Genomic DNA, 144179 nt, shown 5'->3' with positions numbered 1-144179 from the left:
GAGCATTTTAGGCTTATTTTATTCTAAAATATTGTTTTTTTAAATTATTAATCAATCTGATATTCAATTAAATTCTGATAAGGAAGGCTCTCGGGCTTGATTATAAATTCGATAAGAGACCAGTTTTAGTGACTGCCGTTATTGAGCATAAAGTTATTGTGTTCTACATTCAGTTTTTCACAAGAAATAAATATGAATCCATTTTAATGCTTTAAATTTTGCTTACACTATGGTAAAAGACATAATTGATATGTTCAAAATATCGACTTTTTCATGTGCATCATATACCGAAAAATACGAGCAGAGACCAGTTGCAGCTTACAGGAATATATTCGCACGTTAGGGATATATTCGTAAATCTTTATCTAAATAATTAAATATACATTCTTGATACCGGAGATTTGGCATTCACATTATACTTTTAAATTTTTTGTGTCATCCATACAATAATACAGTCTATTTACAAAACCTCTTCGTACATTTGCAAATACCTCCGGTGTCAATAATCGACATTCTGTCACAATTATTTGTCGAAACTCTGTAAGATCTGCAGGAGGAGTGGTGTATATTTTTGATTTTAAGTATCGCCACAAAAAAAATCCAAAGGCAAAAGATCTGGTGATCTGGCCGGTCACTCTATTGGACGCCTTCTACCAATCCAACGCTCTAAACAACGTTGATTCAAAAATTGTTTTACGCGTATATAATAATGTGAGGTACTCCGTCCTGTTGGAAAGTCAGTTCATCCTCTAAAAGATTATTATCAGATTAGAAATGTGTCAGTGATCAGCGGATCAATAACGTCTTCTAACAAATTTAAATAGGTTGTTCTGTTAAAATTTTCTTTAAGAAATAATAGTTCAATAACCAGTCTTCCTAAAATGCCACGGGGATAATAGTAAATCACATAAACTCATATCCCTGCGTTAGTCATTGGCGCCGAAAAAATGCTCGTTTCACTAGATCTTTGCCGTCAAGTTTAACAGTTGCTTTAATGTTTAATGACTTCAGATTAAAGCACCCAGGTATATGTAAAATATAAACTTACCGAAAAATGATGAAGACAATGAAAATATCTTTACACATGCCTCAAATGGATTTATGCTCTGACTGTTTAGACTACAAAAACTTTATAGAAGGAAGCAGCACATGCATAGATAATTTGGTTGTATTCTACCAAAAAAGCTCAATGGGAGACACACAAAAGAAAAGCAGATGATGCTAATAGATATTATAAAAATGATGCTGAAAAGTATTTTTCTTTTGACTTGCAAAAAGTATTGTTGTTACCAATTATGCCAGGAAACAAAGATGTCTTTTTTACACGTCGTTTAGTTGTTTCTAATGAAGTCTTCGCTTCTTTAGCATTTGGCGGTCGTAATGCTTCTAATATTATCGATGCAATATATGTTTTAATTAAAGAAAAGCGTGATACGAACAATTTTGTTTTTTGGGCAGATAATTGCAGTACCCAAAATTAAAACTGGTGTTTGTTTACTGCATTAGTAATTATGGTAAATAATGATATCCATATATCTCTTTCTAACAACATAACATTTAAATATTTCACCAAAAGTCATACATACATGACTGTTGATGATGTTCATTGTAACATTGAGCAACGAATTAAAAAAGCACGAGATGTATTTGACTTTCAAGACTTTCAAGAAAAAATTTAAATGTACTTTAAGTTCAAACTTCATTCGAATGGCCAAAAAAAGAAAGAAAAGTATCCTTTGAAAACATTTTTAATAAATCCCATAGTAGAAGCTAACTTTTCACGAGGCTCTTACTCCCTTAAACTCAAAACCAACTTCGAAGATGAAAACTATCAGCTGGAATTCCTACAAGTGAAGTTGGTGGTGTCAAATTTTCCGCAGAATACCAGCGTACGATGTATACGTAAAAGCAAAAAAGATGAGATAATACAGAAACTTATTCCTTTGATGCCTGAGAACAGAAGATCGTTTTGACTTAATTTGTCGGTCTTCGAGACAGTAGAGTACGATCTCCTCCGTAACCGTAGATTACAGCAATTAAAGAACAATGACCGCTAAAAAATGTTTTTAAACCAATTTTTTTATATATTTGTTAAGTTAACGTGAATAAAGTATAATTTGTATTACTTAATGTCTTTACAGATTGAGATATTTTATTTTGTATTTTTAGGTTTCCCAAATAAAAACACTGTTTGTGTTCAAAACCTAGTCAGGAAATAAAATCTTCTTCTTCTTCTTTTTATATAGACATGACTCTGTCTGTTTTTCAATGTGCCTCCAGTAAGTTGTCGTTACATCGTTTTCGTGGTCTTCCTACTGATTGTCTTCCTATTAGGGAACCGTCTCTTGCTGTCTTTACGATTCTATTTGTTGTCATTCGGCTTATATGATCGTTCCATTCTACTCTTCTATTTCTTACCCAGTCCTTGATGTTCTACACCTTGCATATTTTTGAAGTTATACTTCTATACGCGCGCACCACGTTGGAAATTTGTATGGGAATCTGTGAAATCATTACATATGTAAGATAATGGGTAAGAGAGAGACAGAAGATATATTTTCTCTCTCGTCCTCTCTCGAATATAAAAATGTTCCTTTTGTATATATAATTTAATATTATATATATATATATATATATATATATATATATATATATATATAATATATATATATATATATATATATATATATATATATATATAATATTATACATATAATAAAATATTTATTATTAATATTATTATTTATGTGATATGTTTTGTATTATTTATTAAATGTTCATAATTATATTAGTCTTTTGTATTTCAAAATAATAATCTCAATAAATCACTGTATGATCCAGAACTGTCAATTTTGAAATATCTTTGTGTCATGTCCTCGGTAGTATAGTAGTCAGTATCCCCGCCTGTCACGCGGGAGACCGGGGTTCGATTCCCAGTCGGGGAGGACTTTTTTATTAATATTATTACATTATTGTCATTTTTAAATACTTATGGATATTGCATTTTAATTTGTATTGTATTATTATATGGAATTATGTTGCACTGTATTGTAGTGTATTTTTTATGTATATTATTGTCATTTTTAAATACTTATGAATATTGCAGTTTAATTTGTATTGTATTATTATATTAATAACAAAATAAACAACGAATTTTACTGCAGAGTATGTGTAAAAAAAATTTTGCATTCAACTCCTTTCATACATATATGAAAATAAAAATATACATTTTCATCAAAATATTGATTCAATCCTTCATTGTTAGTAAGTTGTTATTAATTCTGTTTCTCTTTCTGCTATGTCTTACCTATAAAATTACATATGTAATGATTGTGCAGATTGACTCCCAAATAAATTTGTAACGGCGAATGCGTGTATAGAAGTGTAACTTCCACCGGCAGTCCCACTGGACTGCCACACCCGTTTTTTTTAATCTCTGCTGTTTCTAGCATTCTTTTTGTCATATCTGTGTTAGGTCTTGTTTCTGCCGCGTACGTCATTATTGGTTTGATGACTGTTTTGTAAATTCTGCCTTTCGTTTCTTTCCCGATATTTTTATTTCTCCATGTTGTTTCATTTGGGCAGCCTGCGGCTCTGTTTGCTCTATTCGCTAGGAAATAAAATACAGACATAAAAATATTTACTAAAAACAAGAGTATTTTATGCTATATTAATGTGTGTTCACTTTTATTTCAAACTAAATAGAAATTTTAAAAGTTGAGTCTTATATACTGTCGATTATTTATTTGTAAATGACCTAATACCGCTACTTCATCTGCTTCATTATATTTGGTCATTTGTTCTTCCTGGTCTAATACCTCCCTGGTATTCTGAAATCACTCTGTAATTGCAGAATACCAAGAAGGTTTTAGACCAGAACAAATCTTCATATTTTATTAATCTTTTCCTTATATTTTTTGCAAGTATTTTATAGACTACTTCTAATAGTGCTATACCTCTACAGTCTTCGCACTCCGTTTTGTCTTCTTCCTTATAGATAGGTCAAATGAGATCGGTATTTCATTGTTTCGGCATTTCTTCCTCTTGTCAAATTATTAGTGTCAAGTGAAATATCCTTTTCTTCACTCTTTCGCCACCTTCCTTAAAAATCTCAGCTGGGATACCACTTTCTCCTACATTTTTGTTATCTTTTAGGTCTCTTTGACTTCATTCAAAGTTGGTTCCTTGCACGTCCCTTCTTCATCTTCTTGCCAATTCTCATTTCCCCTTAAGTTCCTCTTATTGGCCTGTATTTAATAGATCTTTAAAATATTCCGCCCATCTGTTTAATTTTTCTATTGTTTCACCTATAAGGAAGCCTTCTTTGTTTCTGTAATACTGTGGATTATTCTTTGTAGTTTCTCTGAATTTCTTAACTTTTTGGTAGAAACTTTCTACCTCTTTGTTTATGTAGGCTTCTTCTATGTTTTTAAACTGCTTTTCTAGTTGTTCTTTTTCCTTTTTTTTTGCAAATTCTTTTTACTTCCCTTCTTCTTGCCACATAGTTTTCGATCGCATTTTGTGTATTTTCCTTATCTCTTTGTAGTTTTGCCCTATTTCTTCTTGCCAAAGCATTCCTATATTTATATATATAGGAATTGGCCTATATTTCGGCCCAATAGGCCTCATCAGAACGGCTTTCGCAAACGCTCTGCACGTGAAATAAATCTTTTTTGTCTTAGGAAGCAACTCTAATATGGCTTTATATAGACGTAATGTAGCGACATCTGATAATAAATCGTAGACGAGTTTTCGAAACCAAATTCAAGAATTCCGCTTTAATCTGTGCCTTCTAAGAATTGCAAGGCAAAACAGACGTTGATAAAGATGTTAAGAGAGACATGGGGAATCTAAAAATTGCATTCCACAACATATCTCCTCAACTAAGCAAAATTCTTAGCGAATTGGTTTCTAGTACTTGTACAGAGTATATCGAAATAAAAAGGAAAAGACAGTTAAGGTTTGATTTCACGTACAGGGCGCTTGCGCATCCGCTTATACGTATTTCGGCCCAATAGGCCTCATCAGAACAGCTTTCGCAAACGCTCTGAACGTGAAATAAATCTTTTCTGTCTTAGAAAGCAACTCTAACATGGCTTCGTATAGACGCAATGTAGCGACATCTGATAATAAATCGTAGACTAGTTTTCGAAACCAAATTCAAGAATTCCGCTTTAATCTGTGCCTTCTAAGAATTGCAAGGCAAAACAGACGTTGATAAAGATATTTAGAGAGACATGGGGAATCTAAAATTGCATTCCACAACATATCTCCTCAACTAAGCAAAATTGTTAGCGAATTGGTTTCTAGTACTCGTACAGAGTATATCAAAATAAAAAGGAAAAGACAGTTAAGATTTGATTTCACGTACAGGGCGCTTGCGCATCCGCTTATACGTATTTCGGCCCAATAGGCCTCATCAGAACGGCTTTCGCAAACGCTCTTACGTATAAGCGGATGCGCAAGCGCCCTGTACATGAAATCAAATCTTAACTGTCTTTTCCTTTTTATTTCGATATACTCTGTACGAGTACTAGAAACCAATTCGCTAAGAATTTTGCTTAGTTGAGAAGATATGTTGTGGAATGCAATTTTTAGATTCCCCATGTCTCTCTTAACATCTTTATCAACGTCTGTTTTGCCTTGCAATTCTTAGAAGGCACAGATTAAAGCGGAATTCTTGAATTTATTTTCGAAAACTAGTCTACGATTTCATTCCTGTATTCTTCATTGAAGTAGTCGTGCCGTCTTTTTATATACTCTCTCCCTATACACTTTTCATCTGCTTCCGATATGGCTGTCTGTATGGTCTGCCACTCTTCTTCTATATACTGTTTGACTGAATTCTCTAGTTTTTTTATTTATTTATTCCTCTAGTCTGTTTACAACCTGCTTCTCTTGTAGGCGCTCTAATAGGTTATTTAATCTATCTTTAACAGGTTTTAACAGGTGGTAAAATTATCAGTAGTTCTTGTTTTAGTTTTACTATTATTAGTGTATGGTCACTGGTGGTATCTGCCCCTCTCTAACTCCTGCAATCGATTATTGCCGTATCATGTTTGCTTTCAATTTTCTATCTGTTTTTTTTTTGAATATTTTTGTGATCAAACCTTGCGCTAGCTATCTTTATTTTGTTCCATATTATTAAACTACTTTTAATTTTCTGTGTAAAATTATAACTAATTTTTTTTTAGAAGTGAGAAGCCACTTTCAGAATAAACGTTGTTAAAAATAAAAAAAAACGGTTTTTAATGTTTATTTATGCATTACATCCATTTTTATTCTTTTACTTTCATCCACATAGTAGTTTCCTATAGCTTTACGATAATAAAACTTTATGCGGTGTAGAAATAAACCATGAGTCGGATGCCGCGCTTGTAAATTGACTATTTATTTTGTCTGCTCACCTTAATCTTTGTTGACTGAGAATAAATTCGCATGTATAATAAAGTGCATAATACGAGTTTAATTTTCCCACTGGCTTCCTCCTTGCTCTTGACAACAGTCATTTACATAACATAACAGAACATTGTAACTAAAATGGAAATCCACGCGAGCTCCTTGTTTGGATAATGGGGTTACTTATTTTAGCGTCGCACTTAAAAATAACTTCTTCATTACTAGCTTTTTCTACACTAAGCCACGTGTTTCAGTATAACTTTTGGAATAATATTTAGACTCGTCTGCAAGTTAATAAATGTAGGAGATGCCTTTGAGGTTATACTACAAATAACACAAAGTTTATAATAATACTATGATTGTAAAATAGAAACAAGTTTAAAATCTGTAAGTTTTTTTTACTTAACAAATGCAAAGTACATCTCTATTTTTATTAAGACCTGGACCGCATTATTTCACCAATCACTGCATACTATACTCAAAGAACAATTTTGACATCTTATCAAACGTTTTTTTTTGGAGAAATCTCTAAGTCTACATACTTTTAGCCTGTTTCTTATTCCCTTTAATTAATTCTGCTTGTCAAAAACCATATACGGTCAATTGATAGTTATCATACTGTTTGGTGTTGTATCTCTTGCTGTTTTGACAAATCTGGTCTACGCCATTGTATTTATGTGATTGCTCTTTTATTTTTTCTCTTTAGTATGTACTAGTTTATGGCGAGTACTACGTCTCCTTAATAAGAACAAAAGATGGTGAATCTGATGCAATTTCATCATCATCATCAACCTGTATGTGTCCACTGCTGGACCTAGGTCTCCCTCAGCTCTTTCCATCTGTCTCTGTTTTGTGCGAAATGCATCCAGTTATTGCTAACACGCTTCAGGTCATCAGTCCATCTAGTTAGTGGGCGTCCTCTGCTCCGTATTTCTTCTTGTCTTGGCCTCCACTCGACAATATGTTTTGTCCATTGGTTGTCTAATAATCTGGCGACGTGTCCTGCCCAATGCCATTTTCTATTGCCTATTTTATCGTTTGGGATTCGGTCTCTCAGAGAGACACCCACCATATCACGCTCCATAGCCCTCTGAGTCACTGGAATCTTATTCACTACCTTTTTTGTGGGTGTTAATGCTTCCGCTCAATAAGTGAATACAGATAACACACATTGGTCAAAGATTTTCTTTTTGAGGCATATGGGTAGATCCAATTTAAATACATAGTTTAATTTATCAAACGCTGCTCACCTTAATCCTATGTGACGTGGGAGCCCACATCTTTGGTTATCTCTGCCCAAACGAATTTAATGTCCTAAGTACTTATACGATGTAGTTTGTATAATATGTGTCCTTGCTTGTTTAATAAAATAATGACTGCATTATTCCACTGAGAGGGAGTTTTTTCTTGGTAGATGCATTCAATGAAAAGCTTGGCCAAAGCCTGGATAATTTTATTTCTACCTAGTTTGATCGCTTCAAACGTATTATGGGAAACACTCCTAACTTAACACATAAAAAACAGGCAGTTTTTTTAATAACAGCTATTCTGAGTTTAATATTGTCGATAATGGGGCTCCCCAAGTTTCCATATTAGGACTTACTTTGTTTCTTATTTATCAGAACGATTTATTTCACTATACTTTTCCTAGAAAATGTGTATGCTTTGCAAACGATACAACTCTTAATAATACTCATATTAATGAACATAATTTAAAAATTAAAATAGATAGAAACTCAGAAAGCAAACAACTGGTTTTTACAAAACGGGCTGAAGTTAAATGAAGACAAAAATCAGAATTTGACTTTTAGTTCCGATTGGAAATATATCTTAAGAAATAAGTGTTAAACTATTAGGAATCTTTTTATATGATAATTTGAATTGGAGTGCTCATACAGATAACTTAAGTTCTAGACTTGCTACAACTATATTTTTAATACGCAACTTAGTTTTTATGAGTCCTAAAAGTGTCCTTAGAAAGTGCTACTTTGCACTATTCCATAGCCATGTACAGAACAAAACAACTGTTTGGAGTAAATCTTGTCACACAGATCTTCTTCTTTATGTGCCGTCTTCTACCGAAGGTGGCGACCATGAAACGATAGGTTTCTCTGTTTTGTGCCGCATGTATTATGTTCGCAGGTTCTGGTACTTGAAACCATTCTCTCAAGTTTTTCAGCCAGGAATTCTTCTTTCTGCCCAAACCTCTTCTACCTTCAATCTTGCCTTACACGATAGGCTGTATCAGACTGTACTTATCATTACGGTACACATGGCCCAGGTATGACGCTTTTCTCCTTTTAACAGTTGTTAACAATTCCACCTCTTTACCCATTCGTCTTAATTAATACCTCTGTGTTGGTCACTCTGTCTGATCACGCAGATAGAATTTTTAAACTACAAAAAAGAGTAGTGAGAATACTTGCAAAAGCAGAGTATAGGGGACACAGTAAACCTTTATTTCTGGATTTAGATATGATGTCACTACCTTCACTCTTTATGTATGAGACGCTGATTGTAATTCATGCCAACAAAGATAAGTTAACATAAACTCTAACTTCCATGATCACGATACAAGATGTAGAGATGCTATTAGAGCACAAAGTTTTTGGTTGACAAAAAGTAAAAAAATTCGACTGATGTTGGTAAGTATAACTTATTGCCAGATAAAGTAAAAAGTCTTTACTTATTATCGTTTAAGCTTAAAATCTAATCACACTTTTTAAAACATTGTTTCTATTCAAAAACAGAGTATATAAGTACAGGTTTTACAAAATAGTAGTAAAATAGTTAGTAAGTAAATAGTAGTTTTAAATATTGGATAAATCGGTATAAAAAATTTCAATACGTATCTACTGTACAGCTTGTAACTTTTTCGTGAATGTTTATTCACTTTTTCAGGGCTAAAAAATATATCAGTTAACCATAATACACTTCTCAACAATTGAAGTGGATATTATGAAAATGTGTATTTTATTTTTTGTTCTTAAGGTCAAACAGAAAAATGGAGTGATATAAATAAAGATTAATTTTTACTTCTCATTTTCATACAGATGAACCGAAAAAAAAAAAATTCTTTAAGAAAAAAAATAGAAAATAAACAAAAATTGTAAAATTAACAACATAAAATTTCTATTCCTGCTCAATTTCTAATATCCCGAAAAGAAAAATTAATAGTTTGTGGGTCCACCTCTGTTTCGCCTTAGTGCTCTAACTCTATTTGGAAGACCTCTTATTAAACTATTGATAAACTGCTGCGGTATACGTTCCCAAATCGTGCGTAATGTCTTGGCCAACTGATCTAAGGTTTGGGGCGGTTGAAGGAGCCTGTTTTGTTGCCTAGACATTTCGGCCCAAACATGTTCAATGCAATTCATATCAGGTGAACACGGCCATTCTTTTAATGCCATGAGCTTCTATATACTCGTTGACAATTCTCGCACGGCGAGGGCGAGAATTATCATCAATCAGAACAAATTGTTTGCCTATTGCACCAAAAAATGGTACAACTATTGGTACTATGACTCTGTCTCGATATCGTGTAGCAGTCATTGTCTCATTAATTAAGACGACTAAGTCCGTGCGACCGTAAACACATATGCCTCCCTACACGCAAACGGATCCACCTCCAAAAAGAGTGGTTGGGACCCTCAGATTTTTATTCTAACGCTGTTCTCTTTCCCTCCACAACAATATTCGTCCATCATTCGTAAACAAACGAAATCTGGACTCGTCAGTAAAGAGAAAATTCCTCAAATTTTCGAAATTCCACTGATAGTGTTCCATCGCCTAGCGATATCTGGATGCACGCTGCTCCCTAGTTAGTCGTGGATGGGTAGCGCGCCGTCTAGCCCTTAAATGGGATGCGTGTAACCGTCTTCTGACAGTTTGACTGGAAATCGCTCGTCCAGTAGCATGCCTGAAGATACTGTTAATTCCGGAAGCCGTAAATGTTGGGTTTCTTCTTGCCGTTAGAACTACAAAACGGTATTGCCGACGAATTGTAGATCGTTCTCTTCCTGCTCCATGCCTGTATGTTGCAGCCAGTTGCTACATACCGATTCCATGCACGACTTATCACACTTTGTGACACATTTAGCCTCATGGCAACCTCTTGTTGAATTATGCCTTCTTGGATCCAACGAACTAATTGCTCGAGCTGTACTAGTTCTAAACGTCTTTGCGGCATAATGTTTTTGTGATAAATAGATTTCTTGACTGATTGACAACTGGTACAAGTCAATACAAGCACTTATTACTACTGGTAAAGCAATATACGAATGATCTATTCATGTTTGGACGAACATGTTTTTTACGAGATAAGGGCCGATAAGAATAGGGAGAAAAAAACCGCATGCAAAAAATATTGACAATAAAAATAGCATATAGAGTATAGTACAGGCAAAATAGTTTTATATGTTAATTTTAGGAATTTTAAAATTATCCACTTCAATTGTTGAGTAGTGTATATCCCATGTTTATTAATATATGTGGTACCAATACGCTGAATTAAAGACTGAAAGGCTTCAGTAAAGAATTATATCAAAAAGGATGTGCAAAAAAGAAAATTTTTTTTTTTTTGGTAAGGAAAAAACCAACACAACACTGTACCTCAGAATATATTGCTTGCATTACACAGTAATGAACATACGTTACAAAATATTTAAAAAGTTTGTTATACTGTTATATCACTGAAACAATCTTATAAATGATTTTTGATTAAACTTACATCACGGCCAGATTTTACTAAGAACATTCCTATTATAATACTAACCCATTAAGTTTATTTAATCTAAGCCTAGATATATTTGATCAGATCTCACATCAACGATAATGTTTCATTGAATCCAGTTAATTTCAATGAATTAATCATAATTAAAATCTACAAAGGCTTTCTATTGCATTCAGTAGAAATATAATTGGATCATTTTCTGCGGAAGTAACGGTCTGCATACTTTGGTTTTTTGCAGTTAGTTCCTATTCAGAACAAAGACGTCATGCAAATGTATAACAGCTGTTAAAAAATTATTTCGTTTAATTATGATTAATATATTTCCGCAAGCGGTATGTTTTTATTAGTTCCATAAGTAAAACTGTGTCGTGCAACTTTGTGTTGCTTTATGTAATCTGCCCGCTAGTTCTTTGCACTTGTATAGTATTATCCATGAATTATTTTTTATAATACGTTTGTTTTTATTCAAAAAACCCAAAGCCATAATTTTCATCAAATTTTCTCTATATAATAGAATAATATTTTAAACAGTTAATGCAATATAACGTAGCATGGTAATTTATTTATCATGGGTTTGACTACTTTGTGACAACGTGCCTCTCTTACTAACTTATTTTCTTTATTTAAATTTTAATTAATTTTTTTTAAGTTATATATACAGTATGCTGCAATTCTATGGAATAAATTCATTAGCTCAGTAATAGAAATTTTAATATTTGAATGACAATCAATTGCTATAAATATATGTGTTGGCCATTATGTCATCAATGTCAATTATTTGAATATTTGTTTCTACAGGGTTAGGTTAACTAAAGTGTTAGTTTATTAATACAATTAACTTAAATACCAAGTAAAATACAATTAAATTATACGAAATGTTCAACCTTGGGCCTAGAAGGTGGGCAAAACCGCCTTTTCGACTTGATTATACAGGATTCTATCAGCGTGCCACGATGACATCCGAGACCGCACGTAGGGATTGTTCGGACATCATTGTCGCAAATGCCAGAGATCTAACCGCTAAAAAAACATCCTCCACAGCGTTGAATTACCAACCGGAGCGCTCTGATTGGGACGCATTGGCAGCACGGCATTCACATGGTCTCTCGTTTACGCACAATTCTCACACGACTAAATTCTTTTCTTCGTCTGTTGCTCCCGGTTCATATTCAATCTTGCCCCTTCTCATTCTGCCCTATCTTCTTGCTTGCTACTGGACACCCTGCCTCCCTTCAGGTTGCCTTTCTTCTTGTTTCTTTTTTTTCACATATCTCTGAACTGCTCTCTACCGATCTGATGACCTAAGCATCTCCTCTACTAGTTCCGTGACTGATTACACCCTACTCCCTTCTTTCTCGAACAGACTGCTCTCATCTATCGCATACCGATAAAGTGTGTGAGACAGTGTCTGATATTTCGCAGTATAGGTATTTTGTTATTTTCTGCCTTTCCAAATCTGTAAAAGTATGCCCTGAAGCAACCCTATCCTCTGATAATCTGCATCAGGAAGTAATCCAAATGCCGATAATCTTCTCAGATTAGAAATCAGCAACTTCGTCCACCGCGCCACACTTCTCATCTCGTCGCATTCCTCTTCCCACATTATTAGAAATCTCACTTTTTCTTCTTTTTTTAAATGTTATGTTGCATGAAGACATACATTTCTTCTTTCGAATATTTTTTCTCTTTCCTTAACTAGGACGTGCATCGGAATACACCCGGTGATAACTCCCAGCGCCTTGGTAAAGACTGTTCTGTATGCACATGCCACCCTCAATAGATTCTTTATATCTGCTCAAGTGAGCTGCTTTCTGTACGTTTTTGTTAAAAGTGCAGTACTCCAGACATGCGCAGCGTAGATGACGATCGATTATACAACAGAATGAAGGGCCGTCTTTCTCTCAGTTTTGAGCCTCCGATGTTGGGCATGATCCCCCCCAAAGTAACGGAACTCACCGCAACTCTTTGAGTCACCGCCTTTACGTTTTTGACCTACCCCACCTTTTGTTTTGACTTAGAGTCACCCCTAAATAGCTCACGCATTTTTTTGGAACCACTCTCTTTCCTACACATTCGAATGATCCCTCGAGTCCCCTTTTTCAGAACTATAGCCGAAGTGTTGAAATTGACCACCTTCAACAATGATTCAATGAGAAAGACTAACAGTAAATCTTTTCCTAACGTTTTCCGATGCCTTCGAGAGTTATTTGTGCAGCTTACGATGCGTTCCACCAACTCTTTTTTTGTCGACTATGATACACTATTCTTTAAATATTCCGATCAAAAAGTGTAACAGAATCAAATCTGAAGACCTTGGTGTCCATTTAATAGATCTCCTTCTACCTATTTAACTACCTGAAAAAAGATTATTTAAGTAATTAAGTACCTTAAAGCCATAGTGTGGGAGCCCTCTTGGAACCACAAATTATTTATATTTGGAAATAGCTGATTTTAGCTGCAGCACCAGATAATCCTGAAAAAGTTTATATAAGGAGAAGCAGTTATTTTTCAGAGAAAAAATATGGCCCTATAATATAATTGTTTACAATGGCTGCCCAAACATTCACCTTCTCAGAATATTGTGTCCTATCCTTTTCTAGGTAATGAGGATTTTTATTTGTCCAGCATCGATATGTCTGGCAGCTGCTTCATCTGAAAAAAGTACCTTTTCTATGAAACTTTGATCTTTGTTACATTGTTCCATAATGGTTTCGTATTTTCGTAGAATTTTATTCTTCTATTAAAGTCTTCTAACGGCTCCTGGACCAAATGTATGTCACTTCTTCTTTTTTAGCACTCTAATAACAGTTGATTGGTGGACATTACTACTTAGTGCAATCTGCCTCGAACTGCTAATGGGATTTTCTTGAAACGTCAATACAACGTACAGTTTCTTGCCTTCGGGTATTGATTTTCTACCATTTCTGGACGGATCTTTATCATGGCCTCTTTTTCGAATTTTCTTTTATTTTGCTGATTGTTGATTGAGAAATTGGTTTACGATTGGGGTATTTAACATTAAATAAATATCGAACTTTTGCCTGCGTCTACACTTTATCTCTACAACCGATCATGATTAAAATTCTCGATTGGTTTTATTTCTATAAATTTAATTCTTATTAGTGCTATTTTATTAATGTCGGCAAAAAACTTGAACCGTAAAAATTTGATGTCTAGTAGTCGACAGATTCATAGGTCGTTAAAAATAAAGACCAATCAATGAAAATACTGATTTAGATATTTTTGTGAAATTTATTTTCAAGCGCTTGGCTGACACTAAAATAATTAATTTCAGGTTATAATGTATCATTGTCATCAATCAATGTATTTCAATCAATGTATTTCAATCAATTTGAGTACACTGAAGGATACTTCAAAGGTGCAAAGAAACAGCGAATATGTTACATTAACATTTACTTATTGAAAAGTTATAAAGAATTAACTCAGTTATTAGAGTTACTCAGAAATTTTTTTTCTGTTTATTCTTGATTCCTCAATAAGTTCTTCTCTTGAAATACAACTTTTAGGTGCTGAAATTCTTATATTAATTGATCTGTACAAAACATTCAATATACTTACCATAGTAATGAAAATCTATTGATGTTGAAAACATATTTTCTGTAAATAAAAGAAAAGTATTAGAAACCGAAGTGTTTTTAAGAATCCAATTGGAAAATATTTTATTAGTAAGGTAGTAAGTATGTATGTATATAAAAGGATATGATGACACGTCACGTAGTTTATCCAGGATGATAACTCCTAGCGTCATCTAGGAAAGAAATCTCAACTATCAACTGGCATTTCAATCATATTTTAAGAGCGTAGGCGCAAAATTTCGGGCCAATGCTTTTTAAATGCATTCATTTTTTTCGAATCCTGAGAAAACTAATAGGTATTTTTGAAAAATTTAAACGCAGAATGAAAGATTACATTATTATCGAGGGCCGGAAGTCTCTGCGAACTTCTATAATGTTTATTTTAATAAGTTACAGGAGTGAAAAAAAAAGAGAAAATTTAGTGTGATTTTCAATTTCAAATATCTCACTCAAAATTGTTTTTTGTTTATTCTAAGGGACTTTCGGCCTTCAATAATAATGTAGTTATGCATTTTGCGTTTAAATTTTTCAAAAATACTTATTAGTTTTCTCAGGATTGATTATATTTCGTAAACCCCTTCCACAATTTTAACCCTTAACACGGAAAATATCAACTTATAATTTTTGCTGAAAAATTAAAAATCACGGAGATATTGAGCAAAAACAGTTTTCCTTTAAATTCAAGATGGCGGCTAACGCAACAGTTGGATTCAGTCATGATTGTAAATTTACACCACTGATGACCACTCCTGAAGATTAAAACAATAATACATATTTATTGTAGCTCGCCATGCAAGGTCAAATGACATGCCAAATGGACGCGACATGTTATAGACTCTATTCTAGCAATTGCCTTTTTTTATTAAATTAGTTTAAATCAATTGTTTTATAACTAATTTAGTGTTTTGTAATTAATGTAGGTATAACTCATGTTGTATTAAAAAACATAAATGTAAGGACAGACCTAAATCGCGGCCTAACATCTTAAAAGCTCTGACAAGTTAAAAGTAAATATAGTTCAAGTAAGACCTTGACAGATAATACGTCTACAATTCGTTGATGAATAGATTATTTTTTTATGTATCATTTTTTTTACAAAAATTAGTGATCTAAATCTAAATACGGATAACGGAACGTCTAACAGTTTTAGTTCTGCTTTTTATAAATAGATTTATTTCTTACCAAATTTATTTTTTAATCAAGCTTTATTATATCTGCACGTTTATATCATATTTTAAACTTCCAGCGCGATATTGAAAGAATGATTTTAAAGTTATTGGAAAAAGCAAAGAGTGTATATTACGAAAATACTATAAATGCGAGGCTATCTTGTCGACATTTCGCTACTTTTCCTGCATTTCACTCTTCTGATTACGTTTTGATATTTTCCTAGGATTATAAAAGTTTCCAATTGCACTCTTACGAAGCATGCTGGGGCCCATAAAGTCACATAACCCGTTATCTTATCGTAGCAGCGTAGACAACAGAACAAAGTTATGTGGTGGATAACAAGCTGCACTTTTACGGGCTTAGTTATAAATTAAAAGCATCAACTCAAGTCAGGACACCAACCATTTATTTAACATATATGCATGTTACATATATATAACAATATTTAAAAATACAGGCTAAGCAATAAAAAAATCTATACCGATTCATAAAAATTGCAGATCGTATTGGTGAATTTTATGCTCAACATCTTATAAATCCCTTATTTTAATAAAACTGCCTTACAGAAAGCTATTTAATTGTTCTTGACCGAGAATCACGAAGATTAAGCTACGATAGGAGACGATTCCAGAATGCTACAAATAAAATATAGTCTAGTTTACATGGAGGTCAATCCACACTATAATAATAGGCTACTTTAGAGCTAAATTTAAAACTGCTGCTCGGTAATATCGAGTATTATCATCCATAATAACAACATTAAGGTCAAACTATTGACGAAAAAAGATGAATAGGACACCGGTACAAAGTAGGCTACGTTGCTCAGTACTGATAAATTAGAGGGGGTCGTTCTTAGAGATGAGAAACTCAAGAAAGAATAGATACAAATAGACCAGACCAGATACAAAACAGGATAAAACAAAAATAGAAAAAGGGAAGAGAACAACTCTTTATAAAAGAAATAGGGTGCCATTGTTTTTAAATGTTTGAATCAAAAGAAAATAGAAATGGGATATTTACATCATAAAGAGAAAAACAAATATCATTAAGTAAAATATTAAAAACATTTCATCTTACTTCGAATTCTTCTGAAAAGCACTGTCAATGATTGCCCAAATATTTAATCCTCAAGGTCTTATTGATCCAGTTATTGTTGTCGCTAAACGACCAAGGGCAGTGGCGCAGAAGATATAATTTTGAATTGTATCAGCTCTTTGATGAGCCAGATGTCATAACGTTAATTAAAACACAGCGACTTAGATGGGCTGGACACATAATACGAATGCCAGAAAATACGATTGCTAAAAAGCTAACCACAGGAACACCTGTAGGAAGAAGAAGCAAGGGTCGACCGCGAATTAGGTGGTTAGATGGAGTTGAAACCGACTTACGGATATTAAAAATCAGAAGATGGCAACATGTTGCCAGAAACTGAACAGAATAGTGACGAATCTTAGAGCAGGCCAAGATCCACAGAGAATTGTCGAGCCAAAGATGATGATGATAGTTGTCGCTAAGCTATCATTGCAAAAAATCTGTATTTTTAAAATCAATTGGAATAATACCATTGAGGCAGATACATGAGTGGATAAGTTTTTTGAGCAGTCTCTCTCAGTTTAAGGAATTAATTATACCTAGATGTCTATTTTCAACTTAATAAATCACTGGTGTTGAGATTTACTCATTCTCGGATGCAAGTTTGGAGCTTGTATCTACTTATCAGTGACTTCTAGACATTATTCAAGAAAAAATATCTCGATTAGACTATTAATATGTAGTCGGATTCATAATTTATTCTCGCCTGGCTTCGTTTACATCCTTTTGTTAGACGCAATTTGTAGTAAATAATGTTGCACAAATTTTAGGTAATTTCCCTAACGCTCACGGGGGGTACGTACGATCTAAATTGAATCCTGCCGACATACTTCTCCGAGGAATACCACCCTCTGAAATATTAAACTCTTGAAATAAATATTGAAATTGAAATAAAATCCAAAAGGTTATACCTCCAAATTCCCTGAAAAAAACAGTCATTCTTAACGATTGGAATGATCAAATATATTTTTTAACCTCACTTTATAATAGGTTCTCAATTTTTTTTTAATTTGTAAGAACTTTAGTCTTTATCATTAGATTTGTTAATAATGCTAGGCCGCTTTCTCGCATGTTTTCTAATATCCTTGAAATCACCGCACTTAAAAACCCTTAACTTAAGATTATTAAGACGGTTCATTATTGCTGAGCTTAAGAAAGGTAAAACTGTATCTAATAAGTGTCTTTTACCTACAAATCCCTGTTTCGATCAAAATGAAATGCCCCGGGTGAAAAGCCGCCGTGCAAACAGGGCCTCAAAATATACTGTCCCAAATTCGTCTCAAATATTGACCTTTCAATGCCCTATGAGAAGTGAAAAAGGACATTTATCAATGTATAGTTTGTTTCAAGTTTCATGCCAAACTCGCTACCCAGATTATGGCAGATTTGCCAAAAGAACGTTTAAACTTCTCTCGAGTCTTCCCTCATGTCGGATAAGATTGATTTTGGAGGTTTTTTTTTAGATAAAGACTTCCAGCCTCCGCAAGGCCCCTTAGATAAGGCCCCATATTGCTTTTTTCGTTTGTTTGTCGACTTTAGCTGTTCATATTGAAGTCGTTTCCGGCCTCTCTACAGAGTCGTTAATTCTCGCTCTAAAACGCTTTATTAGCCATAGAGGTCTTTCTAAGATAATATTCAGTAACAACGCCACGAACTTTCTTGGTGCTCGTAACCAGTTGTTTGAATTCTATAAATTTTGAAAAGAAAAGGAAAGCTTCCGCTCTATTAAAAAATTTTTGGCCTCATCCCATATTCGCTGTAAAACTATAATTCTTCGAGTAGCTCATCATGGTGGCATCTGGAAAAGTACTATAAAGAGCGCAAAACATTATATTCGTAAGCTCTTGAGAAATCTTAAGCTTACGTTCGAATAATTCACCACAGTTCTCGTTCAAATTGAAGCTACGCTCAATTTCAGGATACTTTGCTCCCTTTTAAATGATCCCTCTGATTTACTTACCTTACTCCTGGACACTTCTTTTTTGGATAATCGCTTACCTCATTTTCTGAAAAAGACATGATCAAAATTCTTGAAAATAGACACAATTTATGACAACATCTGTCCAAAGTCCAACAATTGTTTTGGAGAAAATCGACTACTTGAACAGACTTCAAAATCATCCAAATGGTTTCTTTCGCATGAGAACCTATGTAGAACCCAACAATCTCGTCTTGTTTATTGAAAACAACACTCCTCTTCTCTATTGGGTCCTAACAATAGTGATTGAGGTTTTACCCGCAAAAGATGGCCGGGTAAGAATTGCCTCGATCAAAACTAAAGATGGAGTAAATTGTTTCTGTTGTACATTTTTTTTAATAAATGGTATAAAAAAAATATATTTTGTATTTAAATGGTAGTTTAGTTAAATCAAAATACAAAACTAAACGTTAGTGTGTATTTGCAACACATACATGTCGTTTTAGATAAAGAATGTTCGTCACACACAGGTAGAAAACATACTACACAACTTTTTCTCGTTTTACGTTGTTTTTTCTGTTCGTTTTGACAAATTTGGCAACTGTCGGTTACTAGAGTAGATCCACGAGTGCTGTGAGATAGGGAGCAACTACAGCTAACACAAATGTTACGACCTAGAACCATTTCTACAGCACTACGAAGAGAATGACTTCTCATCATCATCATCCGGTATTTACTTCGAGATTGAACTGAAGGCAAACAAAGATCTTTAGCAAGATCCTTCAAAAATTTCCTGAGATGGTCCTTTGTTTTTTGCAATGGACTGTGCTCTTGATATACAATGAAGGATGTCAATCATATTAAAAAAAAATGCCAGGGGCTAACGCAATGTTCGACGCTTGACCATATATGCACCCAGCATTTTATCCATGATATCAATCTCCACTTTGGTTTTATTGTAATACTTTATTATTTCTGGCTTCACCATTTCACTGTCTTTTACTTGTCTTGTCATATGCATGGACGAGAGTAACACTACTGCTTCGTATTTCTTTGGCACATAAGAGAAAACGGTATTGCAGATTGTATGCAAAATTCGAGGAAAAAACAACTTTCCTTGTTTGTTTGCATGTTGGCAGGTCGAAATCTCTTATTTTTTCTAACTATGCCCAATAAAGTCACGTGCCATGAATTTAAGACTATAGCGAGTTTAAAACTCGTAAAGTATTTATTTGTGGTAACATTCCGCCCAGAACCTCTGTAAGTCGTGACCAGATCCAAAACTATTCGTTCACTATCGTTAACTTGTTGGGAACCACCTGCTGTTTTTCCAATATAATTGTGACTTTTTACGGGATAAGCGTTTGATGCATCACAAGCCCAAAATAACTTGATCCTATATTTAGCAGATTTAGAAGGAACACATTGTGTAAAATTTGTACGGCCTCTAAACGTAACCAATTGTTCGTCGATGGTTATGCATTAAGATGTTTTGTAGCCTTGTTGCAAATTTGTATTCAGAATTGTCCAGATATCGCGTATAGGTGCAGCCTTATCGATGTTTTTGCGCTCTTCGCGGGTATTCTCGTTGTCAAATCTTATAAATCTAAGTATGGTCTTGAAGTTATCACAAGACACTGCTGCACGTATTATTTAGTCACAGAGAATCCATAATCCACACCTTGCACAAGTTTTCTTTGTTGTTTCTATGTATACTAGCAACAATTAGAATAAAAAGCGTTAAGCTTACATTCAGTAAATAGCTTAATGATTTTTTGTGGAGGCCGCCTTGAAGCATTTGGGAATCTTTGCGTCAATTCTTTGATAAAAGTTTTACATACTCGTTTGTCTTTTCTGTTTATTTCACACAAAATTATGTCACAAATTTCTGAGCTCATAATTGGCTTGAATATTTATTTAGGCGTAAATAAATTTCTATTATCTGCAGGCTCACCTTTTTGTTGTAAGATATTACGAGATTTTGTTTGAGCACTATACACTGGATTACTACTCCATTCAATTCCATCCTTGGATATCAAAATATAGCCTGAAGACTAAGGTTCATTCTCTAAGTGCTGTTCTAAGTAGTATTCGTTTGTCTGTTCTATAATACATTCTTCTCTTACGCACCTTCCTCCCCATCTACTTATGGGACATAGCTTTCATCATCAGATGCAATAAGCACTGATTAACTCTTCAACCTATCTTCGACTTCTTCAACCTATATTAGTAGTTTAGCGGTCGTTAAACTGAAAAAAAAAAAAACGTAAAATTATGTTAATAACATTTTTAGTTATTTAGTTATTTGAGTACGATGTATAATGTTTAATTTTTGTACAATAATATTATCAAGAAAGAATATGAATCTACTACTAACCTCTTTTGTCGCCATTTTGGTAAATTAGACGTAGAATCACTATTACTCACGATAACTTTTAGGTATATACAGTCCATCCAATTAACTTACGGTTGCACGTCATTATTATTGACAGAGATCGAAGTTGACATAGTTGCCAAAGTATAATAAAATCCTGAATCTATTTTAAATCAAATAGGTCACATAATTATTGCAAAGTGGATTATACAAACAACAAAAATTAATATAATGTAAATAAATAGAAACACAACAAGAGTTAAAAAATAATCTTGCTAAAATCAATTTAGGCCGCTTATATGCGTCTTATAAATATGTAAAATGGAATACTTAAACAAAAACAACACTTTCTGCATTACTTTAAACATTAGTCAACACCGCAACTGTCAAATAAGTGTTACCAATATATGCCAAAATATCACCTTCGTTCCATTACAGTTACAGTGTGTTCCGAACAAATGTTCTTCATAAACACGCTTTATAATGCATTTATACAAATTAAATGAAACATATTATTGTGTATTTCTTTAAGTTAACATTAATAGAAATCTTTAAATATTATTTCTACGCGTATATAATAAAATATGTCTAGTGGCTGTAATGCCAGTGTACTCGGCAAAGTGATTCTAAAAAAGAACACCCTACCGCCTAAATATTTCTTGTTGGTATCATGTGACCTCACGGACTATGACGCGGATGACGTGCAACGGTAAGTAAATTAGATGAAGTATACGTATTGACAAACTGCTACAATTAAATGTGGATAAAATCTATGTTTCCAACTGCAATACAATACAATGCTACCTTTCTAGAATTTGTTTACGGTCACTAGTTCCAAGTTTATTATTGCAGTAATTTCAATAATTTACGATAGATAAACCGAGTCACGTAAAAGCAGCTTCTAATTTTTGTTTGAACTGCGTATAAGATCAGATTACCGCATATTATTATCTTAAAACTAACAAATATTTCCGTTTAGATTAAGAAACTTTTCAGAAAATGTATAGCAGGTACAATTGTACCTATGCCGTCTCTTAACGTTGTAAAATTATGCCGCTTGACAAAGGTAAAATGCCGTTTTATACACAAAAAGTAGTTTAAAATATTTTCGTTAGTAGTTTACTTTTTTGTTGGTTGTGCATATTTTCAAATTTAACAAATTTAGATGTAAAATTATTTTTCAAAAACTACTTCATTGATTGAGCTCAAATTATATGTAGTTTCTTTATTTAACTTAACAGATTTTATGGATAAATTATGAAGGTTCTCTGTGACTTTTAAATACTGAAAAATATTATTGGAAAAAAATTTTTGACCCTTTTTTAATGGTTTTTGCTCATTTTTTAATATTAGTAATTATTTTTTTAATTTGCAATTAACCGTGTCTTGAAGATATTTTAATTACAAAACTTTTTTGTCTTCACAAAATTTTTCTAAAATGCATTGCTAGTCAGATATAGCAACAAAAAGGAGAAAAAATTAGTTTCTTAAATTTTTTTCACAAATTGTTTAATACAGAATTTATTCTAGTGTCTGCATCGTGAAATTATCATTTCTAATAATATTTCAAAGCAATTAAAGCAAAAAAATAGGATCATAATATATGATTAACCCAACCCAAAACAGAGACCGCCTCACTACTCACCTGCGGTGTAATAATAATGAGCAATATGTCATGTAAAATTATGGTAAAATGAATATAAAAAAATAACAATAGCTACTTCCAATAAAGTAAATTATTGTGGTGTAAGAAAAATGTATCTCGACATTAAAGTTCTATCTAATATTGAATTTAATAATATGGTTAAACAAGTTAGGAATGCAAATAATTAGCCAAAATAGTATATTACTTTATAAGGCATAGAAGCATAACTTTTCTTGACGCGCCCGATATTACGCGCCGAACGAAGTGAGGCGCGTAATAGAGGGCCAGTCAAGAAAAGTCGCTTCTTTGCCGAATAAAGTATACTATTTTTTCTTCAAACGTAGCAATTTTCAACCATAAATAGTACAATTCATACGCTATTTTTACTCGAAATTACTGTGACAACTATCAAAGTCGTCTAGATGTTAGAAATTAAAATAATTAAGTCGTCGGTGGGATTGGCGTCTCCCTGGTTACAGTTGTTTGACAGTTGTTTGCAATTATTAACGACAGCTTATTGTTGTTGCAACTGCAAGCGCAAATTTAGTGCGAAAATGGAAAACCTAAACGAAATTGAGTCCGCAGCTAATGATGCAGTAGCACGTTGGAATGATTGCTGAAAGTTGTTCTCGACCATCAGTATCATCAACAATTACCAATGCGTATCAAGAGTCGGGAACATTTTTGCACGGTTTCAATTTTGAAAATGCCTCATTAACCAATTGTACTTTTAATATTACTATAAATAAAAATGATGTTTAATTGTTGTTAATGACATTTGTAGTGTTGCTTTGTGACATGTTTCATATTGTTGCCATGACAACATTTTTCCCTCCGCCGTAAAGAAATGGGAAAAAAACTGCTGCCGGCGGAGACATCAAACTTTGACAGGATCAAGTTAGATAAGTAATGTCATCATTATTTGACGTTTGAAGAAAAAAATATTTATTTATGTAGTTGTTCGAGAATTTACACAAAAAAACATATCAATGTCTATAAATATTTGCATATTTTATTCAAACTTTAAATATAATCTATATAAAAAGGAACTGAATTTAAATTATGACGTTGCATTTTAATTGAGGATATTACTTTCTTTTTAATTATGTGAATACGGTAGATATAAAATCACCGTTAAATTATTCAGGTTAGAGTTTTTTATTATCTTAATTTTAAATCTGTAACGGGTTATCTCTTAAAATAGATATAACTACAATAAATAGGTTTATAGGTCCCGTCAATGATCGTTTGAATTAAAACACTAAAGTACCAATAAAAGTTATGTAATAAATCGATTTTTAATAAATAAAATATTTTATGTGTTTGTAACTAAAGGTACGTTTAGATCAGACACTTATTGTATGAAATTTGTGTGAGACATAAATCTTTACTAATTTAAACAGTCTTCTTCTTCACGTGCCATCTCCGCGACGGAGGTTGGCAATCATCATGGCTATTCTGATCTTAGATGCTGCTGCTCTGAATAGTTCAATTGATGTGCATCCGTACCATTCCCTCAAGTTACGCAACCATGAGATTCTTCTTCTTCCTACACTTCTCTTGCCCTGGATTTTCCCTTGTATAATCAATTGAAGTAGGTTGTATCTCTCATTACGCATAACATGCCCCAGGTATTGCAGCTTTCGTGTCTTGATGGTTTCCAATACATTTAAACAGTGAATAATTTATATTAGCGCTATACAGTGATGAGTGTCTTACCACCCGGCTTTTTAACGTAAGAGATAGAAAACACAGTTACCTTGTGAAATAAAAAGAGATAAAACTCGAAGAGGTCGGAAATAATCGGTAGAAACCTATAATGGTTACATTATACATTACATTACCACCATCGATAGTCTCACAACTTTAGGCGTTAGCTTCGATCTAAATCACCTCGGTCATAATTATTATGTGTATCGTCGTTTGTGTGACGTATTTCCATTTTTAATTTGGCATAAAGTAAAAACTGATTGACCACAATAAAGCAAAAATGTGAATAAAATAATTTAATAAATAGTGATTATTTAATCTAAAGTTTTAAATTATTAACCAAGAATAATTTCTACTATGATTTGAGGAGTTTTATACACTCTTGTCACAAAATAATTATGAATCCTTCGTGGCTTAGTGGTAAGAATTCGGAACTGCGACACACAGACGTCGCAGACGATTAGAGTACAAAACCCACATTGTGGTGTTTTCTTTTTTTTTTTTTTTTAATAATTTGAAATTATGCACAGATCGTTTTGCTTTGAATCACTAAACATTTATGTTACTCGTTACTAGTATTAGAAGTGTTTAAAGTTAAACATAAATATCTTGAAAAAACAGTATCGTTGTACTTCGAAAATAAAGTAAAAATTCTTCAAAATTAAAAAAACGTTTAAAGAATGTTTAAATAAGTAAAAATTCTACAAAAATAAACTGTACAGAGGACAGAGAACTGTAAATCTACCTGTACAGAGGAATTGATATTAACACTGAGATTCACCGGATTATTTTGCATTTACAACTGACGACTGTAAAACTAGAATTGAATTTGAATTATTTTGTATTTTTATTTTATAACATTGGAATAAGAATAAATTGTAAATAATGAGTTTTTCGAAAACTTGTTACCTAATATGTATCATATTTTCTATTATTTTTTGATTGAGTAAAACAAAAATTTTATCCTTGATGTCAATTGAACCCCAATCTTCTTGTCAATAGACCACGTCTCTTACTATTACACCAATTCTAAATAATTGTTTTCTGACAGAACATACTTACCTTTAGTTTAGTCAAATATTTCAGTTAAGTTATTTTTATTATTAAATAAACTTAAAGATTTATAATTTAAAATCGCTACTAATTAATGTTTTCTACTATAATATATCTTAATTTATTTAATCGTCTATTCTAACATCAAAAATTATTAAAATAAAATATTTTCGAGGTCATCCGTATAATTATGACTAAAGTAAAATAGCCACCTCTAAAAATTAGCTTTATCTCGTACTATCTCACAACTTAATCTGTCTTCTATCCTTTCCGCTATTTTGCCGGGTGGTAAGACACTCATCACTGTATATTCCAACTATCAGCAACTTGTGTCTACTTATCTATACCGATAGATGCAAACACTTGTATAGTTCGAAATTGAAACTCTCAGACACTTATTGCAAAAAGTTGGACGCTACTCTACTTGTAACATATGTGTCATGATACAACGTGGGTGATAAAACAGAGTAATTGAAATCCAATGTGGCACAACTTTTTAGAGTCCGCATAGCCATGATGATTTCCAACCTTCGATAGAAGATGGAACTTAAATAAGAAGAAGAAGTGGCATAATTAATTATTGTGTATCGAGTTATAAAATATGATTTATGGCATATTGCCATATGCAATGTGCAATTTATGAGGACAGATTAAAAAAACTTAACACTTTTAACTATATTCGTTCTAATTGCTTTTCTGAAATTGGTATCTTGCTTTGTTATAATAGCATCAATTATACTAGTAATTTTTGAAATAAGCACATTTTATTATATTCAAAGATTCCAAACTATGCTAAATCTTCAATAACGAGCTCAGGCATTAACTAATTGTAGACACCATATTTTTCACGTCTCAAAACCCTCTTTCGAATCCACACAGAATATTTTTTCTTTCTTTTCAGTTTTACAATAATTAAGCATACTGCGATTTTTCGTTTATTTATGGATGTGTTTATCATAGGGAGATAAACAAGATAAAATTTAGCCAGATAAACTTTGCAAAGAATGACAATACAGTATAGAAGTGTCAAGTAACCGCAAAATATAAATATCTCTTTATATGTAAACGGACCGTAAAATCTAAATTTTGGCACTAGAAGTGCCAAATACACTAATAGGAATGCCATATATTTGTAGTAATTTCTCTCAGTATGTAAAGACGAAAGCGAATTTATGTCTGACTGTCGACATTTATTTACGGAGATAAACGTCAGATGTCAACGTAGCTTAACTGATAGAAGTAAGTAATGTTGTACAATACAAAATATATGTATTTATATTACATACTATATACAGTGCTAGCCTAAAGTCGCCTTTCCCCTCGTACATTTTGAACGGTTATACTTAGCCAACACATCAACAATGCAGCCAAAGTGCCATACTAACCCACACCTGCTTAAATCTTTTTGTACAGGCCAGCATTCCCACTATAAGGACTGCAGTATAAGATAATATTATTCTGCCCGTATCGTGATGCTAGTAGTCAGTATTTTGTACAATGCTAATACTTATAATATAGAAATTTGGGAGGAAATGGGGAGAAAAAAGGGAGAAAATAAACGGATATAGGCTTCTAAAATAGTTATAAGAGGTGACGTAATAGTCATAGATGTCGTTACATAGCTACTGTGACCAATAATAATTTTAAAAGGTACCTTATGGAAAGTGATATCTCGTTTGAAAGTTATTGAAACTACCTATTCATTCATATTAATTTTTTTTGGATTTAAGCTGATTTTGATAAATAAATTAAATAATTACCAAAATTGTAGTTTCGCATTTATTTAATCAAGAACCAATTCAAAGTATTATAAATATTCAAAATGTGCTTCATCTACTCCCTGACAGTAATAACGAGTATTTTTTCTAGAGGTATAGAAATGTAAGTTGGCAACACTTTTTTCACTGTCAGCCATTTTGACAACTGTCGAGTGATTTATGTTAAGTCTGGTTTGGTGTTTTAGCATGAATAGACTTGACGCCTGAACATACTGAACAACCCTTCCAAATTGTATAAATTTATTTTGAGAATTTTGGTTTTGTTCGAAATACGTATCGCGTACTTAGTCTATTTTATGATCAACATAATAGTTCACCAGAGCTATTAATCCGATTAACCATAGAACTTTTTCGCACCACGTTTATTTTACATAAATGATAATAACCATCCTCAGAGACGTCGTACAATGCATGCAGAAGAAGTTGTAGCTGCTGTAAAGCGTAGCATAGAGGAAGAACGAAATCCATGTCCGTGTTCATTCACTTTATGCTTTTGCGAAATGAGCTTGGTTTGCGTGCTGACAAAATCAAACTCTTCCAGGAGTTGAAGCTACACGATCATCTAGCAAAGCGTAGAGTTTTATTTAGTGACTAAGCTCACTTTTGGTTGAAGCTAGTCAACAAACCCTATTAAAAATATACTTAGAGAAATCCTTGACTACAAGGAAAAGAAAATGCGAAGGCATGGGAGTACCGGTACGGAACGAATACCTATATACCTTAAGCTTTGCAGACGATCAAGTAGTGATTGCACAAGACCAAGACGACCTCAGCTACATGATGAAGAAACTACAAGATAAATATACTAAGGCTGGCCTAGACATTAACCTCGCGAAAACAGAGTACCTATCTACAAGTGAAGAATACGTAGAAGATCTACAGATTGATGACAACGTGACAATCAAAGAAAAGGATAAATTCAAATACTTTGGGTTTTAAATCACGAAAAAGGCAACAACAGAGGAAGAAATTACACAAAGATAAAGACAAACAAGAACAGCAATCCGACAACTTAACTCAGTATGGTGGGATAGACACCTAAATATGAAGACAAAAACACAGATTCATTTAACATTGTGCGAAGTATTATGGGGCTGAAAATTGGATCATAAACAAGAAAAACAGCAGTAACAGAGTAACAGAGATAGAATGCCTGCAAAGATGCTGCAGAGTAACAAGAATGAATAGGAGAAGTGATGACGAAATAAAGCAAAGAACCTCAATAGAAACACAAAACACTAACATATATAGAACAAAAAAGACTAAGGTGGTATGGACATGTAAAAAGAACTAGCGACAGCAGATGGATAACGAGAATAACCCAATGGAGCCCCGTAGGAAGGAAGAAAAGAGGACGACCCCTAAAATCCTGGAGGAACGAAGTAGAGGACGCCATGAGTAATAAGAGAGGCCTCAACGATGAAGAATGGGACAACAGAGAGAGATGGAAACGGTTGAGCGAGGGAAGGCAGTAAATACTGTAGAATTTCTGAATATATATAGAATCATTGGTCCGTACTTCTTCAAAAACGATGCTGGCCGGAACATTACAGTTAATGATAGTCACTATAGAGCCATGATTACTGAGTTTTTCATTCCTTAATTGAACAACCATGATATGCAGGAGCTGTGGTTTCAACAAGACCGCGCACCATTTTACACAACTCATTTCACAGTTGGTTTATCAAAGGAAACGTTTGGTAACAGCATAGTTTTGGGACCGTGAATTGGCCTCCAAGATCGTGCGATTTAACACCGCTAGACTATTTTCTGTGAGAATATGTGAAGTCGTTAGTCTACGCCGATAAGCATGAAACGATTGATTACTTAGAGGACAACATTCAGCACGTTATTGCTGATATACGGCTATAAATGTTAGAAAAAGTCATCGAAAATTATCCAGATTAGACTACTTCAGAGCAAGCCGTTGCAGTCATATGTTAGAAATCATTAAAATTATAATTCCAAGAGATTATCTTTCGAATAAAGGTAATTTCATGTCAATTAAAAAAAAACAATCTTTATGTTATTCCATTTCAAAGTTATATATCTCTGAAAAAAAAACACCCTTTACATCCTATTGCTAAACTGTTGTCGTACCCTTACAAATATTATGTCGGAAGAAACTGCCCTACATTCTTCAATAATTTGCTGTTTTAAAATGTTAATACTGTCGGGTACTGTAGTGTAAACCTTAGAATTCATGTATCCCAACAGAAAAAATCCTAATGGTGTGAGGTCCGGTAACCGAGCTATCCATTCTATCTAACTTCGTCGTCCAAAGACATCTACCACGATATTCCCCATCTTCGTAACGTCTTACTGAAATTTAACTTGTTGAAACGTTATTTTCAAGTTTTTGAATTCATCTTAATTATTTTAAATGATTTTCAAAAAATAAAGGCTCAATTAAGTTTTGCAAAATCTCCAGATACACTTTACCGTTTAATCTTCTTATTGCGCCGTCTCCTTTCGAAGGTTGGCAATACAATTGGCAATTTTATCTTTGAAAACTGCTGCAGGAAAGATTTCTGTGGATGAGCAGCCAAACCATCTCCTCAGGTATTTCAGTCACGAGTTCTGGCGTCTTCCAACTGATCTTTTGCTATGCACTTTACCTTTCAATATGATTTAAAGTAATTCATATCTTTCACCTCTCAACACATGGCCCAAGTATTGTCTTTTTCTCTCTTTGATTATGCTGAGTAACGCTTATTGTTTACTCATGCTCCGAAGTACATTAGTAACTATTTGTATCCATGGAATTCTCAGCATCCATATGTATATATACATTTCAAAGACAACTATTCCTTTTTCTGTTTCAGAGTCCATTGTCCAATTTTTACATCCATACAGCAAAAACTAGCATTGGGAAAACATGTGATTTCACAAAATACCTGTCCAAACATTTACTTTTCCTGGAAATTGAATTTATTTTTCACGAAAGACGTGAAGTTTTGTGTCACTCCAAAGCCTCACATTGTATGTAATAACATTTCCATTGAGTGAAAAGTACTTTCGTCACTAAAATAAATTTTTCAAATATCTTTCCAATATGTATCATAATTTAATAAATTAAATTGTTTTTTAAATGCAATATGGCAGATTTTTAAGATACGACCCTGAACCACTCATACTTTAAGATATCTGCCAGATGTCATCTGTCAAATGTCACATACCAATTTTTAATCCATGTTAAACTTTTTAAAAAACTGTAAACATGAAATTTAAATGTAAAATGTAATGTTTAAAGTTTAATAAAGTGCTTATTGAAAATGGCAAATTTGCCGAAACGTTTTAGCAAAATTTAAATAGTTTTATTTACATCAGACCGACAAACCCGACAAAAGCTAACACCGTCTACAGACGGCTAGTGTTGCCCAAATGTAAGAACAAGACGAGACTTAGACAGTCTTGGTCTTGGTCTTGCACCAATACACCTGGTCTTGGTCTTGGTCTTGGTATTGCACTCCCGGTCTTGGTCTTGGTCTTGGTCTTGCGGCAAGAGTCTTGCAAGTCTTGCAGTTACCCATTAATTAGCCTATTGCTATTTATTAAACGTTACTTTAGATCTTAGAACAACGTAACAGAGTAAGTACATTTTAAGCTTGAATTAACATAGCCATAATAAAGACTAACCAAAGTAATAAATGTCTAAACAACTGACACCGAGTGGGGATTGAAGCGACGATTTAAGCGATCCGTGCCTATGCTCTAACTAACTCAGCTATCTACCAGGCCCCACGGAAGTCAATCTGTTTCTTAATAAATGTTTGCATTTACTAAGCTTACATGTGCTAAGACATGGTTAAAACAAAAAAAAAACAAATTAATGACATAAGCATGCCTGTATGTTAAAGAATATTATCTGCCTAGAAAGAGATTGATGGACATGATGGGCAAAAAATCCATATACATGTATCAAGGGCAAAGATTTTTTAGGTGATAAGATAACAAACTATAATCCACTTATTAAAGCAAAATAAATGTTTTTACCAATCTTATCTCTACTTTTATATAAAAAAACTAACTTGAAAAAATAAAGAATAGTTAAAAAAGCAATGGTAATCAAAAGAAGTTATTTTAAATTAAGGAGATCCTACTTAATAAATAGGTACATTAATTTACCAAAATAAAGTAGTAGGTACATAATATATGTAATTGGTAATAAGGTAATAACTATATTTTTTTACATGTCCACCTTTTCTAGAGGTTATTAAAAATCTTGTGATATCTCCACCGAATTTTGGTTTTTCGGGAAGAAATATTTGTAATTCCTTTTGGTAAAAGATATTAGATGCTTCCTTAAATCTGACGTGCTTCTGTTGATCATTCTCATTTTAACCTTTTTATGTAGGCACAATTTACACAAAGTAATTTGGGATGCATGAATGATTTCGAAAAACTCATCAAATTTGCTTTTAGGTCTTTTAGATCTATGACTCTAACGCTCACTACTCGGACTAGAACTATTTGAATCTTTGTCCCTCATGTCAAATTGTAAACTTGTCACTCCGGGAACAACAAGGATTAGATGAAAAACAATTATTCATTAGACTCAATGGAAAGCTCAATTGGGAATAAAGTTAAGTGATGTCGAAAAAGTAACTATTACTAGTTACTTTGTGTTCGTTACTATCCAATACCCTAAGTATCTAATAACAAACCCAGAATTATATATCGTCACTTCGTTATTCTAAATACTTCATTACTAACATTATCTGTTATTAATTTGTCTTGGTACTTTTGAATATTATCCACGCTCTTTCAGCAAATTTTGTTTAACCGAATGATCTCATCGCACACTCAGCAGAAACAATGTTTAGTCTCCGATAAGATTTGTTTATTTATATTCCTCCTGACTAAATTATAATGGGAAAAAAATTGAATTATTAAGTGGGTGTCCGTAACAATTATATTTTTTATTAGCTAGGGTGACATATTTAAAAAAAAATCGATACGATATTACTGTCGGCGTCTCAATGCAAGAATATTATTTTTATGATTAGAGGGCGGCTATTCTCAAAATATGGACAATTAATTTCAGAGCGAAGAAGTCGTCTGCTGGAAAAGAATGTACAAAATATTTTATTTTTACATTGTAATTATGACCTCTGAGCACGTGTCAAATGTGTTTTTTTATTGAATATTTTGATTCGGTATGTATGGTTATGGTATTGTTTGTAATGCGCAAAGTCCAGTTTTTTAAATTTTTATTACATATTTTTTTGCGTTTCATAGAGTCTTTAAGCATATACCCGAACTACTATACTCGCTAAAACTACACTCAGTCCTAACTGCAAGACGCAAGAGTCTCGCAGGCTTAGTCTTGTTCTTGCTTAAATCTTGCACGGTCAGTCTTGGTCTTAGTCTTGCTAAAATTAGGCGGTCTTGGTCTTGGTCTTGGTCTTGCAAAAACGCAAGAACAAGACCAAGACTGCAAGACCAAGACCGATTTTGGGCAACACTACAGACGGCTATAACGTTTAGAGAATTAAAAATATTTTGTACAGAGGAAGAAACAATGCTCAAAATAAACAACCGTTTACCGTTAAAGTAAGAAAACTTCCATATTTGGAACATATATCCAGTGGTGAAAAATATAACACCCTACAGTTAATAATGCGGTACAAGATGCAAGGTTAACGCAGCGTAGGACGAAGAAGACTATCCTAGTTGATAAATCTCAGAGAATATTTGGGATGCCATGCAATAAAATTATTCCCTGTAGAGATCTCAACGATAAGAATAGCATTGGCGATTGCCAACCTTCGTGGCGGAAAAAGATATGGGTGTTATATTAAAATACACTATCATTTTTTTTTACCTAATAACATCTTAAATTCTTAAAACTGGTAATAAGACTAAGAATTATACCTATTTCTATAAATTAAACACAATAAAAAACACAACAAAAGTTCTTATCAATGTAATCCACTGCTACACTTTTTTATTAATTAATTATATATTCTAGATTTTTTAATTTGATATTTGATACTAAAAACTCTAAAAAAAATAGAAAGTCACGTTTTATGTCACACTGCAATTCTCAATCGATCAAACTATCAAATCTACAAGTCATAAAGCAAAATTTCTAAATGCAAAAAACCACATTGGACTATTTTTGATGATTATATCATTCTAATATCATAGGATGGTCATGGACAATCTGTTAGGGATGCAGTGAAAGTAGTGAAAGAATCGTATCAGTATATAAAGCGAACTTTCCTTAACCGAACTATCAGTTGATTCACTCATCTTAAGCTTTACACAACTTACCCAAGCGAGTTACAATGAATTACTTTGTAAGTTTATTTCATATATTTTGTGTTTAATTACGCAGTGAAGTGGTATTATAATTAAAAGTGTCTTTTGAGTGTTTCGTCGTGTTATTCATAGTGAATTTATTTTTAAATATTGGTTTTATTTTTGAAAATATTTTGCAAAAATAAAACATGATATAATTAAAAAATTAAATAACTATTTTTTAAATTCTTTTACAAATATGTCATTTCGTTTACTGAATTTACATTTTTTTAAAAGACACTTTTTTATTAATATTTTAGTTTAATGCATGTTTAGAGTTTTGAATTTTTTATTTCGTTCGCTGTCTTCATTTTTTAGTGGTCTTTCACCTATTTTTCAGTATTTTTTGTCTGTTCTTATCACCACTAATAAGTGTTAATTATATTATATATTTTGCAGTCAAAAAATAATTTATGTCATTGGAAAACGTATTTCTGACTCTTACTCTTATATTAAATAGTTCCGTTGATTTTTGATTAACTTTTAGGGTTACTAAAATTTAGTTTGTAGTTTATTTAAACAAAAATACAACCTACTTTTAACATTCAAAAAAAAATTTCTTTACGTCCAAAATGAACACACTAATAAACTGGCAACAAAACTTATTTCGAATTTTGCATTAAACCAATAGGATCTGCAAAGTGTTCTGTATAATTTCTCCCGAATACTGTGGCAACCTAGTTAAAATAGCCCAATAAAAATAAATTCCCGTTAATTGTCCAGACAGCTCAATTTCAAAAAGCCATTTCCATTTTGTAAAAACAACGGTATATAAATTCTTTCGACTTGGAGAATTTAATGAAAAAGTGTGCGACGTCGAGGCGGAATCGTCCAATTAATTACTTACCTTCGTCAAAATAATTTACAGACCGACAGAAACAAATCTCATGCGGTTTCTCAATTAAAACCGAATCAATTAAAACTTATCAGAGCAGTGCCAATTTTCGCGAACAATTCATTTACATGAACAAAGCATGAACAAAGAAACTTCAAAGGCATGCACCGGAATCGGTGCTAACGGAACGATGCGTTTAACACGTAGAGATGGGCAGGTACGTAACAATCCAACAGGTTAAAACGTACTCGTTGTTGCTTCATTATTTATTCCTCTTCTTCGTCTACAATATTTAAAATATTTCTTGATTATTTGTTGTATTTCATTTCGTATTACTGTGCAAACTCATCTCCTTATTTCCGTTTCATATCTTTATTTGGCGTTGGCCATCATTCGGGTCCATATAAGTACGTTTACAGTGGCCATAACAATAACTCTAAGGATTTTTTACCTTTAACAGTCTCAGATTTTTTAGCAAAGACATCCATTGTCTACTTAGTTCTCTGTTTCCTTTTAGTTTACGCTAAAGCATAACTTGTAGAATATTTAGTGTCCGCAGTCATATAAACCCAAACAAACAATAACAAAAACTTGTAGAATGCAGTCTTTATAATTCCTCATTCCAGTTCAAAAATATGAGTCCATGAAGTATGCATCATCATTCTCTAGCACCACTAAGCTCTTATTTATTTACTAATTGTTTCTATAAGGGTCTATACCTCTAGTATATATAGAAGGGTTGCTAATACATAACAGTTAATTACTGTAAGTCCAACCATTAAATTAAGGCCCAGATTGCAAATAACAGCTTTCATCCTATAAAACATACATGGCTATCCCTATTATAACACGAATTATTCTGAATCTATTTTTTTGTGGCATCTTTACTATATTTACTCCCATTTAACAACAATTTTAGTTCAAAATAAGTTTATTTTAATGTTTCGATTTTCAATTCGGAAATTATATATAAATATTCGAAATGAAAATCGAAATATCAAAATAAATATATTTTAAACTAAAATTGTAATTAAGTCCTGGTAAAAAAATCCCAATCCTTATTTAAGTTAGACCCTAGATGATATTTCTATTATGTTAATTAGTCTTTGAGGGCCTATTGTACAAACATCAAGAAGTGCAGTATCGTCAGCGTATCGGAATTTATTCATAAATATATTATTTACCAAAATTCCGCCTTTATTCCGACCATTGCCTGTCGAAATCCACTCTAAATATTAAATGTTTCGGAATAATTATTGTTAACTTTTTGTTATGTATATAAATTTTGATTATCCTCAGATGATTTTTGATGATCTTCTTCGATTCTTCTTCGTATACTTCGTTTTCTGAGAATGTCGATAAGTTTACTGTGGTTTACTTTGACGAAAGCGTTCTCGTAATCTATCAAGCAGTCCAATATATCATTATTTACGTCTTTGGCCCTTTAAGTTAACACTTGGATACTGAATAACGCTTTTCCAGTTCCAGATCAATTTCTAAATCCAAACTGAACTTTATCCAGCCGATGTTCGAGGGTTGGATATATTCTATTATGTATAATGTATAAAAATTTTTTGAATATATGGCTCATCACACTTATGGTTGCATGGTATTCGAATTTTTCCGAAGATCTTTTTTTTGACATTGGTATGAATTTAGACAGTAACCAATGATCGGGAAACTTTTCTATCTAGTAAATGTTATTAACCTGTATAGATTGAATATGGTCATCTTCAAGTAGTTTCGTAATTTCTCTATGTATTTTGTTAGGTAACGGAGCTTTCTTATTTTTTATTTTTTGGATAGCTAGTACTGCTTTTTAGATGCAAAAGCTTTCCTTCTCCACGTTTACCTTTTTTTGTGAAATAATAACATTATTAAATATTTATAAGATCAATTCCTTCTTCTTTCTTGCCTTTGAAAGTACAATAATTAATTTTTCTTCAATATTAAATTGTGATGTCGTCAAATCTTTATCTATAAGAGTATTTTTGAATGTACTTATTAAATATTTATTAGGTAGTAGAAATTAATGACAGACTTACAATCTATTTATTTAGTAAACGACTTGTTTCCACCACTACAGTTTTCTAGTCATCATCAGGTCACCGGTAAAGTACCATCTTTAGAAAGATTTCGGTACACGGTCTATGGTTAAGATGGCTTATTTCAAATGCTCATTTATGTTAAAGTATCGTCGTGGCTTATACATCGACATACAAAAACATCCCTTTAAGGATGATTTTATTTTATACAATTATTTAATTTCCTCATTTCTTCCTGTATATTGTTATTGTTGCTACACGACAAGATCTTCGAAAGTAATCCTTTCTAGCGCAGCTCTCTTACTGCTGTTTCTTTTATTTATTATCTGGTATTTTTTTTAGATACAATTTTCTTGTACAGTATGCCACGATAATAACGTTTTACATATTTATAAATGTTTTTATTTTCATGTTCCGGTGTATAGTGTATACCGCACCAGTTGGGTGCCAGTTATCAAATTAAAGTATTTGACCTTTGTCTTATAGTTTGCTATAATTTCCAATTATACTGTAGTGTGGTATTCTAATCCATTGTAGCAGTTTATTTCCTGATCTTTTTTTATTCCCAATACTGGATCGTTTACTAAATAACAACCAATGAAAATTCTTGTAGTAGTCTTTTATGTTGACCTGCTACATTAGTTTGAATTGAATGAGAGAACAACATATGAATTTTCTCGATAAACAGAATTTTCAGTTTCGATATGATAGTTAATATTTTATCTTTTTTTTTCCATAATTTTTATGTTCAATTTTTCTACCAATTATTATTTTTGCAAAATGGCAAGAAGTTTAAAATAGAAAGCTCGAGTTTGACCTTCTGCATCGGGAAAATTAAGATCCATTAATATCTAAATACATTTTATTACTGTAGACTCATTAAATGAAGTAAACTAAAGTTCAAACAAAAGAATGGTAGTTTATATCAAACATTTATTTAATTAGTGATCACTAATCATAATTACGTTATTATTTATTCCGTCTATTTGATAATCCTACTACGTAACTATATTTTGTATCAATACCAAAATTTAACGTTTATAAAATCCCATCTTCATTAAATATTAGAAATTTTTTACTGTTCTATGTGTTCATGACACTACTTGGAGATAATTGGATGACTTTCATCTTACGTTCGCTCCTTGAGCGTCTATTCATCTAGTCACATTTGATCTTGAATATCGAACGCTAGAAGATACTTTCACTAAATCAGTCTGCAGGCTGCTTTCTTTATTAAAATTATAACTTTTCAATGATTGAGCAATTAATAAATTAATGTGACAGAAGGAAGTAGTTTATTTTAATGTATTAGGTGTGTTTATCAGATCAGGATTTAAAAATATTAGAGAAAAGGAGAATTGATGAAATGCATAATTTAAATATGTTAATTATGTCTACCACTAAAATTTAAATCACTAGGAACATCTGTTGTGTAAATTATATTATTCGTATTTTCACTAACAAATGTAGAATAATTAATTTGTTCAATAAAATTAATGTTAAACTGGTAGATATATCATAAAAAATGTATAAATGCATTTAACTGCTTTTTGCATCTTTTTTCTATATCCTTTTAATATTATTTTTCACCTATTTATTTTTTTCTTCTCTTACATTATAATCCCTAATTATTCTTGTTTTTCTACTTCTTGTTAAAAATGTTTATTTCAGATTGTTTACTTTTTTGCATTCATTTCAACACAGCTTTGGTACTTGAAATACCCTTATTTCTGTTGTTCTTATTATTCCTTAGATTTTCGTCATACAATTTCATCATTTTGGTTGTATATTTAAGTTTTAAATATGTAAAATCGCTAGAACAAACATTACGTTGTCTTGTCTTAGTTATATGAGTCAAAAATTAATAGAATCTGGCACGTTTCCGGAAAACAATACGGCGTTAATTTAGACACAATCCAGAGGTTTTACCTTTCAACTTAAATTCCTTGCCATGTGGAAACACAACATTCATTTTGTCAATAGCAACGATTTGTTATAAACTGTAATCAATTGCCACGTTATAATTGACTGCTATGGTGATTTAAAGTGACGATTTCGTTCAATTTCATTTCGCGCTTCGTGTTTCTCATCAGTTTGACTTGCTCGTATATTTTTTTGATTTTAGCCTTGCGATTTCTAGCACCTAAATTGTTCTTCTTTCTCTTCTTCCTCCTTATAAGCAATTCTGCTTGTTCATTAGCAGACTAATACCTCTATGGAAGTTTGTCATTCCGTCTTTAGTGATTTATTTCTTTTTATTTTGACGACACGGGTCTCCTCCATTCTATTTATGTGGTTATTTTATTCTTTTTTTTTCTGTTTTGTGTCTATTCATTTATACATTGTACGTTACATTTTCTTCTAACGTTTTCACTGCTCTTTCGATCTCGCAGCGTATTTCCTGTAATTTTTCTCAGTACTCTCATCTCTGCAGTTTTCAGTAACCTTTGCGTTGTGGCTGTGTCGGGTCTTGTTTCTGAGGCATATGTCATTATTGGTCTTACACTGGCTTTATAAATTCTTGACTTCATCTCAGTGTTAATGTGTCTGTTTCGCCATATAGTATTATTAAGACATCCTGCCAGTCTATTTGCTTTTTGTACTTGATCTCTCAGTTTTTTGTCCAGGTCTCCATAGCTAGACAGTATAATTTCCAGGTATTTTTTTCCATTACTTGCTAATGCTGATGCCATCAATTTTTATTCTACGTCTGGTGGGTTCTTTTCTGACTACTAAAACAATATAGTTTTCTGAGATGAGATTGTCATAATAAATTCGTTTGCTATCTTTATCTTGGGCTATCAATATTGCGTCGTCTGCGTAACAGAGTATTTTGATTTCTTTGTTTCCCATTCTGTATCCCCTTTCTTTGTTAACGCTTTTGATGAATTCATTCATGATCAAATTGAAGAGCATGGGACTCAATGAATCCCCTTTTCTTAGTAAGTGTGTAAGTTTTAGCGTAGTATTTACACCCAAATTGTTACGAATAATTTTTACGATATTTTAGAATCCATTCAACTAAATCCAATTCAACTAAAAAAAAAAATTTGACTTCTATAATCTTTCTCTATAACGACGTATACCACATGCTGGTCTATCAAATTTCATCAAAAATCGATATTCTAATGAAGGTTTAATATAAGGCATGTTTGTATTAAATGCCATAAATTACTTCCCTATTACCCAGAGCTTCTTACTGAGTCGCTCTGATGAATCCTGAAAGGTTCTTGCTTAGATGAATTTTAATTCCCCATGTCGGTCCATTCATGGCCAGCTTGCTTTGTATATCGTAAAAGGAACAGATTTAAATAGGAATTTGAATTTCGGGTACGAATAAGTGGAAATCTCCAGCTTTTTACTTTTTGCTTGATAAATTTAAATTTGTATTTTATTTGTTTCTGCATAGCTTTCTGGTATATATTTCATTAACTATTGCGATGTTTTTTAAGTACTCAGAGAGTGCTCTGTTAGATGACGCTGACTTTCTGTTTATGTTATTTTTCCTAATCAAACGATAGTAATATAAAAACCGATGTTTAATAGCTATCGCAAAAGATAACAGTATATAATATTATTTATAATTTTTCATAGCACAATCCGGCTATTCGTTTAAAGGCTCATTTAAACGAATGTGACACTAATAAAAATTAATAGCAAATTCAAAAGTGCTTCCAAATCACATTAAAAACAGAGCAATATTACATCGAAATGACCTGTCACGGTTCAGCCATTTTATTCCAAATTACTTTCAACCTCAATGTAAAATGTATTTTAAATCATACATTGTTGTGTTAGTGGACTTCAAAGAGTTAAATATTTTCAATTATATTTTCAGCATTTCATCAATTTTAACACCAATAGGCGCGTGCTTTTAATAGATACAATCATTAAAATATTCGTCAATTTAAAAATTTGGCTTTTAGTCAAATTATCAATATTATGTTTATTTAACACCCAATATTTATTATATGTAGTATAAAATTTTATTAAGTTGATGGTACTATAATTTAAATAGATGATATAGAACTAAATATATCTGAATAGATTTTTTTGTAATTTTCCCTACGATTTAACTTCAATAAATGAAACAAAATTTGCATTAAAAAACATCAATTTGTTCTTATCGCAGTTTATTAAAGCAGTTAAAATGGTCATACCAGTAACCGAATATTGCTTAATATACGTTTTGGTTTATTTCTTGATTTATTTTCTATATTTATGATGTTTTTAATATTTTTATTCTATCAAAAACTTCTGATCCTGCACCACATTTATCTTTTTCTGTCCCTCCTTTATTATAATTGTAATATTATTCAAAAACCATTAACTGAATTTTTTTTCTTTCAGTTGTGTGTATCATTCTTAGTGGCTCTCGCAACCGTAAATGCCGGTTACGCAGGCAGTTACGGAGGTCATGAAGGCTATGGTGGAGATCATGGTGGCCACGATCTTTCCCACACTGTGGAAATAACCAAGCACGTGCCAATTCCTGTCTACAAACACGAAGCAGTTCCAATTCCCCACACTATTCCAGTTCCAGTGCCAAAACCAGTAGCAGTACCCGTACCACAACCCTACCCCGTTCACATTAAAGTTCCCCAACCTGTTGCCGTACCTGTCATCAAAACCATCACCATTCCCGTCGAAAAACCAGTACCTTACAAGGTCGAAAAGGAAATTCCATACCACGTTGAGAAACCAGTACCAGTTCCAGTAGAAAAACACATTCCCATCAGAATCCCCAAACCAGTTCCCGTCAAAGTACCAGTTTACAAAGTTATATACCACCATAGCAAACACTAAGTGGAAGACGCAAGACTGATACAATTTCATCTCTTTCATCTTACTTACTTCATTTCATCTTAGTCATTTGTTATTGTTGCCTTGTTAATATTTTTATTGTTAAATCTGATTGTTGAATAGATTTATAATTTTTTAAGTTGTATGTTTATTACAAAACTCCTTTTATAAACTAACTGTTGAGGATTATGTTAAAAGTATTCCTTAAAAACACTATATGTACCAACAGAAATACGAACATAGAACCAGATAATTTAGCTAACAAATCTTTATTCGACATATCATAGGACAAATGATACTATTAAATATTTTAAGATCAGATTTGATATGCTACCTCAAACAATAGCAACCACTGCGTTCACAAATAGTTTCCTCGATTTTTTTCTGTAACAGTGGCCAAAATAAAATTATTAAAAACGAATTCTCACCAGTTTAAGTTCATAACAATAATTCAAAGCATTTTACACATAAATAAATTTAAATTATTTGTAAGATTATTCTAATCTCTACAGAAATAGTCACATTAGCATATAACTTACATGTACATGTCTTAACGTAGCTATTGTTTGCCGTTCCCAATCGCCATGTTTTCTTTTCTCTATAGACATTATGTCTTTATATATATATATATATATATATATATATATATATATATATATATATATATATATATATATAAGAATAAGAAAAAAGAAGTACTTGTGACTTTGGAACAAAATAGCAACTCAGTTGATATCAATTCTCAGTTGATTCTTTATGCTATTCTTTAGATTAATCAATCAGCAGCTTCTGGTCCTAAACAGTATCACCACTACTTCGATTAGTCCAGAGATTTTATGTCTAAAAACGAGACGAACAAGCTGAATTTGCTGACACTGTCAATTTTAGAACCCCAAAAAACATGTTAAAAAGTTTGTCACTTCTTGTCAATAAAATTTATTACTTCTATTGACCGGTCACTATAAAATTTCCATTGTTAGAAATTGATGTTCAAAACCCATAAAATGAAAATTTAATTTTAAGTTTTGGCAGCAAATATGAAGCATTTAAAATTTGACTGAAAAATACTGAATTTAAACACACATTAAAAACGAAGGTTGGTGTAGAATATTGTGCGGTAATAATTGGGGGCCCATCATCAAAGTGACCCTATGGTTATACAAAAGGTTTTTAGACCAATGGTAACCTATGGGTTTGTGACGTGGTGTACAAAGACGTAGCAAGTGGCAGCAATAATGCTAGTAAGTAAATCACAAAGGCTAGCATACCTGTTTATTACTGAGATCATCAAAATGACTTCTACAGGATTCTACTCATACCACTTCATGTCTTTATACAGGGCGAAGCCAGATTAGAGATGCACAGATTAATATATAGTCAGCAACATATAAACCAGGCGCATAATGCATAGTGAGATATAACTTTGACAATAAATTCAAAATAAATATACCAGGCAGGGAAGATTGGAAAAAAGGTGTATCCATACAAGTGGAAGCTACCTGGTATACTAATTGCTCAAAAATATCTTTCACAGTAAATCCCTGCTTACAGAGTCATACTCTGTACAGTTGTCATGCAGATCTGGTCTATTGTTAACCTTTCCGGTCGAAAGGTACGCTTATACAGTGTAATATAGTTCTATATTAATAAAGTTTTCTTCTTATTCCTCCTTGTATGTAGGCTTTAAAGCCTGTTTCTTCTTTAATATTAGCCTCCTTAATTGTTTAAATTGTCGCACCATCTTTTTCTTGGTCTACCAATACTTCTTCGTCCATTTGGTGACTTATCTCGTACTATTTGTACTATTCTATCCTCTGCCATTCTACTGATGTGTTAGTTCCACTTTTGCTTCCGTTTTTTCACCCATCCATTTATGTCTTCTATATTGCATGCTCTTCTTACGTTTTCGTTTCTCTCCCTATCCAACAGACTTTTCCCTAATATTCATCGGAGTATTTTCATCTCTGTTATTTCTAGTAGTCGTCTCGTTTTAGATGTGCCAGGTCTTGTCTCCGCCGTGTATCTTAATATAGGTCTAATTGCTGATTTAGAGATTCTTGCTTTTGTGTCTTGTCTTAGGTGTTTGTTCTTCCAGATTATGTCATTAAGAGATCTCGCTGCTTTACTTGCTTTTAAGCTTTTTTATCGTACTTCTTCCTCAACAGCTTCCTAACTAGTTGTATCTATTCCCAGATATCTAAACCTTGCTTCCTGCTTTATTATTTTTCCATCAATTTCGATTTTACATCGTAGTGGGAATTTAGATGTTGTCATAGATTTGCTTTTTTCTGTTGATATTATCATTGTATTTCTTGGCTGTTGTATTGAAGATGTGTGTTAATCTTTGGAGTTCGTCCTCTGTCTCGGTGATTAATGCGGCGTCGTCTGCATAACATAATATTTTAATTTCTTTGTTCTACATTCTGTAGCCATGACCTTTACGTACTGCTTGTATTATTTCGTCCATTATTATATTAAAGAGAAGTGGGCTTAACGAGTGACCCTATCTGACTCCGCTTTATACTGGTATACACTGTGTGAGTTTTCCATTTATCTTTGCCTGTATTCGAATATGGAAGTAGATGTTTTCGATAGTTTGTATAATATTGATTGGTATGTTTATTTTTATGTATATTTATACATTAGGTGTAAGACGTCTTCGACTTGGATGCGATCGAAAGCCTTTATCAGGTCTTTATTGTCATTGTATATAAGTCAATAATATAAGTCAAAACTATGGTCTTTAAATTAATATAAAGAAAATAAAATTCATGGTTATTAGGAAACGTGAAGAAACTGTAGAAAAAGTAAAGATATTTAAGTACTTGGGATGCTGGGAAACGATAAATGGAATCATAATGATGATGACTCTTTTGCACTAGAGACCTTAGTCTGATTAATCGATGTCGTGCCAATAAATGGTACGTACTTCTATACTGTTGAACGAAATTAAGGAAAGGACATAAAGCATAAATATAAGAAACTATTGACAAAACTTTAACGAAGAAATGTAGCGTATTTTAGCCATATCTTAAGAAACTAGTAAGTATGGGTTTCTGCATTTGATAGTTGAAGGAAAGATCTAAGGAAGACAAGGCATCGTACAAAAGAATCTTACGACAATGGCTCGAATTAAGTAGGCTCGAAGGCCAGTACAAATATATGATAACCACAATATATAGAAGAATTCCAGTTAATGGTTGTCAATTTCCGACGAGGAAATGGTACATGACGAACCAAAACAGTTTAAAATTCAACTTTTTTGTTCTTAGAATTATCTTCATTTACACATTTAGCTTTTATTTCTATTACCAACATTGTAAGGAAAAGTAGCTCAGGTAGTCAAAATGAAGAAGATCAGTAAAAATAAGCTGATAATAAAACGCTACTTTACAAAGGACTCGTTGCTCATTATCGGGGCTTCAATAGATATTATGTCTTTAATAGATACGACTCAGAAGTCCACAAAAATATATGAAGAGCACTATCCTTTATTCTTTTACTTCTTATCAGCAGAAGTACGGAAATGCAAACAAGTACGAAACAATTTAGAAATGCCAGCTTGGTAATGAACCGAGGCATAAAAAAAAAAGAAAATATGAATAATGGACAGATTCTCTTTATATCTTGTTTAAATAAAATAAAAATAAAATAAACTTATCACATACGTGGCTTTTTCGCTAAGAACTGTACTGATTAAACTATTAAATTTACATCAGTGGCCATTGCGATACCAAACTAAGAAATAAGCTCAAACGATCGACGTTTATGTGTTTTAAATCATTTTTTTCAGACAACTTCAAAACGTTCATATTAACATTTTTATATTAGGGGAAATATAGTTTAACTAAGTTTATAACACATAGTTTATTTTGTGAGACAAATTACAGACTTCTTACATAATCACACCCAGACAAAACTAATGCATCGGAACTGAAGTACGTAATAAAAACAGACTACGAATAGTTATATGTACAGTGCTCAGTAAAATTTTAAATTTAAGAAAATTAAAATGCTACAACATGTATATCATTTCTAGTAGATATGATTAAAATTTCAGTTAAAAAGTATTAACAAAATCTTGTATTAGTTAATTAATAATTTCTTAAAGTTAGGTACAAAATATGTGTCAAACACAGAAGAATGTAACTAGAAATTAATTAAAACTAAGGATTACACATGTACCCATTATATCTCTACAATTTTATTTTTGTTATTATAGTTCTTCATTAGACATAACGATTCCCAAGTTTCTGGTAGCGTCAGCGCCAGCTTCTAACACGCTTGTGTTTCAAGTTACATATTACGTTCCAGCACCTTCTTTGCCGCCTCCTTTGAGAATATGGCGCTCATATGCAATATTCCAAGACTTGGCTGTTGAAATCATATTTGAAATGTGATTCCTCGGCTGCATTGTTTGTATACAGCATGATCGTTAACTCAGATTTCAGTGTATGGAATATTATTTCCGCAGAAGGTTACAACTTTAACAATGAAAGTTTAATTATATTCAAAATAATAGTCAAACGAACATTACTTTTATATTATGTATGTAATTTGAAGATATAGATTTAATATAATATTTTGTTTATGGATTTTAATAATTTTAATATTTTATATAAGTACTATGTGATGTTAGTAATAATTCGTTAAAAATTGAAAAAAAAAAACAACAATAATGGTAATTTTTGGAAAATTTAATGACAGTCCTATATGAAAATTAACGGAGTATTGTGAATCTGCCTCACAGTAGCTCTAGAGGCAATGCTGAGGCATTGATTTCTTAACCTTCCAATAGATCCACACGGTCTTGCAGTTCGGGTCGAAATTCAATTTCTGATTTTGTCGAAAGTGTGAAAGCTAAGAAACTTAAGCACACAGTATCTTTCCATTTCCAACTATCTTAACCTTCCCATAGGCGGTCCCACAAAAGTAACTAGAACGGTCGCGCGCATAAATCAGAGCAAATGCTTGCCTATGCTGATGATATCATATTGTTGGGGGATCGGAAAACGCTGTATGAGAGGCACATAATGTAGCATTAAAAGAATCAGCTACAAGAATGGGTTTATTAATAAACACCAACAAAACGAAGTATATGAAAATAAGCACGCAATCACAAATCCTACAACCACTTCTTATATAAAACGACGTCATCTAAGCAGTGAACTAAGTACTACTTATAGTTATATAGTAGTACTTAATACTAACTAAGTAAATGTAATACTACCGCAGAGATAAACCGCAGAATTTGCACAGCCAACAGATGTTATTTTGGGCTTTGGGCTTTGGCGAGAAATTCAAAAATAAAACCCTACAAAACAATAATACGCCCAGTTCTAGCATATTGTTCAGAGACCTGGACTCTAACAAAAGGTAATGAAAACATGTTAGGATGTTTTGACAAGTGAATGACAATAGAGTGTGCAAAATACGATACAACTTTGAACTTTATAGAACACACCAGGAATCTGATATCGTGAAACAAATTAAGGTAGGACGTCTGAGGTGGATAGGGCATGTAATGTGGATGAAACCAAATGGCCCAGCTAGAAAAACGCTCCTTAACAGACCCATTATTCAGAGAAAAGGAGAAAAACCCAGAACAAGATTCCTTGATAGCATCGATGAAGACTTGAGAAATATGGGAATATGTGCTGTCCGGAAAAAAGCGATGGAAGAGGGACGACTAGAGAGAAATTCTTCAGGAGGCTAGGACCTACGCAGAGTTGTAAAGCCTGTATGATGATGACATTCTTCTGGGGAGCTGTAGTTCTTAGCTCATTGTCCATTTTCCTATTTTTAGGAAAGTGGACAAGTCATCAATGGATCCCTTATGAGGGTAGGTGTAGGCCAGGACTCGCTGAACGCGTAATCTCGTTTTGACGATATTTTTTTTTATATCCCTTTTTCTATCCGAATTGTCGAATAAAGGCCTCTCCCATTTCTCGCCATTCATCCCTGTTGTGTGCTAGGCGTTTCCACATTGGTCCTGCGACTCTTTTGATATCGTCGCTCCAGCGCATTTGAGGTCTTCCTCTTGGTCTCTTCGCATCGTACGGTCGCCAGTTTCCGACTTCTTTGTTCCATCTACCATCTTCGAGACGTTCGTTGTGTCCAGCCCATTTCCATTTTAATTTAGCTGCTTGTTTCGCGGCGTCCTTTATTTTTGTTTTGTTCCGGATTGCTTCGTTCGTTTGCCGATCTATTAGTGAGCATCTGTCGTTCCATGGCTCGCTGAGTTTTTCGAATCTTGTCCATGTTCTGTTTTGTGAATGTCCAGGTTTGAGCTCCGTAAGTGAGAACGGGAAGGATACAAGAATCGAACACTTTGGTTCGAAGGTTTTGGGGTATCTTTTTGACGATATACCTAGGACTAATATTTTAACCAATATTTAACCGATAAGCTAGCACCAAATGGAAAAGTAACCTTAACGTGCCTTATGATTTTAAAACGTGTTTTAAAAGTTAAAGTTAATAATTTTCAGATCATAAAAGGATTACCAGAAATGGGGATGTTGGCAAATCAATAAAAGAAGGCCACCAAAATACTTTTTTGGATAAACAAACCGTTCACTTAATGAGTTGCCAGGTTTCACATCACCAGAAAAATGAATCCAATTTGCCTACTATTTTCCCTTTTATAAATCTTTATTTGATTTTTGTTTCAGTGTGCCGTCTCTTTCCATCTCTGCTCCCAAATAGATATATTCAAAAAATGATGAAATTACCTTTTCAACTTCGTAGCTAACTTTATTTTTTTAACTCCTTCTATGCACATATATTTCGTTTTCATTTAATTAACATTTACACTTTTAATCGCTTTGTCATAAACTGTAGATTTTTCTGGTCTTGTACGATGACCAGAGCATGAACTCCTCTATTTCATCAGTGCCACATTCAGGTAGATTTAAAAAGGTTTTAAAAGAAAAGAAACTGCAGCATTGCCTTAGTTTCTTACTTACCATACAATTAATAATATAATTAATAATGATAATTTGTAAAAAAAAAACAATATTGCGAATATATAGATTTACAATAATACGAATAGTTTTTTAGTAGAACCTATTTATGAGTAAAAATATTTTAAACTTTTATAAAGTTAAGTAATTTTAAAATAATTAACATAAAATATTCAAAGGTGTGTCAGACATTTATTGCTAAAGGAAGGTAATATTGGATTTTGCATTAAATTAAAATAATAGCTTTCACAATTTTTTAGAAAACTAAGAAGTAAATCGGAAAATACTTTCGTGTATATCGCATATGTTTTTATTGCAAGACATATTATATGCAAAGCAATTTCTCAACCGAGGAGTACGTAGTTACCAACAAATTTAAATATTGTATAAATATTTATACTATTATAATACCTGCAAAAAAGAACTGCTTATTGATATGAAATTATATTGGAAAGTTTATTAAAAAATTATATTTTTTATACAGAATTTAAAATTTACAAAAACTGTTATTTTTAACAATACTAAAAATGAATCTTGTCAATCGATCAAAAATTTTATAAAAATTCAAGTTCTCAATCAGACAACCGTATTGAATATTCTAGCCATCGCAAAAACAAAACTAATAATGAATTAAGATCTGAGCGTTTTGTATTTTATACTTTATTGACAGACCAATGTAGAATATTTTCATGAGAAAAATGACGTACTCTTAACATAATTACACCTGTACAAAATTAATGACATGGGAACTTAAGTATGGTGTACTTAAAAACTCAATTTTTCTTCCCTTCTCTTTGGTCATTTCGGTCACGTGGTCAAAAAATCCAGCCCATTGAAAAGAGGTGCAGGAATTGCTTTATGTCAGTTTTCTCTATGACGAACAACAGAGGACTAATCATTCCAACAAAACTTCAGGACATCATCAAGGACAGACACAAGGCCAGAAGAGCATTCCAGAGGACCAGAAGACAAGAATTCAAGGAATACGGAGATACCCTATCCGAAGAAATAAGAGTAAGACTGAGAAGTCTTACTGAAAACCAGTGGCACAACAACATCAGGAAAGCTAAAGAAAACCACGGAAACGTCTGGAAAATGCCGAAAGCCAAAAGAAGAGGGAAACAAAAGATGCCACAAATTATGGACAACGAGGGAAGACATTACGAAACCCAAGGAAAGGTGGATGCCATCGCAAGGAATATGGCAGCCATACACAGACAAAACCAGGACATGCCGGATGTAAGAACAAGAAGAGAAGTCAACTACGAGTACAACAGGATCAAAGGAAGAAACGAATTACAAATAGAAGAAGAAGACTACACCAGCCCATACGAAGTAGCAAGGATCATCAGAAAACTGAAAGGAAGCAGAGCACCAAGACCGGAAGGAATCCACAACATCACCCTCAAGGAACTTCCAAGGAAGATTATAGTACAGCTGTACTATATCTTCAAATTCTGCTTGGAGAAAGGACACTTTCCAAACAACTGGAAGCACGCCAAGATCATCCCCCTTCTAAAATCGAAGAAAGACGGAAGAAGACCAGAAAGCTACAGGCCTATTTCTCTCCTAGAAACCATGGGAAAAATTCTGGAAAAGATCATCTACAAGAGACTGATGAAGCACACAGAAAGAAGAGGAATTATCCAAGAGGAACAATTCGGATTCAGAAAAGGAAGGAACTGTGAACTTCAATTAGCAAGAATCATCAGCGACGCCAAAATAAAATTCAACAGGAGACAAAGGATAGGACTAGCCATACTGGACATAGAAAAAGCATATGACACGGTTTGGAAAAAGGCACTAATCTTCAAGGTGGACAAGACTAGACTTCCCCTCTACCTCATCAACATCTGTGACACTTACCTGTCCAACAGAACATTCCAAGTTTCAGCGGAGATGCGGACCAAAAGATGTCAGCAATTCAAGATATTCAGGAAGGAATGCCTCAGGGCAGCATTTTATCTCCAATTTTATATAACATTTTTGTTTCAGACCTACCTACAGATCCAAGAACTTCAACAGCTCTTTATGCAGACGATACAGCAGTATATGCATCCGGAAAAGACGAAGAAAGAATCATCAGGAATATGGAAAACCACTTGGACAAAATTACAAGGTACACCGAAAAATGGAAGATAAAAATTACCGCCCAAAAGACGCAGTTCATAGTCTTCAGCCAGAGTTTAAGACCACCACAAAACCAAATCAGGATAGGAGGCAACAGGATCCGGGAAGAAGACTCAGTCAAGTATCTAGGAGTCCACCTCGACAGAAGACTCAACTTCCGGATGCATATACAAAAAACTAAGGTAAAAGCTAATGCAGCTAAAAGACTAATTCTCCCTTTCATTTTTAGGACCAGCCCGCTGTCCAAGGCCAAGAAAATTCAGTTGTACCAGGCCTATGTGAGATCGGTGATGCTGTACGCAGTTTCAGTGTGGAGTTCCATCGCAGAGACACACTGGAGAAGATTAGAAGCCACTGAAACATCATGTTACCGGATCATCGACGGAACATCATGGGAAAACAGAGTTACAAATGCAACCATCAGAGAAAGGCTCCAGTATACACCACTGAGGGAGGTGGCCGAGAAAAGGACCAGGTACTTCTTCCACCAGGCCACAAAAAGACTCCGAAAGACCAAGGGCATCCTCGAGAATAACAGGATCCAGAGGAGGCATAGAACTACCCATAAACTGATCGACCATCTGATCAGGGTCTAGCTGGATGGTTGCCGGAAAACAGCCAAGCAGGGAAGTAGGTACGGTGCCGTAAATTAGTACCTACAGAAGAAGACAAGGATAAAACTACACAAAGAGGTCCAGGATGCCGGGAGGTCAAATAATCAAGAAGCTGGCGGTGCAAGTGCGGGCCGCTGAATAAAGAAGACTAATATGAATGAAATACTCAATGAAATGTTACTTTTATTAGGCAATAAACGTTTTTATTTTTTATTTTTATTTTATTTTTTATTATTATTTAGGTCAGTTTTCTCTGTCGCCTTGAAGAAATGACGCTGTATTGCAATGCTCAATCTAATGGATTTATATTTCTATGACTTCGAAAAAAATTATATTAATCTCAGTTTAATTTTTAAGATTAATTATTAACAGTCAAAATTTCAACCACGTTTTTATTAACTAAGTGGGATTAATTACTTTTTAGATACACTGAGAATGCTCTAATAAGACTGGTCATTCTGAACATACTCAACTATTGTAATCCATTTTATTTTTTTTATTTTATTTTTAAAAATACGGTACCATAAAATCGGGTGAAATTGATCACTCTAAAATTATTCATTCAAAAATATGAGTAAATTATAAAATTCACTTACCAATATGATTATATTAACTTTAAAGTGAAATTCTATACATTCTATTCCTTACATCAACCCGTTTTGTAAACATACAGGCTGTTTCTGCTGAATTAAGGAATTAAGGATAGGGCAAAATGGCAATAATATCACTCATTTTAGCCGAAAATTTATCACGTTCGACCAGTTTTAAGGCCTTCTTTACTTTATCCGTAGATTTATATCCTACAACCTCTATGTCCTTTTCATTGGTTTTTTGAATTTTATCAGCATAGCGATGGTATTGCTTTTTTCTTCTTCCTCACAATATCTTTACTAACAGAAAAATTCCTTCTTTGATGTCATCCTTGTTATAGGAAAAATATTTAACCCCATTATTATTGTCAGACTCATCCAAGCTAGACGTTTCACTTTCTGTTTCGTTATCACTTGCTAGCTCTTCTTCACTGTCGCTTTCAGTTTTATCAGGTTGCTGAGTTACAACACTTTTTGGTTGGTTCGCTCAATATTTCGCCTGGATGGAGCAGCTAAATATCTTTTCTCCCTTAGATAATGTACCAAAAGGTTGTCGATTTGGCTTTCTATTTCTTCATCTTCTGTACCTAACTTATTTAAAACTTTCTTGGGGAGAAAAGGTAAACTTCCGTGGCTGCAAAGGAGGAAACAGTAATTCATTTTATAGCGCTGTTTTCGTCCACTGTTTTTGTTATTTTGTCCATGTGCACAAGAGTAGTATTTAACAAGTTTGGAAAAACTTTCTTATCTATTGTGGTTAACGTGGGGCGACAGTTTTTCCAAAAACTAAGAGTTTTACTCCAAGCCATCTAAAAGGGATGGAAGAAACCGACATCAAGTGGTTGGGTCAAATGTATTGAGTTTTTGACCAAACATATAAGCCCATTTTTCGTCCTTCAAGACGTTTTGTATGTGGTATTATCAAACGCTTTCGAGTAGTGGACGAAGCACAAATATGTTTTTGGATTAAAATCTCTAGATTTTTCTATACTTTGTCTAAGATTGAGAATTTGTTCTCGTGTTCCTCTTCCAGGGACAAATCCACATTGTTCTTGTGGGATCTATGGTAGAAGTATTGATTTTAATCTCTCGTTAATTATAATTAGCAGAACTTTTCAGATGGCATTACACAGTTTGAACATTACTTCAATTCCTATGTCTCCCATTTCCTTAAGTGCTTCCGCTTTGATTTCGTCTTCTCCTTGAGATTTTCCCGTTTTTAATTTTTTATTGCGGTTTCTATTTCCGATATTAAAATATGTCGTTCCTTTTCGTCTTTATTTCTCCTGGATTCACGTCTTCATGGTCACTATAAAACAACATTTTACATTATTGTTTCCATGTCGCTGCTTTGCCCTCTGGATTGGTGATGATCGTTTCCAAGTTATCCTTAATTATCTGCGTTTGTGGTTTGTACTCTTTAGTTAAGTATTTTACTTTGGGCCTATTACATTGAATATTATTAAGGATACTGGGAGGCATTATATTCGTCTTCTATTTTAAATATTCCAGTTATGTTCTAACATGCCCTATAATTGTGATGTTTTTTTTTTACATCTCAGAATAATGTATTAAAGCGTAAATTTCAATCCGAGCAATGCAATAAACATAAAACTAGATCAAACCTGATTTTCCCATTCTATTACATTTCGTTTATGTGCTTTAGCAATCATCGTAATAAAAGATTTCTGTTAAAGCTTATTTCCTCCGAGTATAAAAATAATAGCGATTGTTGTATGTTATTTACATTTATATTTACTTTTATATCGAGAGCAACCATAAAGCTCATCATGATCTCCGTAAATTAACACTTTTAGTGTATCAGTTTCTGTTTAACAAAAGTCTACTTTTATTTCGTATCATAGTTTATCACCTTAGTTAGAAGAAGCTATATTAAAGAAGATTAATGGATCCAAATGAAATACTGGATTAGTATTCCAATTCGAATATAAGCAAGGAATTAGATTTAAAGTTTAAGAATTACAATCAGATTATTTCCTATATATTTCAGTAGTTTGTATTTATTTAGACAGTTTTTATATTACGACATAAATTATAAGGACTTATTAGCATAGAAATATGATCAATAATTGTCCTTCTATCTAGTGGTCTGAAAAAAGTAACCTATGATATAGCAGATAGATATCGATATGATAGCAATAGTCGTTTTTTAATAAATAATTATGTCAAAGGCACAGGTATTGAAAGTTTTTGAATACAAAATAGAAATCTTTTGTACACAGAATTTTGAAAGTAAGGAGAAAGCTTTTAGTAAAAGACGAGGGTAGATAATAATCTTGATGGTTAGTTATATTGTTATATCGAGACTTTTAAACAAAAAAAAAGGAATTATTCATGAAATTGGAAATACCAAATGATTTAAGGTCATGACGACAGCGAATTTGTTTACTGAGAAAGTATTGAATGTGATTGGTTGAAATTTAAGGTGAGGACTGTATGATGCTGGAATCTAATTGGTAAGAGCGGAAGGTAGAGGGACACGACGTTAAGCTGATTTTGCGATGAAGGAGGAGATTTTACTGTGTTCTGAAGTTCTGAAGAATCTGGTTGTTTTGTTGCTCCATAGCCTGCAGTAAAAGTGAGCAGAGTTGCTTGTAAATAAAAATTATGTATGGTGTTTGATGTGTCTGTGGAACAAGCCAAAGGAGTGGTAGCAGTTCAAAGCGGAATTTAGATCCTGTATTAAGGAAAACATGTGTAACATACATGTAGTGACAATGGTTGAAGTAAAAATCCTTTCGATTAGTAAGTAAGTGTGTTTCTGTGGGATAGTTGTTTATCCAGGAGGTGTTTCCTATAATCAAGAACTTAAAAATCATTGATTATTAAGTTCTTGATTATAGGTTTTGGGGAATGCTTCTGATTTTTACAGTTTGCGGACTCGAGATTGCTAGTTTTGCCAAAGAATCTACTTCTTCATTACCAGCAATTCCGATATGGGAAGGAATCCATACAAAGTTGACATTTATGTTCATAGTTTGCAGTTGGCTTAATGCTGATTTAATAAGTAGTAGACTTGGATGGCTAGGATATAAGTTATTTAGGGAAATTACAGAACTTAGGGAATCCGTAATAATGACAGGGTTTTTGATACTATTTTCTACCACAACATTTATTGAATTGAGAATAGCGGTTTACTCAGCTGCGTAAATGGATGTTAATTTAGAGTGTTTCATTAATATTTTTGTTTTATTAGACATAAATGCTGCTCCCACTCCATCTATAGTTTTAGAGGCATCGATATATATATAAGATTATGGTTACTGTATGTCATGAGTTCTTGGAGGACATATTGATATAATGCTTTGGGATGGTTATCTGCTTTTTTATATATGGAGAGTCTGGTATTGATAGATGGGATGGGAATAGTCCAAGGAGGAACAGTGTTAATATCTGGTATACAATAGGTATCTGGAAATTTGAATTCAAGTTCATTGAAGTATCTATTTACCATTTCATAAAAAGGAAGGTCAAGCCTAGCATGTGTTTTAAAGATATTCCTAAAACGGTCTGAATTTACATAGTGGTTAACAGGATTAATAGGATTTGCCTATATTGATGCCGCATGTGTTAGTAAAAGTTGTTTTCTTCGGAATTCCAGGGGGACTTCTCCAGCTTTACAGTGTAAACTTTTAGTAGGGATAGTATAAAACACCTAGTATGGTTCGCAAAGCACTATTTAGTATTCGATCGAGTTGTTTTATGATATATGGTTTTGCTGAATCATAAATAAGACCTGATCAATGACTTGCACATAAGGGTCAGTGTTTTACTATCTGCTCCCCACGTGTTGTGTGCAACAGTTTATATAATGTTAAGTGCAGATTGACACGTACTTTTTAGATCATGAATGTGGTGGTTCCAGGATAATCTGTTGTCAAATGTCATGCCTAGACATTTAATTTTCTTTAATTAACATATTTTATTTCTTTATTAAATAGTTTTAATTCTGGAGTGATATAAATTCTTTTTTTAAAAGTAACATAGCCTTTGATTTTGTTGTTGATAATTGAAGACCTGTGGAATTTGTCCATAATTCGAGATTCCATAGCACTTTCTGTAGATGGGTCTGAAGGATTTTATCATTTATCCTTATCCATTTTACCTTTACCCATTTATATCATTGTATCATTTATCATTTATCAAAAATGATTAAGTCATCTGCAAAGAGTCTAGCTCTTACTGGTAAGTCACAAGTGGAGATAATATTATTTATTGCAATAGAAATAGGGAGACGCTTAAATTAGATCCTTGGTGAATTCCGTTTTTTTGAATTTTTTGTATTAGATAAAGTACCGTTAACTCGTACATTAAAAGTTCGATAAGATAGGAAATTTTTTATGAATTGTGCTATGTTACTTTTTATTCCACGTCGACTAAGTGTTTCATGTTTCAATAATATCATGTCGCCAAACTGTATCGTATGTTCTAGTTATATCAAAAACTACTATAAATTTATTTGATTTAATAATTTGAAATTAAATTTTAAAAATTGTTGGATAAATTATTTTCACAAATTTATTTATTTTTATTTATTTTCCCATTGTCTATTTTTCCCTCACAGGCAAGAGTATAGATATTACTTTGAAGCCACGTAAAAAAATTAACGATAAAAAATAGCCCTGAGATTAAAAATTAAGAGAAATTTATTTGTTTTGCAAAATTAAGACAAATTAAGGTTTAAAAAACATCATAAGAGTCATAATTTGCAATTCATAATAATATATTATATATATATATATATATATATATATATATATATATATATATATATATATATATATATATATATATTATAAATCACTGACTTCGTGATTTATGTCTTGGTTGCATGTATTGATTTTTCTGGAATCCTTGTATGCCGTAAATTAGTTATTTAAGTGCGAATTCATGTTAAGTATAACAGTTTCTATTTCTTGCTACAATTCATACTTAAATTACTTTTCAGTTTAATAACGCTGTTGAATCGTTATATATTTAATTAATGGTGAGTAACGTTGAAATTTTTTATTAAAAGTAAAAGTACCTTTTACAATGTCAATGACTTAGAATAGGTAAGTGAAAGGAGAAAGGGAATGTCGCTAGGAAGGACCTAGAAGAAAGGTTGAAGCAGGGACGGTGTCAGCAAAATTTTTGTTTTGTTTTGTTATATACTCTTTGTTTTTTTCTGTACATATACCAGTCAAAACTAAGTTTTATAAATGTAACATTTGGTAAGATTTTTGTAGGTTTATCTCTATATATGTAATTTTAATATCCGTTATTTAACTGCTGTTTTACTAAATTGCACTTGTTTGGTTGCATTTTAACAAATAACATGTTAGGCTATAATCAAAGTCACATTATGATGAAACGTGTTAGATATACTTAAATACAGTTAGTTTAAAAACAAAATAAATAATTTATATAACATCCAAATATATATTTTTTTTACTTTAACAAGTATTGCTATTTGGAAAAGGGGTTCGGTTATTTGTGAATATCATCTCTCAGTTTTTTAAGCCAGCATATTTTTCTTTTGTGTTATGGTCGTTTTCCGTACATTATTGTAATAAGTTTTCGACATCTTCTTATAAGTTTGTGATATTATATTAAAATAATTTAATTTAATTTAAAAATTTGCGTAGATCTTAGATACAAGAAATCAAAATTAATAGTTGTTAGAGAATGCAGCCTGTGTGTCCTTATGATACAGTTTATACCCATAAGAAGATTAAAAGATTTAGAAACTATTATAAAATAAGAACCAGTTTTCAAAATTGTTTTACCTTCCACCATTTTTATATTATTTTTGATTTTATATTTCAAATTTTTTTTTGTAGTGCTAGTATCCTATTTTATTTTATTATTTTACACATACAAATTACTTAAAATTTTTAATTAACTGAATCTTCATTTATAGTTTATTGTTACTCTGACAAAGTTTTTATATCATTCGCTATAAATCGCCTTGCCATCAAAAAATCTGCTGTCTTGTACAATATAAAACATATATCTCGTTAATACTGCCTTGTAAGATAAATTTAACAAATTTGTAAGATTTTAAAAAGTCGACATAAGATAGATTTCGTAGTTTTTTGGAACCGACAGGAGGTGCTTGATATATTGCTATTTGGCCGAGTACGTGATGGCCTTTTTCACAGGCGACAAGAAATGTAATTCCTGGGATCAGCAAGGCATGTTAAATTCGATAACTTTTTGCAGCGAACATAAAAATATATATCACAAAACTTTTCCGAACGTGGCGTTCGGTTAGTTTTGGATATTCTGGTTTTTATCTAAAATAGTTAAATTCTTTACACTTTTATACTATTATTAATTTTAAAAAAATAGTAATGAGGTTAACAAAGCAACAAATATTTTTTTTAAGTAGCTTAAATTATTTAATTTAGTTAGGTAAAAATTTCCTAAAATTATGATAAAAAAAATTGTAAAATCTTCTTGTGGTGCTTGTAGTACTTGTCAGTTTCAGATATTTTCTATTACCATGGTACTTTGGACTTTATTTATCATGTTAATAACTGGTTGAAATATTCCTGCGATCGTTAAATTCTATCAAACTGTCAAATTGTAGAGCAAGGAAATACGCCGTTTTCTTGGACTTCTATAACCAAACACTTTCTTAAATAACCATCCATAATTTCCATATTCTAATTTCCTTTTTTTTCGGTAGTTTGTCTAAACTACCTAAATTTCCGTTTTTGTGTCGTAATAAGGAGGTTATTTTCTCATTCTGCAGAGAACTTTAGAATTTAGAATTTGACCAACCCATGTTAATCGAAATATTCGTCTGTAGTAACATATTCAAATTAATACAAACTATGTTCGAGCAACTCGCTGAAAGCTCCCAATATGTCGGCCTAAAAAAATGGCAAAAATAAAATAAATGACAAACATAGACGACTCCAGACGTATAAGTATAAATGGCACTGAGATGGAACAAGTCCAAAAATAATAGTTAACTAGGCCAAATTCTGAAACTTGATACAGCGAACCAAGGTGAAGAAATTACTAGAAGAACAAGACTAGCATGGGGAGGATTTGGAAAGCTAATTGGACACTTAAGAACAGAAAAATACCTCAGTGCTTAAGAAGCAAAGTGTTCAGTTCAAGAGTATTGCTAGATTTATTTGATAGGAAGTGGAACGACTTGGTAAAATCAAACCAAAGTCGAGAACATCGCAACAAAAATTGTCAAACTCATATGGAGCTTCGCAGGCTCATTAGATTGCTACAATACAACATTGGAGACCTTACAAAAGTAGACCAAGAGGAAGATCACAGATTAGATGGGTAGATAACACAAAAAAAGTCGGAAGAAATTATAAAGTATATTGTATCGATCTCTAGGATAGTTATTGATTAATATATTGATTAGTATGGAGATGTCTATGTTGAGAAAATGTATGTCTGAGAAAAACAGAAATAGAAGAACAGAATGTTACGTTGGATACTTAGGATTTCAGTAAAATAAAGATGAAACAGATAATGCAGATATGTGAAAATTACATTCTCTACTATAAAATAAAAGGTTGTCAAATCAAACGAACAAATATTTAGAAAAAAATAGAAGGGAATAAAAAAACTAATATGGTTGAAGCAAGGTTTTACAGAAGATAATAAAATTCGGAATAAAATAGGTATCGCAATGACATTAGTAGACTAGATATCAGCGAAACAACTGTCCTGGTACAGCCACATAAGAAAAGTGCCACACGAAAAGATTACCGGTTGATGGTACTCAGGTTACTCGGTTGATGGTTGATAAAAAAAATTTTTAATATAACGTTTTAAATTTACTTCGTCAAAATAAGGCTATCCAACAATTTGGTGAATGTCATTACACAACACAAGACAAGGGACACAGTTTAAAATCTGTTATAAATTTAAAGAAGCTACATAATGGGTAACAGCAGCAATGGGTCCTGGTCTTAACGGAAATGTTAAAGTGACATCTGAGATATGATAACTTGAGATAGAGTGTGAATGTAAGAACTAGACTAAACAATCTATTAGATATTGGGTGGTTGACTACAATTAAAAGGTCTACCAATACCGTAGAAAAGAAGAAATTGAACTATAAAATTAAAATACTTAGAAATAAAAATCAAAATTTAAAACAGAGTGTATAAATGGGGTATAATACCAATAGTTTAGTGGGAGATTTTGAAATATACAGCTATGTAGATGGTATATCTAAATTAAGAAGAGATGTGGAGAATGTAATCAACGCCAACTATAGATCAATTGATCATAAACAAGCTTGTTTTGTAAGTTATTAATGACTAAAATATTAATATATTAATTAAAATATGAAATTAATTAACTCTTAATCGGTATACTCAGTGCCAAAGTTTAAACAGTTGAGCTGAGCCTCATACAAGGTGAAGCTGTAATAAAATTTTCAAAGATAGGTTTAAATTTAGTACAATTTAAATTAATTTGACTATTAACACAGTAAGAGTTTTCCATTGTAATTTTCAAATCTTCCAATAAGTCCAATTCCAAGTAGTTTTTCTTTCTACTAATGTCATGTAAAATAGATGAACCAGTATTGATATTAAAATTATGTTTACTGAATAATAAATGGTGACCAAAACTTGAAGAGTTTGGTCTTTTCAAATGTTCTCTGATTCTGGTAAAAAACTTTTAAATGGTTCTACCTATATAAGAGGCATCACAATCATCATATTTTTATTAATAAATACAATTTTTGTCAAGAGTGTTTATTCTATCTTTGGTGTTAATTAAAAAGGAACCTAAAGAGTTGTGTAACTTGAAGAAAATTTTGATGTCTTCAATTGTAGAAGTAAAAAGTAATGAATAAGCTAGCTTTTCTGCAATTTTAAGTTTAACTCTATTTATAGGCTTATGGATGATGTTGGGATCATAACCATTATTGAAAGCAATATACTTGAGAATATTAAGTTCTATATTGAAGTTCTCATTAGAAAGTGAAAATTTGAGAAGTCTATAATTGTAACTGTTGAAAGCAGCCATTTTATGTTGTCTTTTGCTGATATGTTGCAATTGTTTAAAAGGTTGTGTATTAAAGGTAAAGTTTCATGTCTTGGTGCAGAAGTAAACAAATTGGAAACATAAAAAGAAACTAAATAAAAACTTTCTTCTATTTTGATGTTATTTAAACGAATAAATATTTCACTAAACTAAAAACAAAAACTTCAAAACTCAAAAAATCACATGTTGTTTAAGAGATACCATGTACTAACTGTGAAGGTGTCTATATTGGGCAAACCAATCTACTGTTTCAAAATAAATTGTCCTTTTTTGTGGAGGTAAATGGCAGTAATTTCGAACAATTATTGTTAAAAGTTTTGGTAGTAAAATGATTATTGTAAATGTTTGTAATAAAATTGTTAAAAAATATATTTTTTTTCAATACAGTTTTCTTGCTTTTGTATTTATTTTTCTTACAAATTACTCACCTTAAGTATTATGTGTTATACATTTTTAAAATCTGCACAAAAAGAAGAATCCAAATGCAAAATAAAAAAGGGAGAAGTAATTAAAAAAAATAAAGGGAAAAGCTTAATCTCATAATGTCTGTTCCTTCAAATATTAATTGACGTGTTTTTTGGGCTTTTCCTTAAGTTATAAAGTTATTTAAGGTAGATGGTTTTATTTATGTATATATAATTAGAAAACAAATATACTCATACATACTTATACAGTGTAGGTAAAAGTTTATGGTCGGTATGGACCTTATGTGAGATGGAGTGAGAAACACCTGTTTAAAAAGAGAGGTATATTAGGTCCGCCCTTTAAATATCGCCGAAAATACATGAGTGGAAATAATAAAAAAGGGGAAATTCAACGTTGCCAAACTTATTGGTTTTATTTGACCTGTTGTCTTTTTAGCATTTAGCATAAAATTTATTAATGTTTCGTATTTTAAATACGATTTCCGAATTAAAAATCTAAACATCAAAATAAGCTTATTTTAAAGTCACATTGTGCCTTATTTCCAATAAAATAATAAACTGTATTATAACGCCAACAATAAACAAGCTTCATACAAAATTATTTGGCAACGTCGCGTTGCACCAGCAATACCATTTCTGCAACTTCAGAACCGGTATTCCACATGCCATAAATAAGAAACTAGAGGTGGGACGTTGACATTTTTATCGTTAACGAAACTGAATCGTTTTTCGTAAACAAGTAACTAGTTGATTGTTACCAGTAGTTTCAAATTAACAAACATAATGGATATTATCGTTTATGTGTATATTTATTGAAGTGAAAGGAACTAATGAAGGATATATTTATTATAACTTGAAAAATAAACTAAACAATACAAATAGTTAATCGTACATTTACATTACACGTTATTACTAAATCGCGAATCGTCTAAATTTACATTTAAAAACATAAGTTTTTCTACTTTACTTCTTGTTAACCGTATTCTTCTTTTATTTAAAATTAAATCAAATTTTGAACATTTTTTACAATATTTTATGAATATAGTGGTTAAGTTAGGATATACATGGACCACATGGTTTTTCCACCATTGTAATGGACTCTCGATATAGGTGTACGTTTAGATGAGTCATGTACAATTAATTGATCAAAAATACTTACGTCATCTTTTTCGGTTTTTTTTCTTGTACTGGTTGATTTTCATAAGTACAATCTTTTTGTTCTTTAATTATAGAAGTAACCAGCTTCTTAACTCTTTCTTTTGTTTTTTAGCTTAATTTTTATCAGAAAATCCCTACACTTTAAATCGTGAATCCATAAATGTATATAATGACAATGTGCCACTCTGTTCTATCCCTCTAAATCTTTTTGCTAAACCCGATATTAGTAATTGTACTATGTCGGATACTATGGATGTAAGGTTATCGTTTGCTAAAATTTTATTGCAAGATTCTTGCAAGCAGCGTACCATAACAATCACTGAACTACTCTCCAAGTATTATTGCCACTCATTGTACTTGTTATTTCTTTAAAGAGCCGTAAAATTTGGGAAAGTTGAGAACAAATAATCCAGTTTTCATTATTTAGATTTGGTCTAAGTCTAAGTCTGTATTAACTAATACCAATGTGGAACGGATTGCCTCTTCTAACTCGATCATTCTTTTAAACATGTAATAGGTGAAGTTCTACCTAGTTTCCACGTCGTGGATTGGCCGTTTGGGAACTTTGTTATATTGTAATTGATATTTAAAAGCATTTCTGAAGATAAGGTACTTTTTTTGAAATGTGTTTTTTGCCGAGTTGTCGAAAAAAGACTTTTTATTTTATCTATTTGTACACGACAGCATTTAAGTGCGTCCTCCACCAATAAATTTAACGTATGAGCAAAACAATTTAAATGTTTTCATTCCAAAACATATTTAATAGCTTTGACCATATTTGAGGCATTATCAGTTACTGCAAAATGTACTTTTGGTTTTAGACCCCACTGATTAATAATTTCATTAATTTCAAATGCGATGTTTTCTGAATTCTGAATAATGGCAGCAGCCTAATAAAACCGTTTTAAATTCTAAATTTTCGGTTAAATATTGTCCTGTTAATGCGATGTAACTCTCAGTTACTCCAGATGTCCAGATGTCAGTAGTAATACATATATTTTCTACTTCTTTAACAACTTGTGATCTAATAATTTGCTCAGTTTTGATATAACATTCCTAAAGTAATGAACCTGGCATAGTTTTTGTTGTTGGTGGTTTATATCCAGGAAACCACCCTGCAAACTTTTTAAAAGCTCGTTCTTCAACTATGGAAAACGGATGAAACGAGTCTTTGCATAGGTTTAGTAAATCCATATCTATTTGTTTCTTTTACTCTAAACTAATATTTTTATTAATGAAAGTATCCATCACCTTCGAAAATGCAGATCAATCGTAAATCAAAACTCATTCATTAATCCGAATACCTAATTATTTTATTTTCAACGTTAACCGATAGCTCGACTGTTCACTGTCCCGAAAGAGTTATTTTTAGTTTTGTAGTAGTCTCTCAGATCAACTAATCGTCCTCGTCGACGTAAAGTGTTCGTTGCTCATGTATTGACATTTAAAGTTTTTAAATGTCAATTTAGACGATTCGCGATTTAATAATGTGTAATGTAAATGTAAGTACTAGTTGTATATTTAAAATGTCAACGACCCACCTCTAGTTTCTTATATTAGGATCGGAACCAGAGATATGTAAAATATCTCTGATCGGAACTAATCGTCTCACCAATGGGCAATGGGCGTCAAATATGGAGGGGAGACAAAGGGGAAATATGATTGTTATCTTTGTCGTATTCGCTTAAAATATGATTTTATATCTGTGTTTGATATCCTGTTAAATTTTACCATACCGACCATAAACTTTTACCTACACTGTATGTATGAAAAGTCATATATCGTCATATAAAAATACTATGTTCACCGTATTACTTAACCATATTCGTAACATGCCTAACTCAACTTCAAAGTATCTGTATTAAATTAATTCGTTTTATCAAAGGAAGTCAGACGAACTAAAATTTCTTGCAGTGCACAAAGGCCCAACCTCCGGGCCGTTCCTCCTTAAATCGCCTTTCGAATTGATGTTCCGTCAATACAGTTAGCATAAATACCGGTTAGCGGTATACTGCACAAATCTCAATCTTATGGGCTATGATAAAGTCAGTCGATTTAATCTTGGTCACCAGTTTCCCACACTTGATTGAATTTAATTTCAATTGACGGTTTCCTAAGACCTCTACAATACTAAACTTTACAAACAATTCCATTATAAGGCTTCACCTTACATGAGTGGAGTGGTAAATGAATCTATAATTGGGGATTGCTGAAAACATTTCCACAACCATCTCATTTTAACATAAAACGATTTCTATTATTGCATATTTTACTGTTTGGACCACAATGAATGACCTAATAATATTTTTATTTTTAATTAAATGTGAAATAATTATACTAATACCAAATAAAATATAAAATAGAGACGTAGGGGAAAGTGGTACACAGTGAAACATGGTTCATAGTGAAACACCGAAATTTATATTTAAATTTGGCGTCCTCGTAATTTGCATTTGTGAAATCTAGAGTCGAATGTTGTTGTAAGCGTTCACGTGTGTGGAATAAGTTTTGCGATTAATACGAGTAGTTGGCATGTATTTTTTATTTATTAACAGCCGATTTCAAGCATTCTTACTATTACAATGGTATTTTAGCTATGTAATATTATAACCTAAAACACAATTTATAAGGTAATGACTCACATAGAAAAGTTTTAAATTTTATTGTGTGGTTAGGTTATTGGTACACACTGAAACATTGTTATGTGGTACATGATTCCACTGTGTATATGGATATGTTCCACTGTATACCGCACTATTATAAATTAATATTATAAATTATTACCAACAATTTGTTATTTTGTTGTTTCAAGCTGCTGCTTATAATGGCTACTGCCACAAGGTTGGTATTAAAGGAAAATTATTCTCTACGTAAAGCAGCTGAGAGATATATTATTAGTTTTGTAACTTTACGACGATATGTGCTCAAAAAACGCAATAATCCTGACGCCTGATAATAGGATTAGCTGAGTATATTAATACCTGCAGTAAAATGGCATATGGATTGTATACAAAAGAGTGCAGAAGGCTTGCGTGGGAGATGACGGATGTAAACAAAGTGGTTGTTCCTGAATCTAGTACAATAAAAATCTGGGGTTAATTGGCTACGACAATTTATAAAAAGACGAAAGAATCTTAGCACTCGTCAGCCGGAAGCCTGCAGTTTAAGCAGAATCGCTTCGTTTAACCCACCCAATATGAAAACATTTTTTAAACAGCTACACTAAATATTTGCAAAGAAACCTTAAGTAACTAATGCATCTAGGATCTTTAATCTTGATGAAATGGGTACTAGCACTGTGCAAAGCCCTAGAAAAATTTAGAAAAAAAGAGTTCCAATAGTCAATGCAGCAGTGCCGAACGTGGAACTCTAGTAACAACCTGAGTAATTATTTGTGCTAACGGCACATACCTTTCCTCAATGATGGTGTTTCCGGGAAAATATTTCAAAACTCAAATGATAGCTGGAGCACCTCCAGGTACACTGGGATTAGCAACGCCCAATGGTTGGATGACCGCCGAACTCTTTTCACATGTTATTGACCATTTTATAAAGCATTCACATAGTACACCTGACAATCCTTTTCTTTTAATATATGACAATCACGAAAGCCATATATCAGTTGCCGTTGTTTAAAATGATCGAGCTGCAAGTGTGACTATTTTAACCCTACCTCCACACTGTAGTCACATAATGCAGCCCTTAGCAACCCTCTAATCTTTGACGACACAGACTTTCTAACATTAGTAGCATCTGACAGGCTACAACGGGAAGATGTCCGAAGATGTCCTTGATTATGAATTACCTGAACCTGCAACCTTACAATTTTGTAAAGAGACTACACAACTTTAGAACGAGATTGCTCCAGAAAAAAGTGAACCTTGACCATCTAACATCAGAGAACAGCTAGAAACAACGTATTATCTATAAACTTCCCACATTTGCTAGCCCAGAAGATTTCAGAGGGTATTCAAAAGCACCACCCCATAAAGCTACCAGGAAACCTAGAAAGCCAGGTAAAAGCATAACTATTATTGGCACACCTGAGAAAGATGCGTTGATAGAGAAAGAAAGAGGAAAAGGGAAATCACTAATTAATAAAAAGGTTTAAGATCGTTTTAAGGAATTCCCTACAACAACCGAATTAATTAAACAGCAAAAAACAGGATCTGATAAAGAACCTGAATATTTTCGAAGTGTTAATAAGGGCGATTTAGTGTTTTCAAGGCCCACTATGTTGGAAAGCTACTTACCGATGTTAGTAGCCAAAATGATTATAAAATTTCATATTTTTACGAAAATTTGAGAAAATGGGTGGTTCTTTTTCCTTTCCTCCACAGCCCGAGTTAGCTCTAGTGAATAAAGTTGATATAAAAATGGTTTTACCTCAAACCGTTTCCATGAAAAATTAACGTTTGGCAGTTTATTACAAATTTTCAAACCAAGGTCAAACCATTTTCTTAAGATACTAGATATAATAGGTTTTACTATGTGCCGATTGTGGCACACAGTGAAACAATTTTCGGCATTTTTTTTTTCCTTTTTTCTTTCTTTTTTTTTCATTATGTGAATTTTTAGCGAATTTCGTCCTTAGAATGTTAAGAACGAGTTAATGTAACATACTGCTTTAAAAATTTTCCTTTTAATTCAAAAATAAATTTTTTGAACTCAAAAACTTTTTTTGTTTCACTGTGTACTACTTTCTGCTCTATAATTATTAACTAAATACAACAAAAAGTAAAAATCCGAAGATTTCTAGGTGTTCGAAACCAAAATTCAGAACTTTGCCCAAATCTGTGCCTTTTACAATTTTCAAAGCAAGCAGATGATAAATGAACCGACTAAACGACGAATCTAAAATTGTATTTGACGACATATCGATTCATCTAGACAAGAACATTTTATGAACTCGTTTCTAATACTTAAAATACGAGTAAATAAAGTTATAAGTTATAGAAAACACAGTTAAGATTTTATTTTACGCAAAGTGCCTCTAAAATTTGCTTCTACGTATTTTGCCCTAGTAGGACTCATCAGAGCGAGTGGGTAGAAGACCAGAATACATTCAAAAAACATTTTTTACTAATTTTGACTGTATGTATTTATTATATAAGCTAGGGTCCTTGTATACCACCGTGATGTCTCTATAGGTACCTTTGTAGGTAATTCTGTGAATTTCTTATTTTCTCAAGTCACCGCTTTTTTGATGTGGACAGTGCGTTTAATGTAGTCGATGCCTCTATGGAGCGCACGGATAGAGAGTGAAGAATTGAGGATTCGGATAATTTGTGCTCACCAAATTTTAGTTTGTTAAAACGCGCCGTGAATACGTTTGTTGTTACATCTGGCTCACTGTAATGGATCGCATGTTACTTATTAAAACGTAAGGGGAGCTACTCAATGTAGTAGAAAGATATTGTTTTGATTTTCTTTATGAAATAAAATTTATTATTTAAATTTTGCTAATTTTTTGCTTCAAACTAAAATTTTTATTGATTTAAACCATTTCATTTTAAATGCTGTTTTTGCTATAAAAAGCACTATAGTAACAAAATATATTACCAGTAAAATGTGCTAATAATCATATTTAAAAGGGAAAACCGTAAAACTAAATACTTAAAAAATAGAGCTGAAAATCTTTTTAAATAAATTAATTTAAACCTAATTGTTAAAATACTTACTTTGAATGAGTTACTTGCAATCTTTCTAACCTGCAACAAAAATTAAAAATTACTTAAAAACTCTAATTATACCGTTTCTTTTCTCTAGCTTACTATACGTTCGTAAAATTTATCCAATGTGTCAAACATACGGTCAAATATTTTTACTGGGTTTTGTGGCTCTTGTGAGGGTATTTGGGGTATTTCTGAGTATTGATGTCAATTTTGCACGGAATAGTGTTCACGTATAATAGCCGTCAAATTTGCAGGCTTACAAAAAAACTTTATTCTGTCAACGGGTAAGAGATTTTTATATCCTAACATGCTATTCTTGTAACCCCCGTGGAGTAGGTACGGGCCACCAAAGAAGAATATTTCAACAGTGTCACCTGCTAGTCGCAAAAGACGACTGAATGGAGCACCATTCCTGCTGTTTTAAATTCGAAATTCTTTTCCCCAACTCCTGATCGAATATGGGCAGTATAACCCTAATCTAACACATAACATAACGACATTGGAGTAAAGGCCTAGCTACTAAACCTAGACTAGTTCAGAAGCTATAGCCAGCAGCCCTGGCACTGATCTCGGGAGCAATATGCTGATAACCTGTTTACCTTTAACTCAGCCATTCCTCTTCAAGGAAGGGGTGCTCTTTTTTTGTGGAGTTATAGAGGTAGAGTGCTATATGGCTGGGTTTCAGAAGGTGGCGTATCGTGATAAGTAGCGAACACGAGAAATTATTGGTAAGCAAAACAAGCCAAAGGGAGGTACTTCAAGATGTTACCAGCCATAATAGAAACGGCTCTTAATTAGCGTTCTTAGCTTGCAGTTAGCTGCGATATTTTTATGGGGATTGATTTTAATATATCAAAATACTCATCGGGAAGTTGGTTTCCAGTGTTATGTAAAAGTTTTGCTGGAGGGAATGGAACTTTTCTTTTAGGAACACTGGTGAGTATTTGACCTCGGCGATGGCAAGGAGTTTTAAACATTTGTTTGGCTCATTTGTTTGAGCGAGCTATAGTACGAAGGACATACCTTCTGCTGAGGGTTAGGATTCTGTCCTTAATTGGTGTTAAATTGGCTACTTAGTGTATGAGTGCTGACGGGTAGACTCTGCGCTTCCTCAAGCAGAATCTTAGAATTGTTCTTTCAGTGGCCATGATGGTATTCATTTGGCGGATGTTAAGTGATGCGTAGATGCATGTTTTGTATTCGATTATAAGTTTTATAGGTGTGCAATAGTGTTTTATTTGAAGTATTGCCCATTTTACCGGACTTTTTACCTCCAGTTAGAATCTATCTATCTATCTAATTAGCCTTCTTCGGTCTATCTTTGGACATAGGCCTCCCCAATCCTTGTCCATTCTTCTCTGTCTGTCGCTATAGTCATCCACCTAGAGCCCACGTGCTTCTTGATATCATCTGCCCATCTCATTTGAGGCCTTCCTCTGCTTCGTTTATATTCCCACGGTCTCCAACTTATAAGAATTTTGTTCCATCGGTCTTCTTTTTGTCTTATATTGTGTCCTGCAAATCTCCATTTTAATTTTGCAACTTCTTGTCTAACATCCCTTACTTTTGTTTTCTCTATTATCCACTCGTTTCCCTTTTTATCCATTAATCTTATGTGCCACATTTGTCTTTCCATTGCTCTTTGGGTTTTTATGATTTTGTCCATGTTTGCTTTTGTAAATGTCCACGTTTGGGAACCATAAGTAAGAACAGGGAGTACTAGTCTTAAAATTCTGTGGATATCTTTTGGTTTTAAGAATGTAGCTTAGTTTGCCAAATGCCGCCCATGCCAGTTTAACTCGTCTTTTTATCTCCGCTGTTTGGTTTTCTTTGTTAAGTTTTATAATTTGACCCAGATATATATAATCCTGAACTTGTTCTATTTCATCTTGTCCGATCCTTATTGTGATGTCTTCCAGCTAGGAGTCCTGCTAAAATAAACTCAAAAATGGGAAACCGAGTTTCTGAGAATAAAGTAGACCGGATAACCCTAAGTAGGGTTATCCGGCCCTAAACATTACGGCAGTGTGAAGATTTAAATAGTATTAGTTTGGTTTTGGTGGCGTTAATAGTAAGTGTCTATCTATTTCACCACCTAATAACTCGGTTTTGGTAGTTTTGAGCATTTTCGATGCAGATATTTGTCCACGTACTCTATGTGGGCCTGACGTAAGATGCGCAGTGTGGTCAGCATACAGCAGCAGGGTTTCCGATCTATACTGAGGGCGGGAGATGTCACTGTTGTAGACTGTGTATAGTGTTGGAGTAAGAAGTGAGCCCTGGGGTGCTCCAGCTTGTGAAGTGAATGGTGAGGATAAAGTGTTGCCAACTTTGATCCAGATAGTCCAATTGGAGAGATAGGAATTTATTGATTTAACAAAAGTTGTGGGCAGTCCAGCAACGTGAAATTTTTCAATCAGGCTTTTGTGTCAGACATAATCTAATGCTTTCTGGACGTCTAGGAATATGCCTATGACGTGTTTTCTTCGTTAATTGATTGTGAAATGAAAGTTGCTGCTTCAACCAATGCATTTTGTGGTGGAATGTCCAGTCCTGAATTTGAATTGCTAATATGGAATGGCGCAGTGAGCGTCTAGGAATTCTATGAGTCTCTGCTTAAGGATCCTCTCGTAGACTTTACCTGGGGTGCCCAGTAGTGAAATAGGTCTATATGATTCAGGGTTGGTTAGAAGTTTCCCTTATTTGGGAATCATGACTGTGATGGCCACCTTCCATGAAATTGGAAATTAGCTCAGCATAAGACATGCATTAATTGTGTTGGTGAGCAGCGGAATTATATTCTCTGGAAGACTTTTAAGGCATCTTTTGTGGATGCTATTAGGGCCAGGGAGATGTGTTTTGATCTATGTAACACATCTGCCTGACGGTATCCTTAGTCATAGGGGCAATCATTGGATCAAGATGAGGCCTCATGTGGGCCTGAGGGTAGTAGAATAAATCGTTTACTCTCCGTTCGGCTGTCCTTTTAGATCTTTGGTTGAAATTGGAGCTATTGGGGGAAACGAGTGCGGCCTCGAGCGTGTTTTTAAAGGGTTCGGCCTTGTCTTGTGGATTGCTAAGAATGACGTTATTGACTATGAGATGTGAACGTGGTTGACTTTTTCGCTTTGTTGGGATTTTGAATTGGTTCCGGAATCTAGCACACTAGTAGGTTTACCAACATTGCTCTTGATTGCGTTACCAATTTAGAGTATTTAATTTGTAACCGTATTCCACCAACCTTTCTTCGCATTTGTATCACTGCTGGTTATATTTTAACATTCAGTGTTAATAACTAAGTTGGTAACAATTGAAAGCAAAAAGACGAGAAAGTACATTCTTACCACAAATATAGGAAAAATTCGTCAGCATATAAAAAAACTTAATTTTAATATTTTATGTATCACACGATACTTCATAATTATTATATTATTTCTTTTTAACCATGACCTTAGGTGATATTGAATAATAAATACCCTTATATACTTTAAATTGAATTATACTTTTTTTGAATATATAAAAATATGTAAATTGTACATAATAAACCTTCACAATATTTTTTGTACCAAAAAGTTTCGTTATATATCTAAGGAGTTTTCAACATTTAAGTTAAATGTAGCCAATTTTACGGCCTACGAACCGAAATAACCTGTAATATATTATTTTGTCAGGAAGGAAGGAAAAGGTAAAAGGGGCAGCAATAAAATATAAACTTGTGTATCAAACTATCAAATAAGGTAAAGGAAATGAAAAGCTACATAAAGTTTAAAAGTTAAGTTTTAGCCAGTGTTTAAGTTTGTATAAGAAAATAAAATTGGAAGATAATTCACAGATAATTACCATCAAAAGTATACAATCAGACAATAGTCATTTTCTAATAGTAAAATTTTTCTGAACTATTATATGAATGCAATAAAAGCAGTTACGAATGAAAAATGTACGTTTTTGCGAAATCAGTATCTTATCTCTGATTTCTAATCGATAAAAAAGGCTTAAATAAAAATTAAGATAAAATTCGCAATATTGAGGAAAATCCATAACCTACAAATGTGACACCTACGATAACCTAAGAATTGATTTAGGGAATTAGCTTTTGATACAATTCAACAAATGAAAGCTTCAAATCTATAATAGAAGCCACAGTTAGAATGCAGTGCAGGTAAGATAGGCAATGTCTTTTTTACGGGAGAACGGCCGACCACGTTGCCGGTTTGCCCCGAGCGGCGCATCAGAACCGGATTTAAGAATCATAGCACTGGAATATACGCGAACACAACAATTGCCTACGGTTGTATAAACGACTATTATTATTGTTTCTACTAAAGCATGATTCAATCGTCGGTGTATAAATAAGATAGTTACATTGCCGAACAAAACAACAACGTAAAGAAAAATACTATAAAAAAGTAAAATATATCAAAAACTCATTGTCGATAGCTTATCTATATTTATTAATTTCAGCGTTACTTCAGCGAGGAGAGTGCGCGCCAAAGAGAAAACAAAAGACGATATCGAGACATCAGCAAGTAATGTACAATTGGAAGCAGTTCGGTATAAAACAATAAATTTGTCCGTTAGGGTTTCCATCTACAAAAAGACAATGAAGTTTAGTTTTAACAGCGTTTTGTTACAGTTTTTAATAAAGCTAGTGTTACAGTCTGCCTAGTTTTTCATTTTGCCTATAATATAAAACGACAATAGACTAAACTAAACATTTCTTGGTCCTTCGAGCCAGATGGACCATTCGAGCAAACTATAAAAGGGCTGGACTGAGTGAGTGCAACAAAGATAGACAATCAACAAAAACACGTGTTCGAGATTCGAGGTTCTACGGTTGTCAAGGTCGACGCGAGGACAAATACACATTTTACCTGCAAAGTGTTAAGCGATTCCTTTTTTATCTATTCCAAGCGATAATATTTTTATAATAAATAGCCTCATTAATTTTATTTATTTGTTTTGAAAATAAAGCCATAAATTTAAGTTTGAACTATATTACATTCACCTCAAATACAATATTTTAAGTAGGTTAAAAGTACTACAAATCCAATATACAGGATGAAACAATTTACAACTTAAAATATTTTTTATTTTCAAACATATCTCGCTAACATTGCACTATATTTAAACGATCTTTGGTGGTGTTTGCACTCGCTTAGACATGAAAGCAGAACTGAAAAAACTCATTTCGCGCCGCACATCGCTAAATTCTAAACTATTAAGCTATAAGAGCACAGTTAGCAATATGGAAAATAAGGCAAACATTTCAGAACAGAACATTTTAAAATTAAAATTAAGACTAGAGAAGATAGAACCATTGTGTGAGGAATTTGATAGTATTCAAAGCGATATCGGTATCATTGCTGAGGGAGAACCAGAATTACAATAAACTCAGGATAACGAATGATCAACTTTTAAAAATAATTATTTCGATTCTGTGGCACTAGCCAAACACTTGATAAGCAAATACGAAAATTCAAATTCTAACATTATTCCTGACAATGACAATATAAATTTGAGTTCTTTGCCTCCAATGCATCTAAAAACATTTAGCGGTAATTACGAGGATTGGATTGAATTCCGCGATACCTACGTAGCCATGATACACAGCAATAAAAAATTGGACGATATAAAAAAATAATATTATCTTCATTAAAAGGTTCATTAGAAGGTTCTGCGGCACAAGTCATTAAAGAAATTAAATTCGGGGCTTCTTATTACAATAGTGCTTGGAACTCACTATGCGAAAGATACGATAGAGCTAAAATATTAATTCACAATCACGTAAAGGCAATTTTTAAAATAAAAACAATAAGCAAAGAAACTTCACACAAAAATTCGAACATTGGTTAATAAAGTTTCTAATAACTTGCAGGCATTACATAATTTAAATAAAAGTACTGACAATTGGGATCTACTCTTGATTCATATGATTACATCTAAATTTGACAATATTATTTTACGTGATTGGGAAAAACATACTGAAGACATAGAAGACGAGACGTGAAGTGATTTAAAGCGATTTCTAAGGGATCGTGCAGATTATTTAGAAAAAATAGAGGGTTAGATTGAAATGCAGCCTTCAATCAAGGCTTTCCTGTCAATCAGCCTTTCAAGAAAAATCGGGTAAATTCGATGGCAAGCAACGATTTAAAGGTTATGCTGGAAGTTTTACTTCTACAAGCAAGTTTGACGGTACTAGCAAAGGTTGCGTTTTCTGCAAGGGCAATCATCCAATTTATTCCTGTGAGCAATTTCTTAAGCTTTCTATTTTTGAGAGGCGCAATTTTGCCAATAAAGCCAAATTATGTCTAAACTACTTAAGAGCAAGCCATATTCGTTTTAAATGCAAAATGCCGAAAATGTAAGCAATGGCTCAATATTCTTATTCATGAGGAAATTTCTAGTAATAAAAATAAAAACAATGAAACTATAGCAAACAATAAATCTTCTCTAACTACCATAAATACACTGACCTCTGTGCAGCAAACAATTTTATCAACTGCCTTTGTAAAAATAACAGGTGTAAGTATCACATTGCGCGTGCGCTTCTAGATTCAGGTTCTTAGAAACCATTCATGACCGAGCGCTTATTCAATCTCTTGGGTTTCCAGAGTCAAGCCACCAATCTTTCTATCACTGGCATCAGCAATCAGACTTCTTGTTATTCCAGAAAGTGCAATATATGTATAGAATCACAATATCTATAATATAATATAATAATAGATTTCTACGTTGGGGATATTCTTACTGAAGCAGACACTATTGAAGACACCCAACATCTGTCATCTACAAAAATGGTATTAGAATGACAATAAAGTATTAAACGGCTTGCAGCATTCAAACGATGCATATATTTTGAAGTTTGATCAAAAAAAAAGCAAAAACGCTTGGACTGATATGGTCATGTAATGCGGATTTAGTACATTATGAAGGGAAACACTACCCATAATTCCTACGAAGCGATCTGTTCTTTCTTCAATAGCAAAAACTTTTTATCCATTAGGACTTTTAGGTCCATGCACAGTGTTAGCCAAAACTATAACGCAAAAACTTTGGCTCGAGAAGATTTTTTGGGATGCACCCACTCCAAACGATTTAGCAGAACGTTGGATTAAATTCCAATTTGAATTAACCCAGCTTAGTCAAGTCAATCTTCCAAGGCATGCCATATGCAAGAATTATAAATACATTAAAATTTAGGGATTTGCCGATAACTCTACTATTGAATATTGGGCGTGCATTTATTTGCACAGTGTAGATCATGAAAAAAAGGTCCACTTTAATTTATTTTGCTCCAAGTCAAAGGTCGCTCCAATAAAAACAATTAGTATCCCTAGGTTAAAGCTTTGCGGATCACTTTTGTTAGCACGTTTATTCAATAGCAATCTTTGAGAATAACAATAAACGAAACTATTTTATGATCCGATTTAACTATAGTACTATCCTGGATTCGCACCACTCCAAATATACTGAACACATTGGTCAGCAATCGAGTATCCGAAATTCAATCTCTCACACCATTGCAAATGGCGTGATGATACGTGTCACCATTTCAAATGGCGACACGTATCATCACGAGAAAATCCATGTGTCACCTTGTTCAGAGTTCCTCTATGGCTTCAGTTGAATTAATCCTCCTGTCCCACCTTTAAGTAAACCTACAATAGACGTAAGAAAAAATTAAACAAAAATTATGAAAATGTGTTTTTAATAAATTCACTGTGCGATATAATATATTCCGATTGACACAGCAAAGAAGTAAAATATACACAAAGAAAAAGAAAAATAGTCTGCATCGTTTGTATTTAAAGCCACAGGGAGCCCAAAGAGTGTTGAAATTCAGCTTTTAAGAACTGATATTAAAAACCAAACCAAATTTGAGCATAACTTGTACATGCGTTCACTTGAAAACCATCTACTTGCTGACCCAAACAAATTCTGGACTTTATGTCAAAATATAAAAATAGTGGAATTCCCATAGAAATGACATTAAACAACTCCAAGTTTAATACACCTTTTTGGCGAGTACTTTTGCTAAATATTTTTATTAACTATATTAATATTATTACCATCAGTGTATGATGGGTACATCTGACTACACACATAATATATAAATGTTTTCTTAAACATTATATTTGAGCTTGGTGACCAGTTAATGCAAAATGGTGAAACCCGAATTTAATTACATCTACACATGTTTTTGCAAAAATTGTCCAAATGTACAACACTCTCTCATAATAATAAAAATGGGTTAATATGAACATGTTTCTCAAACGAAAATATTTAGATTTAAACGAACGAGGCCAGAAGAAATACAAAACCATAATAAAATTCTGCGCAATCTGCATTTTTAAATTTTATTTCAAAATAAATTAAATTTTCCCACTACTCTGTTCGAGTTATCAAATATTATTTTTAAATCGAGAGAAATTAAAACATGTTTCATTTGCGGCAAACAGATTCATAAAGATAATTGTCAAAAGGTTCTAAATGAGAAATAACCAAAGCCAGTAGACCGAAGCAAATTGAATTTTCTTTGTTTTATTTTGGTTCGGTAACGCGATGTAGTAACAGCCATTATTCTAATAAAATTTAGCACTCGCTGATTATTTCATCTCGTATGCTCATCGGTTAATATAAAGCGCAAAGCCACACGGAGTATTCTAAATCTCGAAAACTTTTCAAAAATGAGTTTAAAATTTATTGGAATTGGATTTAGAGCTTTGATACGGGTCCCGCAATGCTGATTAAACTTTAATATCTACTTTAGTTGAAATATTGTATTAAATTGATTGGATCAAGGAGATTGGTTAGTGTTATTGATTAAATACATATATGAGGTTGTAACAAAAACTTAGGTCATAAATTAAACCTATCTTTAGACCAAAAATAGTTCGATTGAACATAACTTAGTTAAGTACAAATGTGCACATAAAAAGTGACAGCCTTCTAAAGTTAAAAAATGAAAATCGATTTTTTCCAGTATATCGAAAACTGTTAAAGATAATTACTTTAAGAAAAACTAAATTTTCTATTACAATGATGTACACGTTTTCAGAAATCGCAGATATGCATTTATTTCTGGGTAAGTTTGAGCAGGCTAAATTAGTATTTTAGATTATTATTGGTAATTTGGTAATTACAGGTGAATGTCAAGGAAATAGTGCGACAGCTGTACGGCGTTATGCAGAAAAATATCCCAATCGAAATACACCAGGCAGACGACTATTTCTTTCCATTGAATATTGTTTACGAGAAACAGGCACATTGCGACTGCAACTTTTTGAAAATATTGGTCGACCAAAAGTAGATACAAACGATAGATGGATTTTGAAAGCAATTAAACAAATTCATGGAAGCAGTACAACAGTAGTAGCAGCTCAGTTAAAAGTTTCTCACATGATTATTTAAAAAAAAATCAAGGAACAGCAGTTTCATTATTATGACTTAACACCTGTTCAAGAATTACTGGATGAAGATTATCCTAAAAAAAAAATAGGATTTTGCGATTGGTTTCTTATGAAAACACACAAAATGTCAATTTATTTAATCTTGTTTTGTTTACCGACGAAGCTACCTTTAACAGAAATGGCATTACGAACCATCATAACACCAGATCTGGGCCGAAGACAACCCCCACGCAAAAAAGTCTCTCTAAACCAAAGAAATTTTAAAGCCAATGTTTTAGCAGGAATTGTGAATAATAATCTAATAAGGCCAGTATTTCTTCCAAAAAATTTAAACGGTGAAAATGATTTACACTTTTTACAAAACATTACTGTTAACAGAGTACTTACACGAGGTCAATCTCGCAGTCAAGAAAAATATTTGGTTTTTACAGGATAGCGCTCCAGCGCATTCCCATAATGAAATAAAAAAATATCTTTTCGATTAGTATCCTAGAAATTGGATTAAAAGGGGCTCTGATGCGCCTATTTCTTGGCCACCCAGAGGTGTAGATTTTAACCAAATTGACTTTTGCTTTAGGGGTTTTATGAAAGGGTGTGTACATTCCACTACCAATTATGAACGAACAACAACTAAGAAGTATAATTATTAAAATTTTAAGCTCTATTCATAAGACTTATGTCGGTAATCTTTACAATCTTTTGGGATATACCTGTTCGGAATTGTTAAAAAGAAATGTGTCTGCTTTGACAAAATCTCTCCGCTTTGACCTGCAATCTTCTTTTTGCCTTTACTATAAAATTTAAAAAATTAATTTTTTTAGTTTAAAGTCATACGATTCATGATAATATAATAATTATTAACAATGTGAAAACATAACCTCATTGTATAGATACTTTCGCCAAAATTTACAAAGAATAAACCTTTGAAGTTTTGGCGAAGTAGCCAAACATTGGGTAAAAGTTGGTATCGTTTTACATTGCCAAGGGTAACCTGCAACAACTTGGTTCGGAATTGAAAACATGTACCACCGAATTTATTATTCTGCAACACCGTCCACTAGACTAGATGCTGCTGAGGTGCCAGAACATTTGGCTCGTTATTGCAGAACATGAATAATATTATTTACAGTCTATTTAAACCAAGAACTTCATTTTCGAATAAATGTTAGTTGGTTCCTTGTTGCATAACGGGGTCCAATTGTAGTTAGTTCTCGGTGCAGAATAAGTGCATGAATAAGTTAAGTGAAATAAGTAAAGAAAAGAAAAATTTCAAAATTAAACAGCTTTCACACAATTAAATATAGATATTATATATTACCTAACATCGCAGTTTTATTTTTATAACAAGATACTTTTTTCAGAATTTTAGTCTATTCAAACTCCTCCCTTGTTAATTTGAATATAGCATTAATATCCATAAGTTTTAATAAACGTGTTTACTTTTGAGTCGTTTTTTATTATTTTTATATCCTCAAATAAATAAAACATTTTTCTTGATTTTCTCAAAACTAAGTTTGATGTCAGTTGGTTCCTTGTTGCATAACGGGGTCCAATCATAAAGTGGGAAATATTTTACTGACATTTTGACTTCTAGCTGCTGGAAAATCGCTTTCAATATCATGTATTTTAAAAACCATTTCAGAACTGAATGTTGAAACGTCAATAAAATATTTCCCACTTTACATTTGTGGTTAGTATCCATTTTATGTTAATTTAAAAAATCTACATCTGAATTCTAATATAATATTTATTTATACAATATTTAGTTTTCTCTCGATATTAAACCCGATTTAATTTCGTATTATACAAAAAATATATTTAATATATAAAATATTCCAGATATATCCTTTGTACACTAATTTGTATATTTATGTATGTACTTTTTTGAACAACAGTATTTTTTAATGCAGAATTTAAAATCTTCAAGTAAATTAGTTTGAAGCATTTGTATAATTTACTACAATTACTGAACTTTAAATATTGTTTCACTTTCAGTCTTCATTAAAATATATATATTATATACAAAAACATGAAGATCCAAAAACATAAAGATGGCAATAAAACTAAAATTATATCGAAGCATATTGGAACCCATCACAACCTATAGCGCAGACTGTTTGCAAAATAAATATTACAAAGAAATAATGATAGACTTAAAGCGCTAGAAATAAATTCTCTAATAAGGTATTGCAGAATTTGTCCATTGAACCGTATCGAACTGAAAAAATTATAAAACGCTCTATGTAAAAAATACCATTGGTGACAAAATAGCATCCCAGCAAATTATTTCGTACGGGTACGTAAAACGAATGACCGATTGGCGATGGCTAAAAAAGATCTTATAGAATATTCCATGAAATAGTCGATAAAAACTGAGAACCGTGGGATTCGAAACGTTATACTAAACCGACTGATGGAACAAACGACTGGCAAGACCAACGATTGTAATTTAAGACTTGTGGAAGGCAACAAAAACTATGGGACCCCCGTGTATTTTGATTTTATTATCTTCTCAACGTCTCTCTCTCTTTGTCAACCATTTTCCATCCACTCCTGAATGTAGGTCTCTCCCAATTGCTTATATCTTTCTCTATCTTGCGCCAATCTAATCCACTGTTTGCCTGCCACTGTTCTTATGTCATCTACCGATGTTTTTTGAGGTTTTCCCATGCTTCTTGTTGTCGTCCTTGGTCTCCATTCTAAAATTCTCCGTGTCCACCTGTTGTCATTATATCGAGCTACGTGACCTGCCCAGCGCCATTTCATTTTTGCAATTTCTTCCACAATATCCCTATTCTTCGTTCTACGTCTTATCTTGGTGTTTCTAATCTTGTCTCTTAGTGATATTCCAAGCATGATTCGTTCCATTGCTCTTTGCGTTGTTTCTAATTTTTTAGCAGATTTTTTGGTAAGGGCTACTGTCTCCAAGCCGTAAGTACAAACTGGTAGTATGCATGTGTTATACACCTTTTTCTTTAAGTTTACAGGAATGGAGGTGTTTTTCAAGATATATGCCAATTTGCCGAAAGCGCCCCATGCCAGTTGTGTTCTTCTAATTTCAGCATCTTGATTTGGTTTTCCTAGTTTGATAACATGACCTAGATATACATAATGTTCAACATTTTCTATGGTATGATTCACACTTCCATCTGAGTTCGCAATCTGTCTCCATACCCAATCATCATACGTATTTTAATTCTTTGCTTTACACTTAACATCAAATTAAATCTAAGCAATAATTAAAACATTCACAAATACCAAAAATATTAGTATGTTTAGTATATTATTAGTATGTTTAGTACTACTTTGGTATTCACAAATACCAAAGTAGTACTAAACTGTCACTGAACATCAATAAATTACTAAACAAATAATGACATTTAACAAAAACATAGCCTACTATGTTTCTTTTAAATTGATAAGAAATAATTTCTTTCATATTCTGTCCGCTAGACAATAGGTATTTTTAATATTGTTAATTTAACTAACGCGTTACTTTATGAGCACACACAAAACTATTGTATTTTTGTCCACCCTGTACCAATTTGAATCAACATGTGATACATTTTTGGAATCAGCTTAGCTAGAGTAATCCGAAAATTGAGACAAAATGGGGGTGTTCCCTTTAAAAAAAATGACGGTGACGTCATTACTCGAAAGTAATGAACCCTGTATATTAGAATATTATTTTAAAATACGGTAAATTAAAATAAAAAATCGACGTGTTTCAGGATTATTTCTTAAAATGCTCTGTTTAGCTAAAAAAGAATTTGTTCCATACTTTACGGACACAGTATATATATATATATATATATATATATATATATATATATATATATATATATATATATATATATATATATATATATATATATATATATATATATTGATATGATGTATTGTTTGTTTGAATAATGAGCAATGAGTATTTTTAATAATATAATATATAGGGTTTTTATCGCGGTTCTCAAAGAATTAGTTTGTAAGTACTTTTTTAAATTATCTTTATTAGATCTACTATGAAACACAAATATATATCTAACCTAGCCAATGTAAATTTAAAATAAACTATCTTTAAATTGAAATTCTTATGAAACTAATTAAATTCTATAGACAATGTAAAATTTAAACAAACTATCTACAAAATTGAAATTGTTATGACACTAACTAAATTATATTAACAAAATTTTGTACCTTTCTGTCACTGAATGCCTAAATGAACTGTTTTTCACTATATAGATTATAATCACCACTCAAATGTCTTCTTCTCAGCTTCGGTTATCCTTGTTTTTGTGAAATTACTTTTTCCAAATATCAGCTTCCGCCAATTTAAGATATTTTTCTTCACAGCATTTATAAACCACCAAGCAAACCAGCAAACAGCATTTATTTTTATTCTTCTTTTCAATATATCAATATCCAATCACCAAAAATATTATTTAATTTTAATATTCAATTAATACTTCTTCCATTATCATCATTTATACATAACATAATTTTCAATCTTCAATAATATTTTGTTTATACTGTTTCTTGATCTTGATTTAACTCACTATATTGAACAATTGTAACTGATTGACTGCCTCTAACTATTTTTCATACTAAAACTGGCCTCATAACTGATTGACGAACTGAATGGACTTTCTTACTAAACTTTCTGACTGACTTCTTGAACCCAAATCACCGGGTATTTATATCTTTTTGGATGTTCCAGAATCATCTGGTAAGAAATCATGTTCCATTTGTTCTATTAAATACATGTCTGAATTTCCTGGAAACAGTATATGTTCGATTCACAGACATAACCATTAATCCAGAATGTTCCACCGTAAACAATGGTCAAATTCTGCATTCTGGAGAATTCGTTAATTTTCTATTAATAATTTTGTTGACATTTAGGCTTTTCAGATCAGAATAAACACTTAAATCAGTAAATATCTATAAATTAAACATTTTAAACTAACATCATTATTATAACCCCACTTTATATTCCTAATTATTTAAAATGTCACTTGGAGAGTATGTATATCTGGTTGCCTAGTCACATGGCTCACTTAAAGATATTTTACAACATTAAAATTATATAAAAAAATACTTTTTATATGCTAATTTCTTAAAAATGCCCTCACATAAATAATTTTTATTAAATTCTCTAGTATATAACTTCTTAAAATAACCACATACTTGTTATATCTAATATTATCTAGTATATAACTTATAAATTATTTTCTTTAAACACCAATCATATCAATATATATATATATATATATATATATATATATATATATATATATATATATATATATATATATATATATATATATATATATATATATATATATATAAAAGCGCTAAAACGATAAAAATTTTTATATTGGTCATATTAACAAAGCCTGCTATATATTTCTAGCTGAGCAATTTTTTGTATTATTCACAATACACAAAAAAGAATTAAAGCCTTTGTTAATTCGAGTCTATTTAATTTATTGCCCAAAGTAAAACCATTTTATAAAATTCACTACAGTTATACTATATCACTAATTCTCACAAAACTATCCATCCGGATAATAAATCATATTTCATTTCAGGTAATAACGGTTTAATTTATCAGGAAAATATCCATTAGTCAGGCAGTCGATAATTGATAGCCTTTTTCAGAGGGCTGCAAATCCTCAACTGCACAAAGAAAAATCGCATGGTTGGTGCCGCGCCGCGCTATTTCAAACCCACCATGATTTATTCTTGGAGCATAAATTAGCATCGAGTAGGTCCTACGTACATTTTTATAATAGTCGACAGGACTTAATCCTACTGCCGGTTCAAATCCTTCTATCCGTCAACTAATGGAAAGACATTCTGTTCTGGATTGATGGTGGATAATTAGGCCAGGCGGTTTTTTGTGAAACACAAAAAACATGCAAGAAAATTTCAGATAATGAAATAACATTTATTACGCTAGAATGGTGTCAAAATAGTGCTCGAATATTTGTTTTGCTAGTGGATAACAAAAACGTATCCAGCCTATTATATTATGTTGTATACTTAAGGATGAATGTACTTAAACAATTTAATGCGTTACTAAAAACGTATTATTTTTTTAATGGATCAAACATATCCTAAATAAAGATATATTTATGGATCATCTAGAGACAAAGATTTCAAAACATCCCATATTCAAACAGTTTTTATATTGGTGGAGATACATAGACGACGTACTGGTATGTTTCACAGGAACTAACAGCCAACTCGACCAATTTTTATCGTATATTAATTCACTTCATAGTCATATTGAATTTACAATGGAAACAGAACAAAATCAATCCATAAATTTTTTAGATTTAAAAATTATCAGACTTAAAAACAAACATGACTTCTCCATATTTTATAAACCTACCCATACTGACACGACTATTCACAATTCATCATCCCATTCCACACAACATAAACTAGCAGCCTATCATAGTATGCTACATAGATTAACAGAAATTCCGATGTCAAAATACAATTTTAAGACAGAATTAAATATCATTAAGCAAATAGCAGTAAACAATGGATACAACGAACAAACAATTAATAAAATGTTAAATCAAAAACTACACAAGAAAGCCCTGAAATTAGTATTTTCATCACCAGAGAAAAAACCCAGTACCTTCTGCTCGATTACATATACAGGCAAAATATAAACAAAAATAGCCAAACACATAAAAAAGAAAGGAATAACACCAGCTTTCAGTAGAAATAACAACCTAGGCAAATATATTAAAAACAACAAGAGCTAAAATAAAAAACACTTACACAGAGGTGTGTACAAACTTAAATGTGGCGACTGCCCAAAAACTTACATCGGTCAAACTGGTAGAAATTTAAATAAACGAATAGCAGAACATAAAAGGCCTTTCAATAATAGAAAAACAGATTCTACATACGCACTTCATCTTCTAGATCATAATCATTCTTTTAATAACGAATTTAAAATTCTTTACATTCAAAATAAAGGCCTTATGTAATCTTTGTTAGAATCTATAGAAATCAACAAATTAAAAAACACAGTTTTAATTCTGAATGACCAACTTGAGATAAACAGTTCTCCCCTCCTCAACCTATTTCATTAGCGACTATAAAGTGTTAAAGCATGCCAAAAATAGATCACTTGAGAAAGGCAATCAGCCGAAACAGCTGTAGTGATAAGAGTTTAAAATAAATTTTGTGGAAGTTTTGAAAACAAAGTTTTCAGTATTTTATTGTTACAAATAGAGGTTTGTTTACATTTGAGGCTATTGCCGTTGCGTGTGATAATGTTAAGGATATTCATTTCCTCCCTCCACTTCCAAACCAATACCAACACGCATTAGCCAAGCGTGGCGTTTTAATGGCTTAAAACCCCAAAAATTATTTTCTATGAAAGGCGAAACTACTAAAGGGCTCTCAGTCTCTGGCGGCTCCTCATTAAGGTAGAGGTTGGAACATATTTGGAGCAGAGGGTGCTAAGAATTCCTGGAAAAAATTAGGCTACTACAAAGAGCAATAAATGCATATTACTTCATACAGTGTTAGAACTCTTATATCAGACCAGAAGATGACGAAACTGGAGGAAGAGCTAAAAAGAATAAAATGAACATCATCAGCCTCAGCGAAATAAGATGAAGAGAAAAAGCCCAAATTACTCTTAAACCAGGACAAGTATTTCATTTTAAAGGTGAAGAAGACACTTAAAATGGTGGAATAGGATTCATTATACGTATAAAGCATACACAAAATATAGTTGAAATTATCAGCATAACCCCAGGATTGTACATATTATCTTCAAACTAAATGCAACTTTAAGGTAATCCAGACATTATGCTCCAACGACTACCCACTCGGATTAAGAAACTGAACAATTTTATGAGTACCTAGAAACAGCATTACATGCTACATCAGCATATTATATAATTATGGGGGTTTAAATAAGGTTTAATTAATTATAATTCGAAAATAGGATTTAAACAAGATGATGCAGACGTAGTAATTGGTAGGTATGCATATGGCGAAAGCAATGTACGAGGGTAAAGATTGCTGAACTTCTTACACCAGGAAAATTTATCCATGATATTTTTTTTGTTCCAGATGGTAGTGTCAAAAATGAAATAGATTATATTAAACAGAAAATAAATAATCAAATACATCGAAATACTCAACAAATTTTTAGTAGGAAGCGACTACAGATTAATCCGAGCTAAGATACTATTAAATAACAAATTGAAAAGAACAAAGATGATCCTAAAAACAAGAAAAAAGAAATGAGTTCCCCCAGAAAACAACAATCTGTATAAAGATACACTAACCAGACATATACAAGACTTGCAAGATGAAACAGAATATGTAGATGAAGCAGATATTGGCATCACGAAGGCTCTAAAATAAACGACAAGGGAGTGTTGCTCGACGGTTCTCACCCATAAAGAAAAACTAAGCCAAAATACCAAAGAGCTAATAAATAAAAAAAAAGCTAACGGAAAAATACGGCTCCAACTACACAAAAAAGAAGAAATTAAATGAATATATCCACCGGTCAATACAAAAAGATGTAAGGGAAAACAATACAAGAGAAATAACTAAAATAAATTAAGAAAACAAAAGTTTAAAAGTTTTCAGGCGAAATACGAACAACATAGGCAACAAAAATATGTACAAAATAAAAAACCAAGACGGAAACGTTTCTACAAATGAAACCACCGACGAAAGGCAAGATCAGCCTCAGCCCAAAATCACAAGCCAGAGATCGGAATTAATGCCAGAAATAACTCCAGACGAAATCAAAACGGCACTTTTAGAAATGAAAAATAACAAATCCCCCAAACAAAGCGATTAAATTAGGTAGATAACTTTTCACAGACATTTAAAAAAAACTGGACGATAAATTAGCCTAGAGACTTCTATCAGCATAGAGAACAAGCTGGATTTAGTTCGGGATACAGCACTAACGACGACTTACTACTGATAAAAAACCTGATAAGGAAGTTTGCAGAATACAATAAACCATTTTCACTGACATTGACTACGAGAAAGCATTCGATGCCATAATCCATCCGAAATGCCGAATGACGAATACATCATCGCTACACTAACATAATCAAATATAACTAACAAAATACCACAGCTAGCGTTAGACTATCTGAGCAACAAACAAATAGATTTTGTATACATCGAGGAGTACAGCAAGTAGACACCGTCTCTCCAAAGCTACTCACGGCGCTTTCACAATATTCTTGTAAGAAGGCACATTTAAACGAGCATGGTATCAACATAAATGGAGATTAGCTAAGTCATTTGAGATTTGCGTATGACATCGTCCTTATAGCCGATCGTGTGGATGATGCAAAATACTATTTGAAAATATGACGCTTTCTTACAGGTGGGACTAAAGATTAGATATAAATAAGACGCAAGTAATGACTAATCTGGTGCTAACTCGAAATATTGGTGTTGATGGAAGGGAAATTGTATAGACTACATTGTATTCTTCTTTTTAGAGTGCCATATCCCTACGGAACGTCGGCGACTACCATGCTTATAATATTTTTATACTGATCTCGGTCTTGCGCTACGTGTAGCAATTGGTCCGCTGTCAAACCTGTCCACTACCGCAAATTCCTCAACCAAGAGAGTTTCTTCCGTCCTACCCATTTCTTTCCTTTGATTTTACCGTTGAGAATTAGCCGAAGAAACTCATATCTTGGTCCTCTGATTATATGTCCAAGATATTCTAGTTTACGCCTCTTAATAATATTTAATAGAGTTCGTTGATGTCCCATTCTTCGAAGAACTTCTTCGTTTCTAGTTCTGCTAGTCCATGGAATTTTTAGTATCCTTCGATACAACCACATCTCAAACGCCTCGATTTTATTCATGATATCGGCGTTTAAAGTCCAAGTTTCACATCCATACAAAAGTACAGACCACACGTAACATCTTGTAAACTTTTCACGGATTTCCAAATTTAATGAGTTATTGGATAATAGAGAGTCCTAAGTACTAATACTACATTGTATTAGTACTTAGGAAATGAAATTTGGTTGGGCAGAGATAACCAGTCGTGTGAGCTTTAACGTTGCATAGGATTAGCCTAGGCAGCCTTTGATAACTTAAACTATGTATTTAAATCGGATCTACCAATATGCCTCAAAAGGAAAATCTTTGACCAATGTGTACTACCTGTACTCACTTTGGAGCGAAAACATTAATACAAGAAAGGTAGTGAATAATATTCGCGTGAAGTCTATGAAGCGCCAGATGTTGGGTGTGTCCGAAGACTGAATCCCAAATAAAGAAATACGTCGTAGAATAAAAAAAACACACTTCATAGAAAAAATAACGTCGCTAAAATGAAATTGGGCAGAACACGTCGCCAGATTATCAGAAAACCGATAAAAAAAACGTATTATCAAGTGAAGACCAAGAGAAGAAGCAATACTGAGCAGAGTACGTCCACCAACTAGATTGACTGACGACCTGAAGCAATAACTGGATAAAAGCCTCACAAGACAGAGACAGATGAAGAGCTGAGGGAGACCTATATCCACAGTGGACCCATACAGTTTAATGATGATAATGGCTGAAGGCTGCAATATCGGGATAAACTAAATTCAAACTACCATTCATTTACCAAAAGACTTCATTTACCACTAATAGATACAAATAATAAGCTATATAAATTTTTTAGTCTTTACTTTATAGTAAAAAACGATTTACCTATTAGAAATAAAACGTCAAGATAAAAATCTTGTTTATTATGTTTTTATCGCTAATTACTTCTGAAACTACTACTTCTTTCTGAAATTAAAAATAAAAAACAAAAATAACCTCTATTTGGATATATAAGATATAGAAAAATAAAATATCTCATGTATTGTTATATCTTCTATTTTCTGATGCATAAAAATATTCCCTTAAAGGTATAAATAGCTAACGATGCGAATATCATACAGAACCGGCCTAATTTTATTTCCAATTGATTCGCGCTGATGTCGAAGGATAAAAAATTCATGAGAAATCTACCCAATAACGCTTTTTGGTTTTGGGATGACTTGGAAATTTTCTGTGATAAAAGTTTTTCCAGAAGCGGAATTTTTATTTTACAATTTCAGAGTGGAAGGTTAACACAGATTGAGTTGAATTGAAACAGATTTTTAAAATGTATCACATGGGTGTGACACTTTTTTAATCAAAACCGTAATGTCTAGCTTGTTATGAAATATTGCTGATCCCTATACACCGAAAACTGATTAAGGGTTGCGTTAGAAAATGTAATAAGTGTGCGGCATTGTTATTGGATTAGTGGGATGGAATATCTGTATTATACATAAATCATAAAATTAATTTATAATAAATCAAGCAATAATTATTCAAATACTACAGTTATATACAGATCATGATATTGTCTTATTGACCATACAACACAGTGGCAATCGCTGTGACATGTTACACGTTTCCACCTCTATATTCATTTCACAGTAGATACGAATTGTCATAATTGTCACATTGACATTAGAAATTTCAAACGAAGTTCTGAAAAAATAAACAAATAATTAATAAAATGCCTATTACTTTGTATACCGTCCAAGAAACAGTGCAACTTGTAACATGGTACTTTCAAGGTCATTAGATACGCGAAGTTATTGATTTATTTATTGGTGCCTTCGAAAATATACCCCCACCAAGTGTTACAACAGTTAAAAATACCATTAATTATTTTCGAACTTCGGAATGCGTAACTAGTTGTAAAAAGTGTCATGAAGGTAATGAACCAAGTGTTAGACCTGTCGATGAGGAGCATCAAAACAGGGATATTGATATTTGTGTTTTTGTGGAAGCTAGTGAACCCTGCAATAGTGTACAAATTGCTAGGGAAGATAACGTAAATGCTTGAACTGTCCAGCAAGTTCTCAAAAGGAATGGGAATCACTGTTTTAAGATACAACCAACACAAGAACTGTTTTCGGAAGATAACTTTAGGCGGATGGAATTTTTGTGAAATTATGTTAGATAAACAAAATGAAAATGTACACTTTTTAAAAAATATTTTATTTTCTGACGAATTTTCATTTTTATTACATGAAAACACAATCCATCCGTTGCAAGGTATTATTCTTGGAAAAATAAACACCTCAGTGTTACAGTGCGAACGCAGCATTCGCAAAAGTTAAATGTTTGGACTGGGATGTTAGGCAACCATATTGTCGGTCCATTTTTTATCGATGAAAACCTAAATGGACTCAAATATTTACAACTTTTACAGAATGAGATCATTCCGGCAGTTCGACGCCTTCCCGTTAATTTTCAGAAGGTTAATTTCCAACAGGAGGGGTGTTCGGCTCACAACTCCAAAGCAACTATTGACTTCCTCAATCAAACGTTTACTGATCGACTGATAAGTACACGTGGTACAATTAAATGACCCGCTAGACCCGCTGACTTAGCGCCTAACGATTTCTTTTTTATGAGTTTTCCCAAAGAAAACATTTATAGGCATCAGTCTGAAAGAGCCACAAACCTAGACGAATTAAAGGCAAAAATACTCCATTTCTCTGCAACCGTTACACCAGCCCTACTCCAAAATATGAGGGGAAATCTGTATGACAGATTTGGTTACTGGTTAGCACAAGGAGGTGAAATATTTGAGCTCTTAATTCATTAATCTGCTTTCCTAATTTTTATTTTTTGTTAAGTATATTTTACGAAGTTTGTGGGTTCTTAATTAGGTAGTATTTTTTATGTTTAAGTTTGAAAGAATTTTATTGTTTTTTTTTATTTAAAAGTACAAACGATTCTTATTCTGAATTTTTGACGTGACAACGTCTTAAATTAGGTTGTGGCTCGGAGTCATTCATGAAAAAGTGTAACGCCCGCTCACGTCTGTTACAGTGAGTCACCGAACGAGAGAGAGGCCCGCCGGACCGGCGAATGCCTTGCGTCTCTCTCCCACTCAAACATGATCGGTCCGCTGCGCGCGCAGCACTAGAGAATTAGGCGCGTTGAATCGGTGCGTGCTTCCGTGCTTGTGTCTCTCTCTGTATTTCTCGAGCGTTCTTGGCGTTCAAGACACATTACAGCAGAAACACTTCCTTTCATTTCATATTTCTCCTATCATCGTCCTATCCTCAACAAAATCACTCAAATAGAAATTAGTTAAGTTTAAGTTTACATGTACAATGTTTTAGTAAACAAAATATATTTCTATAGTTAAAATTTGTGCAATTCTTATTTTCATTCAATTCCTTGTTCCTATTGTGCAATTTAATAATATTCATATCAATAAATATTCTACCGAGAAAAAGACGTTGTCACGTAAAATCTTCGCCCGTAAAACCGACTTTACAGGCAACCGATTTTTTTCTTCTTTTTTATATTATTGTTGTAAGATTTGTCCATAAAATTTGTTCAATTCTCAGCATATTACTAATTTACTTACTTATTTATTTGTATTGCTATTAAGGCTAAAGAATAACCAAAAAATTGGTTTTAGAGCATTATAATAAATATACTCTAGAGATGGGATTGCAATAAATCTTAATTCTCAATTGTCAACAAAACAATGTCGTTATCTGTAGATTTAAATAAATGTTTATCTTCTTCTTTCTTCTTTAGCCTTAAGTAATCCAACTTTGAACATAGGCCTCCCCCAAATCAATCCAGTGTCTTCTATTTTGCGCCACTTGCTTCGAGTTGTGTCCTCCGATGTTCTTAATGTCATCAACCCATCTCATTTGTGGTCTTCCTCTGCTTCTCTTTCCTAACAATGGCATCCACTGTTGTATTTCGTGGTTCCATCTCTTATCCTTCAGTCGGGCATTGTGTCCTGCGAAGCTCCATTTTAATTTGGCAGCATGTTCTCCTGCGTCTTTTACTTTGGATTTGCTTCTATAATCCATTTGTTTGTTTTTTGTCGATAAGTCTCACCCCGATAATTGATCTTTTCATCGCTTTTTGTACTTTTACTATTTTATCCATATTGGTCTTGGTGAGTGTCCATGTCTGTGAACCATACGTGAGTATAGGGAGGATACACTGATCGTAAATTTACGAAATGTGTATCATTGATAAAAATGAAAATAAAAAAATTATATTTTTTTTGAAAATGTTTATAAAACAATATATGAAATAAAGCTTATTTTACAGATTTTGTTTAACGAATCATGCAGAGTCACATTTAGAGTTATATCTTCGTCAAATTCAGGCAAGTTACAATTTTAAACGCAGATTTATGTTTTTAATTTAGTTCCTAGGTATCTTGTTTCACCAGTAAATAGAAAATATTCAATTTGGAAGTATTTACTTAATTTACATTCTTAGCAGCTATGATTTGTAACTTGTTTTTAAAGTAAACATTAAAGTAAAGTAAATATCACAGTAACACATACTGTACCAAAAATAAAACCTAGGACGTCAGAGATACTGTGAAGACAGAGACAAGGTGTTATTCGCACCAGACGAACCAAGAAAGATCAACCCTAATCCACGAAACAACAACTATACGTTCCGAAGAGAGAATTCCAATCCACTAAAAAAGTAGAAAAAAAAATAGAAGAAATTACAACAAAAATTCAGCAAGCTATGAAAGACAACATCCCTAAAGAAATGACGAACAATAGCTAAAGGAAATTATCAAGGACAGAAACAGGACCAGAAGAGCTGTCCAAAGAACAAGAAGACAGGAGTTCTATGATTACAGAGACGAACTATATGAAGAAATAAGAATAACACTTATGAGTCAGGAACATCAGGAAAGCAGAAGAAAACTATGAAGACGTGTGAAAAAAGCTGAAGGACAAGCGAAAATGAAAATAAGAAGATGCCGCAAAATCAAAAACATGTCGGATGCAAGAACCATCTAGCAGGTTAACACAGAATAAGAGGGGATAAAAAGAGGAAACAAACTTTTAGTAGAGGAAGAAGACTACATCAATATAACAGAAGTTGCTAAAATCATCAAAACATTAAAAGGAAGCAGAGCTCCAAAAGCAGAAGAAATCCGCAACATAGCTTTCAGAGAACTACCAAAGAAGATAGTAGCGCAACTCTACTATATCTTTAAATACTGCCTGGAAAAAGTGCATTTTCCGAACAACTGAAAACATGCTAAGATCATCACTTTACTAAAACCAAGGAAGAACGGAAGAAGACCAGAAAGCTACAGACCAATATCACTACTAGAAACAATGGGAAAAATACTGGAGAAGATCATCTACAGCAGACTGATAAAACATGCAGAAAAAAGAAGAATCATTCAGGAAAATCAATTTGGATCCAGAAGAGAAAGGAACTGCAAACTCCAACTGGCAAGAGTTATCAGCGACACGAAGATCAGATGGACAAAGCTAGATTACCTCTCTAATTAGTTAACATATAACAGATCCAAAAACAAGTACAGCCCTCTACGCAGATGACACGGCAATCTATGCAACAGGAAAAGACGACAGAAGAATAGTCCAAAACATAGAAAACCACCTTGGAGGAATCACAGAATTCACGAGTAAATGGAAAATCAAGATCTGATCAAGAAAAACACCCTTCTTCTTCTTATTTTTATATAAACATGTCTCTTTTTTAATGTGCCTCCAGTAAGTTGTCGTTCCATCGTTTTCGTGGTCTTCCTACTAATCGTCTTCCTATTGAGGAACCGTCTCTTGCCGTCTTTACTATTCTATTTGTTGTAATTCAACATATATAATGGTTCCATTCTACTCTTCTATTTCTTACCCAGTACTTGATGTTCTCCACCTTGCATCTACGTCGTATATCTGTACTTCTAGCTCTGTCCGATAGTGTCTTACCATCAATTTTTCTAAATGTTTTCATCTCTGCTGTTTATAACTTCCTTTTTGTCCTTTCTGTGTCAGGTCTTGCTTCTGCCACGTGTGTCATTATTGGTCTGATGACTGTGTTGTATATTCTGCCTTTAGTTTCTTAATTAAAATACTGACTAAATACGTTTAATATTAATATTAATATTAATATTAATATTAATATTAATATTAATATTAATATTAATATTAATATTAATATTAATATTAATATTAATATTAATATTAATATTAATATTAATATTAATATTAATATTAATATTAATATTAATATTAATATTAATATTAATATTAATATTAATATTAATATTAATATTAATATTAATATTAATATTAAACTTAATCTTAATATTAATATTAAACTTAATTTTATTTGTAAACCTAACTATATTCGGCTGTGTACTTACATTATGTACAAAATTGACCCAGTCCTTCTTATTTCTGGTCAGTGTCCTTGATTCTGTCCGTGTTGTTCCCCTTTTTTCGATAATGTTTCCTAACGCCATGTCTTTCGTAGGTAGACCTTTCTTCTTTCTTCTTTGAGTTTTTGCCTGCCAAATTCGTTTCACCGGTTTTTTATTCTCCATTTTTGAAAAATGATCCCACCAACTGAGTTGCCTTCTTTCTATATATTCTAATGTTGACTATATTTGCAATATTTGAGGGTTTCGTAGTTTATATCGTTTGGTAACTCCCCAAACTCGTCTCAGATATTTCATTTCTACTGCCTATATTTTGGTATAAATGACCAACGGGAAGGTCACGTGGTCGAAAATCAGGTCCATTAGAAAAAGATGCAGGTTTATGACTATAACAAAGGTGATCTTTTTGAAGGTCAAACTTAACAAGATAATTTTTGGTAAAAATAAATATTGTTTGTGGGAAATTTGGTAAAAATGGTATTTAAAAGAAATATTGCTTTTTTTCAATTGCAAAGTAGCACCTAGTCTTTCTTATAATTATTATTGTCCTAATTATCGTTCTTGTCTCGTTAACCACAGATTTGTCTAACTTTCTACATTAATTTAATTAACTTATTGCAAAGATTTAGGAAATTCATTTTTCAATTTAAAACACACCCGAAATACACAAAAATAATCATCTTTAACCTAAAAAAGTGGAAAATAAATAAAGTATGACAATACAAAGTAATAAAAATAACTCACTTAGTGTGACTACTGATGAGGTGACAATTCGACGGAAAAATTTAATTAACGCTCTGTCCCAATATTATCCTAAGTAATTATTACCTTAATTATTCAACACTCTTTTGTGACAACAGCTCATTGTGTTTCTGTGTTTATCTGACAATTAATTTTATTTAAGCGAAATAATAACACTTTTTTAGTGTACTTTTTCTTTTGGTATATTAGAAGCGAATCCATAATGAAACCGTTCATTCCCTGAATAAATATACCTTAACACTAATTGTTACGTAATGAATCATCAAAATACTTGCGGAATATGTTTATATGTAGGAGTTTTATGTTGATCGTCGTTTTATCAATAAAATTTGAAACTGACAAAAGAAATAATTAAAGATCCCCACTCCCATCACCGAGTTCCACTTAGCACGCCATCTATGCGCGCAAGAGGAGATGGAAAACCGATGACAATATTATAAAACAGAGTACATTTCAAGAGAGAATCGAGCTCGGCCAGAGTGCCGATCTGGTAGGAACTTCACCGCATTTTGGGTGTTGATTAAAGGCCGATCGTCCGGAGTTTTATCAGTGTGTTGATCTGGAAACAACTCGACTGGCCCTATAAAGTTGACCAAAGGCCAACCGCTACTGCTAGAGTGTTGATCTAATGGCAGTTCTTTACCGGTCTTAGAGTATTGATCAGAGACAGACTGTTCCAGCTAAGTGTTGATTAGTCACTTCTCGCTCCTTGTCGAATTGAGTATTGATCGATCCATCCCCCTTTACACTGTCCTTTCTTTTCTTCACTGTGTGTGTATTAACATACCTTAATTGATATAGTTAATAATCTGAATGACTTGTGCAGCGATAGGAAGATTCAGTGTAGTGGAAAAAAATAAAAATGTACCAATAAAATTAAAAAATGTGGTATTAATAGTTGTATCCTACTAGTTATTATCTATGTATTAGATACCGTAACAGAGAGTTATCAGCCAATAAATTAGGAACAACACAGAGCGACATGGAACGAAAGATATTAAGAGTTTCTCTGAGAGAACATATAGGACGCACGAAGCAGGACAAAGGAGAACGATATAATTGCGCAATTGAAATGGTGCTGGGTAGGACACGTAGCATGACAACAAAAGATGGACGAGAAACATTATACATTGGACACAAAGACGTTAAGATCGTAGTGGAGGAAAACCACAAAAATGGTAGCTAGGCGACAGGAAATCAAAAGTTGATAGAAAATGGCATTAAATGGCACAAAACAGACGAGTGCAGAACTCAAGGTTACGCCTTTGTCCAGGACTGAACGAAAAGAGGCTGAAGAAGCCGTACTGAGTGGAATTTTTTATAAAAGACGAAGAAAAATATGTAGAGAATCTTATATTTGTCATATTACATTGCAAGCCCCCTTAATGGGACACTTTATTCAATTATTTTCATCTGTCGCAGTGGAACCATAAGGAAAATTGCAGGATTTTTACAAAAATATCAAACAGCTAATTGAGATACCAAAAAAGAAAAATTGCCTATATAACATTTAACATCCACTTTTATTGTGGTCCTCTTCTCCTCTTCACTTCTCTTAACAAGAAATTCTTAGACCGTCTTCCGTTTGTCATTATCGCCAAGTCATCCAACACGATCTTTTTAATCTATACGATCTTGCTTCTTTTTCTTTTTAATCCTATCCTATCAGAGATTGTATATCATCTAGGCTATCCAAACTTTGTTTACAACTCTTCTAATAAGTTTGTTTGTGGTGCAACCAAACTACTCACTTATAGGTGCTTTTTCTCGGAAGTATATGGCCCAAATATTTCAAATGTCTTTTTTATGCTAAGTAGTACTTAGCGCCTTTTGTCCATACGATTTACTACTTTTTATTTGTGACTCGGCCAACCCAACTTATTCATCATAAATTAGCCCATATTTGTTTACTGCTGAACGTAGGCCGCCCATAAATTTTTCCACCTTTTTCTATCCTAAGCTTCCTGTATCCAATTTGGGGTAATGTACTTGATGTTGTACCGACGGGAATCTTTTAAACACATTTCAAGCTGATATACCTGCATGCAAAAACAGGAAAAATAAAAAACAAGTTTGTGTTTCATTGTACCCCGTTCTCCCCTACTATGGATCTACAGCAATTTACACATATTTTAACGAGCTGGATCAGTATTGTTGTAGTCTAAAGTTCTGTCATTACATAAATCTGATCCACTTGAATGCTTTTGTAGGCTTGTCGGAAGTCTATAAAGAGATTATGAATAGTCTGAGGATAAAAATTCGATATATGGTCGATCTATTTTTACTAAATCCCACTTAGTATTCCTCTATGAAATTTTCTACCAAAAATGCTACTAATAAAATATCTACTTAATACACTAATCGATAAGAATTCGTACGTCGTATTAAGTAGTAAGATTCTTCTACAATTAGAGCAGTTGGTTTTGTCTTTCTTTTTATGTATAGGGGTTATAACACTTTCGTGCCATTTTGTTGGTATTCCGTATATGTTACTAGTTTGTGTAATTGCCTACGTAAAGTCTCCCCTCCGTACTTAAGAAATTCAGCCGTTATATTGTCGGATTCTGAAGCTTTTGCTTTCTTCAACTTGTTAATTACTCGCAATGTTTTGTCTATATAGAATTTTGTATGCAAATTCAAATATAGATCTTTTAAAGTTTCCACTTAAATGTTTCTTTTATTATTATTTTTATTGTTTCACATGTAACGTAACATATTATGTAACGTTATTGATAACATTGTTAGTATTGTATATTTACGGTACTTATTCGTGCTTTTATTTCTGTTATCAAGCTTATTTTCTAGGAATGAAGTGCACATTTAAAATTAACTGGAAACTTTCAAGTTTCGCCGTCTCTCTCATAGGATAAAAGAACGTCGTTAGTAAAAAGTTGAGCGCATCATCCCCAGCTTTAAGAAATCGTTTTAAAAGTTGAAAAAATTCTGGAAAGCTGATTGATTATTTTAAAAAAGTTTTAAGGGAACTTTCGACATTATACCTACCAGCGGGAAGTTAAGATTGCTATCGTAAATAACTCCAATTTAAATTTAATTTTATACCAAAACTTTGCTACTAAACAACTCTTTATACAAAATAATATACCATTAAATAGAATAAAATGTAATACATATTTTATTCTTACACTAAGTATTTTAAGGTTTACGTATTCTTAGATTTATTTTTTCTGTTCGTAATATCAATGTTACTATAATATATACTTACTGCCGAAGTAATAAGGAGCCGAAGGGTGTTATCGAGCCCTAGGTGACTTGGTACGTTGATATCTATTAAAAATTTTCTTACGCATCTGGACGTCGAGAGTAGTACAGCTTTCTGTATGGTTTTATACAGATAATTAGACTTAGGCAAATTGTCAAATGTCAAATTTTGCATATTTTTATAAAAGTGAGCATAAAGTGCATATAATTTGAAAATTTGGTGTTAACTATATATTTTTATATTCAAAAACTTACAGATAGCATGAAAATACCAATATTTAATTTTGTTTTATAATCACTTGGTATTCAAATTCTTGGTATAGTTACTAATAAAAGACAGCGGCTTATAGTTTTGTCACGTTTTGTCCTGGAATTAAGCGTATTTGTGTTTGCCAATTTATGTCTCTAGGTAAAAATTTTTATTTTGACGGTCAGTTTCACTTGGTTTTACTTTTGTTGTAAAATTGGAGGCGTAAACAACGTGTATTTCTTATTGTGAATAATTATTGTGCTTTGACAATGCCGAAAATAAGCAATGTTTCAACTTGGATAAAACCTTACAAAGAGATATATATATGGATATGGATAAAGTTTATTGCTCATGTTGTGGCAAAACCGTAAGTACATACGTATCATTTTTTATTTGATTTTAAAAATTTACACGGTGCGGTGGTACAAAGATTTTAAAATTGGAGTATTTTTTGATGTATTTTTTCATTTTTTAACCATTTTTTAAACTCCTTGCGATAAAAATAGGATACCTATTTAAAATTCAAATCATTCAATAGTCTACTGAAAGGTCGCTAACATTTTTTTCTAACAATAGCATAGTTTGCTTTAATTTTGCTAAAAACAAAAACATATCATATATTGGACTTAACTAATTAAGTGCTTTTAATTTATGCTCACAGTATTTTTTCTTTAAATGTAAACAGAAAAGACCAATAGCCTCTTGTAAATATTTGGGGGTTTTTCCTTCTTGCACAGTCATTTCTTGACATTTTCAAGATTATTACACCGATTTTTATTTGATTTAATTTAAATATTTTAATTGTTAAAACGGTTGATTTTTAGTTTATTTCTACAATCTTAGATTTTAAAAATGGGAACAAGTATAGAATATTTATATTCTTTTTTAGATTTCATCTGAAAAAAAATTTTAAATAGATCAGTATGTCAGAACCGCGAAACATTTAGTTAAAAAAGTAAAAACCACATCCAGTGAAAAATATCAACCTTTAGTGTCTAAGGGCTTTCAGTCAAGTTCCAAAAAACAAACAGAACAAGAAACTTTTAACGAAGACTTGTGTCGTGCATTAGTATGTTCTAATATACTGCTTTTAAAATTATCTAATGGTTACTTTAGTTCTTTTTTAAAAAAATATTGCAAACCAAACATTCCCAGTGAACTAACTATAAAGAAAAATAATGTCAATTTGTTACACTCCTCAGTTATCCACAATATAAAAGCCGAAATAGGTAATAATTACTTTTTCATATATGTGAACGAGACCACTGACTTGTCAGGAAGATACATTGTGCACTTATTGATTGGTGTACTTAGCGATGAAACCTTTCCAAAATCGTATTTTATTTCCTATAAGCAAGTGGAAAAAAACCAACGCTCTAACAATATTACGGTTTCTACAAGAAGCATTGGCAAACTTTTTTCTTCCTGTTGCTGTACCTAATAATAAATTATTACTTATTTTATCTGATGCAGCATCATATATGGTGAAATCAGGACAAAATTTAAAAATATTTCATGCAAATTAATACATATATTACACTTGTTTAGCGCATGGAATAAACAGAGTTGCGGAGGAAGTAAGAAAAAACTTTCCACTAGTTAACAGTTTAATAGCGAGCATCAAAAAGGTATTCCTGAACTCACCTGTAAGAATACAATGTTACAGAGATATGATTCCTGCTGTTCCACTGCAACACGTTTTAACACGTTGGGGAACATGGTGGAAGCAGCTAATTTCTATGCTGATCATTTTGTTGATTTAAAAAAAATAATAAACCTTTTACTGGATCATAGTTGCCAATGTTTATTGGAAGCTAAGCAAGCCTTCCAATATAACACCCTATAAATTATCATTGTTAAAGAGTACAGTTTTAATAAAAGAATTTGAGTCATTGTGTCAAAACGTTAAAGGTACTATTGGAAAGAAAATTTTTCAAAAATTTAAAGTAACCATGGAAAATATAGTGGTTACCAGGTTCTTTCTAAAGTGGTTTAAGTACTAGCTGGGACATTTTTCGAACCACTTAATTTAAAACAATTTATTATAATAAATTTGAGAAATGCCCCAGTTACATCAGTTGATGTCGAAAGAAGTTTTTCTATTCACAAATATATGTATTCAGATAGAAGCCATAAGTTTTTATTAGAAAATTTTAAACATTTGATAATCTATTTTTACCACAATTCAAAATAATATTTATATCTTAAAATAATTCTATAATTATGTTATGTATTTGTAATATTGTAAGTATTTTTGTAAATAAAAAAATATTGTAAATATTTTTTATTACATGCATATTTTCTAGATAAATATACATATTTTGCATAAAATACTGCATGTTTGCATAAAATTTTGCATATTTATGCGCATATTTTATACTTTTTTATTTGCATATTTGCCTAAGTCTACAGATGATTATTCAGACCCATCTTTTTTATGTTTTCTAGGAGGTTTTTAGAAATAACACCAGTAGTGGATAGAATAATAGAAACTGTCTGGGTACTTTCCATTCTCCACTGTCGTCTCATTTGTATTTATAGATCTCTATACTTGGCGATCTTTTCGTTGAATTTAACCGGCAAATTATTGTTCTTAGGGCCACATCAATAAGTGTTTCTTACCTAGTAAGTTTATTAACTAGTATCAGATCCGGTCTATTATGTGCCACTGGTTGGTTTCTGAGCACAGTGCGGTTCCAGTATAGCTTGTAGTTGTCATTGTCAAGCATTCTATCAGGGACTTATTGGTAATAAGGAAGATGGTTGGTTTGAGAAGTTCTAGTTTGTCTGGTAGTTCTTGGTGGATAATCTTTTCTACTAAGTCATGACGTTCTTTTTAATCAGTACCGATAAACGCCTGTGGTCAATTTGTTAAACATTTTATGGATTTATTATATTTATTATTAACACCGTGTAAACTAAAAGATTAAAATCGAGTAGGCCTAATTTGTAACATCCTTTTCTGTACCTTTTTTGATTACGTGTAATATTTTTTCGCAAAGAAATGTTCTTCTTCCCATGGCGCCGTCTCCTTTCGAAGGTTGGCGATTCAAATGGCAATTGTAGTTTTGAAAACTGCTGCGCGAAAGATTTCTGCGGATGAGCGGTCGAACCATCTCCTCAGGTCTTTCAGCCACGAGTTCTGACGTCTCCCTACTGATCTTTTGCCCTGGACTTTTCCTTCCAGTATAACTTGAAGTAATTCATATCTTTCGCCTCTCAACACATGACCCAAGTATTGCATTTTCCTCTCTTTGATTATTCTTAGTAATTCTTTTTGTTTACACATGCGACGAAGTACCTCAACATTAGTAACTCTTTGTACCCATGAAATTCTAAACATTCGTCTATATATATATATATATATATATATATATATATATATATACATAAACAAATATAAGAAAACAATAACATTGAGGAAAGCTGAAAAAAAAACTCAAAAATAACATAATTAACGCAGCAACAGAATCATTTGGAGAGAGGAAAGTAACGAACACTAACATATCAAAAAATAAAACACCATGCTTTACAGAAGAATTAAAGATTAAACGTAAAGAAAATAAGAAAGCCTTTTTACAATACAGAGCACAATAAACGCCAGAGTTATAAACGAATCAGAAATAAAACGAATACTTTAGTTAGACAAATAAAAAGGGAACACTGACAGATCTTCTCAGAACAGATGAAACGTGACTTCTACGGAACACAAAAAGAAATATGGATAATGATCAGAAGACAAAGAAAAGAGATGAACGAACTGTAAAAATGAAACACATACAGAAGAAAACATGTTTAGACTACTTTCGATACATATTTGCTAAATGTGGCGATAATGAACCACCAACACCAGATGTGACGACAAACAAAGAAATACATATTGAGGAGTTAAGGGTACAGGAAGCATTAAGCAAATTAAAAAATAGAAAATCACCAGAAGAGGACAGAATAACAATCAAACTCCTAAAAAATGAAGGAATAGATCTGACCAAACAACTATTAAAACTAATCCAAAAATAACACAACAAAACAGAATTCCACAAGAATGAAGATCAAGCATACTAATACCTCCCTTCAAAAAGGGAGACAAATCTTCTTCTTCAGTGCCTTATACGGTCCGTATGTTGGCGATCATCAAGGCTATCATAGTTTTGTTGACTGCTCTGCGAAAAAGCTCCACGGAGGTCATCCCAAACTGTTGTTGGAGGTTTTTCAACCATGAGATACGACAGCGTCCCGGTCCTCACCTGCCAAATACTTTACCCTGCATAACGAGTTGAAGAATTCAATATTTTTCTTCGTTCCGCATCACGTGGCCGAGGTACTCAAGCTTATGTTTTTTCACTAAATTAAGCACTTCTTTTTCTTTTGTCATGCGCTGTAGGATCTCAACGTTGGTGACATGGTCCACATAAGATATTTTTAGTATCCTCCTGTAGATCCACATCTCGAAGGCTTTAATCAGCTTTTCTGTGGCTTGCGTGAGTGTCTAGGCTTCAACTCCATATAGTAACACTGGAAGAATGTAGAACCTCCCTATCCGTATCTTGGTTCCCAAACTGAGATCACTGCAGCACAGTAAGGATCTCAACTTGATAAATGTAGACCATGCCACTTCAATTCTGGATCTAATCTCTTGAGCGTAGTCCCATGGTGAGTTGAGGTTAGTTTCGAGGTAAGTGAATCTGTCGACTCTCTGGATCTCTTCGCTACCTGCCATTAATGCCCCGGGATCTAAATTTGCACGGCTGACAACCGTAAATTTAGTTTTCTTAATATTAAAGTCCAGTCCGTATGTTACGCTCACGGTTTTCACTTGGTCTAGTAAGGCTTGTAGATCATTTAGGCTGGTTGATAGTAACACAGTGTCATCGGCGTAGCGGATATTATTGATCTATTCACCGTTCACTCGGATTCCTATCTCTAGGTTTGTGAGGACTTCATAAAAAATTTCCTCAGAATATATATTGAAACGTATCGGCGGGAGCACACAGCCTTGCCTTACTCCTCGCATGGTCTTTACTTGGTCGGTCAGCTAGTCTTCTTGAGCACGCTGGTTCCAGTATAAATTTATGATAATCCGGATGTCCTTCTTATTCAATCCTACTCTTTAAATGGGCGGCGACCATCTTCTGGTGCTGACAACGGTCAGATGCCTTGGCGTAGTTAATAAAACAAATATAGACAATCGACTGACATCGCGGCATCTCTGAAGTAGGACTTGTAAAGTGAAAAGTGCTTCACGTATACCCATGGATTTGCGAAATCCAAATTGTATTTCTCCGACATTTTCTTCGCATTTCTTGTAAATTCTGGCATGTATGATTTTAAGAGTGCATGACTTATAAGGCTGATAGTTCAGAAATCTTCGCACGTTTTCTCAGATCGTTTTTTTGGTAATGTTACAAATGTTGATAATAGCCACTTATCTGTAATATTACCTAAATCGTATATGTCGTTAAACAGTTCACTTAACTCGTTTGTGCTCACTTCACTCATCACCTTAATAACTCCAACGGGTATTTTTTCCGGATCTGTGGCCTTACCATTCTTAGACTGTTTTAAAGCTGCCTTCACCTCGCTTTCTAGTATTAACGGTCCTGTCATGCAATTTATTTCTGGAAGGTTATCTCGGTAGTCCCAGAAAAGTTCTTCGATCGTCTTTGTTTATGAGGAGGTGTATGTTTCTTCTCTTGTATTGACCAGTGGCTTCTCGAACCGTTTGGAGGATATTTATATGATCGTGTTTCACTTGGAGGTCTTTGATTAGTTTACATTTTTCTTGCATCCATGTCTCCTTGGCTCTTCGTATTTTTTTTTTAATTGTTTGGTTGATTTCTTGGTATTTCTTCACGTCACTGTTTTTATTAATCTCCTTTGGTCCATCATCTGCAGAATGTCATGAGTCATTCATTCTTTATTTTTTACCCATGTTTTCTTTCCCAGATGTTCTTTTCCCGCATTTAGCATGACGTCTTTGATATAACTCCATTTTTGTTCTACACTCTGTTCTTGTTGTTTAGCGGTTTTTAGTTTTTCTCTTATTATATCTCCTACGTTCTGACGAACTACGGGGTCTTGTAGGGTGTCATAATCTAGGTTCTGTTTAGGTTTACTTTTGATGAGTTTCTTTAGTTTGAGTTCTATCAGGCCCACTAATAAGTTGTGGTCCGATGGGACGTCTTCTCCTGCTGGGAAGGTCTTCGCCGAAGGCAAGCTGTTCTTGAATCTTTTGTTCAAATTGTAGACAAATCGGGAATCAAAGCTGACAATGGGATAAGACAGGAAGATTTCCTGAGTAATATATTGCTAAATCTGATTATAAATGAAATATTAAAAAAGTAAGAACTAAAAAAGGATACCAAATGGGAGAAAAACAATTTAAAATAATCTGCTATGCAGGCGATGCAATACTACTCTCTTAAAGTGAAGACGATTTACAACGTATGCTGCACCAATTTAATAAAACCGCCAGAGAATTTATTATGTTAATTTCCCCAAAATACATATCTAAGCATCACATTATCTAGCTACGGAAAGCTCAAAACTGAAGTGAAAGATCAAGTGAATAGAGCAAACAGAGCCGAAGGCTGCCTGAATGAAACAGTATGAAGAAAAAAAATTATCGAAAAAGAAATGAAAGGCAGAATTTACAAAACAGTCATCAAATAATGACATACACGGCAGAAATACGACCTGACACAGAGAGGACAAAAAGGATGTTGGAAACGGCAGTGATGAAAACACTTAGAAACATTGATGGCAAGACCCTATGGGACAATGCTAGAAGTACACATATACGACGTACATACAAGGTGGAGAACGTCAAGAACTAGGTAAGAAATAGAAGAGTAGAATGGAGTGATCATATAAGCCGAATGAGAACAAATAGAGTAGCAAAGATGGTTTTCCAATAGGAAGACGATCAGTAGGAAGACCACGAAAACGATTAAACGGCAACTTACTAGAGGTATATTGAAAAACAGACAGCCATGTCTACATATAAAAAAGAAGAAGAAGATTTTTCTTTTTCTTCCCAAGGCAGGAATAAATTATTTATTGATATACAAATACTTTCTAAGAAATAGTCTATACAATCTATAAACATGTAGTAATATTATATAATATACTATAATTAATTACAAGTTTCATATAAATTTAATTCAAAATAAAGGTTATCTAAATAATTACTTATAGTGAGGTTCTACTTGAAAATCGAATGATTAATTTTTTTATACTTTTTTCGTATTTACTTACTAAAAAAATTAAACATCTTTAAAGATAAGCTCTATCCTAATAGCCTACATGAAGGCATTTAGATAAATTTCGGCTGAAATATTAGGTCCAATATGGTGTGTGACACGAAATAATTTAGAATACTTTATCGCCCCGAGTGGGAAGACAGCAGAGACTTGATAAAACGTATCTTCACACCAGCACAACCATTTTGAGGAGGGTTAATATTTATTTTCTCTCGACGTAAAATTTTGGGCTTACTTGAAAGGGTATAGATAGAAAATACAATAAAATAAGATTTCTTGGTGTAAAACCTAACACAAACGTTAAGTTTAAACAAAAAGTTGATTTTTAGACTTTTATTAAATGTCATAGTAAAATAACAAATAAGAAATAACAAAAGAAATATATTATAAATAAAGTCGAGGGTAAAATTTAAATAATTTTAAATAGAAAGAGTTTAAAGCGAAAAAAATTTTTACTTATATTTCGTGGATGATACAGCCATACTAGCGATACGAGACACTAGTGAAGAAGCGACTGATAAGTTGCCATTATCAGTAAATACAATACATACCTGAACCAGACAATGGTGAATAAAATTGAATGAGACTAAATCTGCACACATTAACTTTACAATTAAAAAAATAAAAAATTTCCAATATTAGAATAAATGATATCCAAGTTCCTTATGCAACATCAGCAAAATACTTGGGTATTACCCCAGACGCGAACCTGCACTGGAATGTCCATGTAAAAATAAAATAGGGGAGCTTGTTAGATATAAGAAATTGTATTGGCTGATTGGAAAAAATTCAACAACCTCCATTCATAATAAATTATCCATTTACAAGTAAGTGTACTGAGGGCAGTATGGGTATATTGCTGATAACTCTAGGGCTGTACCAAAGTTAGTAATCTACATATTATCCAGAGATTTAAAAACAAAGTACTGAGGAACATTGTTTATGCTCCTTTATATATCCGTAACAGCAACCTCCACGAGGACCTGGGTATGGAAACTGTGACCGAAGTAATCAAGAGAACAGCAGCAAGTCACGAGCAGAGGCTGCATAGTCATGTGAATGTCAAGGCAATCCAGTTTCTTGAGAACACTGAACTAAAGAGAAGACTCAAAAGGACAAAACTGTTTGAGTCATTGTAAATGTGTAACAATTTAGTGCAAAAAGTAGAGTGAAGTGCTGTGATGTTATTGCATGTTTGTTGTAGTGCATTAGTTAATAGATAAAATAAGAGTGGTATTTGCTGTTTATTAAGATAGGTGAGAAAATAACACTCCGATCGAAGACGTCCAAATAATAACAAGACCACACGACGGTGGTCTATTTAAATAAGAATATATTTTTATTTTCTTTTAATTAGTATTTTTGAAACACAATATTTTTATTTGTACTTATAGGATATTTTCTTCCATCTGGTGGAAATATTTTGTTTGTTTATGACATAATTTTGACAGCTTACCACACTTACAATAAATTGAATTGCTCTTGTATTTTACAAAAATTAATCACAACAATAATGAAACTGTATTATAAAATACAAAGAGTTCAGCAAAATTCTATGACACAGACAATACAGAAAAATTAATCACGCGGACAGTTTCTTAGTTTTTTTTGCTGAATCTCACAGCAGGCTACGATATGATCCATGCATAACCAACATTTGCAAAATGAGCAAAAATATCGGGTTTTCTTTTGATGCAGTATTTGCAATACCCTCTTTTACCTGTTGGTGGATTAGGTCGGTTTTGTGTCGGCATTTTATTGTATTTCATAACAGCATGTCGAATATTAGAATGTAATCCTGACGTTTAGCCCTTGATTCCAAATAACTTTTTACTAGGCCTCCTTCTAATTTTTTAATAAATTGGTTTCCTTTTTGTTAGTATATGCCGTATTGGGATTATTAGGTTTGGTAATTACAAAAGCGTTTATACTGGCGATATTTAAGACCCCATAAAAATTACAAGTTGGAATTGTTTAGTATTTCTAGACACATCGTAAGATGACCAATTTTATCTAGAATATCTACTTCACATTTGGTATCATTATAGAATAAAATCATCCCTGGCTTCTTGCTAGTCTCTTCTACTGTATCAGTGTAATGAAAGGATGAAACTAGTAACACATTTTTATTCTTTTTGGATACATGCAATGTCACCATCATATGTGCTAAACAAACCAAAAACAAAGGAACCTACAGGATGGTCTTTCACATTGGTCATAATTGGGGACAATTTTTTTTTATATGTTTCCATATCATACGTGTAAAATGTTTCTGCGTCGACAGTGCCAAATACTTTGATACCATATTTTTCGTGTTTGTTTGGAATCTACATGCGAAAGCTACACCTCCCACAAGAAGCAAAAAGCATCTCATCGAGAGTTACATAGTCAGCAACGGTGTAACAAGATTGACTGTTTATTAAAAATGTTTCAAAAATCTCTCTTATCGGAGCTAGTTTATCGATTTTGCGTCTTTCGTCTCTAATTTGTTTATTTTCAAAACGTATTACTTTTAATCTAAATCGTCTTTGTGCCATGATCGCTCCAAACATTTCGGATACCATGCCATCATCTGTCCAAAATTCTTCTAATTTTTATTCGAGAGCCGTGATCCAACTCTGCTAAACATAACAAACTAAAAATCTCTTATTTCGAGAAAAGAGATGTAAGTTTGACGGCGTTTTGATTTTTGTATCTTCCAGATACAAAAATCATCTTCATCTCTTGTATATAAATATTGGTGTATTTTACTACAAGTTCAATGATATTTTGCATTAGAAGATCCCACGTGTTAATAGAACTTACTGTCCCATTTTTGCTGTCCCTTACTGTCATTTTTTTTTGCTTCTCGGATAGTTCCTGGTAAGTGGGAAACTATATTCTCCTATCGTGTGCGAATATTTGTAGTTAATGCAAATGTCTTCCATTTGGTTCCATCCTTCGCATAATAATATAATCTCCTGTCATATTGTTCTTTATAGTCCTAAAAGAAACAGATAAAAAAAGAGAAAAATCAAAGGTGCAGCTCTAATTATGCTACATGAGACCATTTGCTTCGCAAATTCCTTTGCAGAATGCTGTAGGATCTGGTTGCCCATATTAAAAGAGGAAATCAATACTTATAAAATATTACTATTAATAAGTCAATACATATCGTATTATGAGGTTTTTTTCCTAGTTTTTTCTCATGATTTACTATGGAATCACTAACAGAAGAATTTTACTGTCATCATTGCATGTGGTTGTCTTTTTAAAGACAAATCACATGTTAAAATTTTTCTGATGAGTATTCTCAAAATAAAGTTGATTTCATGTAATCTAATGAACTGTCTTACAACAAAGTCGTCCCAGCAAAGCAACTCAACAAAATTGACAATATCATTTAAAAGTCATCTAGTTTAAAATATATAATATAATATGTCTAAATTGTCAATATAATTGAGTCAGATAAAATTAAGTTATTGGAAGAACTTTTCACCAAGTAACAAAAAACAAAATTTGTTTAATTTATTAATATTTTGTATTTTGAGATCGATTTCCGAAGTGGAATTCGAGACATCAAAAATAAACTTATTTGAAACTTAAATTATGGCTTTTTTCCAATAAAAATAGTAATCGATAATAAAGTTGTTTCGACAATAAATTCGTTTAATAAAAAATTAAGGTTAGATTGAGAAGAAAGTTAAAGTTTAGGGAACAAATGCAAGTTCAACATAAATTTTGAACGTCTTAATTCAACATTTTTGAATTTCTATAATTGATGGGTTCGGACGAATAACGTTCTATGTTACAAGTTGACATTTTCGAGAAAAGGTAAGTTTGAACATGTTGGATATTTCTTAAAATTTTATGAGTGAAATTTATTATTCGTTATTTCACAAATAAAAGAACAACTCGTTTTTTAAAATAATTTTATGAACAAATATTATTACATGTTGTTCCTACTCTACAAGTAGGTATTTTCGAAATAAACGAAAAAACAGAAAACTATAATGCAAAAACAATCAGAAAAAAGTGCTCTGGTATACTCGGTTCGCTATTCCCAGTCCTAACTGTCTAGTGAATTTAGTAATTATTTTTTTGCGAAGTTAGTTACCTTTTGACAGACTAAAGTGGCTGGAAATTACTATACAACCAAGCACACGTACTCATAGCCAATATTAATAGTAAACAAACTAAATAGTAAATAAAATAGAACTTTGCGAATTACCGACAATCAATATTTATTTATCTGCACCATATAATAAAAAGTTATGTTAAATTATAACAACTAAAATATATTTTTTAAATATATACTACCCAAAATTTGATGGGTTTAGTATACGCTTCCACTATTTAGTAGAATAATTCTTCTTTTTTTAAAGAAAGAAGTCTGCAATAGTAGGATACTTGAGCTATTAATACTGAGAAGTAGGAATTGTTGTGTTGTAGGTTTCCGACAATAAATCTGTCAAAATATGCCCGAGCTAAGCGAATGGAGTATAGTGATCTATATAATTCTACATATTTACTATTCATATATCATGGAAGAATTTTTATTAAATCTTTTTATTTATTTTGCATAATGAGCAATAGTGCATTGTACACTAGTTTTAAATCTGCAGTCTTTGGTTTAAAATCGTAAACTAATTTTTGAAACCAAATTCAGAATTTCGCTTTAATCTGTGCCTAGTAAGAATTGCAAGGCAAAACAGACGTTGATAAAGATGAGAACTATTAGGCCGAAATACGTATAAGCGGATGCGCAAGCGCCCTGCACGTGAAATCAAATCTTACTGTCTTTTCCTTTTTTTTATTTTTTTTTCTTTGGTTTAGCTTTCCAATTTTCTTTAAAAATATTAAATGACTCCCGAGTTTTACGAGGTTCTAGAATAGAATATAAATATGCTTTATTGTCACTGAAAATTGTATAATAATATGGACAAAGCTTATATAAGTTAAAAAAAAGTTAATAATAACATTAACAATTAAAATTTACTAAAATTACATAAATCGTCAATATTCCAGAATAAAACATAAAATATACAATCCATTGCAAAATTTCACTATATTGGAAATTGTATAATAAAACTTTACGAACTAGTTTACGAATAAGTTTAAGCTGATACATGTGATACCCAAATATTGTATATAAAAATACTTTATTAGTTGTACCTAAACGAACTGTACTTTCTTAATTATTCGTTGAGAAACTCTTCCACTAAATAATAAGGTCTTTCAGATAGATAGGCTTTTGTCAATTTAAGAAACTTAAGGAAAGAAGTTGTAGATTTAAGTTGCAAAGGGAGATGGCTGTATAATTTTTTTTTCCGAATATATAATATAGATTTCTTTAGTAACTCAGTGGATGGGATCGGTAAATACACATCAAAGCTTGGGTTTCTAGTGAAGTAGGTCTTGATGGAAAAACATGTAGGTATTAATGAATTAAGTAAACAGTTTCTAGAATATTAAGAGAGGGAAGAGTTAAAATCCCGTGATTTTTGAAGTAGCTTTTGCAATGTGTTATTGTACTGAGGCCACAAAGATACCGTATTGCTCTTTTTTGTAATTTAAAAATAACATCAGATTAAGCAGCTGTCTAGAACCCCAAAAAGGAAGGCCATATCAAAGATGAGACTCGAACAAAGAAAAGTATGTTATTTTGGAAGATGCTAAATTCATTTCCTTCGTAACAGATCTTATTGCATAGCAGGCTGAGGCTAGTTCTTACTTAACAAATCGATATGAAGGGACCATTTAAGGTTGCTGTCTATAAAAATACCAAGAAATTTTACAGAATCAATTACGCTGATCTGGCTGTTATTATGAAGCAAGGGTTAAAGAGCTCCTTTGTAGGATAATGCTACTGTCTTATCCACGTTAAAAGAGAGTAAATTAGAGTAATTGCAATATTAGAGTTCTTCCAGGTAATACTGGTATCATCAGCAAAAAGAAAGACTAGATTCAGTATCATTTGCTCGAACTAGTTGTTTCCTATTCCTCAAGTAAGATTGGTACCAATTCAAAGAAATACCTCGAATTCCGAAGAAATTTAGTTTTTTAAGTTTACTTTTAAATGATTTTAATTTTCAGAATCAAAAATGCCAAATATACAGAATGATAAAACTGGTCACAAACAATATACAGAACAAGATCTTTAGTCTGCTTTTCATTGAAAATGGCATAAGCCAACGAAAAGCCGCTGAAGAATTTAATGTGCCAAGAGCAACACTGCAGTTTAGAGCAAGCGAAAAATTTAATTAAAAAACTATCCTATTCTTTGATTGGGGGAAGAGAATCGTTTAAAGCATTGTATCATAACATGCCAAGACAAAGGTTTTTCAGTAAGAGTGGAAATTTTACAAGACTCGGTTAAAGGTTTTCTTGACGAAAATCCACGAGCCAATCCTTTTAGTGGCAATCGTCCCGGAAGAAGTTGGTATAGATCCTTTTTAAAGCGACACCCTGATTTAAGTGAGAGAATTTCAGAAGCGCTAAATACTTGCATCGTGAATTATTACATTTTTTTTTTCAAAACCCTTCATGTGTTCTAAATGGCGATGAAACCTGCTTTCTCTTGTGACTCAAAAATAAGCGAGTGTTGGATATAATGGGAAGAAAAAATGTTTATCAAATACAGCATCACTTTAAAGTTCCACGATTATGTTTGCCTTTTCAGCATCTCCAGAAATAACAGTACCAATGATTATTTACCCTTATAAACGAATCCCAACTTGAATGGGGAGTAGGATGAAGCGATGCAAGATGGATGAAGAATGAAAACTTCTATGAATACATAGGAAACGTCTTATATAAGTACCTAGTTGCAAAAAACAATAAATTTTCAGTCATTTTGTTCGTTGATGGACATAAAACTCACTTAACCATTCAAACTAGTGAATTATGTTTAAAGCTACAAATTATTTTAGTGGCATTATATCCCAATGCGACCAGAATTATACAACCTACACATATTACTGCATTATTAATTAAAGGCAAACTTGAACCGGGTACTATTAAAGTTTAGACGCAAAAACCTGAACTCAGTTGTTACCATAAAGAATTTTGCATTAGTACTAAACACAGCCATTAGTCAATTAAAATCAGATTCTATATTTATTAGCTTTAAAGCATCTGGATTGTATCCATGGAATTTTGAAGCGATAGACTGTTCCAAATGTTTAAGAAAGATACCCAAAAAAAGGTATTATACTGACTATTTCGATGACAAAATCAATAACGTATGAAGATTTTGTACACATTTTGGATTTGGTACAAGATTTTGGATAATTGCGAAGAACTAAATGGAGGTTCGAAATTGCTATTTAATATATTTAATTTATTTCAAAATATTATAGATCTAACCTCGATTTAGACTACAGAGACAGGTAGAATCACAAATGATGTACCAGACACCTCTGTCATCACAAAAACCTATATATCTTCACATATTACACTTAACCCTATAGGTGGCAATGAAATCATATACAACGTACAAGATATTCCTGTTATTACAGAAGAAAATTTACTTTCGGATTTTCGAGTTCAACTTCCAGAAAACGGTGATATTCCATATAATATAAAAGAGGTCACAGAACATACAATGACTTTAGATATTCAATCGACATCCAATAATACGCCTTTGGTTAATTAAGACAACTTATTATCTAAAGAAATTAACACCCCAATCAACAAATTCTTTTTTTGGCCAAAAACTTCAGAAAGAAAGGGCAAAAAGCAAATAGAAAGGTTGACTTTCGTGCTCACTTCTTCAGATCGTCAAAATGCAGAGAGGCGTAAAATTGAAGAAAAAGCAGAGCAAGAAAAAATAAAATTACAACGAAAACAAAAGCTAATTGACTCAAAAGCAAACAATAAAAGTCAAAAAAACAAGGAAACCAAGATAAAAGTAATAAAAAAAATTTCCACAATAGTTAATTCCGGGAGTAAAAAATATCAAACTGTTGTGAAGAATAAAGAAAATGTTACAGTAAATACAGGTGATATTGCAGATACAAATATTTTGAAAGCAGACACAATTATTGATCATACAATTAAAAGAACTACTTTGAAAAGTGGAATTAGAGTATATATACCAGAAGTGATTACCCTAAAAGAAAAACAAGAATTATCACGAAACCAATTTCCTGATCCTATAGAGGAAAAAGTTAATCTGCCTACAATTGATGACATATTTTTTGATGTCTGCAACAGTATGAATTCATCAAATTTGAAGAATACATTCTAAAGCAAATGTACAAATTTGGAAACCAGTAGAGAAAAACGTTCTGGTGAGTCGGCTAAAAGAACGTTATTTTTTGAAACTGAGGGATATCCAGAACACAAAAAAAATACAAATTCTCTCAGATATAACGGTGAAACAATCAGACGACAACAACCCACCTGTAAATAACCTTTTGTATACAGGATTGTGTTATTCTTGTTCTATAATATATCTAATTCAAAAGTTGGAATGAAGTGTCTATTTTATGTTAGATCCTACCATACTGGCAAAGAAACAACAAAAAAATCAAAACTTAAATAGTTTTGTGTGCCTTACCTGCACAAACAGAAAAAGAATATTATAAATTCTATGAATGGTCAATGACTGTAATTCTATATGCCAATAACTATGTTTGTATCGCCAATAACTGAGTAGTTCTATAGGTTTTCAAATTTGTGTTAATTTTTTATATACAATATTATTTCTGATTAAAATAACCTGAGTTTTCATAGAATCTGATGTTCCATTACTATTAACAAACCCTTACAAAATATTTCACATTAAAAGATTCCAATTTACAATTTTAATTCAATTGGCAATTCTTTAAATGGCCAATCACTGTACCCGTTACCCTATACTCATATTAGTTGCCGTTTATGTGCACCTATTCAAAAACATACTTTGTTGAAAGAACGTTGTATAAACCACTTACAATGATCCTCACCTAAAATTCGTGAAAAACTTGGTATTTTAACTCGACCTAAATCAGGACCAGTAATTTTAATTATTATACATGAAAGTGAAAAGCTAAGAAAAAGTTATAAAATATGGATTAACAAAACTACAAAAACTATTAAAACTGACGAAGTAAAAAAATTAAATGTTGTGGATTTTTTTTTTGAAATCGCTCTCCTCTAAACTAAGCAAAAGTGAGTTACAATGTTATTCATATCAGGTGTCGATATATTAGCAGAGCTAATTCATTATAATAATAACAAATTTTTAAAAACACCCTTGTAATATTTTAACGTTTTTCAGCAAAAATAAATATCTAATTAAATAATCTGTATGTACATATTGCCTTAAGAAAAGGCAAATCTAAAAATAAGTCGAATGGTCTAGCGCGTTGATATCCTATTCAGATAATTTGGTAGATAGCTACGATAATTTTAACTGCAAGTTCCACCTAAAAAATATTTCTACAACAGGAGTATTGTTCTATTTAAACATATTTCTAAAACTCATAAAACTTAACAAAGGAAATACAAACGCAGTAATTAATTTAAAAATATATTTAAGGATAATAATAAAAATTTGCCTATAATGTAAAAACAGAACGAATATTAATAATACTTAATACAAATACTTAAGTGGAGAATCTATTGGTAGGACTAAAAGAAAAGCTGACAGCAGCTATTACAAAAATGCTAGGAGACTATTAACTAGGCCGAAATAGGCAATTAGAAAGGATACGTTAGAAAATAATACATTTTATTTTAAAAATTTAATGAAGAATTATAAATTATCACAAATATCATTAAGCACAAAAACCAAATTTTGGAATTTATTAAATATTTATTTTAAGTTAAATTAAATTAAATTTATTAAATATTAAAAACACTAATAATATTAATAATTAATTTTACCCAATACATTTAACTTAATCAACAAATTAAGTTGGGACATAAAATAAATTATTTTAGAGTTAAACTTTTTTATTCAGTTAAATATTGTCAACATTATTATTTTCTTTGAACGAAAATAGTTAGTTTATACTATAAGTATATTAAAAGTAGGGTATATTTGAAAAGTTTTTTCTAACTGCCACAAAGAAAACTTCCTACTGCCGTAACTTAATCTGTACAAAAATAGAACAAATTTCTACAACATATGTTTGAGTACAATTTTTTAATATTTTATTAAAAAGAATTTAATAAAAATATATTAATTTCAACAGAACAATAAAATTGTATCTATTATACTTAAAATGTAGGCTATTGAGAGACAAAGAATAAAGAAAAAACACCTACCCTGAAACTGGCCGAGACAACAAAGTTGAACTTCTTCGGGTGACCAGAAAAGAGCCGCAAGGAGCGAAAAGAACTCACAAAGGAACATCGGAACATGAAACGCCTACGGGCGGAAAGCGCAACTGTTTACCATCAGAGGAAGTTTCCACGGTAACGGCTCAAAAGGCTCGCGTCGCTTGGGCCGCCTCAACTGGAGCTCGACAACGCTTCGGAGGCGGCCTGCAGAAGACTGAAAGTTGTCGCTGTGTGGAGTTGCGGCGAGAGATGACTGGGAGTTGGAAGTTGGGAGTTGGATAGATCGCGCATGTGGAGGAGTTTTAATAAGGCCAGGAAAATTGGAGAAAATCGAAATTGTTATTCATAGATTGGAAACGAGTTTTTGTCGCTTTGGATGATGTCGGATAGCTGAGGAGCTCTCAAGTTAGAGATATGCTGTAATCCATTTTCACAGTTATAACTTCAAAATTATCTGACTAACTTAAGTGTACCTATATTTATTAATTATTATATTATGTATATTTGAATATATTTGGTACTGAGCGCAAATTTGTTTTGACATTAAGATTTGCGCATAATTATTGTATTATCCACTTAACACTTTATCCCGGGTATGGTCGGCCAAACAATTTTTAACAAAAATTGTTAACCCGAGATATCTGCGCTGAATGTTGACTGAATAGCAGCAAATCGTTTAAAATCGTTTTAAATAGTAGCATAAAATACATTAAAACGAGTTAGCTCGTCTATTTTGTTGTCGCTGTATTATTCACGATGGTATGGAAACTTGTTGTGCCAAGCCACCACCCACCACGCTGAGCTCAGTGGTACGGACAGCTAACGGTAACGATTTAGGACATGTCTGATCATTGAGTAAGGTATATCGCAGTTTGTTTCTCTTATTTAAGAATACTGTGCGGCATTTATGGAGAGTGATAGTGAATACGAATATTATAAGTACGAAATTAGTGGATCAGAATATAATATAAGCCGTTCAGTTTCTGAAAGTGATACAGAAAGTGTTTTTGATAAATTTAATGATTTAGATGATAGTGGTACTCATGTAACAGAGCAACAAGGTTTTACATTTATTCAATAAATTTGTTGACGATGGTATTATTGCTCAAATTACCAAAGAAACCATAAAAATGCCGGAATAACAACTGTATTGGTTAAAACAATCCACAATATCAACTCCATTTTTCAGAGAAGCTATGAGGTATCAGAGATATTGCCAAATAGAAAAATATTTACATTTTTCTAATAACGAAGAATATAAACCAAACGATCATCCAAATCTAAACTAAACAAAATTTGGCCTATTTATCAACACTTTTCAAAAAAATTTAGGAAGTGCTATTCTCTTCTTGACGTTACAATGGACGAAATTATTTTGTTGTTATACAAAGGACGACTTGGATGAAAACAATCTTCTTAGTCGTTGACCTGATGCAGGTATCGTGATATCATGAAGCTATTAGCCAAATTTTCCAATGTTCCTCCACATTTTTCAATCTTCTACCATTCTAGCACATTCTGACAATGGAGCGCCAATGGTAGCAACAATATGGTCCGTGTATCGTATGGGAGATCTACCTCTATTTCTTTTGCCTTCTACTTTTCCCTGGATGGTAAGTTTTTCAAGACCATTTCTTCGAAGCACATGTCCAAAATAGCTTATTATTTGTTCTGATATTTGTATTCTTAGTCTTTTCTTTATGTTTAGCTGGTCCAGTATGGATTCATTTGTTCTTCGGATACACATGCTGAGAATACCACCCATGGTATTCTCAGCATGTGTCTCTAGCAGTACATCTCAAATACATCTATGTTCTTTTTGTCTTTCGCAGTAAGGGTCTATTGTATGAAAACAATACTTTTACTCAAAAGAGCTTGATTTCACATAAAAAGTTATATATTGTGTCCAAAAGCAATATATTTGGTTATTTATAATATAAACCGGCAAAGGAACTGTCATCAACCAAAATTATGCAACGTACGGAGTATTGTACAAATTGTACCATCTCATTTATTCTTCTTCTCAACTGTCTGATTTTCTGATTACAAAAAAAACCGACACTTATGACACCGGAAAAGCTAATAGAAGAGAAAGCCACCACTCATGCACACAAAAAAGTCCCCAAAGGAAATATCATTAGAGATAAAAGAGATAATTACGCTTTCCACTGTCCATAACACAGATACTGTAGTTTTAAAAAACGAAATAAGGAAAGGGCAAAACCAATAGTAGTAAATAACTACAATTCTACAATGGAAGAAGTTAATAGAGTTGACCAGCATATCAGTGATTACCCTATAACCAGAAAACGTGGAAAGGTACACTACAAGAAAATATTCTACCATCTATTAGAGTTATGTTTTTGGAACTCTTATTTGTTATAAAAGAAACATTGAGGAAAATACACACCATTACAATTTCGCATGAATGTAATTGAAATGATATTTAAAACCTATCAGTTCAGTATAATCGTGCCAAAAACTGGTCGCCCTGGATCGACTCTAGCGCCTCTTCGTATATCTAATAGACATTGCCCAGAATATGTTCCTCCAACATAGAAGAAAAATAATCCGACACATCAATGTGCAATGTGTAGCAGAAAAAGGGATAACACCGGAAAAAAAGAATTCGAAAAGAAACGAGATATATGTGTCCTAACTGTCAAGTGCCATTATAAAATATACCTATGCTTTTATTGGCAAACAACGTTTTTGGCACTACGTTTTCCTGTGACGAGATAACTTGGGATAATAATTTTCGTTTTTGTTAGGGTTAATTTTTTCTTTAATATAGCTTATTTTTTATTTTTTTGTTAATTTACATTTTGCATTACTTTTATATTATTAAAATATGCTAATAAAAAAATTGTCACATGTTTCACAGATTTTTTCAAATTAATTCGTAAGCCAAGCGGTTATACAAATCTAACGACCTAGCTACCGTGCAGATCTGATGCTGCGAGTCTGTGTTTGCTACTACCCCATATAGGACAGACTGGTTGAGAAAGTTCTCATTTTCGACATGATGCTTCCTGAAGCTAATAGGAAATATCTTATGAATAAACACTATCTAAGGACAGGTGCAAATAACGAATAATCCAACAAACACATGTAGATTAACTAAGAACATGACAAAGAGGCTGCACATATATAATTTTTTGTAGGTTTTTTAATTGAACACAACACTTACTCACACATAAACACACACGCGGACAAAAATAGACATTCACAAATATTTTTTAACCAAGAAGCCTGTTCTTTTCGGCCTTATATTTTGACATAAGGATTAGTTGTAGTATTGTAAGACATTTTCTAGTGTTTAACAGTCTTTATCAATTCTGTATCTTTATTGACCCTCACTAGTAATTAGTACGTAGCTTTTCCAGTATGTCCAAGGTATTTTTAGCATCCGTCTATGAATCCACATGTCTTTTGCTTCAATTATGTTCATACTTGATACTTTTAGTGTCCACACTTTTGTTTCATATAAAAGTATAGACCAAATATGGTTCTTAACCATTTTTTGTCTTATTTCTAAACTGAGATGCTTATTGCAAATAAATATCTGTATTTTCAAAAATGTAGTCATTGTTATACTTTGTTTTATTCTATATCTAAATCTAGTTGGTCCGTTTTAAACGATTTAATTTAACAAAATTCAAAATTATGGTTGTGTACCAAATGTCAGAAAGGGATAATACCAACTGTCATAATGTCGAAATGAAATATTAAACCCTTTTAAAATATTAATTAAATTATAAAAGTTAACTTTATCTAAAAGAAGAATAATATGAAATTAAACATTTTTTTTAATAAAGAAAAATTGTTTATTTTTACTTTGAATAATTTTAATAAAAAGTACCTGGTATCACTGGGTGGTTTATTTCCTTTAGAAAAGTTTTTGGGATTGGAATTGAATCAAAAACACTGCAAATAACACACAACTGTATCCCACACAAACTGCAAATAGTCTGGGGTGACCATGAAATACCAAATGGACAATTCTTGGGAAGTTGGACACTGATTCAGGCTTCGGATTATCCTGGAGAACAACAAACGGTAATCTTCACAACTCGGCCACTCAATTCCTTCTTAAAACCATGTGGATCTCTCAAATGGTTGGAAACGCTGTCTTAAAAATCCCTCACATAGGGCACAGCACAAACAATCGGTGATTAACTCAACAAAAACTGCCAAATAACATCATGAGCCCAAATTCACCTCTCGTCTTAAAAAAAATGCCCGCCTTGAAGACTACACGCTTTTTAAGATTATTTCAAAATCCAAAACTCTTCCTCTAACTGTTTTTCTTCCTCTCGGTTCATTCGACCTTTCCTAACCCCCGACCAGTTTTCGGTGCCGGCTATCGGGACTTTTTTTAATGACGCGTTTTATTTGATTATGTACCTTAAGAGTGGTGGGCGTTTAAAATTGTAGGAATCTAATGTAGAAAACACCCTGTATTTATACCATTGGATAGCATTTTTTATAATGCTGTCTTTTTAACCTTTGTGTCTATACCCAGGTACCTGGGTATCCTTGGTAATTGTTTTATCTGAATCATTGACGATAGTATAAATATTTTTATTTGAGCTTCTAGTTATTCCTAAAATTATTTAGAACGAAGAGATTTATAATAAAAACCAAAGAAAAAAATGCATATAATATATTAAAATTACCTGTCAAAGTTTTTACACCTTTACGTCCACACCCGTGGCACCCGGGTAACACTAATGTGTAGTAAATTATGAAGCTCTGTCTAGTTTTTTTTTATAATAAAAGTGATATGGAAACGTAAATAAAAGTTACATTTTAAACACATTACCCACACTTACTTATATTTACTGAGTGTTCGTTACATAGTGGACGATTACAAACATTACATGATTTTCGTGTCTTTCTTAGCCGCTTTTTCGCTAAAGACATACAAATGTAGCAGTTTCCAACAATTTTGAGGCGTCCAGTGGAATCTCGAAGTGGTAATGACTCTGCAGTATTACTTGAATCTGTAGGTAGAGGTTTTCCTAACATACACTCAATTCCTGACCTTGATGAAAAATTTCGGAATACATTTGGTACTTTAGATCTAGCAGAAATTGCAGGCATCACTAGTTGTTTCCCTAAGTCTTGTAGAAAAATTCTACGCTTACTGGTTTCAGTAGAACTCTGTGGATTATTCTCTGTATAAATTATATAGGTAGCTAGGCAAGCTACGTCTAGGATATTGTAAAAGAAGGCTACTGGCCAACGCAAAGTTCTGCGTTTAGTGGAATAATGAGAAACCATTTTGTCCATGTTGTCTACGCCTCCTTTAGTTGTATTATAGAACTGAATTATTTTAGGTTTATTTTTTGGGCCACTTACATTATCGTTGTCATGCATTTTTGACAGCAAGATAACGCTTTTTTTCTTTTTTGGTACATATGAACAAATAGTAACACGATCTGCACTGAATCCGTGTTATGACGATTCAGGCTCACGCTCTGGCGAAGGCAGCATTTCTTGTGGAATATATGGTTTGTTTCTTTTCAAAGTACCAACTAATGATAAATTCCAAGACAACAGGAGACGGGCTAGTGGAAGAGTTGTGAAAAAATTATCCATTGTTATGTTTCGCCCAGAATTTTTTTATCGGTAACACAAATCTTTTACTACGCGTTCACCTTAATTAGTTTCACGTCGAGTCGAATTTTTTCCAGTATAAATTTGTCCAGTAAGTGGATACGAATTATTGGCGTCACAAACCCACCAAACCTTGATGCCATACTTGGCAGGTTTTGCTGGCATATATTGCGTGAAACGTGTCCTACCTCTAAAAGGAAATAACTGTTCATCCAGAGTAAGAGAATCCGACGGTACATAGTTACGACGTAAATTATCATTGAGAAGATGGAATATATCTGTAATAGCTGCAGCTTTATAATTTTGCAAACTTTCTGCACGTGTTTTGTCATTGTCAAACCGTAAGAATCTGCTGATGTTCCAAAAGCGATTTATGCCCATACTTGCTTGGTACAAAGGATGAGAGTCTGTTTTCCATAAATCTTTCGAGTGCTCTGAATTTGAATGCCGTACTCCTGCTGTAATAAGAATACCTAAGTATGCATCAAATTCTTCTGTTGTGAGTGACTTCCAAACATTTCGAGGTTTGTCGGGGTTTTCAATATTATACTTTTCACAAACGCTATTATCTTTTCGATTGGTTTCGCGTATAATTATGTCACACATTACGTCACTGAAAACACATTTGAATGTATCACTAATCGAAAGAGTTTTAGTAGAACGTACTGGGCCCGTTTTTTCACTTTTTTCACGCAAAAGGTTACGTTTCAGTGTTCGACTTGCAGTAAACGGTTTTCGTTGCCAAATCGTTTTATCTTTTGCAACCAGAACATCACTTTGAGAAGAACTTTCTTGAAAATCGTCAAAATCTTCATCACTACTATCGTCGCCGTCGGTATCGATTTCAATCTTATTATTGATATCAGTATAAACGTCGCTTCATCTCCATCCGGTTTGCTTTGCGAAACATAGTCCTCATCTGATTCCTGGTTTTCGATATTTTTGTCTACTTCCTCATCTATACCGTCTATAAATTGTTGCAAGTACTTCTGTTGCTTTTCATACGTCATTCTAAAATTGAATGATCTATGTATAAAACATTGTAAAAATAAACAGTAATAACTTACCTTCTAAATTCGCTAGCACTCACTTCTCTTCTTGCCATTATTACAAGTAATTACAACATAAAACACGCATATAGTCACAAAAATATTAACAACTTGTAAGCACAGTTAAATAAACACTGATAGCAAACAAAGAAAAATCCCAATTGTCTGTTATTTTCGGAATGTACAAGCGAAGTTTACCGAAACAATGCCGGGTACCTGTGTAGCACGGGTATAGACTCCCGTATCAGGTACTTGGGTATTGACATAACGGTTAATGAAGTATCACAAGTAGGGGCTTGCAATTTTAACTTTTTTGGTTGTAGGGGATTGATGGAGGTGAGTTCCCTTTCATGTCATTTTAGTTCCCCCTTACTATCTTAGAAACGGTTTCAAGCATTTTTCGATATCAGCTTTTGATCGTAAGATATAGCCCATTGTAAGTTTTAAAATTGAGACACTGTATATCTAATAGATATGATACCCCAAAGGCGATAACTAAAAATTATGATTAGAGAGAATACCGTGTAATATTATAAGTTTATAATATACATATAAATAAAGCTCGTATCCAAAAACCTTACAGAACAATGATCGATCCATCTTAGCTAACAATAATAGCTTATATTTTATTTATTAATGATTATGTATCAAAATAAAAAGATATCAAGAAACATTATTATTACTTTTATCAGAATACATACTATAACTAAGCAAACTGGACAAAATACTACAAAACTCAAAAGTCTTTGAGAAGTACCTGAACATAATGATTTGACTACTAACCTACGTATATAACTTGACTTGCTTACATCGTGTTTAAATTCGACAGAAGCTAAATTGGTGTTTTCCTTGCAACGTCAAGGGTTTGAAGTGTGGTTTTCGTGTTTCCAAGCCTTCACTTCAATGAACAGTAATGGACTAAGCCCTTTTTTCAAGTGAAATTTGCATTTAAGAATTATTCTAAATAAATAAAATTTTATATTTTATCATATATTTATAACAAATAAAAAGGTAAAAACGTCCTTTCATATTTTTTTATTTATTAATACACGAGATCACCCTCATTAAAAAAATATATTTTAACATACAGTATAAAAATCAATCTCTGTAATTGCTTACAAACTAAGTGAAATTAGAATCTTAATTATAAATAAAAAAGTATTAATTATATATAAAACAAGATAAATTAAAATAAACAAAAAAGTACCTATAACTTCAAGTTCTTTTTATCTGATTTTTAAATGAAGCCAAGGAGACACCAAATATTTTTAAATTGGTCCTATTTATAATTTTACGTGTTCGCATAATGGGTGAATGCATACCATAATTTGTACGGTGAAAAGGTATATAAAACAGATCAACATATTTGAGACTTCTGGAGGGAAACTTTTATAAACTAATAGATTGGGGAAGTTCAGGACAACAAATTAAACCGTTTATTAATTTAATCACAAATACTAAATCAGAGTTATCTCGTCGGGTTTGTGATAAATTCATGTTGAGTGTTTTTAAAATATCTTTATTATCATGATTCATAATGCGTATGTTTAATTTATATGCACAGTATTTTAAAAATTGATTCTGCAATCTCTCCAATATAAGTGAGAAAGACTAAAGATTTTAATGAATTAGCTGTTACATCATTTATATGTTGTACAAAACGCAACTGTTCATTAAATGTGACTCCTAAGTCTTTTATTGTTTTGACACTTTGACAATTCATTTTCATTAATTGTATAAGAAGTATTATCTTTTTTAAAACCTTTATAAAAACCTATATAGCAGCATTAAGCAGCATTTAAATACAAAATATTATTCTCACACCAAATACCTACTCAACCGATCTAAATCTTCTTGAATTAAAGTTCTGTCATCATTTGAATCTACTAATTTAAATAATTTCAAATCATATACAAAATTCAGGAAATCGCAGTTTCTAAAATATTCTGATATATCATTCACAAACATATTAAATAACAAGTGTGAACAGTGAGCTCTTTGGGATACTCCTGATGTCACATGAATTATATTTCAATTAAAACAATATATTCCCACTTGTTATGGATATTATGATCTACTCTGTCAAACGCCTTGTAAAAGTCAGTATAAATGGTATCCATGTGACTGTTATTCTCCAAGGCGTTTAACATTTTTTGCTTAAAGAGTACTAAATTTGTTATCGTTGATTTATTCTAAGAAAATCCATTTTGATTGTGTATTAGGTGCTCTTTACAATAAAATTTTAATTGATCGTGCATTAATCTATTAAACAATTTTGATATAAAGGATTAGTTACAGGCGCTTCAATAATTTGTTATTTCTTATTTATTGCCTGATTTAAAAATTGTGCAGGTATAAGAATGCTTCCATAAAGTTGGTAAAATTGATTTCTTTAGTGATGACTCAAAAATAAAATGTAACGAATTAGTTAGTGAACAAATAAAATTCTTTAGAAAATAATCAGGAATACCATCTGGACCACTGCTTAACTTATTAGGTAAGGATAAAATGTTGTTGAAAATATCTTTGACTGATATTTAAATAAAACGGGTGTGGCAGTCCAGTGGGACTGCCGGTAGAAGGTATACTTCTATACACGCGTTCGCCGTTAAAAATTTATATAGGAGTCAATCTGCACAATCATTACATATGTAATGCTATAGGTAAGAGAGAGCAGACAGAGAAAAAGAATTAGTTATATAGGTATATGGTGCATCGTTTGCTGTATATAAACATTTGACCTGTAATAGGAGTATAGTAAATGAAGGATTGTATCAATATTTTAATGAAAATATTAATTTTTATTTTTATATATGTATAAAAGGAGTTGAATGCAAAAAAAAATTTACACATACTCTGCAGTAAAATTCATTGTTTATTTTGTTATTAATATAAAAATTACAATACAATAAATACACTGCAACATAATTCAATATAATAATTAAATATAAATTAAAATGTAATATTCATAAGTATTTTAAACTGCCAATATACATTACCTTACTTTGCGAAGATAAAAATAAAAAACCAACAACTCGGATTATGTTGTAAATTTTCATTTTATTTTAAAATTTATGCTTTTTGCGTATATTACATATATTTAATAAGATTAACGTGAGGTTTTTAAATATTTCAAAAATAAAAAAGGAAATTCATAATTGGGATTCGAACTCACAACCACCAGCGTATCAACCAAACACGTAAAGGATTTGCCAATTAGACATGACACTAACGGATTTCAAAATTGACAGTTCTCGGTAAAACAGTGATTATTTTGAAATACAAAAGCCTAAAATAATTATAAACGTTTAATTTTAAATAATACAAAACATATCACTTAAATAATAATATTAATACATATTATACTATATATAATATTATATATATATATATATATATATATATATATATATACAATATTATATATATAATATATATATATAATATTAAATACAAAAGGAACATTTTTATTTTCGAGAGAGGAAGAGAGAGAAAATATATCTTCCGTATCTCTTTTACTCATTATCTTACATATGTAATGGTTTCACAGATTCACTATCATGCAAATTTCCAACGCCGACCGTGCGTATAGAAGTATAACTTCAAAATTTATTTATTTATATACGGCATCCATTTACTTACAATTTTTACAAAGTTACATCTTAAAAACAATAAATTATTAAAATAACAATCACAAGTTTTACAAAGTTACACCTTAACAACAATAAATTATTAAAATAACTAACACCTCAGAATAATACAAACATATAAGAATAATACAGATGTACAACAAACTTATTGTAAGATACTTTTTAGTTGTTTTTTTAACAAACTAATTTTGGAGTCAAAAATATCCATTTGTCTTGGTAGGCTATTAGCACTCCGGACCAATCATGTAGTTAGTTCATTGATACCATAATTAGTGTGGTGAAATGGCACTGAAAAGATTTCTGATTGTCTGTTGCTTCTACTAGGAACTTTAAGACTAACAAGCGATAAGAACTTAAAGAATTAGGTATACAATGATTGCTGTTTTCTTTTACTTCCAAGTTATTAATATTTGATTTTGGCGAATAAATAAAATTCCAATGGTCTCTCCAAGGTATTATTGAAATTGAGACCTTTGTAGTCTGCGTTTACAAAATCATAATTAAATTCTGTATATTCTAATGACTTACCGATCGAGTGAAAAGATTTAGAACTTCTTGTTATCCAAAATGGTTTAATGCTAGCTTACGTTATTTAGTTGTACAGAAAAAAGTGCTCATAAAAATTATTTAGCTTTCTGTAACCAAGAGGATTCTGTGATTTTCTCAGAACTTAGAAGATTGTGCAAAGATTTATCTAAATCAAGTAAACCATAATTTATGCAGTAATTCTAAGTAATTTTGGCAGGTTGTAAGTAGTAAGTGAGCATCAAATGATTTACCAGTTAGTATGTATTATGGTAATGTTATATCAACAACTGTTTCAGTCAATTTTTTTAACAGTTTATTCGCCACAATCAAATATGAATAACTTAAAAGTAAAAGTAAACAGAAATTTTTTTATACCTAATTTTTCAAGAAGTCGAAAATATTTTTAACAACATTTTATCCTTGCCAAATAAGTTAGGCAGTGATCCAAATGGTATTTCTGATTATTTTCTAAAAAATTGTATTTATTCACTAACTAATCATTTTCATCTTCATTTTGAGTCATCATTACAGACATTAGTTTTTCTAACTTTGTGGAAGTATTTTTAGATCAGCCCAATTGTTAAATCAGGTAATAACAAGACCTAACAAACTATCGAAGTGTGTGTAAACAATCCTCAATACCAAAATTTTTTGATAAACTAATGCACAATCAATTAAAATTTTATTGTAAACAGCGCCAATTACACAATCAACATGGACTTTCTTAGAATAAATTAACGGTAACAAATTTAGTACTCTTTGAAATAAAAATATTAAACGCCTTGGAGAATATTAGTCAGATGGATAGGTACTATTTATACTGAATTCTTCAAGGCATTTGACAGAGTAGATCATAACATACTATTGGAAAAATTAAATGCCTTTGGCATCAGTCATCAATCTATACAATGGTTTAGCAGCTTTTTAACAGACCGTACACAACAAGTAAGAATAGGTTGTTTTAATTCAAATATAATTCATGTGACATCAGGAGTACCCCAAGGACCCCACTGTTCACCCTTATTATTTAATATGTTTGTGAACAATATATTACATAAAACATATTGTTAACGCTCCAACACACGCACCTCAAAAAATTACGCAATCACTCGCGTGTTAGATTTTACGTAACATATTTGTATAGATCAAATAAATGAGTCATTAGTACTTTTAAGTTTGTTTATTGGCTATTAACTCACAAAAAATGATAAACTTATATTTTTTTAAAACAAAACTGCAAAAAAAACTACTAGATAAACTAAAAAAATATACACATTACCCTAGAACAAAACAAATAAGGGGATTTATTTAAAAAAAAGTACACATTACGCATAAAATTATATTTCTTCCTTTTCTAGGCAGTGGTGGCAAGTAAAATTTGTTAAATCAGTGTGCTCTTTACACATCGGCAACTTACAGTTAATACAATAATGTTGGGTAAACCTGTTTTTTCTTACAGGGCACAAAGAACATCTTGGTTTTATACTTGACTACTTTATACTTGCCCCTTGTGAAACTGATGGCTTTTCTCCGGTTATATTTCGGATACTGAGTCCTAATCCTGAGAAACTGAAAAGGCAGATTTGGGATATTGGAACGTCGTTGAAGATGGGGCATTAAAAGTTGCTTGCCAAGCTCCGCAATGTAGCTTCTTCAAAATGTTACAATATTAGTGTTATTGTTGTAAATTATTTGGCTGTTTATAGTTGAAATATTTAGTAGGCTGCAAAAAACAGTAAACAGCCAGCGATTGCTAAATCGAGTCACCAAGTATTCTCCCTTTATTTTATCAACAACATCCACTTCGCCTTTTGTGAGGTTGTAATCAGTAATAATCTCTGGCTTCGTGGTATGCTCTTTGGTGTTTTCATCAATAAAACGATCGCTGTGTAGTGTTGAAAGTAGTAGTACATTCTTATTTTTTTTGACACATATGATACAAGTACACATTTATTTCCATCGTCACCATATGCAAACATGCTACTACATAAAGGTCTTCATTTTACGTTTGACAACTTAGGGGAAATTTGTTGTTTGTGTTTACGCAAAGTACCTATCGTTGTCAAGCAATGATCGTTCAATAAAGAGTTGGCTAAGGGTAGAGATGAAAAGTAATTATCCGTAGTTACATTTCGACCGGTTCCACTCATGGGTCGTATAAGTCTTTTTACTACACTAGATGCATCCTTGGGTAGTTGATATGGTCCTTTAGGTCGTTTGCCGGGGTAAATTTCGAGATTTTGTGTAAAAAATGTTCTAGCGTCCACCAAGGTATAAATCTTATTTCGCTGGCTTATTGCATTTACATTTCATCTATGGTCACATAAAATCCAGGAGTGTATGCAGATAAACAGTTAGTGAAAAACATTTCATATATTTCTCGAATGGGTGCAGGATTATCAACTGTCGAATTTTCTTGCCTCTTAGTTTCGTCGTCAAATCTTACAGCTTAAATTATTTGGTGAAATATTTTCTTGGACATAGTAGCTGCAAAAATGTCTGTAGCTGTGCCATCTAATTTCCAGAGTTCATCAGTATTTAAATATTGGGCTCTCTTTACCACAGCAAGGAACAAAAGTCCGATAAATGTTTTTCCTCTTAGTCAACAGCAGGACAATCCCTAGGGCGAGTATAAAACACTCCCATTATATCCAGTTATTGAATTGTATATTTTACAATATTATTGATCATAGTATCCGAGACAAATAATTTCCAGCATTCTGGATAATAAGGAGTGTAATAATCTCTGGCTTCGTGGTATGCTCTTTGGTGTTTTCATCAATAAAACGATCGCTGTGTAGTGTTGAAAGTAGTAGTACATTCTTATTTTTTTTGACACATATGATACAAGTACACATTTATTTCCATCGTCACCATATGCAAACATGCTACTACATAAAGGTCTTCATTTTACGTTTGACAACTTAGGGGAAATTTTTGTTGTTTGTGTTTACGCAAAGTACCTATCGTTGTCAAGCAATGATCGTTCAATAAAGAGTTGGCTAAGGGTAGAGATGAAAAGTAATTATCCGTAGTTACATTTCGACCGGTTCCACTCATGGGTCGTATAAGTCTTTTTACTACACTAGATGCATCCTTGGGTAGTTGATATGGTCCTTTAGGTCGTTTGCCGGGGTAAATTTCGAGATTTTGTGTAAAAAATGTTCTAGCGTCCACCAAGGTATAAATCTTATTTCGCTGGCTTATTGCATTTACATTTCATGTATGGTCACATAAAATCCAGGAGTGTATGCAGATAAACAGTTAGTGAAAAACATTTCATATATTTCTCGAATGGGTGCAGGATTATCAACTGTCGAATTTTCTTGCCTCTTAGTTTCGTCGTCAAATCTTACAGCTTAAATTATTTGGTGAAATATTTTCTTGGACATAGTAGCTGCAAAAATGTCTGTAGCTGTGCCATCTAATTTCCAGAGTTCATCAGTATTTAAATATTGCGCTCTCTTTACCACAGCAAGGAACAAAAGTCCGATAAATGTTTTTCCTCTTAGTCAACAGCAGGACAATCCCTAGGGCGAGTATAAAACACTCCCATTATATCCAGTTATTGAATTGTATATTTTACAATATTATTGATCATAGTATCCGAGACAAATAATTTCCAGCATTCTGATATGGTTTTGGCGCCTTTTGCTTTTGCTTTTACCCCAGGTAAGTTCGTAACAATATTACAAGCTTTGGTCTTACCTCTGGGAGTGCGTTTCTTAGGTTTTAACCATGGTGTTTTATCTTTACCATAAAATCTTGGATAACCATCATCTTGGGTCATCTTGGATCACTGGGTAGATCTTGTGTGGACTGCTCAGAATCTGTATTGCAGATACTGTGTTCCGAACAAACATCACTTAAGTCTTTATCAGAATCTAGTGGTTCCACATCGCTGTCTATCTCTTCATATCATTTTAGTAACTGGTTTTCCATTTTCTTGTCCATATTTACCTGCAATAAACCAACATTGCGCTTATAATAAGGGATGTTCAACAATCTATAGGTATTTCACTAAAAATCTTACCTTTTATGATAATATTATAACTTTTCTGAAGTGATCTCTCTAAAAATCAACACACGCCAACACTCGCGTAGTTAGATTTTTTCTAACGCTCCGACGAACGCGATCGCTCCCCTGTTAGATTTGAACTAGAACCACTACTGCTGTCGGCTATAAGATAATAGGTACTCCTACCATTATTTAACATAGTCTTATACGAGACTTAATAGGAGTATTCCTGGTTGCAGAACCCAAAAGAAGCAATATTTCGAAAATTATTGCGAAATATTTAAAAATGTCAGATTTTTTCTAACCGTGTAAATGATGGAGGGTTAATATATTTTTTATATACGAACGCGCTTCTTAAAATTTTACCTACAAATAAATTAAAATACATCTCTGAACAAACGTCATTTTTCGACTATACATGTCGCTTGCTTACGACACTGTATCTGACATTTAAAAATTTGGAGAAATAATTATGTGGTTAAGGTTAATTAAAATTATAATGAAACTTTATACAGTTGGTCGTTGTGAGAAAGCTTGTATAATTTAATAAAGTTCTCCTTTGTAAACACACTTCATATTAAGATGCTGTAACGTATATTTTCGTCATTTATATAATATTTAGGATTGGTTCAGATTGTTGTTTTACTTGGAAAATGGAAAATAACTACCCTCTAAAGGTAAGCCAGTCATGTAAAATATTTTAATTCTAAAAATTTATATGCTTTAAGTTATTTTTACTTTGTATCCAATTTAAAAAACATTTAATATACTTATTTAATAAATATTGACTGCTTAGAAAGGTCTTAATTTATTAGTTTTTTTTTCGTTTTATCTTAATTTTTAAATGCTATTGAACATAGTTTTACAGAATACCCTCATACTAGTTTTAATAAAGAATTGTCTTTCAAATTAAACAAGATAATCGACTTTAATCTTACACTGTTAAATCAAGTCTCAAAAATTGTTACCAGATAACAGCGGTGTCGGCCGATATGCGCTCGACCGTTTTGCGCCCTTACCTGAAATCGGCCGGTTTGCGCTCTAACACTTTCTTAATGGAGATATATAGCTAATTATTTTCTTATATCGATCGTTTTGCGCTCTCTTGTAATCGACGTTTAATTTTATTCTACCATAACGATCAGGTAACGTTTAGGCTAGTAAAATTAGTTTTAAAAAATCATAAAACAATAAAAAAATAAAAATAAACCATCTTCCCTTCACACTTTCATTCAGGCTTAGGACTGTTATAGTTTATACATAATATAAACATTGGCGTGTTTAGAAGATGTTTTTTTTTATTTTTTCATTTTTTTTCGTTTTTTTTTTTAATTTGTAATTTTTTTTTTGTTTTTTTTTTAATTTTTTTTGTTTTTTTTTCGTTTTTTTTTTAAACTTTTTATACAGTAAAATACAAGAAATTCTTGGGAATAAAAAATTGTCTATTTATTGCAGCTTCTGGATATATGCCAATGTCCTTAAACACAACCTTAAGTCCCTTGTATCTTTATATTTCTGTAAAGTTTTGGATATTCTTTTATCAAGATTAATATATGTTTTCTTGCGCCGCTTTCCTTCTAGATTGAAAGTAAATCGATCATAAAAGTGATCACAATATTCTGCTTCTTTAACCAGGCACTTTACTAATTGGAATACATTGGGATGTGGTCTTATTAATGTATTGAGACGATGATTCCAACCTTCTAAAACGTTATTACTGCGATGTCTTTGATCATGGCAATTCCACATTTCCTTGGTAATGTGAGTATTTTCTAACCATTGTTTGACAAAGTAGTCATAAAACTGTTCCATTTTTTCAGAAATAGGAGAGGTTTCTTGAATGCATAACCAGCCATCATCGATATCTTCTATGGGTAGATACGCTAACGCAGCACACATTCTTATGTGCAAACGTATCTCTTCGTTGTCAGTATATTCAGAAACAAGTCCAATATTTTGAACATTTTTCCATATACATTGATTGAAATGAAAATTACAACCAGAAATTTTGGCTTCAGGAAAATAATTTTCTAAGGCACCAATCACTGCCTGTTCAAAATCCAGTTTTATAATAGATGGTTTTTAATTTGGTAGTTTCTCTTTCATTGATGAAAATAACATATCGTATGTCTCTTTGGTTTTGTTAGGAAGTAACGCAAATATCAATGGAATTGTATTTGTCTAGTCTGACGTACTACCAATATCGATATGAACGGTATACATTTGACTAAATTGCTTACTGCAGCTTTTGAATGTTCCATCCATAAATACAGTGTCTTTACTGTTAACCAAAATCTCCCTAGCTCTGTTGCTGGCAAACACCAAGATTCTGTATCCCGAAGGAGTGGTCTTGTCGATAAATAAAAATTTCGTTTTGTCGCTCATTGTAATAATTTCTTCTGGAAATACTATTTCGGATGCTGCCGCTGGATCTGTGAGCAGCTCAAGCGCACGTTTTCTACAATCGTTTAAACCACTTTTTACTGAAGAGAATTTTGGGATGTCTGTCACGAAATTCAGTCCTTGACTATATAATCTTTGAAATTCATCTTGATATATTTTTGACATCGGCAAATAACTATTGTTTTCATTAGCTCTTTTTAGAGAATTGAAGACACACTGCTTCAATTCTGTCGCTGCAACACTCGGCTTACACAGATGTGCGGCTTCCTTAATTATTGTGTTATTATCCATAATTATGTGGCCTCGACATTTTTCAGTTTTCTCTTTCAAACAACTCCAAAAAACCGAACCATCTTTATTTGTTTTTTTCATACGAAAACTGTACCATTTATACAATGCCCATGGTTTTCCCTTCGAAGTTTCAATAATTTGCACATCCATTTTTAAAACACTAACTCCCACTAACTCAAACTGATTCACAATAATTCTTGATCCAACTATCTCATATTTCTATTATGAAAATTGCAAAGCTCAAACCGGTCGATTTCAGGTAAGGGCGCAAAACGGTCGAGCGAAAAAATTGTGATCTCTGTATAACTTTTTTTTTATAAAGATGTAGGGGTAACATTTTACAAAGAATTTCTATTAGTTCAAGGAATCCCAATCTAGAGATGGATAAGGAGATACATAACTAAGCTTTGCTTTTGATCGAAGACAGGCATTAAGTCATATACAGCAGCTTATTAGTGAAGTTAGGAATGTCATGGGCAAATTTTATTATCCATCCCTTTCTATTGCTTGTCAGTCGCTATCCATCAGTTACCAGTCTGTCAGTCATCAATTCGGTTACCAGTCAGATGTCTAATTTATATATTTTTTTGTAAGTATACCGAATTTGAGCCACCCCGCATGTCTTTCAATAAACCTCTGCATTTTTTTGATTTTATTTATATTTTCCTTAGTAAATGTTTAAGTCTGATCTCCATATGTGGAAACAGGAAAGATGCAGGTGAGTCGAATAGTTTGAGTTTAGGATTTGGGGGCATTTATAAGTATTATTTCGTATAAATATAAGACATCAGTATGTATGTAGCAAAAAAGTTTTGTGGCTCTTAAGACAAGAAAGATCAAAGAATAATATATTACGAGTTACTGTAAAAAAATTGTTGATCACTTCTCTACTCTCTAAACGGAAAATAGTTCATCTCATCCAGACCTAAAACCAGCCGTAGAAACATTAACTTTAGCATAATAGATTCTATATGTGAAATTAAAGAGAATTGTAAATTTCCGGAAAACAGAAACTCTCCGGGATAAACTCTCCTGTATAAACATTTGGCGGATCTTTTTCGGAAATGCATAAATGATATAACAATTTATGTTGAGTGACAGATTTTCTACAAAACTAGGAAAGTACCGAGAACTGTGATAATTATAGAAGAAATGCAGTCCTCAGTACAATTTTAAGAGTGTATGTAAAGTTTCTTAATAAACGTATAAATGCAAAGTTTCTTGACAAAAGACTAGAGAAACAAGCAGAATTTAGATCGGGTTGATCCACAATAGATCATTTATCCGCTGTTTCCCAAACTTAAAAAGATGAGAAGAAGCCAGAAAACTTACCATGTATATATAAATCAAAAATTTACATGACATGATTTCTCGACCAAAACTTTGAGAATCGCTCTACGAAAGGAACATAAATACCACACTTAGAAAGGCTTTTCAGAAACTATACCAAAATAACACCGCCAGAAAAAAGTCGAAAGTGTTTTCAAAAGATTTTAAGCTCAACAACGGACTAAAGCAAATATGCTGTTTGTCACCGACGTTGTTTAAAATATGGGTATACCTCCAAAAGCTTTTTTTAATAAATAACTGTTCATTAATTTAAGTAAATATTAAATCTAAGTATATATCCAACTTCACGTATTTATCATCTTCTTCTTCCCTCTTGTATGTAGACTTTAAAGTCTGTTTTTTCTTCAATATTAGTCCTCCAATTTGTTTAAATTATCGCACCATCTTTCTTTAGGCCTGCCATACTTCTTTGTCCATTTGGTGACTTATCTCATGCTATTTGTACTATCCTATCCTCTGCCATTCTCTTAATGTGTTCGTTCTAACCCTGTTTCCGTTTTGTCACCCATCCATTTGTGTCTTCTATATTGCATGCTCTTCTTATGTTTTCGCTTCTCTCCCTATCTAACAGACTTTTCCCTGATATTCGTCGAAGTATTTTCATCTCTGTTGTTTCTAGTAGTCGTCTCGTTTTAGATATATCAGGTCTGGTCTCCGCCGGGTATGTTAATATAGGTTCAATTGCTGCTTTATAGATTCTTGTTTTTGTGTCTTGTCTTAGGTATTTGTTCGTCCAGATTGTGTCATTAAGAGATCCCGCCGCTTTAATTGCTTTTAAGCTTTGTTGTCGTACTTCTTCTTCAACCAGTCTTTAACTAATCTTCGTCACTAGTTATATCTATTTCCAGATATCTATACCTTGGTTCCTGCTTTATTATTTTCCCATCAATTTCGAGTTTACATCATACTGGGTATTTAGGTGTTGTCATACATTTGGTTTTTTCTGCTAATATTATTATATTGTATTTCTTGGCTGTTGTATTGAAGATGTGTGTTAATCTTTGGGGCTTGTCTTCTGTCTCGGCAATTATTGCGGTGTCGTCTACATAACATAATATTTGGATTTCTTTGTTCTCCATTCTGTAACCATGACCTTTACGTACTGTTTGTATTATTTCGTCAATAATTATATTAAAGAGAAGTGGACTTAACGAGTCATCCTTCTGACTCTGCTTTGTACTGGTATACACTGGTGTTAGTTTTTTATTTATCTTTGCCTGTATTCGATTATGGAAGTAAATGTTTTCGATGTGTTGTATAATATTGATTGGTATGTTTCTTTTATACAGTAGGTGTGAGACGTATTTGACTTGAATGCGGTCGAAAGCCTTTGTCAGGTCTATCAAACATAGATATGCTGGTTTCTTGTACTCGATGGCCTTTTTTGTGATTTGTCTCAGTACAAATACGGCGTCTATGCATGATCTTTCGGATCTGAATCCTTGTTGTTTATATGATAAAGTTATTAATTTATTGATTTTGTTGGTTAGGACTTTTGCTATTAAAAAATATCAGAGAAATATTACTGACTCTGTCAAAAAGGTGTATTTTGCATATTTTGTTGTGATAATTAATGACCAAGATAAAGGTTGGGTTCCTCATAATGCTTGTTATGTTTGTGTTGAGAATTACACTAAGTATTCGAAGAAAGAAAAAAGGTTTCAGATTTGCAGTGCCTATGGTATGGCGAGAGCAAAAAAGTCATTAAAATGATTATTTTTATTCTGTCGATATTTCTGGATATAACTCCAAAAATAAGAAAGTTATTGTTTATCCTAAACTCCTATCTGCTATCTGTTTGGTAGAGTATGGACCTGGTTCTGAGCCTTAAACACTAGTAAATCAAAATCTGATGAAAGTGGTCCAGAAAGTAATCGAGAATTTTAATGTCCTTCAGAAAATTTACAAGCATAGTTGTTTATACAAGCTGAGTTAGATGACTTGTAACAGATAGTAACAGATTTGGGTTTAACAAAGGAACAAAGGACAAATCAGAATTGCTTGGCTCAAGACTAAAAGAAAATAATTTTTTGTCGCCTGGTACATCGATTTACAAGTACAGGTACAGAGATTAACAGTTTGCTCAGTTTTTTAGGTAGAAAGGGAATTTGGTCTACTGTGATGATATTGGTGGTCAAATGAATGAGTTTGTTATTAAGTATAATATGGATGATTGGAGGCTTTTTATAGACTCTTCAAAACCAAGTTTAAAAGCTGTACTCTTAGACAGTTGAAACACTTATGCTTCACTTACTATTGCTCATATTCAGTCCGTATGAAAAACATATGAAAATTTTGACACAATTCTACAGAAAATCAGCTATTTAGCTTACAATTGGATGATCTGTAGAGATTTAAAAGTTTTTTGCATGCTACTTAGTCAACACAAGGGATTTACAAAGTTTCTCTATTTCATTTGTAGACGGCAGAATGGAGCAAAAGATAAATACTGGTCCACAAAACAATGCCCCATAAGAAATGTTTTAACACCAGGCGAGAAGAAAATTTTAGGCAAAACTTTTATAGTTTCAACAAAAAATTAGTCCTTCTACCTCTACACATCAAGTTAGGCTTAAGGAAACAGTTTATCGAGGCCCTGCCTAAAGATGGAAAATATTTCAAATACTTGAGTGGAAAGTTTCCCCATCTATCAGAAGGAAGGTGTTTTTTTTGGACGAGATATTCGTAAAATGATGTTCGACTGCACCTTTAAAACCAAGATGACCACTAAGAAAAAATAAGCTTGGATTGCATTCAAAAAAATGTTCTAACCAAGTTTTTAGGTAATGTGAAAAACCCTAATTACGAGTTTAAAGTAGCTAATTTATTAGATAAGTTTGATTGTAGATGTTTTATAAGCCTCAAAATCGACCTTCTACATAAACATCTTGATTTTTTTCCTAAAAATCTGGGTGATGTCAGTGAAGAACGATTTCACTAGGATATCAAGGTGATAAAGAAACGATACCAGGGACGTTGGAACACCAACATAATGGGTGATTACTATTGATCACTTCATCGGGAACAACAGAGTGCCTCCCAAAGGAGAAAAAACTACTTAAGAAGTTTTACAGAAAAAAGAGAAAGAAAATACAAAAGCATTGACTCTAGGGATGGCGGTTTTTGACAAAACACCGGTTTTCGGTTATACCGGCTTATTTTGCTTACGGTTTAACCGGGCCGTTATAACCGGCCAAAAAAATCGGTTTTTCCAAAAACCGATTTTCGGTTTTTTTAATCCAATAGGTTACAAAGTTACATTTACAATGCAATTTATTTTGCATCCCCAACCATTTCAACCATTTCAAATTACCCCCCCCCCCCAAACTATTTCAACTTATAAAAAATTTCCCAGACTCTTTCAAATGGGATTAAAAAAAATAATAATATCAACATAAATATTTTACTTTACAACATAAATAAATTGGATAATGCAATTCATCTTTTATTTTTACTACCATCAAAAAAAATTTATCAGGTATTACTTTTAACACGTTTGTATATTTGTATAATAGGTACATTTTAACTCATTTAATAGGTACTTCCGGTATGGGTGTATCATTTTGAAAACGTAGGGAAATCCTTGAAGATTCGTATTCGTAATCCGTAATTCAATATTCATAGTCAGGACATTATTTTTGGTAATCAGAAAAAGCCAATCACCCACTTTCAATGTCAAGAGTCAAGTGTGAAAAATAGATGATGTACCAGATCACTTCTTATGAAAATATTATGATTACAAATACCTTTTTAACGAAATATTATAATAAAACTTAATTTTTCTGACTGATGTGAGTTTGGTCTTTAAGTTTGCTTCTGTATTTATAAAATAAAATATAATTTGAATTATGGTTTTGTTTGGAATAATTACTTGAGAATAATAATTATGATCGGAATCCAAAATAATACCTAGCCTAATCCTAATCACCGTAAAAACCTAATAACCGATTTTTACTTTAAAAATAAAAACCGGTTATAACCGGGATAATAAACAACCGATAAAACCGGTTATTGCGAAGTAAAAAAACCGGTTTTCGGTTAAAATTGGTAGGTTTTTCCCATCCCTAATTGACTCGTGAAATGATTGTACAGACTATACTATTACAAGAAAAAAATTATATCAAAGGTATTATTCTAATAATGTTTTATTTTAATGTATTTTGGTTTTTTTGTCTTTTTCAAATTATTGTAACCTAGAATTAACCAATGTCATATTGTGGGAAAACTGTGGGTGATACTTAAAATCTAATTTTAGATTTTTTTAGCGCCAAAAACAGGATTCAGATAAATTTGTAAGAAAAGTTTTATAAATCTTTTTTTTTTGTTTGCCTGTGTAATTATCATTAAAGAAAAAAAAAATATTTGGAAAACACAAAATATATATATACATCGGTTTAGAACATCTTTCGACGTTGTCCGATACCTAAACAATATCTCTTCCTATCTTCGCAGTCGTTTGTTGTTAAATTTCTTTCGCTCATGGACTTGTTTACGCCGTGTTGCCATTCTAATCTGGGTCTTCCTCTTTTCTACTACTTTTTGGGGAGTCTTGTTGCTGGCATCCGTTGAACATGCTCATACCACCTTAATTGTTTCTTCTCTATATCTTGAGTTATATTTCCTTCTATTCCCATACGTTGTTTTCTTACATCATTTCTGATTCGGTCTCGTCTGGAAATACCCAAAGATCTTCTCATTGCATCCATCTCTACTGCCTTTATTTGCTTTTTGTTCTTTTCACTAATTCTCCATGTTTCAGCGCCATAAAGAAGAGCAGTTTTAATCATGGTCTCATATATATATTCAATTTTCTTCCTTTCGTTATCTCTTTACTCCACAGTATATCATTGAGACATCCTAAGACTTTCTTTACTTGAGTGATTTGTTTTTCTATTTTCCGTGTATCAGTTCCTGTATTGTCAAAGGCAACACCCAAGTAGTCATAGCTCTGACAGCAGGAAATGTGTTGTCCGTTTTCGAGGTCTATGTTTTCTGACTCGTTTTCAATACAAAGATATTTGGTTTTTGTTGTATTGACATTCATTCCCCAGTCGTTATATTCTTCTTTCAGTTTTCTACGCATATACTGCATGTCTTCCCTGTCGGTCGCTAGTACTACCTGGTCATCAGCAAACTGGAGTGTATATATACATTCATTGCTAAGCTCTATACCCATCCTATGCACCTTTTTTTTCCATCTTTCCAATGCTGCTGCAACATATATCTTGAGTAAGTTTGGTGAGATACAGCATCCCTGTCGCAAGCCTTTTGTAACCAGGAATTCTTCCGTTAGATATTTTCATGGTTTTATCTGTGCCTTTGAGTCTCTCTATAGTTCTTGTACAGCATTTATCAATGTGTGGTTAATGTTAGATCTTTTCAACGTTGTCCACAATTTTGGGGATGTTGTCATTTCTAGAGTTTCTAGATTCTTAGCCGATCTTTTTTCTATTATTTGTTTAAGACAAAATACGTTATCGGTGCACGATCTTCCTGCACGGAACCCGCTTTGTTCTTCCTCTTCGTTGTGCTTATATTCTTCCTCGATCATATTTCTCAAAAAACACAAAATAAAGGCCCATATTAAGACGTTCTCCTCTATCCATTCTAAAAGGTAAATCTGGAAAAACTCAAATTCTACAAACAAAATATTTTCGAACAATACTAAGTATTGATCGTTGAAACAACTAAAATATAACGTGCATTGCAAAGTAATGGATATAAACCATCCCAACTAAACAGGTTTAAAGTTTAACCCTTGTATAGTTAAAGTTTAAAATTTAAATTAACTACTAATTTGCGGATCCTTAGTTTTTTGGTTTTCAACTTTAATTTTAAGTATATTCAGCGAAGTTCTTCTCAAAAAAGAAACAATTTATTTTTTTTTCAGAGAAGTACTTACCTTGTATGCAGACTGAAGCACTCGAATTGGAAACTTCATAAATTAAATTCAAAGCGGTGCAGCTTTATTCAACAGTTTTCGCGTTTTGCATTTTATCCTCTTCAATTATTTACAACGTGAAAATGCTTTACAAGGAAGGATTTTAACTTGTTTGAAAATATTTGATCATTTTAGTGAGGACTCAAAGAAAGTCGCTTTTGGAAATTGTTTTTGGCTATAAAAACATAAGGCGTGGGACAACTAAATTAATTGCTTTATGTAGAAGACGTCGTAACATTTTGAAAATGTTCGGTAGCATTAGGAAACTGAAAATAGACCGGTTTTTAATTAGTTTGTTTTCCAAATAATCAAATAAGGTCGTCCTTATTTTAATTGATGTAATAAATATACTATTACTTCTTGACTTCCCTTTGTTTTTAAACTTTCAAAATAAAGTTCTTTCTCTATTTCCTAAAATCTTTTTTGTCCTAGTTATTAATTATATTAGTAGTATTTTTTGCTGTACATTACAGTTTTATAAATACTTCTATAAGGGAAAGAATAAATTGGTGTTAAATAAAAAAAATTGTATTTGTTGAAAAATTGTTAGGCTAAAGGGAGGAGAGATGAACCACCTTTTAGAAAACTGAATCCTTTTTCTTTATTAAATAAACATCAGAATAGAAAAAAAGTGTATAACATAACTTAACATTGGTATTTGTTTTGGTATAAGTAAAAACTAGAAATTATAATTCTTAAACCTAAAAAAAAATATAATGCACTGGCACGTCATTGGTCCATCTCTCCTCAACTGTGGAGGTGAGATGGGCCACTAGGAGTAGGAGAGATGGACCATGCTAAACATTTTTCTTTTTAATAGCAAGAGACTTTCCGCACTTGTTACAGAGATTAGCTAAGCTTTACAAGTTTCATGTAACCAGCGCATACAAAAAATATATTGTATCCAGTCATCTTTTTTACATGTTTGGCGATAGTCCTCGCTGCACCCAACACACTCATTTTTAATATCACTCATGTTTTAATCAGTACTAGTGTCGTTTAGACTTATACTTGCAGACCTATAGACACTTATAGTGTCTATAGGTCTATAATTGATTACGCCTCGATGACGTTTGTCTGACAACTGACAACAATAAAATTACCAGACACTTTTGTGACGGATCTGTCATAATTTTGTCGCTGAGAAATCACGGACAGGGAGGAGTTTTGTCAGTGGGAAACGTGGCATTACGATGACGTTTTATCAGTTAAAAATAGTCTAGTTTTAGGGAAAATTTGAAATTTTTGTTTTAGATTTTTATTTCTAAAGCAATACAGACGTAGAAATAATTAAATCGGACAATTTGTTTTTTTTATAAAGTCTATTATAAATAAATTATTTGCAAAGTTTATTGAAGAAATATATATGTTAATCACAAATATTTATGTTTTAAAATTAAAATTACCTTAAATATTATCAAAAAAATATCAAATTAAAAATAAAATAGTTAAAAAAATAAGAAAGGCTTATAAAACCATTTACATATCTAATTAATATATTTTCATTTATTTATTTATTTATTTCACAAAATACACATTTTACAGGACACAATTTAATTACAAGTATGAATTTTACTTGCACACATATTAGAAATATATATAAAGACACACACATAGACACGTATATGAAGAAATCTATATCTCAGTGTATCTATGCCAGATATACCCACTAAGATATAGCGGTTAAAGTACGTAGAAAGCTAGATTTAATGGCTTTGCACTGCCTTATCATGCTGTTTATGGGCTATCAATCTGTCTCACAAATACAAAATAGCCATCTATGACTTAACCTTAACCCTTTGGGGCCTAGTGGTTCCATGAAGATACCACAAATAAAATAATTTTTGTTAACGGCCTAGAAGTGATTGCTTGGAACCACACTGTCGGAGTGCATTTCTGTGTATATCCCCACTTCATACAAATCTTGCCGTGGTAATATTTTATTGTTTAGACACACTAATGGACAGTTAGACAGACAGACCTTAACAAAAGCAGCAGCTACCAAACTGAGAGTCACGCAGAGAAGAATGGAGCGGTTCATGTTAGGAATAACTCTGCGAGACAGAATAACCAACGAAGACATCAGGAGAAGAACCGGAGTGACTGACATCATCGAGAAGATAGCCAGATTAAAATGGAGATGGGCAGGACACATAGCCAGAATGACAGATGGGCGATGGACAAAGAGGTTATTGGAATGGAGGCCAAGGGAAGACAAGAGAAGCGTCGGTCGACCACCTACAAGATGGACTGACGATTTAAGAAGACTCAATAAAAACTGGATGAGAGCGGCGCAAGATAGACGGGGTTGGAAACATGAAGAAGAGGCCTATGTTCAGCAGTGGACTCTTGAGGATGGATGATGATGAATGGACAGTTGTTTTGTATAGGTCACGAGTGTTGTGAAGTGAAGAACGACAAACAATATATTTTATTTGAAATCAGCAATTTATTCGGTAAGTTTTTTGTTATTTCTGTTTGGTATGCGGTTCTTTTGTGATATTTGATCATTTGGTGTTTGTAAAACTTAGCATAAATTTACTACTTGCAAATAAAATGTGTGGTTCTCCTATGGAACCACCTGGTCAGTGGGATATGCCTACATCTCTGTTTTTGTTTTACTTCAGGTGTTGGTCATGGACATTAGGAAGTTGGCCTCAGACAAGGCATATGCTTTGATTGACGAAATGCCATCAGATTTAGAGTCTGTCACTTCAGGGGCTCCATCTGAGGATGAATTAGATGAGTTTGAGGATGACGAGTTTTAAGTCATATCAAATAATAGCGACAATGAGAATGACGAGGATGCTGACATTGAGGCAGCTTCAAATAAAAAATTCAAATGGACGAGTAATGCAAATTTTTTTACTACAACTGCACCCTTTACCGAAAGTTTTGAACCCAGGAAACCTGAGCAAATTGAAAGTCCTATAGATACGTTTTTATGTCTATTTTTAAATGAATTAATTGAAACCACGGTTTTTCAAACAAATCTGTATGCAATGCAGTAATTTGGTGAAAGTATTATTACCACGAATGTTGCCGAAATGAAGTGTTTCTTTGGAATAAATTTGATGATGGGACTTAAGAAGAAGCCTAGTTATAAAGACTATTGGTCACTTAAATTTCAAGTAAGGGATCACTTTATATCATCGGTCATGTCCAGGGATCGATTTTCATGGATGTTGGGAAATTTGCATATGAACGATAATACAGTACAACCCCAGAAAGGTGATAAACGATACAAGTTACGACCAATGATTGACAGGCTAACACATACTTTTGCAAACTGCTATAAATCTGGTGAAAATCAAAGTATCGATGAATCGATGATCAAATATAAAGGGAGAATAGGTTTTCGTCAATATATGCCTCTCAAGCCAATAAAAAGGGGGTATAAAATTTAGATAGTTCTGGGTTTGTATCGCAGTTCCGGATTTATACTGGAAAAGTTGGCTCTCCCGAAGAAGGTTTAGGTTCCAGAGTAGTAAAAGATTTAACCCGTCTACTTCTAGGCAAGCATCATAAAATATATTTTGATAATTTTTTTAATTCTATTCAGTTAGCCGGTGACCTTTTGAAAGATGACATTTACTCATGTGGAACTATGAGAAGAAAAGGTAAGAATCAGCCAACAAATTTAATCAACGATAAAACAAAAATGGCAAGAGGAACTTCAGAATGGAGGATCACTGAAGAAGGTCTAGTATATCTAAAGTGGATGGACAGCAAGCCAGTTCTATTTCTCAGTAACTTCCACAACCCAAATGATATCCAAACTGTTTCCAGAAAAAACAAAGATGGTACCTTTCAAGACATTGCTTGTCTTCAAATAGTCAAAGACTATAACAAGC

At 32.4% G+C, this 144179-nt stretch overlaps 2 protein-coding genes across 2 annotated transcripts; both read left to right on the top strand.

Annotated features, from left to right (window-relative positions):
* Nucleotides 1-33653: 33653 nt before the first annotated feature.
* On the top strand, nucleotides 33654-41598 carry LOC140448037 (uncharacterized). The gene is made up of 2 exons (XM_072541081.1): nucleotides 33654-33775; nucleotides 41007-41598. Exons 1-2 carry the CDS (start codon nucleotides 33764-33766, stop codon nucleotides 41460-41462), a joined length of 468 nt encoding a protein of 155 aa, XP_072397182.1. The 5' UTR covers nucleotides 33654-33763; the 3' UTR covers nucleotides 41463-41598.
* Nucleotides 41599-49294: 7696 nt separating this feature from the next.
* On the top strand, nucleotides 49295-112858 carry LOC140449127 (uncharacterized). Its single transcript, XM_072542273.1, has 5 exons — nucleotides 49295-50336; nucleotides 50471-50672; nucleotides 50781-51026; nucleotides 95422-95669; nucleotides 112674-112858. The coding sequence occupies exons 1-5, from the start codon at nucleotides 49295-49297 to the stop codon at nucleotides 112856-112858; spliced, it is 1923 nt and encodes a 640-aa protein (XP_072398374.1).
* The last annotated feature ends 31321 nt before the right edge of the window (nucleotides 112859-144179 follow it).

The sequence above is a fragment of the Diabrotica undecimpunctata genome, chromosome 8 (genome assembly GCF_040954645.1).
Source record: "Diabrotica undecimpunctata isolate CICGRU chromosome 8, icDiaUnde3, whole genome shotgun sequence".
Classification (NCBI taxonomy): domain Eukaryota; kingdom Metazoa; phylum Arthropoda; class Insecta; order Coleoptera; family Chrysomelidae; genus Diabrotica; species Diabrotica undecimpunctata.
This window is presented reverse-complemented; position numbering and strand designations above follow the sequence as displayed.

Excerpts from the sequence above, each read along its gene's own strand:
- LOC140449127 (XM_072542273.1), top strand. The coding sequence starts at position 49,295 with ATGACGAACAACAGAGGACTAATCATTCCAACAAAACTTCAGGACATC. Across the intron at positions 50,673-50,780 it reads CGGGAAGAAGACTCAGTCAA|GACCAGCCCGCTGTCCAAGG; the intron begins GTATCTAGGAGT and ends TTTCATTTTTAG. Across the intron at positions 95,670-112,673 it reads GGAGGAAAACCACAAAAATG|GTGGCAATGAAATCATATAC; the intron begins GTAGCTAGGCGA and ends TTAACCCTATAG.